General features: G+C 33.7%; 5 protein-coding genes, 2 long non-coding RNA genes and 1 other non-coding gene across 11 annotated transcripts; 2 read left to right on the top strand and 6 right to left on the bottom strand.

Moving 5' to 3' along the window:
* Positions 1-4,542: 4,542 nt before the first annotated feature.
* On the bottom strand, positions 4,543-4,615 carry TRNAF-GAA (transfer RNA phenylalanine (anticodon GAA)). Its single transcript has one exon. It is a non-coding gene; the product is annotated as a tRNA-Phe (tRNA).
* A 1,559-nt stretch (positions 4,616-6,174) lies between these two features.
* LOC101255684 (uncharacterized) lies at positions 6,175-38,022 on the bottom strand. 4 transcript variants are annotated; one of them, XM_004237488.5, is made up of 15 exons: positions 37,813-38,022; positions 37,644-37,721; positions 36,943-36,992; positions 36,769-36,822; positions 36,532-36,584; positions 32,681-32,753; positions 32,159-32,220; positions 29,145-29,213; positions 27,841-27,946; positions 15,788-15,852; positions 14,478-14,578; positions 12,097-12,192; positions 8,959-9,026; positions 6,789-6,834; positions 6,175-6,538 (listed from the first exon to the last, which is right to left on the bottom strand). In XM_004237488.5, exons 1-15 carry the CDS (start codon positions 37,954-37,956, stop codon positions 6,458-6,460), a joined length of 1,146 nt encoding a protein of 381 aa, XP_004237536.2. In that variant the 5' UTR covers positions 37,957-38,022; the 3' UTR covers positions 6,175-6,457. The 4 variants fall into 4 exon arrangements, with proteins under 4 accessions (XP_004237536.2, XP_010319855.1, XP_010319856.1 ...); XM_010321553.4 differs by having other exon boundaries at positions 15,788-15,849; positions 37,813-37,997; XM_010321554.4 differs by lacking the exons at positions 15,788-15,852; positions 27,841-27,946 and having other exon boundaries at positions 37,813-37,998.
* A 10,347-nt stretch (positions 38,023-48,369) lies between these two features.
* On the top strand, positions 48,370-49,347 carry LOC138348286 (uncharacterized). Its single transcript, XR_011220682.1, has 2 exons — positions 48,370-48,686; positions 48,881-49,347. It is a non-coding gene; the product is annotated as an uncharacterized lncRNA (long non-coding RNA).
* Positions 49,348-61,107: 11,760 nt separating this feature from the next.
* LOC138348285 (uncharacterized) lies at positions 61,108-62,139 on the bottom strand. The gene is made up of 2 exons (XM_069297131.1): positions 61,567-62,139; positions 61,108-61,491 (listed from the first exon to the last, which is right to left on the bottom strand). The coding sequence occupies exons 1-2, from the start codon at positions 61,746-61,748 to the stop codon at positions 61,263-61,265; spliced, it is 411 nt and encodes a 136-aa protein (XP_069153232.1). The 5' UTR covers positions 61,749-62,139; the 3' UTR covers positions 61,108-61,262.
* On the bottom strand, positions 61,854-64,869 carry LOC138348112 (uncharacterized). Its single transcript, XM_069296723.1, has 7 exons — positions 64,480-64,869; positions 64,221-64,369; positions 63,858-64,125; positions 63,492-63,794; positions 63,199-63,288; positions 62,660-63,081; positions 61,854-62,028 (listed from the first exon to the last, which is right to left on the bottom strand). The coding sequence occupies exons 1-7, from the start codon at positions 64,867-64,869 to the stop codon at positions 61,854-61,856; spliced, it is 1,797 nt and encodes a 598-aa protein (XP_069152824.1).
* A 1,907-nt stretch (positions 64,870-66,776) lies between these two features.
* On the top strand, positions 66,777-80,543 carry LOC101255984 (CDP-diacylglycerol--glycerol-3-phosphate 3-phosphatidyltransferase 2). Its single transcript, XM_004237489.5, has 7 exons — positions 66,777-67,273; positions 72,980-73,077; positions 73,180-73,230; positions 73,393-73,506; positions 79,675-79,731; positions 79,813-79,898; positions 79,995-80,543. The coding sequence occupies exons 1-7, from the start codon at positions 66,877-66,879 to the stop codon at positions 80,113-80,115; spliced, it is 924 nt and encodes a 307-aa protein (XP_004237537.1). The 5' UTR covers positions 66,777-66,876; the 3' UTR covers positions 80,116-80,543.
* Positions 80,544-102,649: 22,106 nt separating this feature from the next.
* On the bottom strand, positions 102,650-104,053 carry LOC109120099 (uncharacterized). The gene is made up of 3 exons (XR_011220681.1): positions 103,843-104,053; positions 103,565-103,748; positions 102,650-103,118 (listed from the first exon to the last, which is right to left on the bottom strand). It is a non-coding gene; the product is annotated as an uncharacterized lncRNA (long non-coding RNA).
* Positions 104,054-114,201: 10,148 nt separating this feature from the next.
* LOC138348111 (uncharacterized) lies at positions 114,202-114,612 on the bottom strand. Its single transcript, XM_069296722.1, has one exon. The coding sequence runs from the start codon at positions 114,610-114,612 to the stop codon at positions 114,202-114,204; it is 411 nt and encodes a 136-aa protein (XP_069152823.1).
* Between the last annotated feature and the right edge of the window lie 29,567 nt (positions 114,613-144,179).

The following is a 144,179-nucleotide window of genomic DNA, read 5'->3' as shown; positions in this document are numbered from 1 at the left end:
ATTAAGCAAAGGGAAATGATCAAAGGATCAATTGTTCAAGGTCATATTGGTAGAAAAACTGGTGATTTTCATTCTTATATTTTTGAGAATAATGTTTCATGTAGGATAAAAATACTCAATCGCAAAGACGAAGGTGATATTGATCCTTTATTTTCACCTCCATTAATTTTTAATCAAAATAATCGAGGATCTAAAAAAATTGAAAAGTGGAGATTCACTAGTATGAAAATGCAATAAGTTGTGACACATATTTTACATAATTGTCCAGAGATTCAACCACATCTTAAGTAAGTGTTAAGAATATATTACCAAATTACATGAATACTAATAATTGTTCATTAACTAAAGAAATATCTGAATGTGCAATGATCAGCTTGTTCATAAACACATGGGGTAATGAAGTCATCTATACGGATTTTTCCGAATGGCTGACAAAATATGTAAGTGTGAAAGCTTACATTGAATCAATAAGTATTTAATAATGTATTCATGTTTAATACTAAATATTATTATTTTAACAACAATATATTGGTTTACGATGAATACTCTAATGTCGAACATTTGCAATTAGTGAAAGAAGTTGCACTTGGACCTGAATCTCAAATTCAGACAATGAATAAGTATTGTGGCAATGATTAAGTTTCAAACTGAAAAAGTTTCTAGGAATAAGAAAAAAAAATAATTGTGGTGTCTTCATACATAGTGATGTTATTGGTACTGGACAAACTATTAAATATCATGATGTTGTTTATGAGATTATTGAAGTAAGGTATTCATATTGGTCTAAAAAGAAGATCGTATTATTTCAGAGTAAGTGGTTTGACCTATCACACAAAGGCACAAAAGTGAACCAACAACAAAATATAATTGAACTTAAACACACCAAAAAATGCAGAAGTTATTATCCATATTGAGGAAGACATAAATGAGGATGATCAAAATGATTCATTTGATGATGAATAATATGACAATGAAAATGAAACAACTGAGCAGGAAGAATGGGAGACTGATGGAAATGTAACAAGTGAGAAGGAATGATCAGTCGAATGATAGACTATATAACTAGTATGTAACTTATTTATTTTGCTAATACTAACTTTATTTATAATTTTTAGGTATAATACATGTAAATTTTCATATAGATGTCATCATAGGGTGAGGGTAATAGATCTCGCGAGCATCTTGGAGTTAGCCAGCCTAATAATACTAAAAAGAAGAAGTCTAGGACACCCGTAGATCTTGAGGATACTCCAGGATTTCTTTGTTCTGTCCCGAGTGATTTACTCATGATACCCATTTATTGGCTATTCCTTTTGGCATGGTGGATCCTTAGCATATTATCCTAATTACCATCGACCAGTCGGTGCTTCCTTTACTTCACAATCATTGCTTTCATGACGCTACGAGAACCTACCTTTAAAAGCTATTCATCGAGAACGAACCTTATCGACAGGTAGTTCATTGATTGGTACTCCATATCCTATAGGTACATCTCCTCTCTATCTACCATGAGGATTAGAGATTCTAGTTATGAGTTGTTGTGGCCTATATACCTCCATTGACTCATCATTATGTGCATACTGGTGTATCACCTACATCTAATGCTATACAAGATGAGACATCTGTTCTAGCACCAAGACAGATGTAATGATTAAGTCGGATAAGTAATTGTAAGTTTGTTTTATCATCTATTTCTTACTTTATTGTACTTATTGGAGCATCTTTAACATTTTTTAAGGGATAATGCACAAGTACCACCTCAATCTATGCCCGAAATCTCAGAGACACACTTATACTATATTAAGGTCCTATTACCCTCCTGAACTTATTTTATTAATCATTTTATACCCCTTTTTGGCCTATGTGACACTATCTTGTGGGTCCAACACTGATTGAAATTTTTTAAGCTAGTGTAACGTAGGCCAAAAAAGGATAGAAATTTACTTATAAAATAAGTTCAGGGAGGTAATAGGACCTTAGTATAGTATAAGTATGTCTCTGGGATTTCAGACATAGGTTGAGGGGGTACTTGTGCATTTTTCCTATTATCAATGAACTATTATGTTAATTATTTGTTTTGCACGTGGCATCCTGCAAAGAATGATGCCCGAGCTTTAAAGGACTCTGTGAGAAGAATTTTTGCATAGGCTTATCACTTTTGGAGTGAGATCCCAAGCAATATACGACATATGATGCTAATGAGTTTAAGGTAAAATATTTTTTTAGTTAAGGTTAATAATTTTAGTTTATTGAATTTTGTAATTATCTAACAATATTCATTTTTTAGACTTGTATACTTGGGAATCGAGGTTTATTACGGTCACTGCAATCACATTTGAGAGGAGGGCATCCACCAGACTGTCTAGCTGGCTAAACAAACTCCAGGATACTGATTAATGTACGAGTTTGATGTTGCTTCATGTTTTTGATGAATTGTGACAACATTGAAACATAGATAAGTTCAAGATGATGTTCCTACAAGCCAAAAGGTTAGAGGCACTCTTAAGGGTGCCTCATTGCACAGTAGAGGTTCAAAGAGCATTGGAACAATTAGAACAGAGATGTTAAGTTTAAATCAAACTTTTAAATAAATAATTAGTTGATTAATATCGTTATAGTATAAATTTCAGGAAAAATAAATGGGGCAAACTCCCTTTGCATCGGAGGTTTTCAAGAAGACTCATGTGAAGAAGATAAAAAAGAGTTAGATCCTAATGTCTTGGTGGAGGAAAGGGCTGAACGAATCGTCAAATGAGAATCTAGATAATTTGGTCCAAATGACACATGAACTGTCAAATTAAATTTGGACAGAAAAAGTGTTAGAGGGGACACATACGAGTAGAGTTTATGGTCGAGGCTCTTGAAATAATTTACGATGACTCTTTTGAAGCTTAGAAGGTATTAGATTGTCACGTCTAGCCGAGACAATTGACATCGTTCAGATCACTACTATGTCGATACAAATAGAAAAACTGACAGCAACACTAAAAGATTCTGAGCAAAAAAAGAGTAGCTGAATAAGAACGTAAGAGTGCGATAGTTCAGAATATCAAAGAACAGGTACTGAACCTTGCTCGTCGACCTACATCTACATCGTCCCCTGCCGAGGGCACTGACGACGACAGTGAGGAGGAGAAGGATTATATAGACTGCACTCCTTCATTATCTTCTATTGCTTTAGTCTATGAACTTTTTAAAAAAAAAATTGAAACAAATTTTGAATGACTTTATAAGTTTTTGTATTGTGATTTACATATTTTTGAAGATTGATTTAAATTTGTTACTTTAAATCATGCGTGGAATGATTATATTATATTTTGTTTGATTGGATCGGTTAAATATGAATTGTTTTGAATTGATCTATATTTGCAGGTGGGCAGCAAAAACTGAAAATTTCTGCTATAAACAAAAATGCAGAAAACGGCAACAGACATGGTGATTTTGTCCGTCGCTTTTTTTGCATTATTTTTTTAAAATAAACCCAACAAAGCACAGATAGGGTCCTTTAGTTCATCATTTTCCTGAGATTTTCAAAATTTAAATTTTCAAAAAAGCAACGGAATGCGTCACTTTTTGGAAATTTAAAAATGAAAATATATATATATATATATATATATATATATATATATATATATATATATAAAGCAACGTTATCCACCGCTTACCAAAAAATATTCTAGAAAAAAATGCAGAAAGTGATAAGAGTCCCTTTCTTTATGAAAAACGTCAACCCAAAAGATGACCAACATGACTACGTCGTTTTTTCGTCGAATTTGATCAAAAAAGCAACACAATCTGTCACTTTTGGCCGTTGTTTTTCGATATTTTTTTAGTAGTGATATTTGTAGAACTTCGTCAATTTATTGAAAGTCTTATTTGGATCTTCACAAAATAAATAATGAAATAAAACTATAATATCCTTATAGTTTTTTCCTCCATTCAAAATGTGAAGAAAAATTGTTCTGCTCCATTCTTGAACAACTAATTACAACTCTGACAATTTTTTGATTCCTTTCTACTTCTTTTTGTGGGTTTTTCCCTTTTGGTCATTTTCAAATTTATTTTAGTGATAAATTTAGTGAAGTGGTTTTATTCGTTCAATGACTTTGCTACATAAATACTTAAAGCTGAGTGATTTTTTTAGATATTAACTCTGCATAAATAGGGGTCAATAGTTTAAAATCGCTCATTTTCAAGGTCATTTGATATAAATTTTCAACGATGGTCTTGAACTTTTGATTTAGCTCACTTATTGAAAGAAATTAAGTTTAACAATTTTGATGTTTGACGACACAATGAATCAACAACATATCAATGTAATCTCATAAATGAAGTTTGAAGAGAGTTGAGTATAAACATATATATCGAATAATGAATGAAAAAGGAATACAGTTAAGAAAATGTCATGTTAAATGAATTAAATCACAAACTATAAAATAAAACTGAATCAATGATAAACATAAAATTAAAATAAAATAAAACTGATTCAAAGGAAAACATAAAATAAAAATAAAATTGAATCAAAGGTTGAAATAAAAAAAATGCGGTGAACGTGGATCGAACACGTGACCTTCAGATCTTCAGTCTGACGCTCTCCCAACTGAGCTATCCCCGCTTGTTATCCATACTTTGTCAACTAATATTATACACTTTATTAATCTCATAAACAACTCTTTTTTCTCCTCAGTATCCATAAGTCATAACAATTCTTTATGTTTGCATCTCTTGTTTCACTTAACGTCAGATTATAGCAAATATATACTAATACTATATGAATTGACCTTATGTCTTGGACGTAAAAAAATAAAATAACACAACATGCAATTAGCTTAGCATACACGAAAAATATTTAGTTCAATGTAACAAACATCCAAACGTAAGAAAAATACTACTTGAGAGCTGTCACATATTACTTCTTTAATCTTTCACATTATTGATTTAGAAAAATTTACATGTAATAACTTCTTTTCTATTCTTTGTTTACGTCTAATACAAGAAGAAGTTAGAGAGTCAACTATCATAACAACGGCTACTTGTAATTATTCTTGATTCTCCTAATTATTTGTATTCGTTTTTATTTCCTTTATTTTTGTCCAGCTATTGCCCTCCAAAATAACAAACTTGTCACTTGGTTTCTTCATAATAATGTACTTTAAATTACTTTCAGCTCTTTAAAAAACTTAATGAAATCATTTTATGATTTACTAGCTCTAGATCAAGAAACACACATTTGAGAATACAAGGGGCTAATATATTTCTCATGATAAATTTATTAAGACATATTTAGGAATGTTTATGGACAATGACATGGAAGAGCAAGGAAAACTAGATGTTACTAACTAGACCATCAAATTGAATATTCTATACTCTGCATGTACATGAACAAAACAACAGAGAAAGTGATAATCACTAATCTTGAATATCCTATACTCAGCATGTACATGAACAAAACAACAGAGAAAGTGATAATTGACTAATCTTTGAAAAACTGTTTAATATTGAGAAGACAGTTATATCAAAGAACAAATATTTAATTAAAAATATGTAGAAGTTAAAATTCATTACGTAGTAAGAATTTACAATCTTACAAGCTCTTGACATATGTGACAATAAAAAATTTCTAATATTCGAATATTAAAAAATATCATTCATAATCTTAATGAAGTCATGGATTACCGTGCTAATATATTAGTGAAAGCCATTTCGGTTGAGTTTTAAACATTTGATTCTTTATTTCTTGAACAATCTTCTGTTTATCAGTGAAATTGTGTTTCTAGATAACGTTCACATGTACAAAAGATAAAGCTATTCACAAATGAATCAATAGAGAAATTCTATATAGTATCAGCTTGAAATTCAGTACTTCTAAGTCTTAGTTGTGCGGACTCTTTCACTTTTGATGCCGTGCCCATGTCAGATTCTCCAAAAATACACTATTTTTGGGAAATCCAACACACACGTTGACATTTTTGAAGAGTTCGAGCTACATAGCTTAAAAGTTGTAGTCACAAATTTCAGTTATCTTAGCTAGGTTGCTAAGCAGGTTGGAGAGAGGACCACTGGTAAACAATAATAAGATCATAACAATGGGAGATGAAACTCCTTAATTATTTTTATACCTTCACTTTCTTAACTTGCTCTAGCAATGGGATTTACAAAAATAACAAAGGACAATTCACATATGGCAATGAAATAAATCAAAATTGGCTTCTTCCGAGTACATGAAGATCTAAGGCATTATCATAATTATTCAACACTGAAAGAATTATTTACCAAAACCTAATCAACTAGCTTTTGTAAGGACAGGAGCTTTTCTTTATTAGAATGACAAAAGTCCCATTTCATAATATCACTATTGCAATTATAAGTAACTGTTTTTGTACTGCTATCAGGTGAATCCTCAAACAGAGGAATGAAGGAGCTTTTCAAATCTATTGTGGTAACAACTATATCAGCTTTACATCTTGAGGTGGTAATACTTGTCAAGGAGCTTCTCGGTGTATTCTCCAAAAGTAAGCGACTCATTGGATTGAATCAACTGATAAATAGAACAGACATCACAGTTAACTAAGGCAAAAAATCAAGAGGGGGGTGGGGGTGGGGATTGAGGACTTTCCAAGGTCATAAGGCTGGTGGACATCATCACAACTATTCATGTGAAGAGATGGAAATTCAACAAAAGTTCTCACAATTAATGGCTTCTCTTTTGAATTACTTGAATTAGAATGTGGCTTCCACTTATCCAAGATATCTGTTATATATACGAAATATACGAGTCAGATGCATACCTCCCGATGAATATGCACCTCTCCTGGAAAAGAAAGCTTTTGGTCCCTATAAAAATCATAAAACAAGCCAAGTATCAGTTATATTTACATGCATAATTGGATTAAGCATGCAAAAGAAATACTTGTAGTAACATAGGTGTTTAGAGTCGAGAAAATCATTACAAATATTAAATAAAAATTGTAAATAATTGTGTTGGCACATAAATTGTTAAAGATTACGCAATTAAGAAGTCCAAGAATCAAGAGGAACTTTCCTCATTTTATGTAGTTTGGAATTATTTACAATGAGTCGTCTATTATTACTTTTTTTATTAACAATGAGCCCTTTATACTCATAAAAAATAATTGAATAAACAAATAACTGAGGTCCTCTTTTATGTTATTACTAATAAGTAATAATAATGAAGATTATTCTTTTTCCTTTCTTCTTTTCGTCTTGTTCCATCTAAAGATTTTATTAGAAGAAAGATTTGTGTATATACATTCCATGAGAAGAGGAACCTATACAAGTTAAACCTAAGTAATTAAGGAGACACCATCAATTAAGATAAAAGGAGATATTGTATTCCTATAATTATGATTCGGTAAGGAAAAATAAAGTTCCCCAAAATCATGCTAATTAATTTAACACAATCAACACAGACATGTCTAACTTGCAAATCGAAGAACTTTTGCTAAGGCCTTTTGTAAGCATCCGCTGGTTGTTTATTGATTGTACAAAAAGCAAAACTCAGGGTGTCACTAGTGATTCTCTTTGATGAAGGTGCCTATCAATTTCTGTATGTTTTGTTCGGTCATGTTAAATAGGATTATGAGCTATACTGATTGGAATTATGTTGTCGTAGCAGAAGGGAAGTCTACATTTTCAGACAATTTTGATTCTTCTGGTACTTTTGTTTCCAAAGAAGTTCATAAATTTCCCAGTTGTCCTAGCATTTGTGGATAGAGCTACCTGGTACCTATTGTTGGTGGCAGGTGGCAGGTATCCCGTGGAATTAGTCGAGGTACACCAAAATTGGCCCGGACACCACGGTCATCAAAGATAAACAATAAAGAAAAGAAGCTCATAAACACCCTGTTCATAGCTCTATAGTCTGCTTACACACTTGATAGTGCGACTACATTGTGCTTCTAACTTCTCCAAAGTAATTAGGTTCCCTCATATGATTGTATAAATCGGATATAGATCTTCTATCATCTAAGGATCCATTCTAATGCGCATCTGTAAAACCTTCAGTCTGGAGGTGACCGACCATGTTTACAGAAAAGTAAAGTTTTACCTAGTGAATTCAACTAACGCAAAAACTGAATGGCAATTTGCACATGAGGATCTCAGGGATCATGCATGACCAACTCACTAAATTCACTGAAAGGCTATGTCTGGTCTAGTGCTAGAGAGACAAATGAGTCTTCCAAACAACCTTGATATCTCTTATTATGAATATGAACTGACCCTTCAACCCCCATCCGTAACTTTTGATTGCTTTCAACAGGTGATTCTGCTAGCTTGCAACCTGTCATACCACTTTCTTTCAAGAAATCTTGAATATACTTCCTTTGAGAAATAATGATTCATCTTTTGATCTAGCAACCCCAATCCCCCAAAATAACGCAACCTTCCGAGATCTTTGACCTCAAATTTTTGTGCTAACAAATTCTTCAATCGGGTCATCTCCTCTTTATTATTTCCTATATATTGCTATGTCATTGACATAAATGATGAGAAAAGTGAGTTGAACGAAAAAATTATCCCCCATAATTTTAATAGGACCCCAAATTAGAAAATAGGATTCACTAGAACTCAAACAAAATTATTTTTGAAACATGCCCCAAAGAAGAACAGTTGAGAGACTTTCAGAAAGCAGATTTTTCGAAAGTGCTTTTTAAATCTTCTTTTCTATTTAAACTACTTCTCTTTCTCCAATGGGACTTCTCAGAATTGAAATTTAGGTGGACAGATGTCTCTTCTCCATTTTGACTTCATTCTACGGTCTAATGCTAGGGAGGACTAGTATAAAAATATTCTACCCCAGGGGAAAGAAATAAACTAGGAATGACTTTGAACTTGATTAGTTTTATGTACAAGTAGCAGGAGATAGAGGGAACCATGGAACACTATGAGCATGAACCAAGACATAAGGTCAGCCATTTTTAATTGAAATTTCCATACCAATCAGGTTGCATGAATAATGCAAATGTTGTGCGATCAACACCAGATGCTGCATCACCCCTTGGTGCCTGTTAAAAAGTATGAACAGATATAAGTTACAACACCAAACATTTCAAGAACTTTTCTTCTTTCGGAAATAAAACCTATAATTTTTCAAGAACTGGAAAACACGAATTACTCTGTCCACCCAAATATAAATACATACAGAACACACAAGCACTTGACTGGCATAATTTGAGTGATAGGCTTCCATGTCTAAGACAAATGAATATTATAGAAAGAAAGCAGCAAGATAGAAGCTTTTTGGTAGAAAAAAAATTGGCTTACAAGTTTTGAGCCTTATACCATGTCTTGAGCAATTGGCCAGATTCACATTATCTGCAATTTTACTGGTCAATTGCTCTCATTCTGGATCTCATAATCTGTTAACTACTTGGGTCGTCTTCTCATGTTTTTGATGTCCACCGAGGCCCCATGTCAGAATTATGGGCTCCAAAGTCATCTTTCCTAGTCAATATTTGTTGATTCCAAAAGAACGGCACTTGTAATATCTGTTTTCTTTTGTTGTAAATATTTCACTGATAAAAAAACCAACTCCTTTGCCTATTATTCAATGGTTAAACTCAAAGAGAAACTAACAAGCATTCTACAGGTGTAAACCACATAATGCATAGCTTCCCAACAAAATTACTTGGTTACATGAGGTAGGCAGAAAGGTTATAGATTGGGGAGTTAAAGATGCTCTTCAATTCCAAGACAGAATTGTAATAGACCGATGAATTTCTGCTGGAAATTAACATTTATCATTGCCAGGACCCTGATCTTCCATGGGAAATTTTACTTATCATCTTTATCCTTATGGTAATAGCCATTCAATGAAGGAGGTCGTACCACATGCTTCAAGTGAAATAATAACTGTAGTATTTTAATGAACTAATTCCTGAGAACGTGCATTGCACGTTTGTCCCATACAATTATTGTATAGAAAATGTTGAAATTAAAAAATTTTAGTTTCACCAATTTGTATTTTATTCGTTAAATAAAATTCATAGTAATCGAATAGTGACCATCAAGCAAAAAATATGGAAAACTAATTAAGATACTATAGCCTCCTAATATGAATACATCTATATGACTTATCCTTAACAATCTCTCATTACGCTCCATATCAGTAAGTACACAAAAATGTAGCTACTTAAAGAAACCATATCAGTAAGAAAAGGATAAAAGAAAGAAAATATTATAAAAGTACATTTATAAACGGATATAGAAGTTATAAATTAGTAATTTCAGCACTAATAAAAATGGTCTTATAACATCGTAATTTCCTCGAAGATTAAATTGAAGTAAAAATTGGTAAAGAATACAAACAGATTAAACATATAAGAACAAATACAATATTCAACCCTTCTTAAGACTTTAATTATCACAATACATATACTAAAAAGAAATACATAAGGAGTAGAGTTCTTGATTATACCTTCTCGTGTAACCAATCAAGATTCAAAAGTCTTAATAATGATCCAAGTGCTTAACTCCTTATGAATGATACATAGCATATAAAATTTAAAATAATTGAAAATCCAAAAAGAGCAAGAAAAAGTTAAATGATTTTCTTGACCACATAGATATGCCCATCACTTGGTCTTCCTAAATACTATTAGTTAAAGTTCATATTTATTACCGAAATTTTTTACAAATATAAAAAACTAAAAAGAAATTCTAAAGGTTGAATAATTGTGGAACACGAAAGCAAATCCACCACATTGAATTGAATGAACTAATGAGTGAGAATGTGTATGCTTTCTGTTGTTTCATTTTAATGAAATAGTATTAATACATAGGTAAATTTACTTTTTAATACCAATAATTAAAGGAGTAGTGTTTAATAAAATACTCAAATGACTATTCAACCTATAAAGGATAATTTGTAATTCAACTTTTAACTTTTTTTTGTTCACAATTTTAGTATATATGTGGTTAATGACAATTACCTGAAAAGAAATTTAGCTTATCAATTAAAAATAAAATAACATAGGAAAAGAGAAGTAAACACAAGAATGAGGAAAATATGACATAATAAGAGTATTATAATTGTTCCACAAAAAATTCAGGTATTTATAAACACTTTAAATAAAAAAGACATCTAAAATGGTAAAGATAAAACTATGATACAAAATATCATTCTAATTAGGATTAGAACAAATATTAATATTTCAAAACAAAAAAAATACCTGAAAATTGCCTAAGGTGAAGAGTTGTTTAAGTTAATTTTCAGATATTCGTGATCTTAGACATGGGTAAGAGGAAAGGTTAATTGTTTTTATTAATAATTCAATACATTTAATTACACTAATTATAGAGAAAGGATAACAAATTTAATCCATTTAACCTCACTAATTATAGAGAAATAGTAAAGAATAAAGGATAAACACTTTAATTATCTAAATTTTTTTTATAAAAACGCTTTACCAAATTTAATCTATTTAATCATAAGTGTTCTTAAGAGAATTAGATAAAGCGTTTCTATATATAAAAATAAAAAAAAAATTCCTAACAACTTTCTATGAAATTACTTCTAATGATTTTCTATGAAATTCTCTTTCAAAGTTTGACTTTACACCTTATTTTTAGTATTTAGTATAATATAATATAATTATTACTTGGTATTTAAATAATAAGTTATTTAATGATATTTTAATTTAGTGTGAAGGTAATATGGTAATTCAACTTTGCATATTGGATACATACATACATACATACATACATACATACATATATATATATATATATATATATATAGAGAGAGAGAGAGAGAGAAACGATGGGATAGAAAATTTAATATCCCAAAGAATTTGAACCATTGTGTCTAGATGCATGAATTTAGATAAAATTTATTATTTAATATTAAATTAATTATATATTAATATTTAATTTAGTTCAAGGATAAAATAAGGGCAGAATGGTAATTCAACATTTAAGTTAGGAGAATGTAGTTGGAAAGTGAGCAAAAAACATGAAGTCTCTATTTCAGTAGCATCTCTCAAACCCAGAAATGAATTTTTCATAAAAGCATATATGTGGCAAGAATAACAAACAGCTCAATACAAAAAATAATTATATTTTCTTAGGACTTACCCGAACACAGTGTGGTGTCGCACAAAGTCGACCACTTGAGAGGATCTCAGTTGTTTCACCTATTTGGTATGCTATTTCATCCACCCCATACTCCACCTAAAATAGGAAATAGTACATGAAGATAGACTATAAACCTTCAATATAAGAAAAATCATGGCAAACTGCCCATACACCTTCAATATATGAATAATCACGGCAAAATCAAAATGAGATGAAAGCTCTGAAGTCAAGAATGTACATGACAGACAAGAAGTTTAGCATGCTTGCAATATAACTTCACATGCCAATTAATAAATAATTAAAATGAAAGAGTTGACATAATGTAACATGAAACAGATCTTTACATTTTTAATGATATAAGATGGTCATTCAATTTTTCTTTCTTAAGTACATCAGCGTATTGACAAATATACTCATTCTCGCAATTCAACTTGAAGTGTTTATCAAGAGGAGATGGGTATTAGCTCCCATTTCTTTACTCGGAAATTCAAAACAGGTAGCTGTACTGTGCACGGTATAATCACGAGAATCGCACCCAAAATGTGACTTAGGGTCAATGAAGTAGATGAAGCAATGAACAAACAAAGTTTAGATTTAAAGAAGCTAGATGATTTATTTCCATTTCCTAAAATTTGGTGGGGAAGTTACCCATACATGTACTGGTGGAATTATTTATGTGCACACAAGCTAACCCAAACACCACCAGTACGAAAAAGTTATTCCTTCGATTTCAATTTGTTTGATTGGTTTTGACTTGACACGGAGCTTAAAAAAGTAAAGAAGACTTCAGAATTTTGTTAAAGCAATGTAGAATGTACCAAAACATCCTTTAATATCATGGTATTAAGCATGCCATGTGTATAGTTGAAATTAATTAAAGTGTTTCCAAAAAAGTAAAGAGACATTTGTTTTTAAACGGATTAAAAAGGAAAGTAGGACAGACAAATTGAAACGGAGGAAGTAATATTCATGAGAATCATATTATGCCATTGTCTCTTCAATGAAAAAAGAGGAACACTTAGATAGCATCTTAAGCATCCATTTATTTCTTCGATGGATGTTCAACTAATACTTCCAGATGTGTTTCCCCTTACATTTCTTGCTTTTTTGTGCTTCAGGTTAGTGAAACTGCCTTCTCCATCATTTGATGATCATAAGAAAAAAATATATAAAAGAAGTAACTATACCCTCAACTTCCTCATGAGTATTTACTCCACATCCTAATTACCATTAAGTTTTATTCTAACTTTATGCCTACTTCACAAACTCATAAATAAAAAAAACTCAAACACATGTGGAGAGAAGAAAAGATGGACCAGGGAAACACAGTTAATGGAAAACATTCAAATGCCATCATATGTCAAATATAAACCCAAAACAAACAAGGCACACAACAATACCCTCTAAGGACAACTTTATTCAAGGACAAGAATGAAGCTTCGCTCTTAGAAAGCCAACTTAAAAGAAGTCAAATAAAGAAACTTCAAAACAAGCTAATTGGGCTTCAACTGGAAAAAAAGAGAGTCTGATTTTGGAGGAAGAGCTCAAGCCAAGGAGGATCTTTTGCCTAAGTGCTATAACTATTTTAAGGTCTAAAATTTTAAGTCCAACATGAGGTAGATTGGGGAGAGGAGGGGGTTGTAAAGAATAATAGGCTACATTAGGACTACTAAGTCAGAAATCTAAAATGTGCCAAACTTGCACCCCAAGAAACTCCCGCTTGGGTCACGTTCTTAGAATCATTCTTGAAGTTCTTGAATTAATTCTAAAAGTTGTTATTTATCTTTATTTCTAGTTCTTTAAACTTTGTTTTTAGATTTTTTTTCATATTCTTTTTTGTTTATTCAATACTTATCAAGTTGTATCAATGCGGGTCAATCAACATTTTTTGTTCTTGAATATCTTGAGTTTTTCTTAAAAAAATTGTAGCTTATAAAGTTAAGCTAACTGTCAAAGAAAATTCATTAGCTTATCAAGGTGTTTTCTTTTTTTGACGACTATGGTGTCAAGGCCAGCTTTTGCGCACCTCGACTAATTTTAAGGAATACATGTAACAACATCACATTTTTATTACTATTTATGTTGTTGTTGATTTACATAGAGCAATTTCTTCAATTCTTGAATCCTAACTCGATTCCTATCACCTCTTCTACAAACTAGATCATTTTAAATATGGCTAGATGAGAATGACTTCTTGATCATCATCAAAAGATTTTATATAGTACTGGAACAGCTAAAATGTGCAACACATGCAATAATCTTTAATGACAAGGCGTAATGAAAAGAGTAGTTGAATAAGAAATCAGGAACAACTTATCAAGGACCTATATAGTCCTAACCTATCCTTTTGCTTTAGAATGTAATGAGCAGAAAGAATATACCTTGACTATTTGACCAGTTCGTGTTTTTATGTATAGGCCAGCATCACTATCAGGGCTATGTATCTCTACAGAGTCTCTAGTAAACATGCCACAAGTAAGACCTACAAGTTGAAATCAACCAGTAATCAGCTAAAGCAGGAGATAGGGCAATGAACAAGTAAATATCCCAGAAAAGAAAATAAGACTAACTTTAAAATATCCACCCAAGTTACAATATCATTAAAGATCTTTATATTCATGCAAAATGGTTAGACAATGTAAATGGCAATACAAAAACTCGATTGAAGGGTGAAGTTGCATCTGTGCAGGCAAAGAAACCATATATTTTTCAATTAACATTTTCAATTAGGAAAAAGATATGGAGCTAGATCTACAAATAGCAGACCCCTGTTACCTTGGACTTATCTTCCATTCTCCACATAAATCCCTCCATTGACCCCACCAACATACTAAATGACAACATATATACTGGGAATATGGAGTTTTATAATCACTACAAACCTGTCTTTTACAGTTACAAGATCACCAACTGATTGGTAATTACTAGAGGTGTCAAAAATGAACCCAAACATACGTAACCCGCCCAAAATTTTAAGGGTCGGGCTCAAAATTATTTGAATTGGATTCAATCTCAACTCATTCAAGCCTAACCCATTTTAGGATTTATCTATTCATTTGTTACTTTTTTAAAAGAATTTCATTATAAAAAGTTAAATATTAATATTTAAATTATTGAGATTAATCGGGTCAAATTGGCGGGTCAAGACCCGGCCCATCTTTTAGCCCATTTGAGCCCAAGGTAAATTTGGGCGGGTCAAGACCCAGTCCGACTTCTATTTCTACCCATTTTAATATCTCCAATTTCAACTCAACCCGCTCATTTGACCCGTATACCTAAAAACACAGAGTCAAACAGACAAATACTCATCAAAATCAGACAATATGGCATGATCAACGATACCAATCACTACCCATGGTTCTCTAGACTAATGTTTCAGAGATGAAGCAGCTTGACACTAACTTATTAAAATCGTTATAGACTTTACTTTCACGATTAATGACCAGCTAATTGTCTTAATGTCAAACTAGTACTAATAACAGGCAGATAAAATTTGCAGTTGGAGTTCCTTGAGGAATACCATCTGATCAGATGGTATTTGAAGTGGTGACTGTAAATCATTTACCGAGTTTTAAACATAAATTAAGCTTTTTACATTATTAAGCTTCCTGATTGAGTTGTAATACCATCTTGCTACATGTACCTACAATTCAAGAAATTTACTAAAAGCGGATTTCAAAAAATTAAGTACCCGTAAGAGAACCGTGATCTGTATGCCATCCACACCATGATGACACAGAAGCATAGGCGGGGCTGCTGCAAGAAAGTTGTACACTTTGTTAGCTGAAGACTATAAATACTCTGAATCAATGTATCATCGCTTGATTATAGCATTTAAATTATTGGAGTATACTTATTCTAAACCTTTGCAAGAATCAATATAGTCAAAAAAACTGTGTGCCAACAGAAGGCCATAAAATATTATTGTATGAATAAACTAACTCCAGTAGACTACTCAAGCAGCATTAAAGACATAAAGCAAAAATATAATGTGAATGACAGCCTTGAGATTTTGCTCGCCTGGGAACTGTCAGTTTGTAACTAGATGTGCCTACAGATAGTCACTGCTGCAATGATCAAATGAAACACACTTCCTCTTGTCAAGATCAAGTTGCAATGCCATTGTCTCATTGATATTGGCTTCTAATACCCGCCACTATAGATTTTTGAATCCCTGGGCTTGGCCAAGCGAAGTTCCCATGGTGTTCTACCTTTGCGTAGTCTCGGTCCACATTGGAAAGCTCCGCACCTGAGCCCCATCACACGGCTCTCAAACTAAGGCTGGCAAACGGACCGGTTTTTGGCCGGTCCGGTCCGGTTCCAATCCGGTTCCCGTACCGGTCCGTCCGGTACCGGTTGAACCGGTAAGGAACCGGTCTTTTAGTATACAGGACCGGGTACCGGACCGGTTCCTGGTCTTTTATCCGGTTCGGTAAGAACTGGTTCCGGTCCGGTCCAATCCGGTAAGGACCGGTTTAGCCGGGTTTTTTTTTTTTAATGTTACCGTTTTATATGACCGTTGGGCCCTTCTAGCCGTTGGGCTGGGGCCCAAAACGGTCAAATATGACCCCCCACCCCCTTCTAACCCATTTACACTATAAATATACCATTTTTTTCCATTTTAAATCACAAATTCAATACTTATACAATCTCTCAAAGTCTCAAACTCTCAATTATAAATCTCTCATAAATTATTAATTATTATATTGTGATATTGAGTTGAAGTTTGAATTTCGGAAGCTACAATCGGCATCTATCAAATCCGGCTTTCGTTATACGTCTACATTTACGTAGACGTTTGGTACATTTGTTCCAACTATTAACTTTAATTGTTATTTGTTTATTAATTTAGTTATTTTATCTCTTTTATTATATTATTTTGCTTGTTTTTCTCTTAATATTTAATTGTTTTAAATTTTAACATGAATTCGGAAAGAAATAGTGGTAAAAGACCAATGTCGGAATTAAAAAATAAAAAGGGAGGAGTAAGTAGTTCTTGTTCTAAAAATTTGCACCTAGATATTTAGTTAATACTAATGATTATACTTGTGTTAATGAAACTTTTTTTACGTCACCAAGACCTATTGAATTTAATTCTGAAAATGAAGTAGATCATGAGTCTTTAAATAGACATTATACTAATTTTGAAGAAGAATTAGAAGAAGAAGTAGAAATAAATGAGGAAGACGAAGAGACCCCTACCCCGACTAGTCCGGTTACCGAAGTCCCCTCTTTACCTACTTTTTCAAATGTCGCCGTCGTACGTCTTAAAAGATCGTTAGTATGGAAAATTTTTATACAAAATGAGGAGAAAACTACTGTTACGTGCACTAAATGTAAATTGGTAATGAAACATGTAACTACGGGTACGCAAGGGGGAACGGAACGACTAAGAACACATTTACGAAAGTGTAATAAAGAATTTGCTCGCCTAGATGATATAGAAAGAGCTAATAGAAATGGAACACCCATACCCGAAAGTTCTATGGGTGTTGGAGGTTCTAATATGGTTCAAGGTGTATTAAATATGTCTAACCCGGCTAGTCGAAGCACACACCGCACGTATAGTAAAGAAAAAGATCGTAGAGAATTAGCTAAAATGGTTGTTGTTTGTGGTTTACCTTTTTCATTTCCTTCTCATCCTGGTTTTGTTCATTATATTCGAGAATTATATAACCCAAATTATGAAGGTATTCCAAGAAATACAATTAAAAGTGATCTTTTTAAATATCAAAAAGAATATTCTCATTTTCTTTGTTGTTTATTTGCTTATTATGATGGTAGGTTATCTATTACTTCTGATATGGGACGTAGTCCTAATGGTAACGATTATTTTACACTTACTGTCCATTGGATTGACCATGAATGGAACATGCAAAAACGAATATTAGCGTATAAATATGTTGAAGAAAATAAAACCGGTTCTTATATAACATCAAAAGTAGGCTCTATTTTACAATATTATGGAATATGTGATAAAATAATGAGTGTCACTTTAGATAATGCTTCTAATAATTTAAGTGCCGTTGATTATTTAAAAATTAGACTTTGTCCAATTGATAATGGTTGTTTTCATATTAAGTGTGCCGCACATGTTTATAATTTAATAGTAAAAGATGGTATTTCTCAATTTGGAGTTTCTTGTGAAAAAATTAGACTTGCTTGTAATTGGATTTTTAAAGCTAAAGTAAAAGCTAGAATTACTGAATTTAAAAATCGTTGTAATGAATGTGGACTTGCATATAGAAAAATTCCAAAAGAAATATGCACTAGATAGAATTCTTTATTTGAAATGCTTCAAGTTGCTTATGTTTATCAAGAACCGCTACAATTAGTTTTTAATGCTCATAATGCGGATCCGAATTTAAGAATTGGCTTTGAAGATTGGCAAAATGTTGAAGAACTGATTGATTTTTTAAAAGTTTTTTATAAAGCAACAAATGAATGTTCTGGTCAATACTATCCTACTATTTCTTCTATTTTAGTAAATATTTGTGCTATTTCAATTGAATTTGCTAAATATAAAGGAAAAGAACATTTTAAAGATTCAGTTGCTTTTATGATTGAAAAATTCAAAAAATATTTTTTCCCTATTCCTCAAATCTATTTGACTGCTACTACTTTCAACCCAAATTATAAATTAAGAGGTGTAGAAAGAATGGTTGAAAAGATTTATAAAAATTTAGAAATTAAAGATGATGAAACTCCTAGTGTTGAACAATGTAAAAGTAGCATTTATACAAAAGTTAAAGATTTATATAATGCATATAAAGTTATGGAAAAAAATATTCCAATAGTTGAACCTTCATCTTCTAAGCCTAAAAGTGATGATACGGATGATATGATGGATGAATATCTTGAGCTTGAAAGTGATGAAAGTAATAATGATTTTGATTTATATTTCAACCGGGCACGGGAAAAGATTAGGCGTGACGAAGGAGAACTTCAACCTCGAATATTAAATTGGTGAAAGAATCGTGAAAAACAATTTCCGACACTTTCTAGGATTGTTCGAGATGTGCTAGCGATTCAAGCATCATCGGTCGCTTTGGAGCAAGCCTTTAGTGCAGCGAGATTTATGATTGGAGATCATCGATATTCATTAGCAAAGGACAGTTTGGAAATATCGGTGTTGTTTCGAGATTGGGTCAATGCCGAAAGAAGAAACACCGGACTACCACTATTAAGTAGCCATATAGAAGACCAAATAGATGAAATATTTGGTGAGAATAGTGATGATGGCATGGAAGCAATGGACGAAGAACGACAAATGCCAATTCCAAAAAATCTTTCTTTTCAAATGATACAAAATTTACAAAAAGAATTTTAAAAAAAATTGGAATTGTTAGTATAATAATTACTAATTTACTATTCAATTCCTCCTAAATTATGTACTCTTATTCTCTTTCTAATATTTGTATTGTATAATTTATTTATTTGAATAAATATACGGCTATTCGCCTTGATTTTTTCTTTTATAATAGTCTCTTCTATTTAATTCATGTCTTTTTATAAATTTAATTTTTAATTATTTTAATAAAAGTTTATATTAAAACTTTAAATTCAATATAAACTTTAAAGTTTAAATGTAATTTCAAACTTTAAAGTTTAAATTCAATATAAACTTTAAAGTTTAAATGTAATTTCAAACTTTAAAGTTTAAATTCAATATAAAGTTTAAAAAACTTTAAATTCAATATTATACTTTAAATTCAATTTGAAACTTTAAATTCAATATAAACTTTAAAGTATAAATTTAATTTCAAACTTATATAAACTTTAAAGTTTTCAATTGAAGTTTTAATATAAATATATAATATTATATAATAATTAAAATAATTAAAAAAAAATGAAAAATCCGGTAAGACCCGGCTCCAAACCGGTTACTAATGGACCGGGCGGAACAGGGAGACTTTTCCGGTAAAACCGGTCCGGTAAAATTCGGTACCGGTAAGAAAAAACCGGTACCGGTCCGGTTACAGATAAACCCGGTCATGTTGACCCGGTCCTGTCCATTTGCCAGTCTTATCGCAAACCCAACCTGTGGTGGATCCCGGGTGACAAAGTCAAAACGCAACATCCTTTGCCCCATATTTTGAGATGCTCTTCTCCTGCTTTACGAATCCTACAACTCTCTTTACTGCGCGAGACTCCATCCATGTCCCTACTAGTGGTTTTTCGTGACTAGTCTTTCTTATCCGAAAGCAAGCAAGACAACACGGGAGGGTTTAGGCAACTCGCTGGTTTCGAGATGGGTTTCCTTGTGGGTGTGTCCACTTGTTTTCCTATTCAAGTTCTGGTTCCAATTTCAGAACTCCTAGGTCAATTAAGGAAAATATGTTGGAACCTCATGGATAAGGATAAGGTAATGGAATTGATAGAGAAACTCATAGACCTAAATAGGACCCACAGTTGTCCTACAGGAAGTTAATGCTCTAAGAGAGATTGGAGCCTCGAACAAGGAAAGAAGGGGCTTTTGCCCTTCCCCATAAGGCCTCACCGTTGGGGCATAAGCGCCCTCTTGCCCCAAATCATTTCAATTAAGGTGTATATAACACTCAATGGCCAACGGTCTGTTGCTGATTTTAAATCAAAAGAGTAACAAGACTTCGGTCTTTGAAGTCTTAGATACTACAACGGACGTTCTTGGTTGAATGCCATCAGTCTTTTTTTATCAGGAGCGGGGTGGGCAATTTATGTCGCTGCTGGCGCCTGCGGCAACGCCTCTGGAGCCGCCGCCCCCCCCCCCCGGTTCTGGAGCCAGCGGGTTCTGAATGACCTCCCTCTACCTGTAGGTCAAGCTTCCTTTTCAGTCCTCTCACTTCGTTCGCCATCTCGCTCTTTCCTTTCTTCGGTGCTACCTTTTTTTTCCCAAAAGATAGGGTTGGAGGATATTCAAAAAAAGAAAACGGGAATGCCAATTGTCTATTTTTCTAGTTAGAATGGATTGGGCACCAGTCAGACCTACAAGCACCGAGTAGTGATCTTCAACTTGACTTTATATATCAACAATAAGTTCTAATTATTTAGATAAATAAAAGAAAATGAAAAGAGCTATTTTTGGAATAGAATAAGCTTTGTGTCCTAACCAGATGTCGGGCACGAGCAGGAACATCCAAAATAATGGAAAGGCGGTAACCCCTGTAGTAAGACTATTCGGCCTCGTAGTCAATCTACTGATGAGCGGGCAAGCAACCAAACCCGGCACATCCAATTCCATTCCGATCAACAACTTGGAGGTATGGCTGAGTGGCTTAAGGCATCGGTTCAGACTCTTATTATTGAATTTCCATTGTTTGCACGTAATAGCTCATTCTCTATATCTTTTTTTATGCTCAATCTTTCCGCTTTCCTTTTTCAATCCTGCATCTCCTACCTAATGCACTTGACCAACACGCCATTTCTTTCCTTCAATAATGCCTTCGCTTCACTTCAAGGTGCTATTTACCAAGGATTCCTGAAATTTACACAATTATTTGTAGAATGAGTCCATTTCTCGTGCCATTTACAATAACGTTTTCCTTTTCTTTCTTCTTTTTTAGGTATCTTATGTCCAGGCAGACAGGTCAAAAGTTGTTCATAACCCGGCGGCTGCTTCAGAGCTTCAGATGCCAACTAGTCGGCCGCGATCTTACCTTCTCTCTTCTCTATAAGTATGCTTACAAAAGCACTGCCAATCCCTTTGAACAAGATTCCTGCAAGCTTGGATCAGTTGTGCTTGAGGGTGATTAGAGGAAATCAAACCCCGCTCTGCCCCGTCTAAAGAGCATGTTGGTAGTATTGAAACATATTTCAGTGAAGATAGGAAAAGGAAACAACGGAGGGATCCGAATCGGACCTAAATGGGAATGACATGGAAGTCTTTTTCAAAACCTAGGTTCGAAAGTAGGGCTATTCAAAGCACAGTGAGGCAAAGCGAGTGACAGGTATGCAATCCCCCCTTCTGGTGAGCAATCGAGACAACCAAGAACCTGGTACAGGAAGCCTACCCTCTCGGGTAGATAGGGTCCATCACAGGCCTCGAATCTATCGTTGGGATAAAGCCTTTCCTCTGCAGGGGCCTTGTGCAGTAAACCCCCTACGGGCGGGCAGGCGTCGTCCTAAAGTAGTCCCCGGTTGCGGGAACGATACGCTTTGGTTACCGGCGAAGGCCTCACTGACGTAAGCGATTTCAATCACCTAGCAGGCCAAAATAGAGAGGAGAAAAAGGCAACTATCTAATCGGGTTCACAGTTCTGACCATTCCTTTGAAGGTCGAAAGGTGAAGAAGTGTTTAGCCACACTCTCTGCGGAACAGTCTTATCAAAGCGCTCTCTTTAACCAATCAACCAAGAAAGATTTCCCAATTTCATTGCAAGGGATGACCGGCGGCATAATCACTCAGCCCTTGAGGATGCAGCTTCTACAGATTGATGATATTCCCCGCTTGAATGGGCCAGGCGGGATGGGGGAGCGGTCGAGCGTGCAAAGGCGAAACCTACTGAAGCCCAAGAAGGGAGAAGCCTCATGGCTAGAGGTCGAAGAAGCTCCAACCCCGGCGAAGGCGGGTAAAACTCACATAAGCAGAGGGGGAGACACATTCATGAAAAGCGAGAAGCCCTGCCGTGGGGGATTAACCAACTATGAATCACTCTACTATAAAACCACTAAGAGGGATTAGATTACCAACCCCTCTTTCAGGCAACACCGGCAAGACCTGGGAAAGCAAGAGAAAGGAAGATGCGCTAATTCGGTTAGAGGACAGACAGATTCGATTCACAGCCTATACCGCGTTTGACCAAAAAAGAGATCAGATTGGGGGTCATGGACTCCATTTTAGTTTAGGATCCGCTTTCTACATTCAATTATTTATTGAGCCGAACATCGTCCCCATGCCCAAGAGGGATGGACGTGTTCGCGTATGCATCTATTTTTCAGACTCAGAGGTAGTAGTAAGATCTCTGTCTCCAGAGAAGGCATGAGGGTTTTCTAAAAGTCTCCTCTCATTACTTATGGATAAAGCTCTTAAGCCCTTCCTGATATCCAAAGGAGAGCGGAACTTCAACACCGGTTGTCTTTTTATTTTATCGGGAGGAACAAGCCGGGCCAACTATCGTTGCCTTGCACAAGACGATGCCCTTTTACTTTGAGTTCCTCCCTTCGTAGTCAAATCTGATGGTTCCGATCACAGACAACTTCTTAAAGAAGAGAAAAGAGAAGAGGGGCAAGGAAACGTTTAAGGGATTCCCTCAAGCTTTTACCCGGTTGGCTCGATGACTTAGCTCTAAATCTCTGCCCCCAATTAGGGCGTAAAGGTTTCATACCGCATAATAATGTGAATGAGTCCAATCTTTTCCATCTGAGGGATGAATTGTTGGACTATATGAAACAGGATATCCTTTTATTAGGGGGTGTTACGCACGGAGCGATAAGAACGAAAGGGTTGGTGTGGCCACAGCTACAACTACTGGCGCTTCGCTACGGGGGAAGAAAAGAATAGACTGGGACAGGGGTATGAATTTACTTACTATTCGACTCGAAGTGGTGGACTACCTAGATTAGAAAGAGGATTCAATATTTCGTGATAGTTATCATGGATCGCTTATGATATTAGGACCAATAGATTCAAAATGGGTTTGTGCCGCAGGTGTTGAACGATCTACTCTACACAGGTGTGGGCTTACAGGGCTAGGGCTCATAAACCATTTCTTTCATTTATCAATAGGGCCCTGCCTCCCGCATGAGTAGAGGCGCGCAGGCAAGCGAATAGAAAAGTAGTCTTTCTCCACACCCACATCATAGAGGAGCTGCTCCAACATCCGCACTACAACCCAAAAAAATGCTCAGCGATATATAATGCTAAACCGAGACCGAGATATAGAGAGGGTTGTCCTTCATCATCTATAACATCTATCCATCCCGCAATTCCAATCAACCGATTCATTGAGTAACTCTTGGGTAAACTATTAAACTAATAAGAGTTGTATCGTCTAACTTCATTCAAAAATGAAACAGTCTAATCAAAAGACTAAAGGCCCCTACTGAAGATAGGTCGCCAAACTACGATCGAGAGTTTCGCCTTTTGAAGCGCCAGTCGGTAGGGAAACTGGGCCAGGCCGAGTCAGAAAGGTTTCCGACCCTCCAAGTCTCCACCTACTTGTGGAATGGGGGGGTTCCTTGATATTAAGGTGTCAAGGCGGTCGAAGAAGGCCATAGGTGGAAGCAGGCCTTGTAGAAGCGAAGATCGATGTCCGTCCCATTCGATGAAGGAATCTTGGACCCTTTTGGCTGCTGTGCTTGGATGCACTAGTCTTCCACACGCCAGCGATGAGATGAAAACTGCCCCCATTCAGCTGCTACCTAGTTCGTGCTCCCGTCTTTCCCGCTGCCATCTTTGGTGGATGCGTCCCTTCACATAAAGGCGGCCAAACCAACCACCGCCTCGGAAATAGCCTCGGGCAAGGGACACCCGATAGTATTTATCGTAAGGCGCCCCGCAAGCTCCCTTAGCCTGACCCCACAAGTAGGCTGCTTTTTTCGAAACACAGTCCGAGATAACCGTAATTGTGTATACATAGAAATATATCTTCGACGGAGTCCACCGCCTGCCTTAGTAGTTTCAAATTAGGGCCATGATGGTATGGAAGATGCATTTCTCTGGCCATTGCAAGGCACTTCTTTGACTAAAGCAACAAAGCTTTAGGAGTTACACCAGTTTGCCTTCTGGCTTGACTGAATGGACTGAGACCAGCCTACATACCCAACCAGAGAAAGCCTTGTACTCCACGAATTCAATTAAGGTATTAGTGTTTGTTCTATTATACAACAAGGATCGCATTTTTTGCACTTCGTTCAAATAATAGTTGTACCCGTATGGAATTCTTCTGTTTCTCAGTATGATATCTATCATCATCTCTATTCCCCTTATCAATTCTCCTATCAAGGCTACGGCTTTTGCGGGCATTCGCTTCTTCGAGACCAATTCCAACAGTATCGAGATTGGAATGAAATTCTAGTTATACCCGGCCGCTTTCTTGGAACTAATTGATAGGCACGCTCAAATACAGGCGGAGTTAGCAAAGGAAGAGGTACAACATAAGCAAGTAAGCGGGTCACAAGGAAGTCGAATTCCAATCACAGTGAGTCACGCCGCTTGAGTAGTGGGTTGATTTGATCAAAAAAGTAGTATACCTCCGACTGAATCAATATCGCGTTCTCCTTTGCTGCTATGAAGGAAAGCAACTTCACCCTGTGCATCCTTTGGTTGTGAGCCCCGCCTAAAGGGAGGCGCTAAGGGAAGGGCGTAGCGTTAAATCTGCCTCGCCTTTCAGAGGTTTGGAACCCTTCTGTTGAGCACCAATTGCGCATAATTGTCACGTGATCGACAGTTGAGAAATACTATCTCCGGGGCCCTCACTTTAGGGCTATCTTTCACCGTTGAAAGACATGGTTCAACGTGCCAGCTACGCTTCCTCTTCTAGAACAGTGACGACTCCCAAGAGCTCTTAGTTGTTTGGCACATCAAAGAAGTTGACGTCCGGGGCTTCCTCTTTCCCTTTAAAATAAAAGCGGCAGTTTGGTCCTACTTTTCTTTTATTTTGTTACTAAAAAAATGAAAAAGAAGATTTCTTCCATATCAATAATTAAAGGATATTTCGCACTAGTCTTCCACACGCCAGCGATGAGATGAAAATTGCCCCCATTCGGCGGTTCCCGTGCCACCACAATGGCAAAGCATCGAAAGAGTGACCGGAAGTAAATGAAAGCAACTACCAGAAACAAGAATGTTAGGGTGTTCACAATCAGACGGGATGGTATGGATGTCTTAACTTGATTATTTCCCCTATATCTTGATATATCTTTGTTTCCTTAGGTTGCTTACCAGTGTTGTAGACATATGTTCAACAAGATATAGACCATTACATAACAGAATCAATACCAGTTCCAGATATTAGAAATAATAAGGTTGTAAATTTTGGTATCGGAGGAGTATGTTTTACTCATCTGAATAGCATGCAAATATACAAGATAACGAATCCACACGTGTTATTCATATCAAATCAAAAAGGAAACTAATCCCTTGTTTTCTAGTAATCCAAGAGTTAAAAGGGTTCTAATCTGATCCCTAAGTAGCTGAAACTTCTTAACTTATCATATTTGAGAAATCCATTTTCATAGGATACAAATAAGCACACTACGAAAATCGACGATTGAGGGCATGAACCATGTTGGATAAATAGAAGAACTTTAACTTTATCAAAACAAAAAAAAGGATCATTGGATAAAGACCTTGATTGGCAAGATAACCTTTTGATAGACGTTCTACATCTGAAAATTTTGTTTTCGTAAGAGGTAATTGTTGTCCTATAAACTTAAGATATAGAGTGTGGTTGATCAATCTTATGTAGGTGCAAAATATCAAGCAACAATTGTAGCAACCTATGAGCTAGTTTGGATTCAACCGTTTTTGGAGAAATCAATAGATGGAAATATGTGTGATAACCAAGAGGTCCTTCATATCGCATCAAATTCGGTATTTCATGAGGACTAAGAGCCTATTTGGCATGGTGGTTAACAGTCCAAAGGCACTTCTTTTGAAAAAATTAAAGTGCTTGACCAATAAGTAGAACGGCTTTAAATAAAATCAGAAGCAATTTTTCTAAGGTTGTGAAGAAGCTAAAAGTTTCTACTTCTTAAAAAAAACAGAATCAAAAAAATTTGTTTTTTTTCCAAAATAAAAGGACCCCTATCATTTATAATTATATACAATATATCCCTTATTAATTATAGTATATCTCATAAGTTTCCATCTAAGAATTTTATTTTCATTTTTACACTATAGATTCGTTATTTAATTTTATGTTATAATTTGTGGAATGATTTTTTAATTTATTTGTCTTGATGTTTTTAATTATATTTAAATCATCATGTTAAATATTATATCAATATTTAATATTTTCTTTGATTTATCTATAAACAATATTGGTTGGAAATTTGTAATATGTACTTTTTTGATTAAATAAAGATAAAATTAATTATTTTTTTACAATAGATAATTAAAATAATTTCTCTCTAGAAAATAATCTTAATAATAGAAGTGCGTTGAAAATTGTCCATATTCATAACTGGACTCTCAAAAGTACTTTTAAAAAAGATAAGTAAAACACAATCAGCTTATAAAAATCTTTTCAAATGAATTAGTCAAACACAAATTGTTTTTTTCAAAGGCACTTTTATGAAAAGTTACTTTAATAAAAATGTTCATAAAAATACACAGTTTTTAGTCGTGTGGCCAGATGGTTTTACGCAAACTGAGATTGACTGCCACTTTGTTAGAGAAAAGATACTTAGCATAAATATTGTTACAATTTTTGTGAAATCAAGTAATCAACTTACAAATATTGTTACAATTTTTGTGAAATCAAGTAATCAACTTACAAATATTTTCACCAAGTCTCTCATATTAATTGCATAAGCAACAAGTTTGATCAGATGGCTTGTATGCACCAGTTTGAGGGGGAGTGTTAGAATAGAAATAGAAATAGCAATAGAATTGGTATATAGTATCAAATGTGGAAAATGATTGTAATGTACTGTGTATAAAACTATAAATAGGGTTCCATTGTCTCACATGACTGATATGCATCAACTTGAGAGTGAGTATTAGAATGACTTGAGGAAATAATCAAGTTGAGCTTTTCACTCAATGCCTCCCTTCTCTTATTTTTCCCAAAAGAATAATCATACAGAGGGAAAGACCATTACCTATGCTGAGCTGGAAAATAGTAAAGCAGACGACCTTTATGACATCTAGAATGAACAAGTGTTTGCTCAAGGCCTTCACCCTCAAGCATCACCATCTCTCTGGATGCTGCATTATTTGCATTGAGCAACTAAACTGATGTGATTATTACTCATCACCTTAAGCTACAATAATGTTCATACAAAAAGAAAGCATAACAAAAATAAGGAAGCAAAAGCAGTTTCTTTTTTAAAATAAAAAGCGGTTTGACAGTAGAAACATATCAAAATCTAGACCATCAGGGTGACTATTGCAATTCTGTTAACAAAGCTCAATTACAACCATAATGATTTTACTGAGGTTCCAAATGAGGAACTCAAGAAAACTGTTCCTCATATCTGTTGCAGGAGGAATCAATGTCAAAATAAAGACTAAGTACACATTTACAGCATGTCAAGGAAACCAAACATCTTTTATCATTACTTTGTTTAAAGAAGCCAGTACAAGAACCAGCACGAAGAAAGACAGAAAGTGAAGAAACTGGTTTTGACATCAATAAAGAAAAAAACAATCAAATTTGTACATTATTAAAAGACGGAAAGTATCCTCCATATTAAGCCAAGTGGCAGCCTCACAATTGGCCACTTAACATTGCTAAAAGAATGGACATAGGACATAGCTAACTACTTTTGTAATAAAATAGATTTCTGAATTTTGAAATTCTAATTTCTTTTTAATTTATCCCACTGTAAATTTTTTAAATTTCAATAATTTCTCTTGTGATAGAGGCCAGTAGAAATGGCAAAGAACCCCGTTTTTAATTTTGGGAGTCAAGAACCTAACTGCTGAAACGCGTAATACATCGTGTCTTCAACCCAGCTTATATTTCTTATCAATACACAATTCTTTTCCATTGGATTATGGTTTTACAATGGAAGGGTCAAATAGTTGTTGGTGTTGGACTATTTGATATAAGTAGTGTCAAGATCCTGTTGCAATTATTTGCAGTCAACTACAGAAAGCAATAGATGAGTTGAGATCTCAAGCCAATTCTTGGAGGCCTCTAGAGTAGTACATCAACTACAGAAAGCAATAGATGAGTTGAGATCTCAAGACAATTCTTGGAGGCCTCTAGAGTAGTACAACCTATATTGAAATTTTAAAGGTATCTTGAACTTGAATTTTCCATTTAAATTTGAAATTGTGTATCATTAATGGGCTTTGGATTTAAGTTGGTTATGTGACTGTGTGTAGGAATGCTATTGAATACCCATATCAGAACCATGGAAATAAAATAGATGGTACAGACATAGCACAAAAGACGCACCATAGCGATCACAGTGATACGCCAAGAGTAATCCCACATCCAGTATCAGCTTTCCAAGAGTTTTAAAGGCTGCAAAAGTAAGACATAAATGTTGAAAAACTCCGCAATGGTAATACCATGAACAAAAGAATATTTTACCATTTCCAACTACCAAACCTTTTTAAAATTGGTATATTTTAATATTACTGATGTATAATAGAAGGAGAATATTGCAGAGGCACAGAATTGTTTCAGCATTCTAAAACAAGGCAGCAGGCAACATGATATGAATTTGTACTGTCCTTTTTAATATTTGATATCTAGCATCAGGTTATATGAGTATAAAAGTTTCTTTTAAAGACAAAACGTTTATGATTCTTCTTCTTCTCATACACTCTTTTGAAATTCCCAATTCTCACACCCCAATAAACATAACATCCCCATGCCCAAAAAGAAAAAATGAAATAGCGATGACCAAAAGTCCACTCTTTTGAAATTCCCAAATTCTCACACCCCAATTAATCATTCAGATTAAGCCTATTAAGACTATTAATCCATCTGTTTCTTTTTTAAGAAAGCCTCTTAATGGATCTGAAAAGATCTGAACTATTCAGATTTTTAGGAGAGACTTAATACATCCAGACTTGTTTAATACGCTCTAGAGAGAAGGTATAGGGGAAGGAAAAGTTGTGGTTCCAGTAACGGAGGGTGGCAGTGACAATCGCGGCGGGAAGAGAGAGGAGAAGGAAGGCGGTGGTGCCAATAGGGTGTCAAGGATGGCGGTGCATGTGGTGGTAAGAGAGAGAAGGGGAAGTGGGAAAAAAAGTGTAACACACGCTTAATGTTACAAGCGTAGTGCCACATCAACGAATTATGTCTAATAGACATATTTTGGCTTGGGTTCAGGTACTAAACAGGTACAAACATTAGTTCAGATGTCTAAATTAAAAATCCAAACAAGTATTAGCGGCTAAGTATGCATTCAACCATAAAAAACTGCATGATGACTTATCTTTTGCGAGAAATATAGGAAAAGAATATTATTGATTTTGTTGTCGTGTCTGCAATATTACATTGAGACCCTATTTATAGACACTAGAATACAATCCTTTACCAAGTAGGATACTATTTACTATTCTTATTTCTATTTGTATTGCTATACCTATTCTAAATAGGATTGTATAAACCTATTCATGTTCTAACACTTCCCCTCAAGCTAGTGCATACAATTCATGTACCTAACTTATTACAAATGTAATTAATACGAGGACCTATGAGGAGCTTGGTGAGATATATGCAAGTTGATCGCTCGACTTCACAAAATTGAGAGTCAATCTCAATTTGCTTAGTCTTTTCATGAAATATTAGATTTGACGCATAATGTCAATCAATCTCATTGTGTTTGGTCTTCTAATGAAATTGAATTTGATAAATAATGCTGATAAAACTCCGCGTGATTTAATTATAGTGTTAAACTTTCCAAACCAAGCTTGTAAAGAGTGTTTCAGACCATAGAGTGACTGACGTAATCAATAAATAAGGCTACTAAACTCCCTCTGAGCAAAGAAGTGCTCAAAATCTAGTATCAAGTATAAGGATCACGTTGGAATCAATAGATGAGTCAATATTAAACAAGAAAGTCATCGAAAAATTGGTCGGAACATGCTCATACGCCAAATTATTAGATTTGATGGCTGAAAGTGGTCACAACTAAGAAATAAAATTATATGGGTAGGGTCGAAATGATGGCACGACCCAACTATAAAATAAATATTATATAGGAGATGTCGGATTGATAGCACAACCCAACTAGAAAATAGAAATTATATAGGAGAGGTCAAATTGATGGCACGACCATATTGAAAAAGAGAAATATTATGGGTAGGGTCGGAATGATGGCATGATAAAAAAACTAAAAAAAAATTTAAAAAAATGATGGCACGATCCTACTAGTAAAGAGAAACTATATGGGTTGGGTCGAAATGATGGCACAACCCTACGCATATCAGATTTGAGGAGTCAATGGAAAGATGAATGGAACTATGCAAATCAAATCTGAGTCACCGATAAGGCACACGGTGATATGCAACTCTGACATGAGAAAGTAGTTCGAAAAAATCCACGGTCCTACGCAAATTAAATATTAAAAGTAATCCGGAGATATGCACGGTACTATGCAAATCAAATATGCAAAAAAAGGTAGTCAACCGAAAGGATGGCACAGTGCTACACAAATTATATATGAAAAAATAATCATTGGAATGATAGCAGTGCTACACAAATTAAATATGAAAAGATAGTCATCAAAAAGATGGCACGGTGCTACAAGAATTAGATATTAGAAAGTAGTCACCATAATGATGGCACGGTGCTACACAAATCAAGTATGAGAAAATAGTCACATGGAAGAAACATGGTGAACCAGCTTTTACTAATATAATCATTGGCCAGACGAGCAGAGCATATATGGGTGTCACCCGCCAGTAGCGGAAGCTCTTTGATTTTCTACCAAGACCGTAGAGGCTCTGATACCATGTGAGAAATATAGGAAGAGAATATTATTGAATTGTTGTCGCGTCTACATTATTACATTGAGACCCTATTTATAGACACTGGAATAAAATCCTTTACCAAGTAGGATACTATTTACTATTCCTGTTTCTATTTGTATTCCTATTCCTATTCTAAATAGGATTGTATAAATCTATTCCAATTCTAATACGATTGTATAAACCTACTTATGTTCATGTTATCCCAAATAATTGCCCTTCCTAAAAGGACAAAATTGCTCACCAAATGTTACATAACAGTTTACATATTATCCACTTCTCCACTTGTACAATAATATTTTCTCTTCCCTCTAAGTAAAATAAAGATAACTTGTAGCATTCACAAGCTTCCCCTGTAATCAGATTTCTTATTGATACCAGGACATTATAGGACAAAACATCTACTTGGTATCTAATCAGAGTTATGAACAAGATTTAACCCACCAACAAAGAAAAAAAAACAAAATTGTGTTAGTTACTATGTACCTGTTTCAAGTTCTGGCAAAGCCTTATGAGGCCATATATTTGACCCACAATATGATGGATACCTTCAAAACAACTAAAATTTAGCTGCATGAAAATCAAGCATGCATATGCAGTTTATCTCAATTCAAAAGTAAAAGCATAAAAAGTAGTCCCGCCAGATCATTGTATTTGGCATTATTTTCTTATTAGTCTATTCCAAAAAGAATGACATAGTCCTATACTTTCTTAATGAGAAGCTTTTATAGCCATACAAATGCTATGACATGTATAAAGACTACGAATTTCAAAAGTACTATAGCCACACGAATGTCATGGCATAGTTAAGCACAAGTTTCAAAAGTCTCTATTTCTTTTATTAAACTCTACGCCAAGTCAAACTATGACAAATATAGTGAAAAGGAGAGAATAGCAACTACAGCTCATCTTTCTTTTCCTAAGTAGTGTGACTTAGACTTCACTTCAGCTATCAATTCTACACTATGTTCACTCAGTTCTTTACCAATGAAGCAGTGAAAAACTTACCGTTCAATGAGGGATTGCTCTGTCGTAGGTACATCTAATATTGGATTTGCATAGAAAGATCCTTTTAGCAAATCTGCACAAGCACAACCATGACACATTTAAAATCCGTTAGAATGATATATTTAAACGACAGCAATTTGCATGTTTGAGGAAAAGTTAAATAAGTGAAACCAAGAGATACTTGCACACATAATATACAATAAAGAGATATCAATGTTATGGTAGACAAATAGCTTATTAGTAACTGTCACTTCTCTAGTTCAATAGTAGGTCCCTTTCAAACCATGATGGGTGCTCATGGGTTTGGACTAGGCATCGTGAGAAACTGAGAATAATGAAGATGAAGAAATGTCTTTGTAATAAAAGTGGGTGGGTAACTTTTTCTAGATGCATCACAGCAAATCTGTTGCACCCTAAATATAACCATTGTGCAGGAATAGTTTTTTCAAAGTATTTTCAACATGCAAAATTGAATTGTTAATACCATGTTCTTATAATCCATGGAAAAAGACCAAAATGCCCTTAAACTATGTGAAAGAAACAAGAATGTCCGTAGTTGATAGTTTGGTCCAAAAGTTCCCTTGCCTTCAATAGTTTGATTCCAAAATGTCCTTATTGTTAGTTTGTTACTTAATGGGTCAAAACTGTCGCTTTTCAAATAAATATATTACTCCCTCCAATTCAAAAAGAATGACCTCCTTTCCTTTCTAGTCTGTTTCAAAAAGAATGACCTCTTTCTTTTTTTTGGTAACAACTTTTCACATGAAATGTTTAAGACTACAAGATTAAAGGGTAATATTGTACATTTGACATAACTTTAATTTAGGACCACATGATCAAAAGTCTTCTTTATTTTCTTAAACTCCGTGTCAAGTCAAACTAGACCATTCGTTGTCAAACGAAGGGAGTATTTCTTTTCTTTTAAAACACATTTTTTTCCCAATGATTACTTTTGTAATAAGAAAATTGTTTAACCTACTTTAATTTGTAAAAAAATATTAAGAAATGAAAAAACAATTGTTACAAACTTTTACCGTTATCTAAATGTAAATTAATGATGGGGCTACTATTAGCCGCATTCCAATCAAAATATTACTTTAAAAAAAATCATATTTTTGTTTCTTGTATTTTAAAATCACTTTAACTAAAATAAATAAGAATGAAATAATCTTTTTTTTCTTCCTAATCCTATCATAACAATTAAAATAGAATAACTTCATGTACCTTTTAACTGATAATATAGGTCATATATATAAAATCATAGTAACCCCTCATTAATTTCATTTATATAACAATTAAATTTTTTGTAACAAAATAGATAAAAAATTATTTCTTAACATTTTTCAAATTGAAGTAGAACAAACATTTTCCATCTAAAAAGATCAATACTAGGAAAAGAATGTGTCTAAAAAGAAATAGTTTATCTATATGAAAAGGGGGCATTTTTGACCCATTAAGTAACAATAAGGGCATTTTTAGACCGAACTATTGAAGGCAAAGGCATTTTGGACCAAACTATCAACTAAGGGCATTTTTGTTCATTGCACATAGTTTAACGGTATTTTTTACCCTTTTTTGTATAATCTAACCCCAAAAGCAACAATTATAATCATATGCAACTTGAATAAGTAAACTTTTGAGTTTCTTTTTTGACAAAGAATTATTTTTTTTTTGACAAAGGTAAACTTTTGAGTTTCTTAACTTTGTGTTCAAACAAATATGCAGAGAATTCTCTATTTTACTTTGTGAAGCAATCTCTTTGTAATCAATGAGGGTGGGTGACTTTTTCTAGATGTATTACAACAAATTTGCAGCACCCTAAATGCAACCATTGTGCAGCAATAGTTTATTCAAACTTCTTTGTCCCAATTGACTTGTTAATCTCATGTTCTTTTAATCTAACCCCAAAATTAACGATTACACTCATATGGCAACTTGAATAAGTAAGACGAATTTATGAGTTCTTTTTTAGGACCGTGGTGTCTGGGCCAACCGAACAACTTTTGCATTTCGTTCCATGAGATATGTGTCACCTCCCACCAGCAACAGAAGACAAATTTATGAGTTTCTTAACTTTGTGTTCAAACAAATATGCAGAGAATGCTCCATTTTACTTTGAACACCAAAGACATCAAAGGTTACAACTTACATAAAGACACAGAGAACTATGAAAATAAAGGGAATGAAGTGCAAAATGGCACTATTCTCACATTTCATGACAACTTTCAATTAAATTGCTCATGGACTGGAAACCTGGTAGAATCATACCAAAATTTCTGGCATGTCCACTGTGTTGGAACAACAGTTTGTGATCATTGGTTAAGCATTGTCATACCAAATTCTCTAATTGCCTTCCTACACCTCCAGTCTCTTTTTAGTTTGATAAGTTACTTGTCACTTGTAAGATGATATTCATTATTATTAGGGGATATTCAGTGACATGGGTACTTCTAGTTTGACCATAAAACAACTTAGCAATCCATTTCAACCGGATTTCGGAAGCTAGAATCTGTCTCCTATAGCCCGTCGTAGGTGAAGGCTTTTCATATGTCCTTTTGGATGATTAGTGAGACCTCCTAGTCGAGGGGAACATAGAACCAGTGGGTTATATAATAACATCATGGAGAAGAGGACATCTACAAGTAGCTTTAGATATCAGTTTTACCAATCATTCCCATTATAAATTTAGTTGATATTATAATTTAAACTGCTGAATTTTGTGGATTTTAAGTTCCAATGTCGTTAAAGGATCACTTGAGGCACACTCCAGAAGCTAGGTGCAGCGCAGGTTGATGCTTCTCCTCACAAAGGTAGTACTCTAGTTCAAACATCAAAGTATGTGCCTCAATTGCCATTAGTTCCATGTTTTAAGGCCAACACCGAAAAATAAATAAAGTTGGTAAAAGCAACATGGACAATTAAGATTAGCATGTTAGTAGGAATATAATATAAGATTTTGTACAAGCTAATCCAAATAGAAACTTAATATTGTACTAATAACAATTTCAAAATGATTTGAATATCATTAACATAGTAAACTCCATATATTTCACTTAATTTCATCCTTTTCTTTCTTGGTCCATATAATTTTATTTATATTTATGCAATTGTGTTTTATTCACGTGATATTATTTATATTTTTCACCAGCCCCTTCTTTACTGAAGCATGCTTGAATTGCATATTCCACTTAAAACACCAATCTATACTTGGCGCTTTTCTAGTTATAGGGGTCATTTGGTTCAGTGTATTAGAAAAAAATGCATGCATTAGCTTTGTATATTATTAGTATCTTGTTTGCTATATACTTTTAGCCTATGTACACTCTATAGTGTATTCAGGTTTGTATTACTAATACCATGAATTTTCATGTATTAGTAATACAAAGGGTTTCAACACATGCATTAAATTGATTAATGACATAACTATGCCTCAAATTCCTCTCGAGACATTTACCATTTTCCAAAGCTAAAGAATGTGGGGGTATTTTGGTAAACAAACATTTTTCATAGAAGTTATACAAGACTTGCTATTTCTAATGCATCAAACCAAACGATGTTATACGAAATAATGTCCGCATAACGAATATCAACATTACTAATAGTCCACCTTATAAACATTATTCTTATACACTCTACCAAATGACCCCTTTTTAAAAAAAAAATTGTAATGGTGTATTCTTCAGCATTAAGGAGATGCTGCTGACCTGCAAATGACCCCTTATAGTCTCTTACTAAATAAATGATGATTTCATCTTAGAAATCACACCTTGTTAGTTTGAGTAATATAGTGTGCTAGACTATTTGCTGAATGAAACAACAACTCAGTCAAATTTTAGTAGGCAAACTCCTACCTAGCTTTCCGGATTCAAGCTTTTCTTTTCCATGACTCCATCCAAAGTTGTACCTAAACATCATTGCCAAAATTTGTCAAAGATGTGGGTCAAAGCGAATACATGGACGTACATAAGCATAACTGCATAACCATATCTAAAAAAAAAAAGAAATGGTTGCAGTTCTAAATAGATTGCAAGAAGCTGGTGATATTCAGGATCAAAGAAACAAAAATAAAGCATTAGATTATGGCTCACCTGCTTTTAGGATCTTCAATCTCCCTTTTCACATCTTCAGGAAGGTTGGCTAACCTTTTGAGGAAAAGACGCTGATTATATGAACAGTTCGCTAATATTTTCCTATACACATACAATTTCATGCATCTACCTATCTTTGAAATACAGAAATATTTCATGTCTGAAATTCTGTACCTGGGACCAAGCTGGAGAAGATTCTGTCGCCACAGTGAATAACCAGGAACCTAGAGAATATAGTCAAAACAAAAGAGAAGAGTAAATTCACAATCATGTCGTCAACATGAAACAGATACAATACGCACTTCTTATAATCAATACGCTTCAGTAACTTCAAGGCTGGGCATTATGAGACTTCAACCAACTTCTCAAGATGTCCAGACCTTACGATATTCAGATTTTGAATCTGTCTAGGCTGGATCCATCTTACTGTGCTAATTATGTTTCTGATATTAACGCTCTTACATTTACGAACTAGTTAGTTTATCCTTTCCCTTTTAATGCAAAATAGCAACAGATGCATCAGGTTTGATACATATGTTAACAAACCTTTGAAGGGTTTGAGTTCCCAATTTAGGGACTAAACAGCTCCCACACTAACTAACAAACTTGATAACCCCTCCCTAGGAGCTCCCATCCTTTTTGCTCCCTTGGTGACTCGAACTCACAATCTTCGGGTTGAAAAGAAGGACAAACACATTACTTAATTTCTGTTAACAGTTGAACAAAAGAACAAACAATTGAAATTCAAACCAATGAAGTATTTTACTATAGTCAAATTCAAATATTTTGCAAGTGAATCAAGGCATCAATAAACTATAAAACAATAGCAGAAAAACGGTAAGGTTGAAGTGAATATTGGAGAGGTGAAAAGTTACCTCGGATATGGATAGAATTCCAAGACCATTTGGGCCAAAACCTTGTTCAATTTTTGCGGATAAATCAGCATTTTTGTCCTATTTGATCCACAATCAATCAAGTGACAAAAATAAGACAAAATTGAATAGCAAAAATGAAGAAAGGGAACTCCATGAAAGAAAAGGTCACCTTTAGTTGGGTATATGGTATGGAAACAGTTTGAACTTTAGCGCAGAAGGAAGTCATCGTGATGGAATGGCCAAGAGAGGGAGAATGAGCTTGTGTCAGTGTGTAAGAGGGATTCATACAAAACATTTGATTCTGCATTTGCATAAAGCCGCCACCTAATTATACTCTTTCACAAAGTCATCACAAGGTCAAATTAATATTCACATTTTTGGCCCGAAATGGCATGAGCAGTTAATTTTAAGTAATGTCGAAATTTGCAGAAATAAAAAGGGTGAATGAGTAAATTCATTTTTTGTTGTATCCAAAGTGCCCTTTATAGTAAAATTACTAAAAGAAAATAGTTTTAAATCAATAGATAGTTTCAAAAAATTACACTGAACAGGAATTTTTTCTTTCTCAAACAAAAACATTGTCCAAGAATCATTGATGATAGTTTATTCTTCCAATTTTTTTAATCTTTCATCATTGTTTATTCTTTCATTCTTCTTCCTTTTTTAGTATCACTTGTTTTTTAATATTTAATATACATATATATACATACTAACACAACTAATATGGGATGAATAAAGTATTAAATTGCGACGTAAAAGAAATTTGGCAGCAAACTTCTTAGATAATCATTCATGTTTGAAAATTTTTTTCGTAATCATTTTTATTTCTTTTAGGACCATGATATCATCGAGTTATTTCTATTTTTCTCAAAAATGTAAACTTCACTCCTAATGAAATATCATGTCATGTATGTTATTATTATTTTTAACAATAGAATAAAAACATTTACCTCGCTCTTGAATTTTATAAAAAATAACAAATTTTAAGATTAACTAATATTTATATTTATCTTTTTTTTATCTTTTACTTTTGATGTTTTTCTTTATTTTGCTCTATTTTTTTAATTAAAGTAGAATAATTGAATCTAATTAAGAAAGGAGGAGCATTGAATTTGGAGTGACTTCTCAATTCTATATTAATAAATATACTTCATCCGTTTCAAAAAGAATGTTTCTATTTTCTTTAATTTTGTTTAAAAAAGAATGGTCTCTTTTCTTTTTTTTGCAACACTTTAATTTTAAATCCACGAAGCATGTTTAAGACCACAAGATTAAAGGACATCTTGGTACATTTGACATAACTTTAATTTAGAACCACAAGATTAAAAAGTCTTCTTTCTTTTCTTAAACTCTGTTCCAAGTCAAACTAGGATATTCTTTTTTAAATGGAGAGAGTAATAATTTATATAATAACTTATACACAATAAATTAGTATGATTGTTAAAATAATTCCAATTACATTAATTTTTTAATTCAAATTTTTGAAATTTTCTTATTTTTTTCTATTTGTATAGTTTATCAGGCAATCTAAAACTATTTCTTGAGATTCATTTAAACAACGAAGGTTGATATACATTTTCATGAAATAGTTTCCATGTGACTATAGACACTAAGCACCATTTTCTCTCTTCTTTATTTTGTTTTTATTCCTCCTTTATTTTCTTTATTAAAAGTTTTACATTCACAACTCATTTATTTCATATTCACTCTTAATAATATTCATAACTTATACTTTTCATATTCATAATTCCTAAATATTTAATTTAAAATTTAAAATTTAAAATACCTTATCATATTTCATTATTTTATCCTTATAAATATGATCATTCTGTTATTCATATCATATTTGAAGTGTATATATGTGTGTATGAGTGCGCGTGCGCGTATGCGTGTGTGTCATGTGGTACTATATTTATGTTTTTAATCTTGAAAAATAAAATTCTTCAATGAAGATCGGTTTGTGAAATGAGTACCGATAACGGTAAGAGTTCAAAGAGTTATGAATTAATGAATCGATTTATTGAATTCATATTTTTTTTATAATGAAAGTCGTAAAAATGATGTTTGTATTGTATTACTTCTTCCTTTATTTATTTATTTTATATTTTTTTGATATCTTTTTAACTTGATTTTTTCATTATTCATGTAATTGTTGTTATTAAGAGCATGCTAAGGTAGTTAAATTTATGCTCAAGTTACTTGACATATTTTTTGTCGAGAATTTCTTGTGCCCTTTTTCTCATTATAAAATGACAAATATAACTTTTAATATTTTAAGTTTTTCTAATTTAATATTTATAAATAATAACTACTCATACCCTTTAGTTTTATTCTTGATAATTTCATAACTTTTAAGTATAGTTTAAACTATTTTTCCTTAATTATATATAATTATTTTTTTATTTGATGTGATGGGAACATAAATATTGACACCAAATTTGGTCTGATAGTTTTAAAATTAACATTTTTTGATTATTTTATTTTAAATAGTTCAAAATACATGTTTTTTCATTTTAATGCAATTTGTAGATAATCATCTTTTTTTCTCAAAGTATTAGGATTTTTATCTGTTGTTATGTTAATATTATTTTTGTCACAGCCAGATGTTCAAATATTTGTTCATTTTTTATAACATCATTATTTCTGTTAAATTGCATTTTTTACATGTAAATGATTACATTCATTACATTTTTCCTATTTATTTTTCTCTGTTACATTTTTAATATTCATATTGATATTCTGTGCAATCTAAAAAAATCATTTAAATTCGAATACAATTTTCATACGCAGATATTTTATCAATCAATAATTTTTTGGCCACAAATTTGAGCCCATAACTTAAGCTCATTTTTAACAATTCCCTATATATAGGAATATGTTTCATTAGATTATGGGGGTGGATAAAATTTAGGGATATTTTTTAGAATTTTAGGGTTTAAGAGATAGGAAAAACTACATAATATAGCAAACATCAATATATATTTAAGGCAGATGACACAGTTAACTTTTTTTATATTTTATGGATATAATTACACGTTGTTAGTGAAAAAACGTACAAGATAATAAAATTGCAAGATTACAATTGAAAATGAAATGAAGAAAGTAATCTCTTCAGGCTGAGGCGCGGATATCTCGCTCTCTTTAAGGAGATTCAAGCCCACTGCAGCAAATGTTTCCACCGGTCCAGCAGTAGTCCTCTTTGACTTGTCCCCTCCAGGATACAACAGCCTTCACAAAGTATAACTCAACAACTCTGGACAAGAGTTGAGTTCAAAGCTCCACAAAAACGAACACCTCCCTTCAACTAATAAGAACTCTCTTTTAGACTAACTCTTTCACTTTTTGTTTTCTCTTATGTTTTTTTTTTTTGTATCCAAAACCAAATGAAGACTACCACTATTTATACTACAAGAAGTCTTCCTAACAATGAATAGGAAGATAATGGAGGTAGTAAATAGTGAAGATAATGGCCTTAGGAGTTACAGTGGGAGTTACATAGGTTACATAGGTTACAATGGGAGTTACATAGGTTACAAAGAGTAATGGAGGAATTAAGAATGAAATACATTGATGAATAATCAATGCTAATGGATGATGTAGAAGTCATCCATTCAAATGTTCATTCTTATAACTCCAAAATAAAGCAATTTAATATGTTAAATATTAATATTAAAATATTAATAACCTAACAATCCCCCACTCATTTTAATATTTAGATAAGAGAGTATATCGGTTGAAGGAAGACTACTATGCATAATGAAGGTGTGCTCTGCATTGAACCTCCACTTAGTGAAACAGTAACTTTTACTCCAGAGTCGTAGTGGTCTCAGACTTGAACTATGATTGCTTAAGGGAAATAAAATATCATTGCTCACACATAATAATCAAGGTGTTGACATGAGCTTTAACAGGCAGCACGTTATGTCCATGTGCTATCCCGGTTTCATGAGTGCATTTGAGAATAAGCCTCATTCTCATAGGAAGCGATCTACTTCCACATATCACATAGGTGAAATCTGTCGAGAGTGCTCTTGTAAGATGAACACTCCACCCATACGGGCTACAGATATTCATTAAGAGTTTTATCAACTCAACCTTCACAAACTATAGGAAATAATGCACTCACATCATAGGGAGGGAAAAAATAGTGCATTTTTCACAACAAGTCATCATATGATTAGTTTTTCCCTTTGAGCCTGGTTATAGGATCTCTAGTCCTCAGGTTGGGTTTCCTCATATATGACTCAAGAATTTGTAGGCTTCTATCCCATCCCTCTCGATTTGCTCCAGACCTTTTCTCTTGTTAAGACCTTTGTAAGAGGATCTGCAAGATTATCACAAGATTTGACATAATCAACATTAATGGTACCATTTGTCAAATACGATCTTACATTACTGTGTTTCCTCCTTATAGGTCTGGATTTATCGTTGTAATAACGGTTTTGAACTCTACCAATTGCAGCGGTGCTATCACAATTAATTAAAATAGGAGGAATTGGTTTTTCAAAATAAGGAATTTGAAACAATAAATCTCTTAACCAATTCACTTCCTCTCTAGCTGAAGCTAAAGCAATTAGTTCAGCCTCCATGGTAGAGTTAGCAATTATAGTTTGCTTTTTTGACCTCCAACAAACAGCACCACCACCTAAAGTAAAGACATAACCAGTTGTAGAACAGGAATCACCTGACAAAGTGTTCCAATCCGCATCACAAAAGCCTTCAAGTACAGCAGGATATTTTTTATAGAATAAACCACAATTTTTCGTTCCAATTAAATAGCTCATAACTCTTGTTATAACGTGTCAATGTTCATTACCTGGCTTGCTTGTAAACCTGCCAAGTACTCCTACTGCATATGTAATATCAGGCCTAGTGCAATCAGTCACATATCTCAAACTTCCGATTATACTAGCATATTCCTTTTGATTTATTACATCATTTTCACTTTCAACAGGAAATAAGTGAACACTTGAATCAAAAGGAGTAACAACATGCTTGCAATCATGAAAGTTATATTTTTTCAAAATTTTCTCAACATAATGTGACTGGTCAAGGAAAATCTTCTCACATGTTCTTGTTATTTTTATTCCAAGAATAAAATTTGCCTCACCAAGATCTTTCATATCAAAATGGCTTCTAAGAACATTTTTAGCTTCATCAATAACATTCATGTTAGAGCCAAAGATCAACAAATCATCAACATATAGGCAAATGATCACATGTGAATTATTTCAAGACTTATGATATATGCACTTATCACACTCATTTGTTTTAAAATCATTTTCAATCATGTAGGAATCAAACTTTTCATGTCATTGCTTTGGTGCCTGTTCCAAGCCATTTAGGGATTTAGTAAGTTTACATACTTTGCTTTCTTGGTCTGCTTCAACAAAACACTCGAGTTGGTCCATATAAATTTCTTCATTTAGGTCTCCATTTAGAAAAGCAGTTTTTACATCCATTTGATGAATTTGCAAATCAAATATTGCAGTCATAGCAACTAAAAGTCTAATGGATGTAATTCTTGTTACCGGAGAAAAAGTATCAAAAAATTCTAGGCCTTCTAGTTGTTTAAAACCTTTTGCAACTAGCCTAGCCTTGTATTTATCAATAGAACCATCCGGTTTCAACTTTTTTTCTTAAGACCCATTTGCAACCAATTGTTTTACAACCCGGTGGTAAATCAACTAACTTCCAAGTTTTATTAGAAATTAGAGATTCCATTTCATCATTTACAGCCTCTTTCCAAAAAGTAGAATCATGTGAAGATAATGCTTCTTTTAGAGTTAGAGGGTCATTTTCAACATTAAACACATAAAAATCAAGACCAAAATCTTTTTCTACTCTAGCTCTTTTACTTCTTCTTAACTCAAAATCAACAACTTCTTTATTTTTTAAAGTTGAAGTAGAAGAACTAGGTAGTGACAAAATATTTTGTTCAATCTTTTGACCCCCACTATTTTTAGTATCAAAAGGAAATTTATTTTCATGAAAAATAGCATCACCAGATTCTATTACAATATTATCTTCATGATTAAAAAATCTATAGGCTATACTATTTGAAGCATAACCAAGAAAAGCACAAGTAGTAACTTTCTTACCCAACTTTGTAATTTTGGGATCCATTAGCCTAACAAAGGCTAGACAACCCCAAACTCTTAGATAACCCAAACTTGGCTTGTAACCTTTCCACAATTCAAAAGGTGTCAATTTAGACTTTTTATGAGGCACACGATTCAACACATAATAAACAATTAAGATAGCTTCACCCCAAAAATTTAAAGGTGCATGTGACTCAATTAGCATGACATTAGTCAATTCAACCAAAGTTCTGTTTTTCCTTTCTGCTACTCCATTAGACGAAGGAGAGTAAGGAGGAGTAGTTTCATGAATTATTCTCAATGATCTAACAAAAGAATTAAACTCATTTGATTCATACTCACGGCCTCTATCATTTCTAATTTTTTTTCTTCCAAACTGATTTTCAACCTCATTGAGATAAGTTTTGAAATTTTCAAAAGCATCACTTTTATTTTTCATCAAGTAAACATATATAAACTTAGAAAAATCATCAATGATAGTGATAAAATATCTATTACCTCCACGAGTTAGAATTCCACCAAGCTCACAAATATCAGTATGAACTAATTCTAACAAATAAATTTTTCTTTCAACTTGAAAATGAGGCCTTTTGGTGATCTTGGCTTTACTACAAGCCTCACATTTTTCAAAATTCTTTTTAACCATTGGGATTAATCCTAAATTGCTCATGATTCCAACATAACGATCATTAATATGACACAAACGAGCATATGTCAAAAATTAGTAGAAGAAAGCATATAAACAGAAGTAGAAGTTTTATTCATTTCAACATTCAACTTAAACATCACATCACATGCATACCCCTTCCCCACAAAAATACCTTTCTTCACTATTACATATTGATCAGATTCAATAATCTGTTTAAAGCCTGCTTTATTAAGAAGAAAACTAGACATCAAATTTTTTCTCATAGAAGGAGTATAAAGTACATCTTTCAATGTTAATATCCTTCCAGAAGTAAAACACAATTCAACATCTCAACCATGTTTATGTCGGTAATCACCGCCACAAAAGGTTCTTCGGTAACGTTTTCCTGAGGGTTAGGACCACGTTTCCGGAATTTGCAAAATCGAGCAATATGCCCACTCTTTCCACAAACAAAGCATGGTCCCTTTTCTTGAACTTGTTGATTTTGTGTTTGGTGATTTTCACCATTATTTTTCTTGGGAGGTCTACCATTATTTTTCTTGAATTTTTTCTTCTTAGGCTTTAAATAAGTATTTTTGTGAGTTTCAGGAGTAGCATTATTCGAAGTGATTAAATTTACCTTCGATGTGATGTTGTTCTCTTCTGTTTGTAAAAGTGCATCTTGGCCCCTTGCTTCTTTTTCCATGCGGATTTTCATTATCAAAGTTTCAAGAGAGGTTTCCTATTGTTAGTGGCGCATAGTTTTTTGAAATTCCTTCCAAGAAGGTGGAAGTTTATCCACTATGCCACAAACAATAAGGTTATCTCCAATTTTAACCTCTTCGGACCTAAGCTCTCCAACAATCATGATGAAGTCTTGAGCTTGATCTACCACTGATTTGTTCTCCACCATTTGGAAACAAAAAAATCTACTAGCTGCAGATTTTTTCGCTCCAGCCTCTTCGGTATCATACTTAGAGCCTGTTTGGCTCACCTTAAAAGCTGGTCAAACTGACTTAAAAGTTGGTTTTTGACTTATTTAACTGTTTGGCAATACTCAAAATAACTTATTTTAAGTTAAAAAAAAACTTATTTTAAGTCAAAAGTTAAAAGCTGGGGTAGGGGTGCTTTTTTTTAGCTTATAAGTTGTTTTAAGTTGACCATATTTTTACCTTTTTGCCTTTAATATTTTTATACAATCTCCAAATTACCCACATAACCCTAACATCTCTTTCTTCCATTTTTGCCTTTTCACGTTTGGCATAGCAATTTCAGCACTTTTATCCAAACGCATAACTGCTTATTTTAAAAATAAGTTTCAGCACTTTCAAAAGTACGTTTTTAAAGCTGCTTTTATTAAGCCCATCCAAACGGGCCCTTACTCTGCAATGCCTTCCTAATTTTCTTTGCACTAGAGTAAGTTCTATCATAATAATCATAAAAATTATCAGATAGACAATTAAGAAGATAATACCGACACTTATAGGAATCACCATCGTACTTTTCCACTTTTTCTAGATGAGAAATAGTTTCATCATCATTCATAGTGGTGGTGTCTTCTTTATTTGGATTCTTCTCAGTTAATACATAAGAAACATTGAGAAGACTTAAGTAGAAAAGTACTTTACCCTTCCATCTTTTGAAATGGTTACCATTGAACCGAAATGGCTTGTTAAGATCTCCCATCTTGACATCCGCGATTTTTTCAATTGTAGCTATCTAGAATCTCCTTAAAATTGTTAGTGAAAAAACTTACAAGATAATAAAATTGCAAGATTACAATTGAAAATAAAATGAAGAAAGTAATCTCTTCAAGCTGAGGCGCAGATATTTCGCTCTCTTTAAGGAGATTCAAGTCCACTGCAGCAAATGTTTTCACCGGTCCAGCAGTAGTCCTCTTTGACTTGTCCCCTCCAGGATACAACAGCCTTCACAAAGTATAAAGTTCAAAACTCCACAAAAAGAACACCTCCCTTCAACTAATAAGAACTCTCTTTAGACTAACTCTTTCACTTTTGTTTTCTCTTGTGTTTTTTTTTTGTATCCAAAACCAAATGAAGACTACCACTATTTATACTACAAGAAGTCTTCCTAGCAATGAATAGGAAGATAATGGAGGTAGTAAATAGTGAAGATAAATGACCTTAAGAGTTACAATTTGAATTACATAGGTTACATAGGTTACAATGGGAGTTACATAGGTTATAAAGAGTAATGGAGGAATTAAGAATGAAATACATTGATGAATAACCAATGCTAATGGATGATGTAGAAGCCATCCAGTCCAATGTTCATTCTTATAACTCCAAAATAAAGCAATTTAATATGTTAAATATTAATATTAAAATGCTAATAACCTAACACATGTTAAATAACAAAGTTAATATTACACCCTTTATATGGATAAAAATAAATATTAAATAGCAAAAATAATTTAACATCCATAATTAATACTAAATGTTTTCTCCCATATTTACCCTCTTTATTGTTTTCTCTTTCAATATCACAAATCACCAATTTTTTCTCCAATTTTCTTCCGACTTAACATTCTTTGCTGGATTTTATGAATAATTTTTGTAATTCATCTTCACCATGAAGCTTTTATTAGTATTTTTTTCTTGTTTGTATGAAGTTTATATTTGTATTCATCTTATTGAAAGATTGATAAATTCATGAGTCATATTCATATGTATATTACAGAGGTTGAAAGGTTCTTTAATTGTATTCATATGCATATTACAGGATGAATGAGTAAAGAGAGTTTGAGATTTGTTAATTTCCAATTTTTTACATAGTAAATACTTATATATTTGGATACTTGTATTTTATTATATTCAATTGTCATTTTTTCGGATTATCCCGGTGTATTGAAATATTAACACAAGTTGAAAGGTTGACTAGGTGATACAAATATATTTTGATACATAATTACATTATTTCTCCATTAACAAATACTTGAATTATCAGTTGTATTCATATTTATATAGTTGTAAAAAAAATTAAACATTAGCAAAAAGAGATTAAGTTTTGTTGGCGTTTCAATTTTTTATACAGTAAAATACTTATACACGTTTTTCTTTTTTGAATTGTCCCGATGTATTAAAATATTAACACAAGTTGAAAGGTTGACTAGGTAATACAAATATATTTTGATACATAATTACATTTTATCTCTATTAACAAATACTTGAGTTATCAGTTATATTTATATGTATATAGTTATATAAAAAAAGTAGTAAACATGAGCAAATAGAGATTAAGTTTTGTTGGCGTTTCAATTTTTTATACAGTCAAATACTTATACACTTTTTTCTTTTTTAAATTGTCCCGCTGCATTAAAATATTAACACAAGTTGAAAGGCTGACTGGGTAATACAAATATATTTTGATACTAATTACATTATTTCTCTATAAACAAATACTTGAGTTATGAGTTTTATTCATATGTATATAGTTATAAACAAAATAGTAAACATGTGCAAAAAGAGATTAAGTTTTGTTGGTGTTTCAATTTTTTATACAGTCAAATACTTATACACTTAGATACATACATTGTGTTATTTTTATTTTATTTTTATTTTTGGGTTGTTCACTGTATCTAAATTTTTGTTTACTAAGGGGTACTCATATGTATATTATAATAGGTGTATTCATAAGGTAAAATTAATTGTTAATTTAGTTCTTATTAGTTATTAATTTAATATTAGTTGTTAATTACTAGGTGGAATCCAGATAGGGACGTAATTAATAGTGGTTAACTTAATAATAGGAAGTTGAGAGTTGTAGGGACATAATTAGGGGGCATTCGATTACTATAACAAGAAAATATCTTATTTAGTGAACTATAATTATAATTTTATCATTGTATAAATAAAAAGAATGAAAAAAAAATACAAATATATAGCTAGATTAAACATAAAATGTAGTCATTTTTTTTAAATAACATAATTGCAACTATTAAACTTTAATAACCCTACAACTATAATCATTTTTGTAAATTGCTCGTTCTTTTATAGTTCACTTTTTTCGGTTACTAACTCATCGGAGTTCCGTCGGAATCCGGCGAATCAACCCCAAAACCCCGAAATCTCCGTTCATTTTGCTTCTTTTTCTAGCAAATCAGTGACTCATGCAAACACCTGGCCACCCAAACCCCTTTCACCCACTTTTTTAATCAAATAACTCAGTCACACCACCGGCCACACCAACAGAACCTCGCCAGAAATAATCAAAATCAGTTCCTATTCTTCCCATTTTCAAATTTAAATCACCCGATCCTCCATTTCTCTGACCAACAACAACGATCTCCAAACAGTGAGAAATCTACCTCCAAAACCCTTATTTTTTTCATCATTGTTTTCAACAACAAATGAAATTGTGCCGCCAATCCGTTTTCCCTCTTCCCCTTCACAATTTTTTTTGTTTCAGGCGTTTTTGCTCAAAATCGATGAGCTTCAGTAGTTCAAAGCTCACAACGTTCTGCTTTTATCTTTTCCGGTGAAATCCAGTGAACTCCATGCCGAAATTCCAACCAGATTCAACTCTTAAATCAGCAAGCTTTGAAGCTCAACAACAGAACAACCACCAACAACCAAATCTAGCCGCAAAATACATTATTCAGGTAAATTTATTTTTTTCTATTTTCATTTTATTCTTCATTCGTTTCCCTGATGTGATTAAAGTTATCATGTTTGTTTAGTTGTTAATGTCATAGTTATTTGTTACCACTTTCTTCCTTATGTTTAGACATTTTTTCACCTGAAATGTATTGTGACTACTTTAATATTGTGCTTTTAGATTTATTATTTTTTATTATTTTGATTGAAATGCAAACTTAATGTTATTCTATTATTGTTGTTGTTTTAGTTTTATTATTATTTAGTATTGTTCCATTTGTTATTGTCTTGTTATGGCAAAACGTTTTTTTAATTTATTTTGATGAGTTTAATGATAAATAATTTTTGTTGCCTTCTAATCCTAATGATGTTGCTGCATTTGTTTATGTTTTTTCGTTATTATTTGTTACTACTTGTTAATTGTCAGCTAATATTTTATGTTACATACTTTCAGTTAGTAGTATAATTTTGTTGTTGAACATTATTTGTTAAAATCGGCGAACCAGAAAATATCTCCGTCGGTTTTGGAGGCCTCCCTATTTTAAAAGACGAAAATTTAATTTAAATTCATATATTTTAATTTGTTAAATTGGTTAATGAAGAAATTGCTATCGATTTTCAAGGTATCTCATGTTAATAACACAAATTTTTATTTTTAAGTTGTTATTTGAGTTATTCAATTTTATTCATATATATTTATTACTAACACTTTTACTAAGTGTCTATACAGGTACCAAAAGGTGCTTCCCATTGAAGCTATTCAGATTAAGTTCGAATTATATGTTTATTCATTATTTTGTATATATCAATGTTAGGCAAACCTTATGCGTTTCTTATATTATTTGTTTAATTTTATTCTTTGTGTATATCGCATGTGTTATTATATTTGTATATTATTTTCATCTCATCCTCAACTAGAAAAAATGAATTCAGTTAGGACCACACTTGTGAATTCCGAAGGATGCCTAACCCTTCCTTTCAGAATAATTTGAACCCCTTACCTTGAATCAATTGATTTCGTAGACTATCTTTTAAATTAATTTATTAATTGATTTCTTAGCTTAGGTGGCTGTCACGACCCAAAACCGGGCCGCGACTGGCACCCACACTTACCCTCCTATGTGAGCGAACCAACCAATCTAAACTTTAACATTTCAATATAATATCAACAGAAAGTAATGCGGAAGACTTAAACTCATTAATCAATATAAATCAAATAACTTCTAAAACTCAAACATCTACTATTATCCCCAAAATCTGGAAGTCATCATCACAAGAACATCTATAATCAAGTTACTAAGCTAAGAGTATTCTAAGAAGCTAAAACAAATGAAAGCTAGTCCATGCCGGAACTTCAAGGCATCAAGACATGAGGAAGAAGATCCAGTCCAAGCTAGAAGCATTAGCTCACCCTGAAGATCCGGTGTGACGAAGAATGGCTAGAATTACTGTTGAGTTGAAGACGACGACACGTTTGCTGCACTCCCCAAATAAACAAGAAGAAAACATAAAAGTAGGGGTCAGTACAAAGCACGGGTACTGAGTAGATATCATCGGCTAACTCAAAATAGAAAACAGTATATACCAAGTAATATCATAAAATCAACTATGATACTCAACATGTAGCAACAACAAGTACTATATCATTAACAATTACCGTCAAGTTCACACATGAGGACTCAAGCCTCAATACTATACTCATTTGGGAATTATGTTCATTAGATTGAGTATATTAACATCTTTCAAGATTCATTATCTTTATTTCTCTTGTATCGGTACGTGACACTCCGCTTTCTCATATTCATTAATCCTCTTGTGTCGGTACGTGACACTCCGATCCCCTAAATCTACGTGTCGGTTCGTGACACCCGATCCTCTAAATCTACGTGTCGGTTCGTGACACCCGATCCCCTAAATCTACGTGTCGGTTTGTGACACCCGATTCCCTAAATCTATTTGTCAGTTCGTGACACCCGATCCCCTAAATCTACATGTCGGTTCGTGACACCCGATCCCCTAAATCTACGTGTCGGTTCGTGACACCCGATCCCCTAATCTCCTTCTATCAATTCATCAAGCCGTCTTTCTTACCAAGGCATCATCAATCTCATTACTTTAGTTCATCAAGCCTTCTCCCTTACCAAGGCATCATCATTAAAAAGAGATTAGGTTTTTATCAAGATTTGGGATTCAATAGCTTCATCATGCTTAATATAATCACAATTATATAATCACGTTCATGCATGCATACATTTAAGCACATAGCAGGGTTTACAATACTATCAATACATATCATTCTCTATTAAGAGTTTACTATGAAAGCATGAAAACCATAACCTACCTCCACTGAAGATTCGTGATCAAGCAAGCAATTTCCCAAGCTTTGTTTCTCTCTTTCTCGTTCGATTCTCCCTCTCTCTCTTGTTCTTTCTATTTTCTTATTCAAACCCTCTTTCTTTTACCCTAATTAGTATATAATTGAGAATAAAAGATGGCAATAATAACCCACTAATTAACTTAAGGTTACCTCTTTTAACCCCTAAGTAATTAGACTTATTAACATTAACCCACTAACTTTATAATTAAAGCATGAATAGTCAAAAACGTCCCTTAAAACGTATAAAGAAATTCGATCCAGACTGGGATTACGCCGTCTGTGACGGCCCGTCGCGCCTGCGACGGTCCGTCCTGCTGCTCCGTCACAGACTTCAGAGACTTAATTTCTCTGAAGGGTCTGTGACGGTCCGTCCTGCCATTCCGTTACGAAGTTCAGAGAGTCGATTTTCAGTACCCAATTTTCAGATTTTCTAAGTGTTTTGAAACGAGACCTTGCGACGGTCCGTCGTGCCCATGACGGTCCGTCGTGGGGTCCGTCGCCTCAGCCTGTTTTTCCAGAAATAAAATCTGCTGCTCAAAACGACTAAACAGGTCGTTACAGTGGTGACTCCCTTTATCACCATTTCCAACCCCTTTACCTTTCTTTTTATCCTTTTTGAATTCTGTTAAAATTAATAATTATTTTTTAACTGAGTAACACGATGTTCCTCCATTCAAAGGATATCAAAATAATGGCGATTCCGCTGGAGATATAGTGGTAGCTGTTATGAGTTCATTTTTTTCAAATTGAGGAGATTATTCTTTTAGTGTTATTCATTATATCTTGTATATTTTGTTGATTATTTACATATTTTACTCATTATTTATTCATCATTTGTTGCATATTTTCATTGCATTTTATGACATAATTTCGCCAAATGTCAAATAGAATGCATTAGGACAAAGGAGGTTATGTGGCTTTCCACGGTTGTCATTCAGAAAAATGTCTTTAAATTCTTTTGAAGTGACAAAAGAATAGTTGGATTGTGGTCATCTAACGTCGTTTATTATACTTCATCTCGTAGTTTGTCCATCTCGGATATCCAGGTCTATTTTCAAAGCCAACTCTTAGTCAGCTAGTGTAGAGCAAAGTCAAAACCTCTATTAAGCATGACACAACACTCAAGATACATTTGTATAAGACATGCATTCATTGTTGGTATGTTATGTGATATACATGTTATAAGTGAATATGTTGTACGACAGTCCATTATTTCAAAGTCACTATTGCTAATCTAGTTTAGAATATTTATAATCTAACTCCAATTTTTATTCAAGTTGGAATCTGTTGGAACTACGTTTGACCTGATTTCTGCTTCAACAGGATACGTAGGCGCCACAACGACTTGGTCATGTTCATCGTAAGCTTTTCAAATTTTTAAAAGGGATATTGGAGCAAAATTTTTTGAAGAGGTCTCCAAAAAATTTACAAAGGAGATGGTTGTTACAAGATTAGATATTGGAGGTTGTTGAAGCTGAAACATGGGCAAATTTTTAAGGAATACATTCAAAAATTTCACCAAGTTTGTATTTAGACACCAGAACTTATGAGACTTCGTTCCCGAGTTGATTTACATATTTTAAATTATTTTTTTGTACATGATGTCATATTTATTGTATATCTTTGATTTTATTTATTTTATATTCCATTAAAAATATTCTTTTATTTGACATTTTGTTAAATTTGGGTGGTCCGCCCTTCAATGTGACTCATTGATTTTTTCATTCTTGTTAAGTTTTCTTTAATTAATTAAAAATATTTTTTTGTTAGGGTTTCCTTGCATTCAATGTGATTCATTCATTTTTTATTTAAATGTCTCCCTTTTAAAAATTAAAATTAAATTGTTTGACATTTTTTTAGTTGGATTGTCCGCCCTTCAATGTGACTGGTTCATTTTTTATTTTTACTATTTTTTTTAATTAATAAAAAAATATTTTTTTGCTAAGTTTGGGTAGTCTTCCCTTCAATGTGACTCATAAATTTCTTATTTTATTTTTATTACTTTTTGTTAAATTTAGGTGGTCCGCCTTTCAATATGACTGACTGATTTCTTTATCCTTGTTAAGTTTTCTTTAAATTTTTAAAAAAATATTTTTGTTAAATTTGGGTTGCCCGCCTCTCAATGTGGCTCACTGATTTTTATTCTCATTATTTTTCCTTTTGAAAATTCATTTGTTGTATATAGATTCTATGTCTTATGTGATGAATTACACAAACCTAATTTTCATCAATGAGATACGTAGGCAGCTCTTCTCGAGTTCGGTATTCTTTATTCAAAAGATTTTTTTTATTCTTTTAATTTTTATATTTTTGAAATCATTTTATGACTTTGTTGATGCCAACTCAATTCAAGTGTGCATGTGAAAAATAATTTGTACAATAGAAAAGATTGACTTTTTGTTGAACCATTGATTCTCTGGTACCTCTCTTTCATATTTTTGTTACACTTGTAAATATTTTCTTGCATACAATCAAGATTAGAACAAAACCAGGTTCATTGTTTCATGTGCATTGTGGTAAGTTTTGAATTAAATTCAATTGTTTTGCATTGTTGATCTAGAACTTGGCCTAAATGTTATTGAGGCAAAATTCTGAGTAATATTTGATTTGAAAAATGATTATAGGTCTTCTTTGACCCGTTTGAGCCTTTCAAAGCTATCAAATGACATTAATCCTTTGTGTGTCTCACTTTGAGTCTTAAGCATTTTCTCTGGACAATCACATTTTAGCCTATACCTTTTGAGTGCTTATATGCACTATCCTCTTTTAGCCTGACTTTCTTGAGCGCATTGAAGATTTGCAAGTTATAAAAGAAGATCTAAAATTCAAATTTGTCAAAGATAAAGTTATCAAGATCCCTGAAAGTAAAGAATATAAAAATGACTTCAAAGAAAAAAAGAAAAAGTTCAATTCCCCCTCAAGTACAAGTAAGCAAAATTTCAACAAAAGAAGAAGAATGCTCCAAACAAAAAGGAGAAAGTTCAAAAGATGATGAGAAGGGGAAAATTCAAACAAGCAAATCTTCAATAGAAGTCAAAAAGTACAAAAGAAAGGGACAACAAAGAGAATCGAATGCTAAAAGCGTAACAAATGTTGAAAGCATCAATTTAGTGTAATGCTCATCAAAGGATTTAGTCACTTTCATCCTAAATGACTATCTTACCTATCCCTAAGCCTATATTACAAGTCATTAACAAGCCCTACGTGATTTCAGTTCAAATGTTCTCACATTAGTGGAGATTTACATGAAGGTTAAGCCTATCGTATCACAATTGCATGCGTTGATTATTTTTTGTGAGTGCGAATGTGTTTTTCCAGATGTTCCCCGATTAAAAATACTTTGAATGTATGAAAATTAGGACTTTGTAGTGAGTGCACTTGACACATGATTTTAGGTCTAGTTCAAAGCCTTTGTTTGTAGCAAGATGGAGAAATCTTGTCGTTATTTGAGTACATTTGAGGTACTACTTGAATCCATAGGAATTACCTCGAAGTCAATCCCAGTTGTAAGCGAAAGAATTGTGAAATTTTTTTACGCAATACTATTGTTGGTGCTAACCAAGATAAAATATGTTTCATTGCTCATAAAATAAAATCGGATTGAAACCCACTTTTCATACTTGTCCATACCAACTTTGTGGACCGTTTCATTATTCAATATTTGTCCAAATAACTTTGTGGACCATTTCAAAGTTCAAAATGCATTTTTCGGTAGTCGTACCCTTCAAAACGGCATCTTTTTTTTCAGTAGTCATACCCTTCAAAATGACATCTTTTAAATTTGGATCATCATACCTTTCAAACTGACATCATTTTAAATTCTTGTCATCATATTCGTCCAAATAACTTTGTGGACCGTTTCAAAGTTTAAATTGCATTTTCGGTAGTCATAACCTTTAAAATTACATCTTTTTATTTTTCGATAATCATATCTTTCAAAATAACATCTTTTTAGTTTGGATAATCATACCCTTTAAAATGATATCTTTTTATTTTTGGGTCGTCATATCCTTCAAAATGATTTGCATATGTACAAGACTATTTTTAAAATATTTTTTTTATATATGTTATATTGATACACAAGTAGAAAAGAAATCTTAAAAATATATGTAAATATCTAACACAAAATGAGAAAAATAAATAAATTAGGAGCGGAGAGTTAAGTAGGATGGGGTAGAACTTTATTTTTTTTAAGTAAAATATTATTAATGTTTTGGGGAAATTTATTTTTTAAAAAGGACAGGGATTGTCTGGGGGAGGGGATAAACGGGTTGGAGATGGTAGACTGGGGTGAGAAAAATAATTTAAATTTTATTTTCTTAAAAAAATATTTTTTAGGTATGGTGATACATTAATTTTTAATTTTCAATTATAAATAGTTTATTGTTTAACTTTTTTGAAATATTTTATCCGAGTAAAATGTCATGTGTCAAGGTTTTGTCAAATTAAAGAGAGAGTGCATTACACACACTATTGATGTGTATTTCTCAAACTGATAAGTGATAGTTTATGTATGAAACTCACACCCTCAATAGTTTAGGTATGAAACTTAAAAAAATAAATAGTTTAGGTTTATTTTTAAAACTTATCTCGTTAATATATACTCCACTTGTTTTGGTTCTCATATACAACAATAACAAAAATAGTGATATTTTTTTATACCTTCCAAGAGATCTCTTTTTTGCTCCATTGGTGACTCGAACTCACAACCTTCAAGTTGACTCACACCCTTTTCTGTTGTGGTGACTTGAACTCACAGTTTTAGAATTGAAAGTGAGGGGTGAAGCAACTCCCTCTTGTCACTCTCTTTTTTTTGTTTTTTTTTTCTTTTCATTTTTATGAAAAGGCATGTGGAGGCTTAATTTTCAGGCATGTTTGATAAAAACATTATTATAATTAGATATAACATAATTTGATGTAATTACACTATCTGACTATTTAATTGCTCATATAATTACTTAGTCAACATGTAATTGGATGTAATTGAAAGGGCAATAGATTGTGAATTGCTTCAAATTTACCTGATGTAATTACAAGCTGATTACTTTTTAAATTTCTTTTTTTGTTTTAATTTACTTGTAGTTCTATTATTTTAATTCTTTTTTATTTTTATTATTCTAAAAATATATTTTTTATTTTATTTTATTTATATCTCATTTCCTTCTCATTCTAAACCTTTATTTATGGTGATTTTATTAAATTTTTTCGTATTATCTATTTCATTTATGTATTTCATTTTATATTTTTCATTAGCATTATTTTTTAGTGTTCTAATTTTTAAATTGAAGAAAACCATTAGTAAATAAGGTTATAGATTTATGTTTTCATTTTCTTTTTTATCATATTTATGTACATTATATTGAATTTGACATAAGAGTATTACATTATATTTCTTTATGAATTTAGAACTTATGTTATGTTTTCATTTTCATTTGTTTTAGTAGTATTGACTTGATATTTCACATTCAAGTCATTTATTTTTTAATAGACTTGTTAAATTATTTTTTTGATAATATTTTCACAATTTATATATGACATTATATTTATAATATTAATCTTTTTATAAACATGTATTTTATGATGTTCCTATATATCTTTACCTTTTATTTTATTTTTAATTTAATTTAATTAACATATGGTAATTGAGAAACATCATATTTTTTTATAATATTTGTTGAGAACATATCTTTCTTGATTAAAATATTTCCAATATATATATATATATATATATATATATATATAGTCTTAATATAAATTTTTAATTTAGATGATTAATTTTAGTAAAAATTTAAGGAATTTCATAGTGTAATTCAATAATTATATTCTGTCCTGACAAATTTAGTATTTACTAAAAATTCCATAAATTTGTTGAGCCGTGATACTTTAGAATCCAGTGATACATGGTAAATGATACATGGTAATTTTAAACTGTTAAGAAAAAAAGGGGAAAAAACGGTACAGTTAATGTTGTTAATAAAAAAGCTTAATTTACGGTAACAGATCATTAATCAGCATAAAATCAGCACTTAATTGGATATTAATTTCAAATTTTGAAAATCAAAGATTATATAATCTATTTTGAAAACAATTTTGTTGAACAATCTGTTAAATTTGGAACTACAGTAATTTTATTGTTGTTACAGTTGATTTTACAAGATGAATACTTTGATTTTGATGAGGCATTCTAGAATTTGGGTGAACGAATTGCAGTTTGAAAGTTACAAAATCGACGGAATCGTTGTTGGAGATTCAATTTCGTTTTCTAATCTCAAAGCAGCAATTGCAGCCGAGTTGGATATTGATGTGTCAAGGAAAGAAATTGAAATTCGATACATTGTAGAAGGTAACTCTTGTCCGATGAAACTTAAGAATGATATGAGTGTTAAACTATATTTTGAACTGAAAAAAAATGAGCCTGGATTTTCAGTGTATCCATTATGTATTGACACAATTGAAAAGAATAGTGGTACTGTACATAACTTTGATGGAACAAGTGGAGAAATAACGTGTGTAGAAGGCACAACACATGATACACAGACTTTGGCAATGGTTGAAACTAGCTTATTTGATTCACATGAAAATGCAGAAGTTGGAGTTGCAAATGTTATAATCAATTCAGATATTGTTGATGTGAAGACAGGTCAGATATATAAGGATAAAGCAACACTTGTAGATGTGATGACGAAATATAAGATAAAGAACAACTTCAATTGCAAAGTAAAGAGGTCTGATCAACAAAGGTATGACAGTATTTTGATATTTTAATGTATCAGGTGTTCTTTTATATTTTAATTAGTACATGAAACATTATTGTTTCATATGTTCTTTTATAGTTTAATGTATCACCATTTCAGTAATTTGTTTTGATACATTGAAATAACTATGTTTGATACTTGAATATACTACTACTGATATAGTAAGGACTGTATCAATTTAAACAGTCATATCACAACTAGTGGATACTTTTCATTAAATTTTGATACTTTTCTTAAAAATTGGTTGATACTTTTTGTGTAATTCATTGTTTGATTACTTTAAACATTATTGTTGAATATATTATATGATGCAATTGATATATGTATTAATATGCTTAAAAAATGTACGCAGCTATGTGTTGGTATGCTTTTCAGACAAATGTGGTTGGACTATGAAGGCGTCCTGCAGGAAAAAATCTGATATATTCACTGTTAGAAATTTCAATAGTGAACATACGTGTCCGATGAGGGAGAGGGTATTAACCAAAATCCAAGCAATAGTCGGATTTGTAAGTGGAGTGACAGCTCCAAAATTGGTCAATTATAAACGAATTTATACTCCAAGAGATATAATTGATGATATTAGAGAATATTATGGGGTTGAAATATCTTACCAGCAAGCATGGCGTGCTAAAGAACATGCACTCTCCATGATTAGGGGAAAACCATCTGCAGGATATAGACGGACGCCGCGATACATACACATTTAAAAACTGTGTATCCAGATTCTTATATAAGAATGCATAAGACTGAAGAGGATGAATTTATGTATCTGTTCATCGCCTTAAGACCATTCATTAGGGGATTTAAATACTGCAGACTAGTAGTTGTTGTGGATGGTGCACATCTGAGTGGAGCTTACAAAGGGACATTTGTATCAGCAAGCACACTTGATGGCGCATGTATTTTTTATTTATAGTAATGATGTCTTTTTATATATTACGTATCAAATAATATAATGTGTGTGTAATCAGGTTGCATATTTCCATTGGCATATGGTGTTGTTGACACCGAAAATGATTGTTCGTGGACATGGTTTTTTGAACAGTTCAAACATGCATTTGGCGATAGAAAAGATATGTGTGTTGTTTCAGATAGAAATGAGAGTATCATGAAGAGTGTGAGGATTGTGTTCCCCGATGTACCTCATTATGGATGCATCTGGCATCTTTGGAGGAATGTATGTGGAAACTTCAAAAGGAGCAGAAAGGCCATAAGTTATCTATTCTACTCTATGGCCAAGGCATATAGAAAGGAAGGTTTTGATAAGTTGATGGCTAAGGTTGATAGAATTGATCACAAGGTTAAGGAGCACCTTGAATATGCAGGTAACGAAAAGTGATCAAGAGTTCAAGCAACAGTAAACAGAGGTAGAATGATGACTTCAAACATTGCAGAATGTATCAATGGTTGTCTTGTTGAAGCACGCCAATTAACTATATTAGAATTCTTGGAAGAGGTTAGAATTCTTTTTGGATCTTGGCATTGCAAAAACAGAGAAGTAGCCTCATACACAAAGGACACATTAGGTAGAAAATTTGAGGAATTGTTAATTATAAACGCGGCTAAAAGTTCAAAAATGGAGGTATGTATCATTATATAATACTTTATATTATATATATCTAATTCAGTGTATCATTCTGCATTTTTTAACATGATTTGTTTTTTAAAAATTATATATTTAAATTTTTTAATGTACACAAATTGTTCCATCATCTGAATTTATTTTCTCAGTTTATGAAAATGGAAAAAGATATATTGTTTGTCTTGAGCGGAAAGTATGTTCTTGTGGTAGATTTTAACTAGATGAGATACCTTGTTCACATGCAATTTTTGTATTGAAAAAAAAGAATGTCACCGATATGAATCCGTATTGCTCTGATTATTACAAGCCTGATGCGTTGGCAAAAACATATGAAATTCCAATGGTACCAATGCCAGATAAGGAAGACTGGTCAGATCCTAAACACGTGGTAGCTGAAACTGTGTATCCACCTAGATACAGAAGATCATCTGGACGACCAAGAAAAAGAAGAAGAAAGAATGCAAATGAAAAGATTTCGGTGAACACAAACTGTTGTGGACAATGTGGACAAGAAGGGCACAACAGAAGAACTTGTACTTTCTACCCAAAAGAGAAGTGAATTAGTCTTAATGTTTCTATGATATCAAGAATAATTTATAACGTAAACATTTTAATGAATTTCAGTTTTCATTACAACTGCAAATTAAACACTTTGTGTTTACATAAATAAACTTACAAACATGTGGTAATTAAATTTGAAGTCGTGCTTTTGATTATAAATACTTTGTTATTATTGGTGTTGATAAATATACTTGTGTCAATATTTGTTTTTAATATAAAATTTTATAAATCTTATGATACAGTAAGATATATAAATTTAAGAATTATTAGGTAACATATTGTACATGATACATATTGTTTATCTAGTGTATCATGTACTTTTATTGTGTGTTTTTGGTACACATTGTTTATCTAGTGTATCATGTACTTTTAGTGTGTATCATTGATTTGCATAATGATACATCTCCATTAGATAAAAAATACAAAATATTATTGAGGTTATTGTGTACTTTACAATGACTATAAATCATGTATTATGTGATTTTATATAATTTAACTTGTGTAATGCTTTTTTTGATATGTTTTTCTTGAAATATACAATAAATAACTTTACTTTTAAAAAATAATACCAATTCATATAACTATGCTATTCAATTTACCTAAATATCATGTAAAATTTAAAGATTATAGAGTAACATAGTGTACATGATACATACAGTTTAGCCAATGTATCAGTTATTTTTAGTGTGTGTTTGGTATATATGTATCATTTGATTTTGCCCAGTGTATCATCTCCATTAAATAAAAAATTTAAAAATCTTTATGTCTATGTTTAATTATAAATACTTTGACTATACTTTATTAAATGAGTTAAACCTGTGTGGGGCTATAATATGTCTGATATTTATATTTTCAATATAAAAATATTTGTTACGTAATGTTAAAAAAATATTCATGGAAATTGACAAAATCAAAAAAATAACATTAAAAAGGATCAAAATAGTTGTTCAATAACATATAAAAACAATAAATATAACATTGTTTTATCATGAAATGCTACACTATGTGAACTAAATCTTCTTCTGGTGATGGTGTGACTACGCCCCTGGATTTTGATGGATCATCATTGTCGCTAACATATCCGCACTTAGCCTTCTCACTTCCATAACTCCACAGCAATGCTCCATATCTTTGACGTAGGTAATCAGGACTAAAATCAGCATATGATATATTGATTTGGTCACTCATATACTCGGCAAATGCAGTAACATATAACCCATAGTCTCTACAAAAAATACAGAATAAATTAAAAACTTAATGATACATTAAAAAGGGCAAATGAAAAATTCTTGATACTTACAGGCTATCGCATTCCTGTGTAGGGATGTCTTGTGCAAATTCAATCATGAAAGGAACTTGAGGCTCCAGAAGTGAACCAGTAATGTTGTCTTTATATGCATGACAATCAACAAATTTCGTGCGTTCATTTTCTTCAAAAAATCCACTATCAAGTAGGTATGAAGGAAGCATTTTAGACAACATTTTGATCTCACGAGGAATTGTTTTTTTCCTTGTGCTAATTGATGAGTCAAAAACCCTTATCACCCTGTTTTTCAACTCAACAACAGCCAACACCCAATGGAATTCTTAATCACAGTTAATTGGGATGTAGACCTCATCTACAAGATGCCATGGTAAAGCAGCTGGTATTCCAAACCCTTTGATGATGTTAATTATTGACCTCTCATGTACAGATACAACTGAAGCGCGATCAATATGTTCTTGTGTAGTAAGACTATCATCATCATCGTCCATGTAATATCTATCATAACAGTTTTTTACATGTGACATGAACAAACAGTGGGTTGTTGTGTATCTGTATTGATCCATGCTGCAAAGTTTTAATTTTTTACGAAGGTAGTAAAAAATCACATCGATGTGCTATAAACAAAATGAAAACTTAGTAAGAAATGATATACATCTAAACAATATAAAAAAGGAAATATAATTATTAGAATATAGTATGATACTTTTGCAAATTAAATAGTATGGTACTTCTACAGAATGTATCATTGCTAATTAAATAGTATGATACTTCTACAGAATGTATCATGTTGTTATAATATAGTTATGACTGATACATATTTGCTAAATAGTTTAATATTTTTACCTCATCAGACCACCATTTGTTTGGCTGTGACATGACATAAAACCAATTCTTGTTCATTGGAAAAACAACAACAAAGTCCATCATCGTAAATCCAAAAGAAGAAGATTTTGATCTGTATTTATCATCCGATGGGTTCCTGCATATATCATACATAAGTTTTGAATATATGTACATGATACATAACACTCACTTAATTACAATTTTTATATAACAAAGTATCATGAATTAGTTGTATAAAAAATGATTACGCCTAACACTTGCAAAAAAAATGTATAAAACTTACTTATTGTTTTTTTTTAGAAGCCCCCTTGACAACCAATTCATGTAATCCTCAGTAAGTTTCGGCAAAACTTTATCAGTAATGCCACATCCTTCGAATGGGAAATGGAGTCGAGCCATATCTTTCAATTTCTCTTTTCCCTTCTCGCTTGACCCAAAAGAAGTACAATATGGAGATTGAATCCTTCTCAAAGGCACTCTATTTCTATGCGCAGGAGTGACTGCATCAGTATTAACAACAATCTCCGTTATTGGAATATCAGTGGGTAATTGACTGTCGGTCAACAAGTACTGGCTGCTAGTTATATTCTGCGGATCGTAAGAATATAATGGTCTAGCATTAGTAGGATCTTTAGCCAAATCTTTGATAAGCGCATCTATTGCTGCTTGAGTTGATGGTGATATTGTTGTTGAAGTGGAACATTCCTGTATAATATGATGTAATGATTTTTAAAATAAATTTGTGTGTAATGAAATTGTGTGTCATAAATCAAAACTGAAAAAATGTACCTATGCATCCGTTGTTGTTTTTTCAGGCAAAACATGAGGGATGTTGTGCTGAACATTGTCATCAACGTCTTGGTCCATGATATGTTCATTTAAATCTTGGTGTGACTGATGTGCGTCACCATCCTGAATATACAGTTTTGAAATAAAAATTGTTAATATAATTTGTGATGATACGTAACATTGATTATAATCACATGATACATAGTATTGAGTAAATATGCATGATACATGACAGAATATAAAATGAAAAAAGAAAGTGACCATGATACATAACATTGACTATATGTGCATGATACACAACATACCCAATGTATCATAAACATTACCTTTGGATTATCACTGACTAGTTGTTCACCCTCATTTACGGAAACACCAACACCATCCACATCGACATCCTCTGCATCGTCAACGATATGATGTTCACCATTTTTACTAGAAAAACCACCACCATCCTCATTTACACCGCCCATATCATCGAGATCAATTGGTATTTGCTGAGATGTTTGTTTGTCAGACTGAAATGTGCTTGTATTAGCCTGAAAATTGATGTTTTCCTTGCCTATAGATTGCATCAGCTGGGAGTGATTTGCTTTTATCAAAATAATCAGTTCCTCAAATTTCTTGTCAACCTAAAAATCGTAGATACATTTAGGATAAAAAAATGTTTAAAAATAACAAAATAATTTACTTACGTAATTTTTCAAATGTCCTTTCAACTCTTCAATATGAGGAATTATATTGTTGACATTCTGTGAATCTGCATACCCATGAACATCAGCAGCCGGGTTCAGAGAAACGTCTAGAACAGAAGTATGTACATCAGCAGCCGATTTCGGTGACGCTTGTGGAACAGAACCATGTACATCATCAACATTCGAATTTTGAGGCAGACTTGACATGGAAACATGTACATCATCATCCGGTGTTGGAGACACATTTGATTGATCGGCTGGTTCTGTTCTGACACCTTCTTTTTTTGAATAATCCCTTTTTTTCTTTTTTTTGGCGGTGGTGGAGGAGATGTATCAGACACTCTAGAATATGTCCTCAATAACTGTTCGGACGGTTTTGTGGAGAAATTATCTAAATCAACTTCCTCATTTGGTTGTACTAATGGTAGTGATGAAGAATGAGCATGTTCAACTTGAGCAAGGTCAAAAACTTCAATTTCCTCTGCTGTTGGGACAATGTTTGAACATGCATTCTGAATGTATCACAACACATAAGATAATTTAACAATTAGATACAGTAATATTTCATAATGTATCACAAGACATAAATAACGATATTCCATATACAAAAATAAAATTTTACCTCTTGGAAAATGGTAGACACAAGCATTTCAAACTTTGCCTTTTCAAACACAACTCTCCAATTGCACATTCTTGGGATGACATTGCGTTCTCTCACAGCTATTTCAGAATTTAAATTGGATGCACATTCGTATATCCAAACATTTAGTGCATATGGCATCCCATATAATCGGTACAACTTTTTACTAACATCAAAATCCTGTCTAAGTGAACCAATTAGTTTGGAAAATGATAGCTGACCCCAAGGAAAATGTTGATATCTACCATCTTCAACCATTAGAAAGTCGACAATAGATATAGTTGTATTATCAAGAGTAGCTAATACAAATGTATGAATAAAGAACAGTATAGACATTTGGAGTGCATCCTGATTGTTCTCCCAATTACCCATCTTAAACTGTTGAACTAGTTGATGCTTTGTAACACTAGTGACTGCACCAGGAAAATACTTTTGAAAAAGCATACAATTAGTTTGTTCTGGGTATTTGAAATCATTGGTATTTCCTCTGACCTTAAGTCCTGTTAATAATGCAAATTCATCTATACCAAATTTCAGGACACACCCGTTGGAATGTCTAATTTGCAACACATTAGGGTTGCTTTGTTCCAATTCTAAAAGCAATAAGCACTTAGTTATTTGGCCCTGAAAATTACATTTAGAAATGTCTAAAAAGGGTCCAAAAAGTGTATCCTTAAACATTTGGATAACATTCTCCCCTATGTATTTTTCAAAGTCCTTTAGAAAATTGTTGTTAAAATTGACAGCAAACCTTATGGGATGTGTTGGTATCTTTTTAATCTTGTATTTCAGTGGTTGCAATTTGAAAATAAAACAACAAATTATAACGATATTGAAATATAAATACTAAATAAAACAACTAATAACTTACTGATACATGGTTTCAGTTTTCAGAAATTCATACTACATGAAAAACATGTGATACATGTCTACAACATGTATCAGTGAATTAAATAAAACATTATAACATGTGATACATATCTAATACATGTATCAGAAACATCGACTAAACATTATACACACTGATTCTATATGTATCATCAAGTAAAACTGATGACGCATTTATTAAACTTAGTGAATGATACATTATAACAATTTTCAAAACATGTATCAGTACATCAACTAAACAACTAATACCTTACTGATACATGATATCAGTTTTCAGAAATTCATACTACATGCAAAACATGTGATACATATCTACTACATGTATCAGTGCATTGACTAAACACGGTACACACTGATTCTATATGTATCATCAAGCACATTTGATGACGCATTTACTAAATTTATTGAATGATACATTAAATAATTTTCAAAACTTCATGATACATATAAAATATTATGATACATAACAAATTCATGTATCAATTCACCATCTAAAACACTATACACACTTATTCAAATGTATCAGCAAGCACACTTGATTCCTTAAAATTTTTACTAATTTAAACAACAGTTTTAAGTACCAAAATACTAACCCGAGACAATGTAGGCCTAACAACAATATTTGCTGTTTCTTTTTTCTTTTTTTGTTGTATTTTGACAACCTTTGATTTTGATGTTTCGCTAGAGTCTTTGTTTGAATCCTTCTGAAGATTCATAGGATCATGCAAAGACTTTTTCCTATTTTCTTTCCAATTTTCATCGTCGGAATCATATATCCTTCTATTAATTAACGGATCCATTACTATGATGTAATAAAACAATTAACAAAAACAATAAAGAGAAGAAAAGACGAAGTGATGATGGACTGGGTTAAGACGATTACAGATTAAGAAGAAAAAGACGATGATGGATTAAGAATAAAAAGAAGAAAAGAATAAAATATGCTGGGTTAAGAAGAAGGAAGATGATTATGGAAAAAAAAACTGAAACTTGATGGAGTAAGAACAAAACGGGAGAAGTTAAGAGAAGTTGTCCTGATTCCTTAAATTTTTACTTTTTTAAATTTCAATTTTTTTGAATTTTGAAATTCAAAATTTCAAAATTGGGTCTTTTATTTAAAATTAATTAAATTAATAATTCAAAATCAAAAACTGATTTAAAAGGTTGAGTGTTTAAATGGATAAAATTTAAATTCAAAAACGTGTTTTAATGGAGAAAAAATAGGCATTAAAATAGGTAATTGTGTATTATAGGAGAGAGAATGTAATGTATCTATAAACTTACACTAAAATAAAAAAAAATTATGTAATATTTAAAAAAAAAGAAAATTAGAGAATATAAAAATTATAATTATATATTTAAGTTATTTTTCCAAGTATTTGACAGCCCAACTCTCGACTTTACTTGCTGCAATAAAAAGCCATATTCTCCCCTCACCTACTAACCAACCTAAAAAAGCAGCTGAGTGTTGCGTAAGTAATTATACAAACAATGCCCGGAACTCTCAAACTCAACAACGCTCTTGCCTCTATTTATTACTACAATTCTCACAAGCCCTATAATTGGTTGCGCTCTTTTACCTCCCTTACCGGCACCGGCATTTCTAACTCCTCCATCACCGTCGCTGCCGCTCACAAGCGCTACTCTTTGTATATTCCGCCCGACGGTGATTCCCCTTCCCGTCGGAAATTCCTAGGGCGTTTAGGTCACGGATATGCTCTAAGAAGTATTTCTACTACTCAGATGGGACCCACCCCTGATCACAAGGAGGAGGATCTCCGCCGTGAAAAATCATCTCTCCCTATACCCTCCAAGTCTGAAAAGTTGCTTACATTGCCCACGATTTTAACAATTGGCCGTGTGGCTGCTGTTCCGCTTTTGGTAACCAGTAAGTTTCTCAGCTATATTGTTGATCTGATAACTGTTGGACTACATCGGAACATTGAGGTTGATGCTTTTGTTAGTCATGCTTTACCTAAGCTAACTGACTAATGTATGCACCTCTACATTTCATTTTGTGAAATTGATTTTCTGCATTGTCCTAATCCCTTGAAAATCACGAATTGTATTCTTGTCAGGGAAATAGTAATTTGGAATGAGTATTCAAAGTTGACACTGGCAAGCTTACCCCTGTTCGAATTTTGGTTTAAGTTCAGTAGTAAATAGCAAACTGTCAGCTTTCCACAAATTGATGATATCTATGCACTAGGTAATTCGGGTATCCCCTTCGGAGGACTTAATAACTGTCTGATTGGTTACTTAAGCTAATATAGTGAAATATCAATTGTTTAGTGCTGCCTCTCAGAAGAGGCTAATTGACAAGGAAAAGTATGCCTGAGAACCTTAATGACGTCATTGAAGTGCACACTAAGCAATGCAAAACACTCTACAAATTTTGAAGCCTTGCTTCAGGGCCTAAGCACACCTTTGACAATATAGTGTGCTCCCAACTCTTGCAACATTCAACTTTCACTCCTCCTCACTAGTGCATAGTTGCACCTTCTCTTATCATGCTTGAACCATCTTAGCTGGCATCCCTCATCTTGTCCGCGGTCCGCCACAGGCCACTCCCATCTTTCCAGTATAACTTTGTTCCTAATACTATCCCTCTTAGTATGCCCACACATTCATGTGAACATCCTCATCTCTACCTCCATATTTTGAAAATGGGCATTCTTTACTAGCCAAAACTCAGCCCAATACTACAATAATCATACTTATAAAGATATAAGTTAAATAAAAACAAGAAAACATATTCATACCTTGATTGCTTATAGTCTGACCTTGATTTTCCTCTCTTCTTCCTCTTCCTCCCCCTTCCTGTCTCTTTCTGGTTCCACATTAGAGAGCTTCCTCTTATGCTTTATGTTCTAGAAAGCTTTAGCCTGAATAACTCTGATCCCCTTCAAAATGGTTTCTTATTTGGTGGTGTCCGGCCCACAGTATCATTATCTTCTTTTATTTTGGGCTAGTGATTATTGTGATTCCTCTTATTTTGGGTTGTTACAGCTTGTTTCACAGAATTGTTCAAGAGTCGGTGATATTCCAGTTAAAAACACTGCTAACTTGATTATCACTAACTCTTTCCAAAAGCTCCTTAGTCCTTATATTACGCATGAGGCCTGATTGACTTGGCATAACATGCACAAGAAGATGGTTTTTTTCTCTTCAACAGATTCCTCCAGTGTGAAAGGGAGGCTGAGGATGCTGGTCACCTATTTCTACACTGCAAGTATGTTTCACCACTTTTGTTTTTGCTGAAATGACCCATGCAAAAGGACTCAACTGAATTACTACAATGCTGGAGCTGAAAAGAATTGGACAAAGGATCCCTAACCAATATGGAATTCCAACCTTGTATGGATCTGGTGGGTAGCACGTAGGGAAAGGAAACTAAGACTTGTAGATGACATAATTAATAATATCAACAGCCTAATACACAGGGGTGCTCTTTGTTAGCCTTTTGGTGTAAAATGATTGATGTAAATGAGGTTGATATCCCTATAGGCCAACTTAATTCGTCAAATCATTAACTAACAAATTGAGTTTTGTACTGCAAAACTAGCATTGCAGCACCTCTTTTGTGCTTCTGTGAATCAATATAATCTTGCTTTTCAAGATAGTTAATGTTAAGAAAAGTTAAACAAGGTCTACACAATGTTAAGGTCAAGTTACAATGCCACGAGACCCTTTTTCACGTCTCTTCTATAAACAACTTCAGTCTCGTACACTGAAATGTAATGGCTATTGAAGTATTATGGCCGTACTTTGTTCCCTATTTATAGCTTCGCTTCTTAGTTGTTACACAACTTTTCTAGTGAGCAATAGAGTTTAGCATTAATAAAATTAAATGTCTATTGACTTTGAAGCATATAAGTAACCTAGTTAGAAGATTTCTTGTGTAACCTGATCTTTATTGGCCATATATGGGTTTGTGGGAACTTCTATGCCTTTATTTTTTTTTCTACTTTCATAGTTCTTTTTAATTCGAGTGTTACTATCCTCAAAAAATAATTCTTTTTTAATTTTGTATAGCTTTATAAGTTCTTTTTGGGAAAATTTTACTACTTATGGTCTAGGTAGGTCACAAGTCAATTAATCATTCAAGCTCGATACCAAACTAGTTAGGCTAGCCATAAAAAGTCTTTGATCTAGAAATTTCCCAAACTGTCCGGCCATTTCAATGGAAGAGAAAGTAAGTTTACGGTGTAACTTTGAAGAAGATGAAGTGTTGAGATGTCTCAAGCTACGTGCAATAGATAAAGCCCAAGGACCTGATGGTTTCACCATGGACTTTTACATTAAGTGTTGGGAGGTTGTTAAGCAGTAAATAATGAAGGCATTCCAATAATTCCACGAGCAAAAAGTGTTGGAAAGAAGATTCAATGCTACTTTTATTGCTCTCATTCCCAAGAAGAAGGTGCCATGGAGTTGAGGGATTATAGACCCACAAGTCTGATAGGCAGCATCTATAAAATCTTCTCCAAAGTCTTAACAATGACGGAAGGGGTGATGGAAAATCTAGTAGATTCTCAACAAATGACATTTATTAAAGGTAGACAGATCATGGATGCAGTCCTAGTGGCAAATGAAGCCGTAGGCTCAAGAACGAAGCATAAGAAGGAAGCAATATTGTACAAGCTTGACATTGAAAAAGCTTATGACCATGTTAATTGGGGATACTTGATGGATGTCCTTGAGAAGATGGGATTGGGGCTTAAGTGGACCAACTGGATAAAATTTTGTATATCTTCAGTAAAATTCTCTGTTTTGATTAATGGTGCTCCAACAGGATTCTTCGGAGTTCAAAGGGGCCTCAGGCAGGGGATCCTCCGTCCCTTTCCTGTTTTTGCTAGTTATGGAGGGAATCAACAACATGCTCAAAATAGCTAACACAAAATGGCTGGTTGAGAGGTTTTGATGTGGCTAGAGATGAAAGGGAAAGTTTAGAAGTGACTCATTTGCAATATGCAGATGACACACTCATCTTTTGTGGGGCAGAAGAAGAACAACTCAGATATCTTAGAGTAATATTGGTCATGTTTGAAGGAATCTCTGGGTTACATATTAATTTGAGCAAGAGTTTCCTTTATTCCATTAATGAAGTAAATAACATGGAGACACTGAACACTATCCTAGGTAGACAAGTTGGGGCTCTCCCAACTACATACTTTGGGATGCCTTTGGGTGCTAAATCAATGTCAAAAGAGATCTGGAACAATGTAATAGAGAAATGTGAGAAGAAACTGGCTAGATGGAAGGGGCAATACTTGTCTCTTGGAGGAAGAGTAACTTTTATCAACTCAGTTTTAGATGCTATGCCCACGTACATGATGTCTTTATTTCCCATTCCAGCAGGGTTACTGACAGATTGACAGGATCAGAAGGAAGTTCTTATGGAAGGGAAACAAGGATTGGAAAGGTTACAATCTGGTAAAGTGGACAGATCTGATAATACCAAAAAAGTATGGGGGTCTGGGATTAAAAAATTTGCAGAATCATAGTCAGGCTCTTAGAATGAAGTGGTTATGGAAGTATGCTAATGACAAACAACTGTTATGGGGAAAGGGACATTAAAAAGCCAAGTATGACAGAGAAAATAGATGGATGACAAAGGAAATAATCTCCCCATATGGAGTGAATCTGTGGAGATCTATAAGGGCCTTGTGGGATGACTTCAAGATCAATACCAAGGTTAAAGTCAAGAATGAGGAATAGACAGCTTTTGGGAAGATGACTGGCATGAAATAGGAGTTCTAAGGAATATCTATCCAGACATACACAATTTAATGCTAAACCAGCAAAGAACAATTGCTGAATTGTGGAAGCCTGATGGGTGGGAATCAATTTCAGAAGGCAATAAATGACTAGAAATCACAAGAGTTGCAGAATTCTTAAACACTATTGGACAATTTAAAGGAACACAAGTTGGTGGAAGGGCAGGGACAAAGGAATATTCAAGGTTGGCAATGCATAGAGATGGTTGAATAACCACAATCTACAGAATGTCAACTGGCCTTGGAAAACTATATGGAAGGTGAACATACCCTACAAGGTAGCATGTTTTACTTGGCTCCTATCTAAGGAAGTTGTCCTTATACAAGATAATCTGGTGAAAAAGGGATAACTTTATGTCCTAGATGTGTTTTTTGTGGAGAACAAGCAGAGATTGTTAGACATTTGTTCCTCCACTGCAAGTTCACAATCCAGCTTTGGAGGCTATTCTTGAACCTTAAAGGTTTCTCTTGGTCTATTCCGGGAAAGGTTATAGAGGCCTTGCAAAGCTGGGAAGAAGCTGGGTTCAAGCAAGAAGCAGAAGTAGGTGGAGAATCATACTAGCCGACATATGGTGGACAATTTGGAAGGAGAAGAATGCTAGGTGTTTTGAGAGCATAGAGAATAGTATAGAGCAAATCAAATTGAATTGTATCTTTATTCTATGTTTTTGGTGTAATGAGATCTGCTCTAATGATCCTGTATCTATTATTGATGTGTTAGACTCATTATAGACACAGGATCATAGGTTCTGGAATTGCTTGTATATGTACTGATCAGTTCGTATCAATATACACAAAGTTACCAATTTCGTTATGCTTAGTCACTTCAGTATTTAAAGATCTGTCATAGTTAAGACTTTTTATATGCTGGCCATAAATCTATCACAAGCCTCCACTTTATCTGTGTTTGGGACTGGTTATGCATGAAGCTAATATATGTGTGAGTTCCATAGGTTACAAGTGACAGTGTCAATATAGTGTCTGGTGGCTTTATGCATCAGTGGCTCATTGGAATGTTTTCTGATGTACAATCCCTTGTACATGTTCTTTTTGTTTCCTTTGTCTTGCAAGTGTTGATGAAATAGAATATCTTTTTTCCTTTTTCTGATGAAGGTCAATACAATATAAGATCTGTTTTAATTTGTGTTTAGCATTCTTTGATTTATGGCAGAACCTTGGCCTGATAAATGAGTGTATACGTTGTTTGGTGTAATGAGATTTGGTCTAATGATCCTGTGTCTATTATTGATGTGTTAGACTCATTGTAGACATAGGATCAGAGGTTCTGGAATTACTTTTATATGTACTGATCAGTTTGTATCAATATACACAAAGTTACCAATTTAAAAAAAAAGTCTTTGATCAATTTCATTATGCTTAGTCACTTCAGTATTTAAAGATCTGTCATAGTTAATACTTTTTATATGCTGACCATAAATCTGTCACAAACCTCCACTTTATCTGTGTTTGGGACTGGTTATGCGTGAGGCTAATATAGGTGTGAGTTCCACAGGTTACAAGTGACAGCGCAATATAGTGTCTGGTGGCTTTATGCATCAGTGGCTCATTGGAATGTTTTCTGATGTACAATCCCTTGTACATGTTTTTTTGTTTCCATTGCCTTGCAAGTGTTGGTGAAATAGAATATCTGTTTTCCTTTTTCTGATGAAGGTCAATAAAAATATAAGATCTGTTTTAATTTGTGTTTAGCATTCTTTGATTTATGGCAGAACCTTGGCCTAATAAATGAGTGTATATGTTGTTTGGCAATGGTAATCTGCATAAATAAAGCTGACCTTGTACTCTGTTTAATCTAGCATTCTATGTTGATAGCTGGTGGGGGCCAAATGCTACAACGGCTATATTTATTGCAGCAGCTGTAACTGACTGGCTTGATGGATACCTTGCTCGCAAGGTTCTCATTTCTGCTGTTTTGAGTTCCATATTATCATCTCTTCTGGAATTCTTATTTTCCGTATTTGAAATATCACAATTTTAGATGGTTTGACATGCCCAGATGAACTTAGGAACTGCCTTTGGTGCGTTTTTAGATCCAGTGGCTGACAAGGTATTCTCTATCGTTCTGTTTTCATTGGATCGTGCTTATTGCCTGCAATTTTGGATGGTGTAATTATCAAAATTTCCAGTAATAAGCATGAGATTTGGGGGGAAATATCCTTGTAAATATGATGTTTTATAATTGATATACCTGTCTTCTCAACTGCAACAGTTAATGGTTGCTGCTACCTTGGTCTTGTTGTGCACCAAACCTTTGGAGTCCGGTGTGTTCGGACAGTTGCCATGGCTATTAACTGTCCCTTCGATTGCGATAATAGGCAGGGAGGTGAGTGAGTGATAATCTGTATAAATTCATGTAACTGTATTTCGTTTAGCCTACTTTAGTTGTATTTGGTTATTTCTTGATACTTTATAGTCTCTAGATTAGAAATGGATGACCTCAAATTGACATAAGTTTCTTTCCACTACGGACTTGCATCTTTCATTTGTAGTGTTTTAATAACAATTTGGGAAAAAAAGTTCTTCAAGATTCATTGTTTTTTTTTTCAAAAAATGTTTTAAGTAAAAGTCACTCTGTTTCTTTCTGTTGAAGTTAAAATATACAGGCCTTTTTGATACTATTAGCTAGGGGTGGGCATAATAACAGGAAAATCGGATCGAACCGAATTAATTGGGTTCGGTTTTGGTACTAAATTTTTGAAACTTTGTATTGGGTTTGGTTCTCGGTATTAGTGCTCCTGTATTCTGGTTGACCAAAAAACCAAAATTTGCAAATGCTGTTTGGCTGTTTGCTTCATCTGCACGTTATAGCTAGCTGTTTGCTTTTCCCTTCTGCTGTAACAAAATTACAGTTATATGTAATCAGTGCTAAGTACTAACTTTTTTGAAGCTGCAGTGCTAAGTACTAACTGCCAAACTGCTTTAAGTGTTCATTGTATGAGACCCCTAAAGTGAACTCGGAAGTACTGGGAGACGAATAAAGTGAGGAGTATACATTCACCAGTTACAAAGTGAGAGAAGTGTGCACAAGCAGTTCATCGTTTGAAACTAGGATTACCTTAGATATGCACCAGTACTTTGAGTTGTTCGATAACATTCAATTATCAACTATAGGTATTCATGCCCTAAGTACTAAGGGGAAGTTTGGTGTGATGGATAAGGAAAAATGATCCTGGGATAAGTTTTTAGTTCCACTCAATTCTTTGTTTGGTTACGAAGTGTGGCATAACTTATCCAAGGATTAATAATTGTGAATTGAGATCTAAGTTGCTTGGACTCCGTGTAAGTGTTCGATACAGGTGCGGATCTAAAGGTCGGGTCATGATCTAATTTTTAAGATTCGGAGATATGAATCCATGTATGGATTTGGGTGTGGGGATTCACCTAAAAATAATTAGCATATCTAAAAATAGAGCTATAATACCTAAATTATGAGATATTATGAGGATAACTTGAGGAGAATTCTGGAAGGAGATCAAAGGAAAATGAGTGACATAGAAATTTTTATATTAAAGGTATTCCATTTCTTTCAATTTCACCTTACCTTTTGTATTGATTACATAAATCATTAAAATTGATCAGACTTTCCCATCGATTTTGGTCAAAGTACCCAAAATTGGTTGACCAATTGGACATATATCCCACACCCACACCCATGTCGTGTTGACACAGGTGCGGCACCAAAAGTGAAGAGTCCAAGCGACTTAGACTTAGATTAGTTATCCATATTTGTGGGTGGAATAGTAATACCGTGTTAACTTATCCCATATATAAAAGTAAAATAACAAAAGTTTCCCCTTAGACCCTCTTTTATACATCACTTTTACATTCATATATATTCAAAAAAAGTTTAATATCATTTATAATAAGATTCACAACCTTCACTATTTGTTACTTTTATGATAATATGTTTTTTCATTAGAGAATTACACTATATAAATATAATTTTTATTTATGAATATATTATGTATCGAATTTATTTGATTGATTCTTATGTTTATTTATATTTTGATTTCTCTTCAAATGTTCACTCCACTCTTGAATTACATATTTTTAATTAAAGTCTTTTAATCACTGGAAAATTTGTACTTATTTATCAATTAAAATGAAGATAACTTAAATATTTACAATATGAGTGTGATATGTGCTTAAATAAAGTGACATCAATAATAAAATCTCTTTTACGTTAACAAACTTAAGATGAAAATTTTATTTTTAAGCTAAATAAGATGGAAGATCTATATTTTAAAACAAACGGCGCAATCATGAGAATGCACATGCAAATATATTTGAGTTAACTAAGATGAAATTATTTTAAGAATGAATTACTAAAGCTTGCGAAGGAAGTAACAAAAACTAAATAAGGTGGAGAGTGTTTTTGTAAACAAACAACTTATTCTTAGAAATTATGCAACACATATTATTTTGAATATGTTAAACCAAACAATCAATAAAAAATAATCCAACATAACTTATCTCATCGTAACTAATCCCAACATAATTTGTTTTCAAACCAAACGGCCCCTAATTAATTTGAACAAAAATTTAAGTTCAGAAGAACCTAACCAAAGATCGGAACACCCACCCTTAATTAGCACCCTACATGATCTCTCTGTGAAAACTTAGGTAGAAACTTTCTAGTCACTAATGGGGGTTTTGGTGTAAAGTAGAATATTTTTGTGCCCTTTCCCAAATATGAATTTCTTTGTGGCAATAAGGTGGAATATTTTATGATGTATTTGGGGAAAAATAAAATAAAATGGTAGTATCGTTTTTGATACATCTAGGTTATAGCTTGCACATTGGATTGACTGTTTTCCAACTTTCCTATGTCAACTTTGACTAGGCTAGTTAACCCTCTATGCTGTTTCATATCATGTTTTTTTGACTGAAAACAACGTTTTAAGATGATAATTTGTCTTATATATCATATAAGTGATAGTGGAGTTTTTTTTAATAAAAATGAATAGTTGAGAAGTTAGGTTGATAGGAAAATATTAAGTTTAAAACTTAATATATTTATGAATTTGAATTTTGGAGAGTTGTGAATGTTTTATAAACGTCCCAAGATGTCAAGATGGGAAGTATTAGAAACTGAAACAAAAGGAGTCTAGTTTTAGCACAAGTAATTTTGTAGCTTTACATTGAATTGAAGTTTAGAACTGTTTTAAAAATTAAAAAAATTAAAAATAAATAATAAAATTTAGAAATGTTCATGTTTTGGCAAGTTATCAGTGAGGTATGGTTATTCAAAGTCATGCAGAAAAGTAACCTCATTGTGTGGTGGGACAAGAGATTATAATCCCAGGATAAATTGTGGGATTATCTTATCCCATAGTTAGTACTCTCTCTGTGACAATTTATGTTAGCTCTGTCACGACCCAAATCCGGGCCGCGACTGGCACCCACACTTACCCTCCTATGTGAGCGAACCAACCAATCTAAACCTTAACATTTCAATGTAATAACAACAGAAAATAATGCGGAAGACTTAACTCATTAATAAAAACCAATTCAATAACTATCAATATTCAACATCTACTATTCTCAAAACCTGGAAGTCATCATCACAAGAACATCTACGATCAAATTACTAGACTAAGAGTATTCTAAAAGCTAAAACAAGTAAAAGCTAGTCCATGCCGGAACTTCAAGGCATCAAGACATGAGGAAGAAGATCCAGTCCAAGCTAGAAGCATTAGCTCCCCCTGAAGATCCGATGTGACGAAGACTGACTAGAGTTGCGGTTGAGTTGAAGACGATGGCACGTTTGCTGCACTCCACAATTAACAAAGAAGAAAACATAAAAGTAGGGGGTCAGTACAAACACGGGTACTGAGTAGATATCATCGGCCAACTCAAAATAGAAAACAGTATATATTAAGCAATATCATAAAATCAACTAATATCCTTAGCATGCAGCATTTATAGTTACCATAACCCTTGGTTACAACACCAAGTACATCAATGAGGACTCACACCTCCTCATCATACTCATTTGGGAATTTAGTTCATTAGATTGGATATATTATCATATTTCAAGATTCATTATCTTTATTCCCCTCGTGTCGGTACGTGACACTCCGCTCCTCAATATACTATTCTGGTGTCGGAACGTGACACTCCGATCCTCATTCTATCCTGGTACCGGAACGTGGCACCCGATCCATATTCTATCCTGGTGTCGGAACGTGACACCCGATCCATATTCTATCCTGGTACCGGAACGTGGCACCCGATCCATATTCTATCCTGGTGTTGGAACGCGACACCCGATCCATATATTCTATCCTGGTACCGGAACGTGGCACCCGATCCATATTCTATCCTGGTGTCGGAACGTGACACCCGATCCATATTCTATCCTGGTACCGGAACGTGGCACCCGATCCATATTCTATCCTGGTGTCGGAACGTGACACCCGATCCATATATTCTATCCTGGTACCGGAACGTGGCACCCGATCCATATTCTATCCTGGTGTCGGAACGTGACACCCGATCCATATTCTATCCTGGTACCGGAACGTGGCACCCGATCCCCTAATCTCACCACTTTCGTTCATCAAGCCTTCTTTTATACCAAGGCATCATTATTAACAAAGTAGATTAGGGTTTCTTTTCAAGATTTGGGATTCAATAGCTTCATCATGCTTATTTATTCACAATTACATAATCACATCATTCATGCAAGCATACAATTAAGCATATAGAAGGTTTACAATACTACTAACACATATCATTCGCTATTAAGAGTTTACTATGAATAGCCTGAAATAACCATAACCTACCTCCACCGAAGAATTGAAATCAAGTAAGTTAATCCTCAAAGCTTGGTGTTTTCCTCTTCTTCTCGATCGTTCCTCTCTCAATTCGTTTCTCTTTCCTTCTCTTTGTTCTTTCTAATTTTCTTTATTCAACCCTCTTTCTTTTACCCTAATTAATATATAATTAAGAATAAAAGATGGCAATAATACCCCACTAATTAACTTAGGGTTACCTCTTTTAACCCCCAAGAATTTGAGTTATTAATGTAAACCCACGAAATCTATAATTAAGGAAAGAATAGTCCAAAAACGTCCCTTAAAACGTGTAAGGAAATCCGATTCTGCCTGGGATTTGCGCAACCTGTGACGGGCTGTCGTGCCTGCGATGGTCCGTCCTGCAGGTCGTCGCAAGGGTCAGAGAGTCAATTTCCACTGAACAATCTATGACGGTCCGTCACGCCTGTGACGGTCCGTCCTGCCATTCCGTCACGAAGTTCAGAGAGTCGTTCCCTGTACCAAATTCTCAAGAGTTGAAGTGTTTTGAAACGGTGGATCACGACGGTCCGTCGTGCCTATGACGGTCCGTCCTGCGTGTCCGTCACAGAGTTCAGAGAGTCGATTTCAGCACCCAAATTTCAGAATTTCTAAGTGTTTTGGGACGAGACACCCTCGACGGTCCGTCGTGCCCATGACGTTCCGTCATGGGGTCCGTCGCTTCTGCCAGTTTTTCCAGAATTGAAGTCTGTTGCTCAAAACGACTAAACGGGCCGTTACAAGCTCTTGTAACTTTTCAAGATTCAAACTATGCAAAAGTTGACCAACATTTTAAAATGTATTTTCTTTTAATTATATTGACATGTGATGAATTCCAGCTTATAGAGTTTTCTTTCTGTATAATTCTTTAATATCTTAATTTTAATCTTAAAATATTGAGTTGATCTATATTTAAATTTAGATATTCAATTTGACAAAAAGTGCCACATAAATTGCGATAGGAAGGGAATGCACTCTTTGATTCCGGGATAGGCAATCCCGAGATTGGTTATACCACCACTGTGGTATTATTTTTACTCCACGCTTCATATGGGATAACAATGCCGGGATTTTTTATACCACAATTATGGTATTATTTTACACCAGGCTTCTTTTGGGATAACAACCCTGGAATAGAACATGTCAAAATTTACTTACCCGAAGTTTTTCTCCCATAGAAATAGAGCTTTATCTCCATTTCTCTTATTTTAAGTCAAACATCTACCGGTAGAAGTTATAATATACTATAACTGCATTATAATCCTGGATAACTTGTTCCATAACCAAAAAAGTTAATTAGCAAACACACTTGACGATATGGGTGCAAGTCTATTGTACATTTTCACAAACTTCATTAACACTACAGTTGAAATGTTCACCTATACCTTGCCATTTGAAGTTTAGGGCAACAATTTTTTTCCTTAGCACTCACTTCTGATACTTTGGTGATATGCCTTTTTCAAATTTAACATGGAAGTTTCTGTAACTCAAGGGATGATATACTAAACAAATGTTCTAATTGGGGATACCTTTTTGTTTTTACTTATTTTTCCTTTGATATATGTATCTTGTGTCTCAATGATCTCTTTGCATCTTACTGATAAAAAACATCTCTTTGCATCTTTGGTTTGTCGGATTTGGTTGATAAGTGGTCAATAATGATTTTTGGTTTTTGTTGCAAATTCGTTTTGTAGATAACCATGTCTGCAGTTCGAGAATGGGCGGCTTCTCAGGGTGGTAAACTTTCAGAGGTTCATGACCACCTTCCATTTTATTTATAGAATAATTCCTTGTGCTTTATTTATTTCATTAGTGACTGTTAAAATTTTCAGGCTGTAGCTGTGAATAACCTCGGGAAATGGAAAACTGCCACCCAGATGATTGCATTGACCATCCTCCTGCTAACCAGAGATAGCAGGTAACTCTTGTTTTCAGTCTCCTGTATGAATTTGTTGAAACAAAAATTTTTGATAGAAATCTGATAATACTTTGACCATGTAATTATTCTCTTTAGTTTATCTGGAGCTGCCTCTCTTGTGGGTTCCGGTGTGATGTTGCTATATATATCAGCGTGGCTTGCTGTGTGGTCTCTGTTCGTTTATATGAGAAAGATATGGAAAGTGTTATTGATGTAGTAGTCTTTCATCAGATACATATCGGCTCATGCTTCTTGGTGTTGAGTGGTGGATTGATCACCCACAAGCAATACATACTGATGACTAGAGCAAGGGAACACCTTTTTCCTGATGCATGCTGTGTTCAATGTATGGTTTTCCTCTACATTCTTAGTTTGATTCTTTAGCTGAGAGATAATGAAGTCTCTCAACAGGAATTAGGATCATTGGACATGGTACCTGCAACATGTAATCTGGATTCTAACTGGAAAATTTATAGAATTATGCAGCAAAGTACTTATTATCGTGTTTGCCTGGGGTGCAAAAACTTGAATGTTTTTAGCCTGGGTGTTATTCATCCTTGAAAATCTGGTAAGCCACAGTAAAATTTGTTCAATTATCTGCTGCAAGGTATTCTTTAACCAAAATTAATAGTTTGGGTGTTGAAATATTTTTGTCAAGGTCTCAAAATGCTATAGATACTACTCTTTTACCTGTTTATTTGTGCCTCTTTGTTTTCTTTCTCAAATATGGAAATAGAGAGACTAGCGTTGTGCTCATCGACACAAACAATTTGCTAATGTTGTTTACTAATGTTTTCATGTTGAAGTAAGTCTTACTTGTGCAAGAATACTTAGACCAAAAAGAAGGGAAAAAACAATTATAGAGGACTTGAAGTAATCTTCTATGATGACTTGATTACGAAACATGAGGACCTAAACCAACTGCCATTAAATGCAAATTGACATAGAGATGAGGTTCTGGAAAAAAGAAGACAGACATCAATGGCATCAGACGATCTTCTAACTTATCAACAAGGTGACTTCCTAAGCGACGTTCACAACAATCTGCATGCCATGTCAAAGAATAAGGTCGCTAACAAAAAGGTGAAACACCACCACAACTCAATAGGCATCGTAATACTCTTTACCCGAATGTAAAACTATAAATAACTCTAATTCTTTAATTCTAAGATGCGCCAAAGACAAGCTATATAGCTGATAGTTATTACAATCACATCATTTCTGTGACCAACTAAATATCAAAATGAAATGCGAAGAAACTAATTACAAATCCTAACACATAACAAGCTGTCATGGCCAATTAAACAAAGATAATTTATAGACATGTGGGCTGTGGCAATATCTAAACAAGACTAATCCCCTTATATGCAAAAATGCATACATATATATGATTCCAGCAGCCAATTTCATAGATAACTATTATGGCTATAGCAATAAAGAATAAGTCATATCAACTATACAAAAAAGGTTTAGCCTTAACATATATTTTCCAACAATTTCAAGGGGTCTATCAAATTCTGACTGTACCCCTGTCATACTATAGTATGGCAGGAACTCAATCAACACCAAAGAATACAAGGTACTATGAAAATTTGACAAAAGATACAAACTTTTACCCTAAAATAATACCGAGGTCTAAAGTAGCTATAAAATGATAGGAAAATGTTCTTTCCTTTGATATATATCCCCGTAATAGAACCAAGAACACCACATAGGACCAATACCTTGCTGACGCAACACCAACAAAGCTACACCATGTAATTCACGGACAAAATTATACCAAAATGAGAGCTCGGGACGTAGAGCAACTTATGTTAAGCTTTCCAGCTAGCAACACCAGTATACAAGGAGAATCCCTATATATTAGATCTGATTTTTCTGGGTTTCTAGGTGAAATATCTGGATATAAAATGAAGGAGACAAGTTTTTATAAAACTCCACCAATCTAGAGGCCTATTTCATGAGTCTGTTCGTCCAGTCTCACGGAAACAGAAGTATCTTTGTATTTTGAAGTCTTATTGACAACCTGCTATATTCTAGGTATTTTGATGATCTTCGTTCCCTGGCTGAGTCCTCTCGTCCAGATCTATAATGGGGTACAACTGTAAACAATTGTAAAGCTGTCATATCAAAGGTTGGTAAAGCGTTAGTGTACTACACCAATAAAAATAGACGAAGTTGTTTGCTCAACGGTCAATAATCCTTTTATAGTTGTCTTACTCAACATGACAAACAACAAATTAATTCATATATTCAAATAAGGTAGTCAATCAGTAAGCCTTTCAAGAACTCATAAAGAACATTGCAAGGGACCCGGTCCCCTGCAAGAGTGCTTACATGAAAAGGTGACAAGAGAACTATCAGAAAAGTTGTCACCTCTGATGTGGTTAGTGCACAACTTTTCACAACAGCAGGCCTTCGACCAATAGGGTTGTTTGAACGAGTGTGTGTTGATTTTATAAACTCATCTTCTCCAAAAACACAAACTCAAGATTTGGCAAACGAAAACTTTGATTTCCTTTGAAAATTCTTAAGATTACAAAGAGAAAGTCATCTTCAAGGAAGAACACTGCTCAACTCAACAAAAAGACCTGATAGAGAGAAAAAGAGTCTTATTGTATTTTGAGCTTTGTGTCTTATATGCTTACATTGTAAATCTACTCCTAAATTATAAAGTATAGTAGATCATTTGCTTGTTTGAATATTTAGTTTGATTCGTATTAACTAGAGTTAGTTAGTTGAATCTTCTATGTTTTGGTCAAGCCCTATTACATCGTTGTTTTGGTGTTCTTTTGGGTAGAGTTACTTAGGAGTGTCAACTAGAGGTAGTTAATAGGTGGTGCAGCAGAGTTGCTGCTTTTTGTGCTCTTGTCTTGGATATCGGAGTTGGTGGCTAGAATTAGACTTGGGGGTTCTTAATGTCTAGATCAACTAGAGTTAGTTGGTTTAGTGGGCAGTGTTGTATGTGCTTAGGCTCGTTTTAAGTAATATGAAGAATTACTTAGTTTAGAGATTAGGTGGTTAATCTCTATGTGTGGTTGTATACTCGTTTTTACTTTTACTTTGAGAAGATTAGTAAAAATAGTTTGAAAAGTATTGTATGAAATGTCGCGGTTTTACTCCCTTGAGCAAGGAGTTTTCCACATAAAACTCTTATGCAGATCTTACTTCTTTGTTTACTTTCTGCATATATTTTAGTTACTGTTCTTGTTGAGTCGAGAGACCTAGTCTCGAAATCACTGTTGGGCCCATACATTCCAACAAATGGTATTGGAGCTTAACTTTTCTATCCGGGTAACACCAAGAAAAGAAAAGATCCTAAGGAATGACTGCTCCACTAAGCTTTCAAGAAGGTTGGTCCCCAACGAAGCCACCTCTGTTTGATGGTCAGTAGCATGAGTGGTGGAAAAAGTGCATGTTTCACTTTATAATGGCTGAAGATTGTGAGTTGTGGGATGTTGGTTGTGAGGTTCCCTATGGTCCAACTACAAAAGTAAAATATGGGGATTTCACAAGGATAGTTCTCTAAACCCGACCGGCAATACAATAACTTTGACAAAAGGGAAGTAGAGAAAAATCACAAGGCTAGGAAGTTCTTAGTATGTGGAATCGGAGAAAATTAACATGATTTGATTTCTTCATGCGAATCAACCAAAGAAATTTAGGATCTGCTGAGAACTACCTATGATGACACTGAGGAAATAAGGAAATCTAAACTAGATCTCTTTACTGCTCAGTTCGATAGCTTAACCATGAAAGAAGGTGAACCGGCTCATGAAATGTGCACAAGATTTTCCAACATTACAGATAATCTCATGCTCTTGAAGAACCAATCCTTGTGTTTAGACAAGTCTCCAAGATTTGGAAATTTCTCCCAATTCTTGGATAAATGGTTTCACAACTAGCAATAAGACAAGGGGACCTGAAGAGATGAATGTATGTGCACTACTTTAGCATCTTCAAGCTCATGCGAAGATGCATACAAAAGAGAAGGGTTTCATTTTCAAAGGTGAAGAAGACACGAGGGCAAATCTGATTGGTGATGGTGATCAGATTGGAGATGCAAAAAGGGATGAATCACTAGTTTCCATGGTGTCACAAAGTGAAATCTTTGAAATAGACGAGACAAGAGGCTATATCACTCAAAGATTTCAAAAACTTGTGAGTGAACATGGAGGCTCTAGAAAGAAAGAAACTCATGACAATACTATAAGCTCTGGTAACGTGTGTTACAGGACTGATCAACCAGTTCACTCCATGAGAGACTGTCTTATACATGGAGATGATTTCAAGGAAGTAGAAACAAATAGGGGGACTAGGTCCATCCTAAGATAAGCGGGAGAGAAGCCTTTTTCAAGGCGGTGAAAAGGGAAATGACTACATGAGAGGATTTCTCGAGTGATTCAGATGACTCTGAGTACTCTAATGAGGCCTTTATGGAAAAATCCAATGATGAAGAAACTTAAAAAGAGGTAATCCTTTCTGATCTTAAGCAAGACTTGGATGTTTACTCTGTTAAGAAAATGAGAATTCTAGCCGATATTTTGATTGACTCTATCATTGAGTTAACAACTAAAAAGGACATGATGAACAATAGCCTAGATACTCTTCATGAAGAAAAGATCAACTTTGGTTGACCAAAGGTCTATTGTGGAGGAATAATTGATAGTTCTAGAAATTGGAAAATCTAGAACTTAGGGAGAAATTAAAGATGTTGAATGAGAAATGTGGCAAAGGGAAGAACGAGGCAAGTAGCTTACAGCTGGAGCTCGAAAATAAGCTGCATACTACTGAAATGAAGATGAAATTGGCTTTAGATATAAATCGTGTGTTGGAGAGGGACCTAGTTTGTGTAAAAGAGGAACTTCAAAAATCGCTCAAATTGACCAATCCCTCTAATATCCCTTCAAATTTGCTCGGTCAAGGAAACAACAGTAAAAGAGAGTTGGGCTACGAAAAGATAGATCCCCCATACAATCCTCACATTAAATCTATTTCCGATGTTGATGATCTGTGTGTACATTGTGGTTGAGATGGACGTCTCAAGAGAGATTTTCGTGTACTGAAAAAGTATGGAGGAAGTTCGTCAAACTATTCCAAACAGTGGAATATATTGAAGAAGGTACCTGGTCCTTCTCATGGTCCCAAGTTGAATAAAGTCAATCTGCCTCATTGGACAAAAGATTTTCTTATCACTCTGTTAACTGATTACTAGGAACTCCATGTGAAATGGGTTCCTAAGACTACAAAGTGATTTTCTATGCAAGTGAAAGGAAGGAGCACCAGTTAGTAATGAATTTTGAATAGTGGATGTTCAAAATACATGATTGAGAAAGCTGCAAAACTTTCTCTCTCTCAAGGAACTTCAAGGTGGAGGTGTCTCTTCTGGCAATGGTAAGAAATGGTACATTCTTGATGAAGGTAGGACTTGAAAATGTGTGGAACACTCTTTTGAAGTTTTGTACTATGTCAATATTTGAAGTACAAATTTTAAGTGTTCCACTGATCTCTGCTGAGTGAAATAAAGTTGTAATCCTATCAGAAAATTTGTTGTGACAAACTTTCTCTTTTTAGTGATAATCTTGACTAAAAAGAAATGCAAGAACATGTGTATTGATAATCTGAATACTACTCGTAGTGACAATGTCACTTTCCTTAATGCTCAAGGTGAGAATTTTGATGTATGACACAAGAGACGTGCTCATGTGAGCTACTTTGCTGCACAAACCTGTGTCAAGAACCTGGTCCAAGTTTGCACAAAATGAAATTTGCAGATGACAGAGGTTGAGACAATGGTGTGAAAGAAAAGCAGATTAGACCATCCTTAAGGTTAAATATGCATACTTTTAATCTTTCAAGGAATTTTCGATCTGAAGTAATGAATCTACATGTTTTGTGACCAAAATGATGATATTAAGAAGTGTAATCTCAATGATGTTGAAAGAGTATTTGTGGGATACTCTTCCTCTAGCAAGGCTTATCCGATGTATAAAATGTGCATTGAAATAGATGTTCATGTGATTTTTGATGAATCTCGAAGAATTGAGAAGAATTTACAAAATAAAGAAGATTCTAAGATAGACGAGATGTTTCAGATTCAGGGACATGATCCAAACAATGAGCTTGCTGAAGAACATCCTCGTCATGATTCCAACAATCTAAAGGAAACCGATGCAGATGATGAACCTAATGGGGGATCCAGTTTTGTAGAAAGTGTTGAACAAAGATGATGTAGTTCAAACTAATAATGTGAATTTTGAAGGTAAGAATGAAGAAGTTGATCAACCTCAGTTTGCAAGAAGCAAAGTATGACACTAGGTTTCCCAACAAGCTGATAGATAGCGCAAATTTCTCTTCAACAATGCTTTAAAAGGGTAAAATTGACAAAATCCTCTTTTTGAAATCGCAAGGAAAAGAATTACTAATTATTCAAGTACATATTGATGGTATCATCTTTGAGACAACATTTAGGATGGTGTGTAACATTTTATTGCACTCATGAATAGTGAGTTTTGAAATGAGCATAATGGATCTCTTCTTAGAGCTTTACAACAAGCAAACCTCAAAAGTTACCTTTGGGTGTCAAAAAAAGTACATCTATGAGCTGCTCAAATGACTTAACATACTTGAAGTCAAGACAATGTTATGGAGGGGTAATGTCATCGTGAAGATTTTGCAATGTGGAAGATCGAGTGGCTGACATCTTCACTAAAGCCCTGAGTAAGGACCAGTTGTATACTCTCATAGGAACTTAGCTACAGGTAAGAAGATATCACAACGTTTAGGACAATTGATGTCTGATCAAAGACAGTGACCTAGTTTTGTTTAGAGAAGCTGTTGATAATGTCTCATGTTTTGAATGCCTAGACAATTTTTACTCCCATGGGGCACTAACTTGAAGCTGGATGCGGATCACCCTGGTTCAGAGATTCCATTCTTGTACAAAAGAATCACATTTGAAGGCTGCTGAGAAAATCTTGAGACATTTAAAGAAGACAAGTGACTAGGTCCTATTCTTTCTATCAGGATACTTTTTGTTTTGGGGTACTGCTGATGTTTATTATGCTGGGTATCAAGTTGATTGAAAGAGTGCCTCAGGGGCTTATGTTATAGGCTAATCTCTCACTCATGGGGAACTAAAAGACAAGATTTAGTTGCTCTTTCAGCACTGAGGTAGAAAATATAGCAAGTGCAACTTGATGTGCTCATCTCTTGTAGATCAAGAAACAACTTAAAGCTCTTACAAATCTGGCTGAAAGAATCAAACTGAAGATGGAAACGTTAAAACCTTCTTGGATGTATTCTTCTTGAAACAATCAACTCTCTTATGACTATGAAAAGGGAGCAGATATCCTTGCTTTTCAAGTGTGTATGCTTTAGCAAATTCAGTCTTATACCTTTTGTAGGTATACACACATGGAAAAAGGACTGAAGAAAAAGGGAGGTCAGGAGTGATGTAGGCAATCACATTCAAACTAAGGGACCTGAATCCGTTCCCAAAGGTTAGCTCTTAACATTGGAGTTTGAATTATGCATGAGAACTGTTGCAATTGTCATATGTCTGTCATTTGGGTATCTGACCGTTGTCGCATCTTTGAATACCAAAATGACACATTCTCCCACATAATACTCTCTTTCACTTACTTTATACCTCATATTTTTTTTCAAATCCCTTTCAAAATCAGAAATTTTCAAAACCTTCTTTTCAACTTTCTCAAAAACACTTCAAATGTGTAAACCCTTTAATCCTACTAGAGAATTTTCTGATGAAGATGATTTTAAGTTTGAAGAGGGACCATGTCCTAACAGGCAAAAAGAAGACAGTGAGAAAGATGATGTTCAAAAAGGAAAAGGTTGATATTTTGAGAACTCAAAGTATTCTAATAAAGGAGGGTGCCCAAAAATAATGAAAATATAATAATTGGTTCCTTAATTATTGATTTATTCATATCGGAGGCCTTGAGTAAGTTTGACTTTACCAATCTTTATGACAAACTCAGGCCAGTGTTAGAAGCTATGATAGTTGTTCTTGCTAACAGGGATATTGAAATGGTTTGCCTTAAGGCTCAACTTCTGAAACAACACTATCCGAAGGACCAGGTTTAAAAAAATAATTGTTAGCCTTAAAGGTTCAACATGAACCTGGGTAGCAAAGCATGCTGAACTTTAAGAGAGGCTTATGAAAGTACCCTCTAAGTCATCCGTTCTCTTCCTAACTTTCTAAATCAGTCATTCCTCATTTTCTATCGAAACTGCGTGGGCATTGTTTTGGTTCTCATTCATAATAATATGTGCAATGATTTGATTGTTGATCTTTGGTTTATGAAATAAAAATGTCTTGTTTCTACTGACTTTTCTCATTACTTTATGGATTTTTACTCATGTTCAGTGTCTTCCAAGTGGCCATGAATTTTCTTGAACTGCATCTCTGTCAACTTGGTTTAGTGCTTTAATCCTTTTTAAGATATCAAAAGGAGGAAATTTGTCAGGGTATGAGATCAATGATGTTAACTACTTTAAGAGACATGGTCATGCTGATAGGGGGAATAAACATGGTAATGCCGATAGGGGGAATAAATGATGTTAGCGACTTGAAGAAACATGATCATACCGATAGGAGGAATAAATGCTAACTACTTGAAGAGGACATGCTCATACTAATAGGGGAAGAAGTTGAGCATGTTTGTCATCAAAAACGAGAAAATACTATTTTGATGTTTTACTGGTTTGAAAAACATTGGGGATGATGAAACTCCAATTACCTGAAGAGTCTTGTTGATAAGGGGAACCGAGTCTATTAGCATAAAAAAAGGGGAAAATTTTAGTTTGGAGCTGATTTATAAAGTTTTGATGATTTAATAAACTTAAAGATCTAACAAGGAATTAGGTCCTTGTTATTGGGATTGCTGATAGTGAAATTAAAGATAAACTTAGTGTGAGATATATTTGTGTGTCATCATCAAAAAGAGGGAAAATGTTATCTTCTAGATGTTTTGATAATCCTCACAAATGCAGGGACCTAGTTCTTGGATGAGTCCCCTCATTTAGATCTATGCTGGGGTACAACGGTAAACAACTATAAAGCTATCGTGTTAGAGATTGGTGAGGTGTCAACAGTCAATAACCCTTTATAGTTGAATTAGTTAACATGACAAACAAAAATTAATGCATTCATTCAAAGAAGGAAGTCATCAGCAAGCTTCAAGAACTCACAAAGAACATTGCAAGGGACCTGGTCCCTACAAGAGTGCTTACATGAAAAGGTGACAAGATAACTGCTATAAAAGCTGCCACCTCTGATATGGTAGGTGCACAACTTTTCACAACAGTAGACCTTCAGCCAATAGGGTTGCTTAAATGAGTTTGTATTGATTTTATATACTCTTGTTCTCCCAAAACACATACTCAAGATTTGACAAAACTTTGAATTTCTCTTAAAATTCTTAAGCTTACAAATTGAAAGTCATGTTCGAGGAAGAACACTACTCAACTCAACAAAAAGACCTGATAGAGTAAAGAAGAGTTTGTGTCTTATGTGCTTACGTTGTAATATACTCTTAAGTTATAAAGGATAGTAGATCTTTTGCTTATCTAAATATTTTATTTGATTTATATTAACTAGAGTTAGTCGAATTAACTAAGTTTTGGTCAAGACCTTTTACACCTTTGTTTTGGTGTTCTCTTGGGTAGAGTTACCTAGGAGTGTCAACTGGATGTAGTTGATGGGTGGTGCAACAGAGTTTCTGCTTTTTGTGCTCTTGTGTTGGAAATAGGAGTTGGTGGCTAGAATTAGACTTGGGGATTCTTAAAGTCTAGATAAAGTAGAGTTAGTTGGTTTAGAGGGCATCGTCGTATCTTCTTAGGCTCATTTTTAAGTAATGCGAAGTATTACTTAGATTAGAGATTAGGATGCTAATTTCTATGTGTGGTTGTAAACTGGTTTTTACTTTTTCATTAAGAAAACAATTTGAAAAGTTGTGTGATAGGTTGTGGTTTTAATCCCTTGAGCAAGTAGGTTTTCACATAAAACTCTAGTGGAGATTTTACTTCAAAGTTTACTTTCTGCATATATTTTAGTTACCATTTTTGTCGAGTCGAGGGACCTGGTCCCAAGAACATTCATGCGCGCATACATTCCAACACAACCGATATGATGAATTAGAAAGTAGGCTCGTAGATCTTTGATAGGTTGTGGGTTCTTATAGCTCCATTTATATATGTATGTGTGTGTATTGGTAGAAAAGCTCGGAGACATTTGAACCCAAGTTTTTGAAAGTTCATCAAATAACTTGCGATAACTTTACACATTTCACTTATAAATATAATCTTTTCAATATTGAGGTTGGTAATGCTTTAGTGAGCAGATTTGCTAAATTATCAGCTGGGCCCTCCTTTCAGTTGAGCTATACATGCAACATTGTCATCAAACAATGTAATCGTAAAATCTTTTTAAAACACACACACATTTCTTACTATTGTTGAGTCATTGCATGATCTGAAAACGTAGCAGCTAATGTTTATTTCATTGAGTGTTAAGGTATAGTTGTGCCTCCACATACAAATAAATAGTATGCCTAAGATCGAGCTTTATGTTGATCAGAATAATATCTAGCATCTAAATAACCAATTATTTCTAAATTAGATTCATTAGAATAATATAATCCCATGTCATAGGTCTATCTAAGATATATGAGTATATGTTTGACACCATTTCAATGTCGGCAAAGTTATTGAAAAATAAATTTTTGATTGAGTATTATTGTCAAAATACATCAGTGTTCCAATAACACTAAGATATGGAATTTTAGCACCAAAAAGTTCTTTATCGTTATATTAAGGTCGAAATGGATCCTTATGTATGTCAAAAGATCTCACAACCATCGGGGTAATCAATGAACGTGATTATACATGTGAAATAGCTTTAAAATCTTTCTACTTTTTGTTGATTGATGGAAAAATAATTCATATGTCAAATTCTCAATTTGTAGGGCAACAATTTTTTTTGTCTTACCAGGATTTTTCATTTGAAATTATTTTGTTGAACACTCAACAACTTTTGAAAGCTCTTTAGGAGTGTCAATGATGTTCAAATCATCAACATACACTAATTTGGATTCATATTTCTTTTTATAAATGCAAGAATAAATAGGGTCATTTATATACTTTTTCTTTAGAAAAAATACTAAGACAGTTATACCACATCCGCCCTGATTGTTTCAATCTATATAAGGATTACTGAAGCTTATTGAATATGTTTCTTGCAAATTTTTATATGCTTCAGTCACTTTAAATGATTGAGGTATTTCTATAAAAAAAATATTGTTGTCCAATGAGACATATAAATAAGCTATAATAACATATATTAGGCCATTTTACGTTATTCATGAACTGCCGGATTTATTAGATAGATGAAGAAAATTGCATTTTCTTGTGCCACAAGTTGTGCTTTTAATCTTACAACGTCACTATTTTCATTTTGTTTTTGTTCAAAAGTCTATTGTACTCCGCTGGCGTGACACCTTCATATGTTCAAACTATTGGTTTGAAAACTTCATATTTTTCAAGAGAAACTAATTTAGTTTGAATTGCGTCCTTCCATTTGGAAAAACATTTCTTTGTTATAATGATAGACAAATTTTGGTTCAAAATCCTCATCTTGATACATTATTTCAAAATAACATTATAGGCAAAAATCGTGTCAAATACAAAATTACTTCAGTTCCACCATTTTCTAGTCAAGAAATAACTTATTGAGCTTTTTCATTCTCATTATTTTCAGTTATTTGGACCTCCTCAGTGGTCTTATAATGTGTTATGTCTCGAAGCTCTTCTTGAGCAATTAATTTCATAATATAATTTTGATGATTTGTTCCTTTTTCTAATAAGGTTTTTTTATCCTTAAAAATCATTTGGCCTACCATGTTTAAATGTGGTCTATATTCATTTCCATAAATAATTTTTCCTATCAGAATATCAACTAGATGTGGAGTATTTGCAGTTGGAATATAAGATTTAGAAAACCTTGAAAGGTTAGTTAATGTATCTGACAGTTAATTTGCAATATTTTAGAAATAATCATTTTTTTACGTATTTATCACATGGATTTGTCTGCGGATCTAATCCAGATTCAAATCTATTGCAAGCAACCTCCAAAATTCCTTTAAGTCGTCACAAGGAGTGATGAAACACACATATCTCACTTCTCCTCGAAGAAATTTCTTGTTTTTTTTTTAGTTTTTAAAGGAATATTGTTATGTTGCTTTTAAGTGTTCACTAATACCTTGAATCTGCTACTAACGGGTATCACCCCCACCCTTAACAACGTTCTTTTTAAGGCCTTTCAACCAGTCAATATGCCTTAGGAGAGCCGCTTTTGCTAAAGCCCGAGAAGTTTCTTGAATAACTTGCTTAAGATATGAAACCTTGACTATTTATTGAGATTTGGCCTGTTATTCCCAATATGATGAATCAATACACATTGCTTCTTCCAAAGCTCGATCCATTCTTTATGCTTGCAAAAGTTCAATAAGTTCTTTGGGTGAAAAGATTATATTCAACATGTCATCTTCTGAAATAAACACTTTTGATGTTATTTGACGTACACTAATTTCTAAAGATAGGGATAATGAATTTCAATCTATCTTATTTTTCAACTACTAATATTCTCACCATAATGTTTTGTTTATTGATTTATTAAAATGACAATAAACAAATCTTTTTGTAAATAAATCTTTTGTTGTAGGTTTCAAATATTTTATAATAAAAAGAGATTCATACCCAACATACACCCCCAACCCTTCTTTAGAGGCCCATTTATGTGTGTTGTGGTGGAACAATTGAAACATATGCCGCACACCAAAAATTCTAAGATGAAATTTATTTGCCTGATGAATAGATACCAATCATAATAGGGGAAATTTATAATAAATACTTGGTCTTATGTGCATTAGTTTTTATGCAAAATACGATGCCCCCATATTGAAACATGCAACTTTGTCCTTGTTAGCAATAATTTATCTATCTATCACTAGAAAAATAATAGTCATTGAAGGCATGAATATAAACTTACTAACATTATCAAGATGAATTATCTTTATTGCATAACCTAAAAATTGTGTTCTTAACCTTATTATTTGAGTCAATAGCCACACAAAAGTCATATTGCGAGCTGATAATAAACACACATCTGACCATCTTGTACATGCATATATCAAGATCATAAATTTTTTGAATGGTCCATATTCCAATTTTCCTTAGGAACAAGCAACATAAAAGAATTTCTTTGATTGAATAATGATGCCCATTCTTAATAATTTTGCATATCATACTAAAATGGAATGACCCAATCAGTCATGTAAAATGATAAAATCATTTAGACTAATAAAACATTGTTTCCTATGGCATGTGATTCAATCATACCAATATTAGTATGGTGCAACCCAATGGAAACTGCGGATTATTTTTCCTACACAAACTTTTTCCCTATCTTTACTGTTATAATGTAGCGACCTGTTTAGTCGTTTCGAGCAGTGAAATCATTTGTGATAAAAACTGACTAGGTCGACGGATCACGCGATGGACCGTCATGGTCACGACGGACCGTGATGGACCCGTCGTCCCATACTTGTGTAATTTCTTCTGCTGCTCTCCTCATTGCCTCGACGACAAGTAGGACGAACCGTCATAGGCACAACGGTCCGTCGAGGATCTCCGTTCCAAAAAGCTTAAACTCTGAAATCTGAGTACGGGGATCAACTCTCTGAACTTTGCGACGGAATTGCAGCACGGACCGTCGCATATACGACGGACCGTCACAAATCTCTTTACTTAATTTGACTCTCTAAAATTTGTGACAGACCTGCAGGACGGACCGTCGCAGGTACGACGGGCCGTCACGAGCTGCGTAACCCCGACTGGGTCGGATTTCTTCTAAAAGTTTTTTAAGGGATGTTTTGGACTATTCATGATTATAATTATGAAATTAGTGGGGTAAGTTTAATAATGTATTTACTTGGGGGGTTAAAGGAGATAACTTTAAAATAAATAATGGGTTACTTTTATCATAATGAATTATATGATAATTAGGGTAAAAGAAAAAGAATCTGGAGAAGGAAAAATAAAAAGAACAGAGAGAGGGAGAACGAGCGAGAAAAGAGAAAAGCGAAGAGGAAAGCAAAGGCATTGAGAAGTAGCTGACTTGATCACGATTCTTCGGTGGAGGTAGGTTATGGTTTATGCTAGTTCACAGTAAACTCTTAATAGTGATCGATATGTATTGAGTGGTACTGTAAAACCTTCTATATGCTTGATTGTGTGGTTCTATGTTGTGATTATGTAATTGTGAAGGATTAGAATGATGAGGCTGTTGGATCTTAAACCTTAAATCCTCTCTGTTAAAATGATGCCTTGACATAAAAGAGGCTTGATGAACTAAAACAATGAGATAAATGTATCGGGTGTCACGTTCCGACACGTAGTATTAGGGGATCGGGTGTCACGTTCCGACACGTAATATTAGGGGATCGGGTAACACGTTCCGACACGTAGTAGTAGGGGATCAGAGTGTCACATTCTGACACAATAATAATAAAGAGAAGAAATCTTGAATTATGTTAATATACTCAAATTCAAAGAACCTATTTCCCAAATGAGTATAATGTGGAGGCTTGAGTCCTTATTGGTGTGCTTGGTGTTGTTGACAATGGTTCTTGTACTTTTTGTTGTCACCTGTTGAGTATTGTAGTTGATTTTATTTTATTATTTAGTATATATTGCTTTCTATTTTGAGTTGGCCGATGATACTTACTCTGTACGTGTTCCTTGTACTGACCCCTACTTGTATTTTTCTTTTTGTTATTTGTGGAGTGCAGCAAACGTGCAATCGACTTCGACTCGTCCGCAACTCTAGCCAGTCTTCAGCATATCAGATTTCAGGGTGAGCTATTATTCCTAGCTCAGACTGGATTCTCTCCTTCACGTCTTGATGTCTTGAAGTTCGGACATGGACCATCTCTTTTACTTATTTAGGCTTCTTAAATACTCTTAGATTTTGAAATTTGAGGATAGATGTTCTTGGTGTGATGACTTCTAGATTTTGGGGATAATAATTAATAAATTTTAGAAGTTTATTTATTGGTTATATTAATGAGTTTTGGGTCTTCCGCATTATATTTTGTTCATTATGGTTGAAATATTGGTAAATGTTGGGGTTTATATTTGTTGGTTCGCTCACATAGTAGGATAAGTGTGAGTGACACTCGTGGCTCGTTTTGGGTCGTGAAAAACTTGGTATCAAAGCCTTAGGTTCGTTGGTCTCATCACACAAGAATGAGTCTAGTAGAGTCTTGAGGAACGGTAGGTGTACGCCCTAACTTTTCTCTGAGAGGCTATAAGACTTTAGGAAAATTCCATTCTTTCTTTTTTTCGTGCTATTACTTGGATCCAATTGGTATCTAGGTGATAAAAATTGGTATCTGACATCCTCACTCTATTTCGCAGATGGTTAGAACTAGAGCAACGACTGTGCCAACACCAACACCGGCAAGACAGGATGCGTCTGAGCCAGCCACTAGGGCTGTAGCTCGAAGAGGAGCAGTGACAAGAGGCCGTGGTAGAGGTCGCGGGAGGACGTCCTCTAGAGGTAGAGGACAAACACCTGTTCCAGCTAGTAATAGGATGGTGACTCCTCAACCGACTGATGAGGTAGTAAGAGAGGGTGAGGAAGGGGAAAATGAGCAAGTGCAAGATGAGGAATTACCACCCCAACCTACCCCAAAGATGATTAACCAGGTTCTTACCTATCTTAGCGGGTTATCTGATCAGGGCCAGACACCTCCAGTGTTTTCTGCACCAGCACCTCAGGTTCCGGGAGTACAACATGCAGCTGCTGTGGCTCCCCGCATGGATGCCTCATTGGAAGTAGGCACGTTTCCTCGATTGGCTACAGGACTTATAATGACAAGTGATCAGCATGAAGTTTTCACTAAATTCTTGAAGTTGAAACCTCCAGTCTTCAAGGGTGCTGAATCTGAGGATGCCTATGATTTTCTGGTTGATTGTCATGAGCTGCTACATAAGATGGACATAGTAGAACGATTCGGTGTTGAGTTTGTGACCTATCAGTTTCAGGGGAATGCCAAAATGTGGTGGCGGTCGTATGTTGAGTGTCAACCAGCACAGGCACCACTTATGACTTGGGCATCATTCTCTAGTTTATTTATGGAGAAGTATATACCCCGAACTTTGAGGGATAGGAGGAGAGAGGAGTTCCTGAGCCTAGAGCAAGGAAGGATGTCTGTTACTGCTTATGAGGCCAAATTTCGTGCACTATCTAGGTATGCTACCCAGCTTTGCTTCATTCCACAAGAGCGGATTTGCCGTTTTCTGAAAGGATTGAGGTCAGATTTGCAGATCCCAGCCTTACAGGTGGATGCTGCAGCAAAATCCTTTCAGGATGTGGTAGATTTTGTGATAGAGGTGGAGGGGATGAAGCCAGACGACTTCACCATGGCATCGACATCTAAGAAGTTTCGTAAGGGAGGTGAGTTTAGTGGTTCTTACTCCAGAGGGCAGAGTTCAGGAGGTTACCCAGCCTGACCTATTCAGTCTTCACTGCAGAACAGCCAACATTTCTCTGAGTTTGAAGGTTATCCCCAGACTTCGTCATTCTCACAGAGACCTATGCTTGATTCCAGAGATTGTTATGGATGTGGGGAGACTAGACATATTAGGAGACATTGTCCAAAACAGAGTTACAGACCCCCAATAGTCAGAGGTAGATGTGGTTATGGGAGAGGCCGTCATTCTGGATGACGTGATGGCCAAGGTAATGGTGGTCACCAAATCAGCCGGGGTGGTGGGCAAGCTGGAGCTACTGCAGCGCAACATAGTAGGGGCAATGGGCAGACAGGTGATAGGGCCCATTGTTATGCTTTCCCCGGGAGGTCTGAAGTAGAGACATCTGATGCTGTTATTACAGGTAATCTTTTGGTTTGTGATTGCATGGCTTCTGTATTATTTGATCTTGGATCCACATTTTCATATGTATCTCCCTCATTTGCTACTGGTCTTGATTTACATTGTGAATTGCTTGACATGCCTATTCGTGTCTGTACTCCTGTGGGTGAGTCTGTGATAGTTGAGAAGGTGTATAGGTCTTGTCTTGTGACTTTTGTGGGGAGCAATACTCATGTAGACTTGATTATTCTAGAAATGGTTGATTTCGATTTAATTCTGGGTATGACTTGGCTTTCTAAAAATTTTGCAATCTTAGACTGTAATGCTAAAACTGTAACATTGGCCAAACCTGGGACTGATCCGCTAGTGTGGGAGGGTGACTACACTTCCACTCCAGTTCATATCATCTCCTTTCTTCCTGCGAAGAGAATGGTTAGTAAGGGTTGTTTAGCTTTCTCGGCACATCTATGGGATGATACTTCCCAAGTACTTTCGATTGAGTCTGTCTCGATAGTTCGTGAGTTTCTGGATGTGTTTCCTGCAGACCTTCCTGGTATGCCACTGGATAGGGATATTGATTTTTGTATTGATCTGGAGCCGGGTACCCGCCCCATTTCCATACCCCCTTATAGAATGGCTCCACCTGAGTTAAGGGAGTTAAAGGCCCAACTTCAAGAGTTGTTAGGTAAAAGGCTTTATTAGACCAAGTGCATCCCCTTAGGGTGCTCCTGTTTTATTTGTAAAGAAGAAGGATGGAAGTTTTCAGATGTGCATAGACTACATGCAACTGAATAAGGTAACTATTAAGAACAAGTATCCTCTTCCTCGCATTGACGATTTGTTCGATCAGTTACAAGGTGCTTGTACCTTCTCAAAAATCGATTTGAGATCTGGTTATCATCAATTGAAAATATGGGCAACGGATGTGCCAAAGACTTCCTTTCGGACCAGGTATGGGCATTATGAATTCTTAGTAATGTCTTTTGGGCTTACGAATGCCCCTGCTGCTTTCATGAGCTTGATGAACGGGATTTTTAAGCCATATCTGGATCTCTTTGTTATTGTGTTCATTGATGATATACTCAAAGAGTAGGAAATGAACATGAGGAGCATTTGAGAATGGTATTGGAGTTGTTAAGAGAGAAAAGGCTTTATGCCAAATTCTCCATGTGTGAGTTTTGGCTAGATTCAGTGTCCTTCTTGGGGCACGTGATTTCTAAGGATGGAGTGATGGTGGATCCTTCTAAGATTGAAGCAGTGAAGAGTTAGGTAAAACCTACTAATGTTACAGAGGTAAGGAGCTTTGTTGGTTTAGCTAGCTACTACCGTCGATTTGTCAAGGGATTTTCTTCTGTTACTTCCCAATTGACAAATTTGACTAAGCAGAATGTTCCATTTGTATGGTTGGACGAATGTGAAGAAAGCTTTCAGAAACTCAAGACCTTGTTGACTACTGCACCAATTCTTACCCTGCCAGTGGAAGGTAAGAATTTCATTGTTTATTGTGATGCATCCTATTCTGTTTGGATGCAGTGCTAATGCAGGAGAGGAATGTAATTGCTTATGCTTCGAGGCAACTAAAGGTGCATGTACGTAACTATCCGACCTATGATTTGGAGTTGGCTGCAGTAGTGTTTGCATTAAAGCAATGGAGACATTATCTTTATGGGGTTAAGTGTGAAGTCTATACAGATCATCGTAGTTTACAATATGTCTTTACTCAGAAAGATTTGAATTTGAGACAGAGGAGGTGGATGGAACTACTGAAGGACTACGATATTATTATCTTGTATCACCCAGGAAAAGCTAATGTTGTGGCAGATGCCTTAAGTAAAAAAACACGGAGCATGGGAAGTTTAGCCCACCTACAGATTTGTAGACGCCCATTGGCTAGAGAGTTTCAGACTTTGGCTAATGACCTCATGAGGCTAGAAGTACTAGAGAAAGGAGGATTTTTGGCCTGTGTGGAGGCAAGATCTTCTTTTCTTGACAAGATTAAGGGAAAACAGTTTACTGATGATAAACTGATCCAAATTCGAGATATGGTAATTCGAGGAGAGGCTAAAGAGACAATAATTAATGAGGAAGTCGTTTTGAGAATTAAGGGGAGGGTATGCATGCCCCTTGTCGTGACCTAAAGCAACAGTTTTGGTGGAGTAGGATGAAGCGTGACATTGCTGATTTTGTTGCCGAATGCCCGAATTGTCAGCAGGTAAAGTATGAACACCAGAGGCCCGGAGGAACACTTCAGAATTGCCCATTCCTGAATGGAAATGGGAAAGAATTGCAATGGATTTTGTGGTTGGTCTTCCAAAGACATTAGGTAAGTTTTATTCTATTTGGGTAATTGTTGACAGATTAACTAAGTCTGCTCACTTCATTCCGGTTAAGGTGACTTACAATGCAGAGAAGTTAGCCAAACTCTATATCTCAGAAATTGTTCGATTGCATGGAGTTCCACTTTCCATCATATCAGATAGAGGTACGCAATTTACTTCTATGTTTTGGAAAACATTGCATGCTGAATTAGGTACTAGGTTGGATCTTAGTACTGCATTTCACCCTCAGACTGATGGTCAGTCTGAGTGAACGATTCAGGTGTTGAAAGATATGCTTCGTGCATGTGTGATAGAATTTGGTGGTCATTGGGATAACTTCTTACCCTTAGCAGAGTTCTCATACAATAACAGCTATCACTCAAGTATTGATATGGCCCCATTCAAGGCATTGTATGGGAGGAAATGTAGGTCTCCCATTGGTTGGTTTGATGCATTCGAGGTGAGGCCCTGGGGTACTGATCTTCTGAGGGAATCATTAGAGAAAGTGAAAGTTATTCAAGAAAAGCTTTTAGCGGCTCAAAGTAGGCAGAAGGAATATGCAGATCGAAAGGTTAGAGACTTGGATTTCATGGAGGGTGAACAAGTCTTGCTGAAGGTTTCACCCATGAAGGGTGTGATGCGGTTTGGTAAGCGAGGTAAGCTTAGTACGAGGTATATTGGTCCATTTGAAATTTTGAAGCGCGTGGGGGAGGTATCTTATGAATTAGCCTTGCCTCCAGGACTGTCAGGAGTGCACCCGGTATTTCATGTGTCTATGCTGAAAAGATACCATGGGGATGGAAACTACATTATTCGTTGGGATTCAGTTCTTCTTGATGAGAATTTGTCTTATGAGGAGGAGCCTGTTGCTATTTTATCCGCAAGTTGAGATCAAGGGAGATTGCATCCATCAAGGTTCAATGGAAGAATCGGCCAGTTGAAGAGTCCACTTGGGAGAAGGAGGCTGATATGCAAGAAAGATACCCACACCTTTTTACAGATTCAGGTACTCTTTCTCGCCCTTGTTTTTCTTCTTGTGATTGTTCGAGGATGAACGATCGGTAAATTGGTATCTATTGTAACGACCTGCTTAGTCGTTTCGAGCAGTAAAATCATTTGTGATAAAAATTGACTGGGTCGACGGATCACGCAAAGGACCGTCATGGTCGCGACGGATCGTGATGGACCCGTCATCCCATACTTGTGTAATTTCTTCTGCTGCTCTCCTCATTGCCTCGACGACAAGTAGGACAAACCGTCATAGGCACAACGGTCCGTCGAGGATCTCCGTTCCAAAACACTTAAACTCTGAAATCTGAGTACGGGGATCAACTCTCTAAACTTCGCGACGGAATTGCAGCACGGACCGTCATAGATACGACGGACCGTCACAAACCTCTTTACTGAATTTGACTCTCTGAACTTTGTGATGGACCTGCAGGACGGACCGTCGCAGGTACGACGGGCCGTTACGAGCTGCGTAACCTCGACTGGGTCGGATTTCTGCTAAAAGTTTTTTAAGGGATGTTTTGGACTATTCATGATTATAATTATGAAATTAGTGGGGTAAGTTTAATAATGTATTTACTTGGGGGTTAAAGGAGATAACTTTAAAATAAATAATGGGTTACTTTTATCATAATGAATTATATGATAATTAGGGTAAAAGAAAAAGAATCTAGAGAAGGAAAAATAAAAAGAACAGAGAGAGGGAGAATGAGCGAGAAAAGAGAGAAGCGAAGAGGAAAGCAAAGACATTGAGAAGTAGCTGACTTGATCACGATTCTTCGGTGGAGGTAGGTTATGGTTTATGCTAGTTCATAGAAAACTCTTAATAGTGATCGATATGTATTGAGTGGTACTGTAAAGCCTTCTATATGCTTGATTGTGTGGTTCTATGTTGTGATTATGTAATTGTGAAGGATTAGAATGATGAGGCTGTTGGATCTTAAGCCTTAAATCCTCTCTGTTAAAATGATGCCTTGACATAAAAGAGGCTTGATGAACTAAAACAATGATATAAATGTATCGGGTGTCACGTTCCGACACTTAGTATTAGGGGATCGGGTGTCACGTTCCAACACGTAGTATTAGGGGATCGGGTGTCACATTCCGACACGTAGTATTAGGGGATCGGGTGTCACGTTTCGACATGTAGTAGTAGGGGATCGGAGTGTCACGTTCCGACACAATAATAATAAAGAGAAGAAATCTTGAATTATGTTAATATACTCAAATTCAAAGAACCTATTTCCCAAATGAGTATAGTGTGGAGGCTTGAGTCCTTATTGGTGTGCTTGGTGTTGTTGCCAATGGTTCTTGTACTTGTTGTTGTCACCTGTTGAGTATTGTAGTTGATTTTATTTTATTATTCAGTATATATTGCTTTCTATTTTGAGTTGGCTGATGATACTTACTCAGTACGTGTTCCTTGTACTGACCCCTACTTGTATTTTTCTTTTTGTTATTTGTGGAGTGCAGCAAACGTGCCATCAACTTCGACTCGTCCGCAACTCTAGCCAGTCTCCAGCATATCAGATTTCAGGGTGAGCTATTATTCCTAGCTCGGACTGGATTCTCTCCTTCACGTCTTGATGTCTTGAAGTTCGGACATGGACCATCTCTTTTACTTATTTAAGCTTCTTAAATACTCTTAGATTTAGAAATTTGAGGATAGATGTTCTTGGTGTGATGACTTCCAGATTTTGGGGATAATAATTGATAAATTTTAGAAGTTTATTTATTAGTTATATTAATGAGTTTTGGGTCTTCCGCATTATATTTTGTTCATTATGGTTGAAATATTGGTAAATGTTGGGGTTTATATTTGTTGGTTCGCTCACATAGTAGGATAAGTGTGGGTGCCACTCGCGGCTCGTTTTGGGTCGTGAAATATAATATAAAGGTGTTCAACTTTTTCTTCATTGATAGTCTCTACATGATTTCCATTTAGTCGAATAACCTTTAAACTTATCAAGTTTCTTAGATACTTACTACACAATGCTTTATTTGTAGTCAATATCATTTCCTAAAATAGTAATAAGGCTGCTTTTCTAGAGTTCTCAATTAATTTTACATTATCAGATATTGTATTATCTATAAGAACACTAAACTTCTTTTTCACCAACAATGAGAAAAAAAGTTCCTATCAATAAAAACTAGCTTGAAGTCTTTAATTTTTCCTCCATCTTCTGTTAACACCGACACTACACTCTTAACTCCAACAATAAGCTCAATTTATTGATATTCCAATCATTTGTATATCTGATTTCTTTCAATCTGGTTTCTCTTTCCAATCTAAACTTTGTTTCTCCAATTTTATCTTCTGAGATTTCATTAGATTGACATATAGATTTTTATTTCCAATTATAATGAGATAACCTCTCTGTTTAGTGTCAATGATATCTCCACCTTATAATGTGAAAGAAACAACTTTAATTTGAGATATTTTGTTTTAATAGCCATTCATTTGGTAAGTCTAAAGAAAATTTATTTATAAATAATACGACTACCAAATTGGTAGAATGTTTACAAGATGTGCAATTTCTTCATCACAACTACAAGCATAACAATATAACTCCTCATCCTCATCATCCTCGTCATTATCAAAAGAAGGCCATTGACGCCACTTATTCTTGTAAGAACGCTTATGATGAAGGGAACATCTATTTGAGTTTTTTCGTCCAAAAAATACGATAGGATTAAGTATCCAAATATTAGTCAATATATCAACCAAGTTTTTTCGAAACTTTGCTAATTCTCTCCGCTTTGTCTTGGTTGCTTTCATTTTGCCAATTGCAACTACACCATTGCTCTTCAATTCTTCTTCCCCCATCAAGATTTGTATTAGGCTTATAACATATTCTGCTCCTATGTGTCCTGCCTCTGCAGCTTTCACAAGATATTTCATTGCATATGCTGACCTTTCTTTCCTAAAGAAATCAACCTCCACTCACAAAAAAAGTTTCTAAGTATATACCTCCAAATGATAAATATGTCTAGATCATTAATAATGTATATTGACAAATATATGAAATGAATTGTATGATAAAAAAAGTCTCTTGTTTTAGTAACTTTGCATACATTAGAACCTCTATCTACGATAAACTTGAATAATTTTTACTTCCATCTCGATGTATATATCGATGTTTTTCATGAACAGAAATTTAAGAAAGAAAAAAATCAATCTAAAAAAGAGATAGTTCTTCTAAAACTTATGGTTGAAATCAAATTATAGACATTTATACAATTATAAATTATATCACTCAAGATAAAAATAAAGAATAAAAAGTTAAATTATATTTATTACAAGGTAAGACATTCTTTGTTAAATAAAATAAAACAAAAAAATGATACATAAAGAAGAGAGATAATACGAGAGAGAATACTTACCACACCTTTTCGGTACAAGGCTTCCGGATTCCCATACTCCATGCATGTCCTCATGAACAAAGAAAGTTTATTTTCGTTCTCTTCATTTTCACTCTTCCATGAACATCCTTTTATTGGAAATTTCTCTAATGATATATGACGATAAACATATGGATCGTTCGAAACTCCATTGAAGATTTTACAGCTGATATAAATTAAACAAATATATTAAAACAAATATTAATTAATAAAATTAATCTATAATATAACATTTATGTACGAATTATTATAACATGAACCTGATGGTTACATTGATATAATCCAAAAAAGAAGAAGAAGCAACCCTCGCAACAATTTCAGAAAGGAGCTCATTTGGAAGAGAGTTGATGGAGGAATTCACAAAATTATTTTTAAATTTTCTATTATATTTTCTTCTTTTTCTTTTCATTATTATTGTTCTTGATGATTGACTTATCTTCATTTTTATGTGTTTAGCATATTTCTTTAAAAATAAATAAAAAGAAAAGAATGATAGTGTTAAATTCCTTCAATTTTTAGCACCATTTATCCATGCATTTTCCTACGCACACTTGGATGAGTATGTTTCTTTCATTTTGCTATCAACAATATTTTTATTTCTAAAGAATGATCATCAATAATTTAGAATGTTTTAAAATTATAAATTGTACCAGCCGTACTTAATAATAGCTGGGTTGGACAGAAATATTTAAAATTGAAAAGTTCGTTTGACTTCTGGACATGTCATCTACTAAAAAGGACCCTCCCGACAATCTTTTATGAATTTGTAACATCCCGTATATTTTAAGAAAACTAACTCTGCTAAATTAAAAATGGGCACACCAAAAAAAATTGTTTTCTGCTTTACGTTGTTTTGTGATGTGATGTCGAGAGAATGAAATTTCAAATAGATGATCATATCATGAAATTTCATATATTAAAGTGTTCAAAGAATTAAACTAAAGTTTTATAAAAAAGGGATCTTGGTAACAAAATCCTATTTCATAGTGTTTTTCTTTGGCTAAATAATGAAAGAATTTTATTTAGATAATAATATGGCCAGCCATCCAAAAGTGGAACTAGTCTATATGATATAATTTCATTCACTTTTTTTTCTAATGAATCTATTACTAGAGAAGGAGATGCTTCAAATTTTGTTTTTGATTGTTGATTATATGTGGGTCTTTCATTTCTCTTCCGTCTTTTGCTAGTAAGTCTGCTATTGCATTAGACTTCCTCAAAATTATTCCAGGGATGATCCTTCCAGTTGGAGGAGTAGTGACCTGCAATTAGCGAAAAATGTGAATGTATGAGGTTGTTACTAGTAGAGTGGTAAGTAATACCTCCGAATCTGTTTCCACCAACAGATGTTTTAATTTTTTTCTTATCGCTAGGTACATGTCGTGTAGCAGTGCTAGCACTTCTTCATGAAGAGAATTTCTTGGTTTGATTTTTCGTGTGAATCCCACAATCCACATTCCTGGATGATCTCTAACTACTTCTCCAATTCCACTATTAATAGAGTTTGGTTCATAGGAACTGTCAATATTTAATTTGTATTTTCCCTTAGGCGGTTTGTGCCAAGCAACTAGAACTATATGTCTAGGGACTCTTTTGGGGTGGTTTTGATTAGGTGAAAGTAGCCATGGTTTGGAATGAAATATTATTAAGAGTACTAATAGCCCTGCTGATATTTATATTTTTGTAAAGTTTGCTATTTCTATTTTGCCAAGTATCCAAAGATAATTGGAGTTAAAATAGTGGTTGGCACACGATGGTGATTTTCATGATTATGTAGCCTTTAGGGATACAAAGTTGATGATTATTAATGTGAAGGTCTTGGGAGGCAAAACTAATACTATTGTTTTCCCAAATATGCTCAGCATCCGGGTAGTTTATAAATATATGGTTAGTGTGTTCCTCCATGTTGTGGCATGTTGCACAATTTTTTTTGAATCTGGAAGTATTTCTACTGTAGAGGGCTAGTGAAGTTGGAAGTTTTTGGATTATGAGCAGTCACTTAAAAAATATTTTGTTAATAGCATTTATCTTCCATATCAAAGTATAGTTGCACTTAGTGTTTACAAAAGTTTCATAGTTTGCTTTGAGAAATGATAAATAGTCACTTTGGGTGTTAAAATAACCATCGTTGCTCCTGTTCCAAAGGAAAGGGTCAGGCTTAGAGTTTGATTCTTGGAGATAAGTATTTTCTATGGTCATTTTTATGTTACTAGGGATATCAAAAGATGAGCATGAGAAGTCCCAATTGTTATTTCTAAGGCAGTCCTTTAAGGTCATCTTTGTTTCGTTTTCTGTGATCGGCCCTTAAATCACCTATAGTGTGTTGCATCTATCCTGTTGTCTTTCCATATGAGAATTTTTCCCCGCTACCCACATTCCAAGAGATTTTTTTTTGGAATAGTAGGTAAGCTCTTACAAGACTTTTCCATATGTAACAGTCTTGGGGGTAGTATTTCAATTCAGTCATGTGTCTTCTATTCAAGTATTTTTCTTCTTAGAACCTTAGACAAAGGTGGTTATCATTTTTTAGGAATATCCATGTAATACTTTCTATCAACGCAAAGTTTTTCCCTTTAATTTTCTGAATTCCTAGACCCCATATTCAATAAGTGATTTTACTAGGTCCCAGTTTGCTAAGTGCATTTTATTTTTTCCTTATGTTGATCCCCAGAGAAAGTTTTCTTTAAATGAAATCGATGTGACTACGGTTTTCTTGGGGGATTAAGTTACATTGCATTGCTTATATAGGAATAAAGGCTACGACAGATTTTACTAGAGCTGTTCTACCTGCCAAGGTTAGGAAGCGTGTCTTCCTGCCTCTCAGATTGTTGTTCATGTAGTCAATGATGTATTAGTAGTCACTGCTCTTAGGATGATAATTTGTTATGGTGAGTCCAAGGTACTTTCCTATTTTTTCCTTTTGGATATTGTTCATAGTTGTAGAGAGACGGTTCTTCTCTTCACCGCTAATGTTGGCCCAGAAGACGATAGAAGATTTGTTAAAGCTAATCACTTGGCCTAACTTCTTTGCGAACTTATTGAAGATCTGAATAATGGTGATGGCGTTGGTAATGTCAGCCTTTTCTAGGACAATGATGTCTTCGGCAAATAGTAGATGAGATAAAGGAGTACCTATTCTACCAATTTTTATAGGTTGCCGGAGTTGTTCTTGGATCAAATAATTATGAGTCTGGTTAAAGATTCCATACAAATTATGAATACGTAGGTTGAAAGGGGGTCACCTTGCCTAATTCTTGTGGTGGAACTGAAAAACTTTGTAAGTGTTCCATTAACAAGGATTGATATAGATGATATAGATACATGAGACATGATAAGGTCGATTATTTTTTTTGGGAAGTTAAGGATCATCAAGGATTGTTTGATAAAGGACCATTCTAATCTATCAAAAGCTTTTTTAAGTCAATTTTCAGGAGAATTTTGCCAAATTTTCCTTTTGATTTATGGAAGGAGTGAATAGCTTCTTGAACGATGGTAACGTTTTCTACCACTCTTCTGCCAGGAATGAAACTTCATTGTTGAGGGTTAATTATAGTATCTAGGTAAGTTTTAATCCTATTGACTATAATTCTGGTGATAGTTTTTATCAATCGTACTACAAAGGCTTATGGGCATATAGTGATTAGTTTGTTCAGGGTTCTTTATTTTGGAAATAAGACAAATAAAAGTTTTATTAATTTCCAGAGGAATAGAGCTGGAGCTAAACGTCTTCATGCAAGTGTTGATTATGGCTTCTTTAGTTTCATTACAATATTTTTGAAAGAACATCGGGTGTAAGCCATCGGTAGGAGATATGAGAGGCTTAAAGGCAAAAATAGTATTTTTAGTTTCTTCTTTATCAAGGGGTCTACCAATAACTTCACTAGTTTCCACTGGGAGGACATTTTCACAAATATTTGGATTTAGGGAGTCACTTTTAACCAATTCAGTTGACTAGATGTCTTAGAAGTGTTGGCTGATAATGTTATTTATGGAAGAATGATCAGAATTTCCGATTCTCTACCGAGTCATTTAACCCAATAATTCTATTTCTACGTCTTCTGTTTGTAGCAGTGGTATGGAAGAACTTACTATTTCCATCTCCTTTGCTAAGCCATTGGACTCAAATTTTAGTTTCCAAAAGTCCTCTTCTCTTTTGAGAATTTCGTTAAACTCAATACTAAAATTTTTCTCAAGATTATGGTGGAAATATTCTTATGTTTATTGGTTCCATTTGTTGAAGCCCGTTTAATCTGTTCAGGATGTCTTTTTTTATTTTAAAATATTTCAAAGGTTTCTTTGTTCCAGACTTTTATGTTTTGTAGGAAGTCTCTAGAGTATTATTATAGTTTTTGTTATCCTTCCCAGCCCCACTTACTATGTTAGGGATATGCGGGCGTCTAATCCACATGGTTTCAAACCTAAATAACTTTCCTGAGTTTGGGGAACTTTAAGACAATTTAGGAGTATAGGGCAATGGTCGGAATGGGTACGAGGAAGATGGTAAACTTTTGAGTCTAAAAATAAGTTAACCAAGAGTGGTTGCTGAGGAAACGATGAAGACGTTGCATAATGAGAGTTTTATTGTTCTTGTGTTTGTTTTTCTAAGTATGCTTTTGTCCCGTAAAGCCTAGGTCGGTCATGTACATATCATCAAGACAACTAATGAAGTTAGATCTCTTAGAATTCTTTATAGGTATTCCCTCTAGCTTATCTGAGGGACTAGTGATTTCGTTAAAATCTTCACAAAATAGTCATGGTGTTTTGATTTGGGTAGTTGTGTTTCTCAAATTATCCCATAATATTTTCCTATGTATAGTAGTATTTTTAGAATAGATTATAGATATATACCCTTTAGGGAAGCTTGTACTAACCAAAATAGTGTCGTGGATTCCCTGTTCAGTCAACACAAATGGTTGGATGGTTATTTTTGAGTTCCTCCAAAATAGAGCAATTCTTCCAGAATATCCCGCAACTACGTTGATAAAATCTGGAGCATGTAAAATTTTATTATGATCCTCCATTCTTGTCTTAGTGAGTGCAAGAATCGTTATGTTGTGACATTCCATGAGTATGCACATGTTTTTCGTGAAATTTGCATTATTTGCACCCCTACAATTCCAAATTAAGAGCTTCATTGATGGTTTTTTTTACATGATGTGATTCCCTCCTGGCATTAGAGTATTTTCCAGATTCATTGATGTTGATGAGCTACTTGCATTCCCTGCTTCAGAGATTTTTTGTCCTTTATCGTTGGTATAAGTAGGGCTACATATTTCAGTGGTTCCTGAGAGTTGTAGCAGCATATGTTCAAGCGTACCTTTTTCACCTCTCGGGGTAGTTTGATTAGAAATCTCTATTTTATACTTAACAACATATCCAGTGTCAGTGGGATCTTCAAGTGCAGAGATTGAGTCCGTGCATTTGGAATGTTTGATGCTTCTTTTCTCGCTAGTTATGCCAGGGGATTCTGTGTAGGAGGTGATTGTACCCTTATTTGTAGCTCTGGGACTACTTGGTCCTCCATGTTTTCATCTTCCTCATTGCCCATGTTGTCTTTGCTCTGTTGACCTGTGTTTTGCATATCTATTATCTGTTGTAGCAACGAGTTCATGAAGAAACTCAATTGGTCTAACTTAGGACAAGCATATTTCATGATGTATAACGAGTTAGAATTCCTACTACCTATAACATTAAATGTCTTTGAGTCTAGTGTTAATACATCAAACCATTCGTAAATCTTAGTTCTCTATTAAAAATCATGATAGTTTGAATGAGACATCGTTGGCAGAAAATACCCACTTGGGTTAGATCAGGTGTTATGATCCGAAATCGGTCCATAATGGTGCCTTCCATTAACCCCAGTTGGTAAGCCAAAACCCAAACATATAGAAGATTAGCTAAAACAAGCATATAACTATGCAGAAGCAATAATAAAAAAGAAGAAGAGCCCATAGCATAGATTTGCATAAAACAATACAAAATATACAAAAGGGCTAGAAAGTAACAAAATAAACTATATACATATTAAAGTTTCATATCAATGGTTAAATCTCAACTGAACTGCAGTAAGGAGGCCATAACTGACTGAGAACATTTCGTGAAGAGCTGTAGTTTGAGAGAAAGAGAAATCACATTTTCATTGAGTAATGACTGAGTATTTATACATGTAAACAAGCATGTAAACTACTTTCTAACTAATGGAATATTCTAGAAGATTAAAATAGCTAGCTAACCAACTTTGACAGCTAACTACCTAACTAACTTTGACAGCTAACTAATTATAATGCCTAACTATTAATTACAATTCTAATTACATATGCATTATCAGAACTTCATCTTAATCTCAATACCCCTCCTCAAGTTGGTAGTGATAATATTGCAGCCAACTTGTCCTAAATAGCTGAATGCTTCACACCTGTTAGAACTTTAGTAAGTATATCAGACAATTGATTAGTAGTGGGAACGTGGTGCAAGGAAATAAGCCCCTCCTGAAGTTTGTTTATCACAAAGTGACAACGTACCTCAACATGTTTAGTTCTCTCATGGAATACACGGTTACGAGTTATGTGTATGGCAGACTGGCTGTCATAATATAAAGCAATTCATTGAGTAATCTGTTCAAGCAAGTCAATTCTCCAACTACTTTCCTTAGTGATCTATACTCTGCTTCAGCTGATGACAAGGAAATAGTCTCCTACTTCTTGGATTTCCAGCTGATAGGGTTGTTTCCAAGTAAAATTAGATATCCACTAACTGATCTTCTTGATTATGGACAGGAGGCCCAGTCTGAATCACAGAAAGCTTGGACAGTGCAACCAGGATCGTATGATAGATAAACTCCTAGAGTAGGATCTTGTTTCAAATACCTGAGAAGATGAAATGCTGCCTTGAGATGAGTGTCTCTAGGATCTTGCATACATTGGCTCAACTATTGGACACTGAAGTCTATGTCAAGTTTACTATTGGTAAGAAAGTTTAGTTTTCCAACTAGCTTTATATAGTAAGAGGGATCATGAAGTGGGGTTTCTTCCTTTGCTCTTAGCTTGATAGTGGGATCAAGATATGAAGTCGTGGGGGCATAACTGAAACAGTCATATTCTTTTAATAATTCTAGGACAAATTTTCTCTGATAAATGAGTACCCCTCGAACAGTATCAAGTATTTCCAGGCCTAGAAAATAATGAAGTTTCCCAAGGTCTTTAATCTTGAATTTGTTGTCCAAATAAGTCTTGAGTTGTGTAATTTCATCAGTGTGTGTCCTAGTCAAAATAACATCATCCACATAAACTAATACAAATACCACCAAAGAACCTGATTTCTTGGAAAACAATGAGTAATCATAGTGTGAATGTGTATATCCCCTAAGGACCAAGGCTTCAGTGAACTTAGCATATCACTCCGTTCTAGCTTGTTTGAGTCCATAAAGAGACTTGTTAAGCTTGCATACCAAACCTTGTATTATGTACCTCCAAACTTGGTGGAGCTTTCATATATACTTCCTCATAAAGATCACCATGGAGAAATGCATTATTCACATCAAGTTGGAATATATACCAGCCCTTCTTCACAGCACAAGCTATTAAAGTTCTGACAGTAGTCATCTTGACTTCAGGTGAGTAAGTCTCTGTATAATCTATTCCAACTTATTGTGTGTACCCTTTCACAAGAAACCTATCTTTATATATTTCAATGCTCCCATCTTCTCTATGTTTGACTTTATACACCCACTTACATCCAATTACTTGCTTGCCCACTGGTAGTTCAACAAGATCCCAAGTATTGTTAGCATAGAGTGCCTCAAACTCCTGCGGCATGGCCTTTTGCTAAGCAGGATTGAAGGATGCCTCCTCATATGATGATGGTTCACTATCATGAAAAACATTTTCAACAAACATTTGACTATGAGGTGCAATGGCATCTGGATATATGTGATGGAATAGGGCAGTGAGGGAAGGGTTTGTGACATGATTTGGATTCTTTAGATTAGGCATAGAAACAATGTAATCTTTTAAATTATGAGGGATTTTGTTCTCTCTGTTGTATCTTCTTTGACCTTCTATAGGAACGATAGCTTGAGAAGGTGATAAATAGTCATGTAATGGTGGTGGTGAAGGATCAATGGGGTGTTCCCTGATGGGTGAAAGGCCACTGTGTACATCAAGTTCACACCCTATATCATCTACGTTATGTCATAAGACCCATGATTAGTATGACCACTAGGATTAGGACTAAATGACACAGACTTAACAAATTTCAAAATGGATGGAGAAGTGCATTTTTCAGCAGCCAAAGTAAAACGAAAGATATCCCGATGAAAGACAACATCCCTGGAAACATGTATTTTTCTTGTGGCAAGACGCATCACCTTGTATCCTTTTGTGACAAAAAGATATCCTATAAATATATGAGGAGTGGTTCTGGGCTCAAGTTTATATCTTAATATATAGGCACAGTAGGGTAACACAAACAACCAAAATATCTGAGTTTAGTGTAATTTGGGTTCTTATTATATAGCAGCTCATAAGGACATTTGTTCTTGAATTTTGTTGAGGGTAATCTATTTATAACGTGAGTGACTGTCAAGACACATTCCCCCAAATATTTCAAAGGTAGTTTAGATTGGAAAAGAAGGGGTCTTGCTGTTTCTAATATGTATTTATGTTTTCTTTCTACCACACTATTTTGTTGTGGGGTGTATGGACAACTTTTAAGATGAATTATACCCTTGTTCATGAAAAGTGGGTTGCTTCATTACTAGTAAACTCCAGTCTATTATCAGACCTAAAATTTTTATGGTGGTTTTGAATTGATTTCTACCATGTTTGTAAAGGCTTTCAACACATGTAAAGCATTACTTTTAGTACTTAGAAGATGGGTCCAAGTGGATTTACTATAATCATCCACCAGGGTTAAGAAAGTATTTGTGATTGTCATATGTGAGAACATGATAAGGACCCCATAGATCAATGTGAAGCAATTCAAATATGGACTTGGTTTGACTATTGCTTTGGCTGAAAGTTAAGCTTTGTTGTCTACTCATAGGGAATATGCTGCACATGAAGGGTTGTTTTTGTGAAAGAATGGTTGGTAGGGTGGAAATATTCCTCATTTTAGCAACAGGTACATGGCCGAGTCTGTTATGCCACAACAAATCTACACTGTTTTTTTGTGATCTTACAAGAATGATTATGAAATTGTACATTATCATTATTGTTGAAAATAGAAGTCAAACAAGAGTATTATGAACAACATCAGTAATGAATTTCTTACACTCATTTTTATGACAGAAATCAGTAACAGCATAAGGACATTTCCTACTACTGACAGAAAAATCATTATTAGTACTACTAGAATGACACACTGAACCTTTATTGACTGTATTGGCATTTCTCAGGCATCTAGAACACAGAAAATACAACCCCTCTTTGTTTCTACCAATTGCCTAAGGCCTCTTCACTGAGGGGGCCTGCAACACACACAAAGTATCAGTGAACAAAACTGTGAACTTCATAGCTGTAGTTAAGGAATGAATGGTACACTTAACACATCATGGAGAATGATATCAAGTGTGCTGATACATCACAAAATTCCATCACTTTAACTTTGTATCCATTAAGGAGTGAAATCAGTATAGGTAAGGTAATGTTTTAATGTTGGTCAAGGAGTTTTTATTGAAGGTTATGTGGTTTGATGCTCCTGAGTCTATTATCCACATATAATTGCTTGATTTAAAAAATTTTCATGAAGTTTTATTAAAATCAACAGAGGAAGAGCAAACCGTAATACCTGCAATGTTCATAAAGCCATTATTGACACCTACAACACTTTGATCCTATCCCATATTCTCATTTTGAAAATGTTGTATCAGGTCCATAATCTAACCATATTGTTCCTTTGTTGTATTCGCATTTTGATGCCCATTACTCTGAGGTGATTTTTCATCTCCATGTGTAGACATCACATCAGGAGTATCACTGGGCACATTTGCCACTATTCTTTTCACTTTGTAGCTTTGATTGTCTTGCCTGTAGTTTTGTCCATTATTGTGTCCATTAGGCTTAAGGTTTTGATTGTTGTTCTAGGGATAACCATGCAACTTGTAACACTTTTCCTTAATGTGTACTGTTCTCTTGCAAAAGTCATAAAACAAAGCATTTTTCCACTGCTATTTCCATTGTAAAACTTGTTTCTTCCTGAATTGTAATTATTTCCTGCATAGTTGTTATTCTGATAGTTTGTTATAAAAGTTCTTCCTTTTTGAACCGTATTATTGAAGGAACCTACATTCAAGGATGTTGCATCCATATGCATTCTACTAGATGGCTTAAACTCCCTTTGTTTCTCCTCTTGGATCAGTAGAGAGATGGCTTGTGCCATTGAAGAGAGTGGGTTCATCATGAGAATGTTACGCTTATCACTGTGTATACCTCATTCAATCCCATGAGAAATTGTATCAAACGTCTATCTTTTTCAGCTTTATGCATGCTATCTTTTGCACCACAATTGTAGATACAACCGCATTGATTTCTCAGATTCAAAGTACTCAAATCCTCCCAAAGCTTCTTCATCCTTGTGTAATAGATATTGATGTCCAATATTCTTTAAGTTAGATCATTGATTTATTTCTGTATTTGATACAAATTTTCTCCATTTGTTTGATCGTATCTATCCTCCAATTCTTTCCACAATTCTACAGAATCAGTCACATACTCAACACTATCTGAAATCTCCTTAGTTAGTGAATTAAAAATCCATGATGTTACCATGTCATCGCACATCTGCCATTGGCGAATCTGAGATGAGTTTGTGCTTAGTTTCACACAAATCCCATCAATAAAACCCAACTTATTCTTTACAGATAGGGCTCGCATCACCCCTCTCCTCCATGATAGATATCTTGCTCCATTAAACTGAGTAGGAAACAACATCATTCCTGGACTATCTGAGGGATGCACATGAAAGGCACTAATTGTATTGTTGCCAACATTGCTAGTTCCCTCAATAGTAGATGTGTTTTCGTCAATAGCCATGAGTATATTACTCAAAACAATTGTGAATTAAGTAGAAAAAGTGAATTTCAAATCCAGAAAAAGGAAAGAAAGGAAAAACTCAAAGAAGTACAAAACCTCTGAGATTCGATATGAACCACCGACACATAGAAATCGTAAGAAAAACGAGAACCAAAGATTTGAAGTAAATGAACCAAGCTCTGCTACCATATTAAAACTTCATATCAATGGTGAAATCCCAACTGAACTGCAATAAGGAAGCCATAACTAACTGATAGCATTTTGTGAAGAGAAGTAGTTTGAGAGAAAGATAAATAACATTTTCATTGAGTAATGACTGGCATTTATACATGCAAACAAGTATGTAAACTACTTTCTATCTAATGGAATATTCTGGAAGATTAAACTAGGTAGCTAACTAACTTTGAAAGCTAACTACCTAACTAACTTTGACAACTAACTAATATAATGCCTAACTATTAATTACAGTTCTAATTACATATACATTATCAGAACTTGATGTTAATCTCAATATCTAAGTACAGATATGGGCTATATACAACAGTTATGTCCAATAAAAATATATAAACCATACAAAGTGGGAAAGTAGCAAGTCTGAATGCCAAGAGATCAGCACAATACAACAATGATGGCCTTGAGAGATCTGGAATCGATAAGGGTGGCTCGTACTAGGCGTTACACTAGAAAAAGATGCAGAAGTGTAATATGAGAAACAAAACACGGGGTACTCAATAGGTGTCATTGACCCACCTAGATCAAATGAGGACTATATAACTAAAAGAGGCACGAGAGTGCTAATACTACCAATTAACGCCTAACCAAAAACATACCAAATCATACGTGATAGAGAAAGTACAACAACATAGATCTACAAGTTAACCACACACAATCATACAATATGAAATGATGCAATGCATATATGGAAAATGTATGTATAAAGTATAAAGTAGCTCACCAATCAAGACAAAGGTTAATCCTAATCTGAGATTGTACTACTAAAGTACTAGTTTAATGTCCCAAAAATGGCCAAGAATATGTCTAAGGATCATACAACATATAATCTCTTCGTAAAAACTTCCTAACTATTAATGCAACTCAATTTATGTAGAATCTAACTAAGTGAAGTCTAAAAGGAGAACACCATAACCAACCTTAGAGAAATAACCACACTCAAACCTGTACTCGGGAGTTTTTTCTTTCTGGATAGCTTTAAAACATTTCCATGTTATAAAGATAGAATATACACATCAATACATGACTAAAAAAACCTAAATCAATCTTACCAAATTTAGAAAAATTAGGTGAAAATTGACCCTTAGAGTTTGACAATGAAATGTAAAACTAACTATGTTTTCATGTTCCCCTCGGCAAGAAGATCACATGACCCAAAGTTGGGAAAATATGAGAATTAATTTGGACCTCAAGTTTTCCAAAAACTAAACTTCAAGGGATTTGAGCTTAACAATGGAATCGAATCACGAAAATGAAATTAGAATGAATAATGAAAAGTAGAGAGGAAAAATCTACCTTCGAATAAAATAAATGGTGGGACTTAAGAAAATTCACCCCAAACCGAGTTGTCTTCAAGAAAATTCACCCCAAAACGAGATGTCTTCAACAATGATAATAAAAAAAAAGAAATGAAGAATATAGAGAAATAACATTAGGGATGAACTTAAAAGCAGCTAGGCCATAGTTGGTCAACTATGACAAAGATGGTATGTAGGTTGCTAATGTGGCTACCACAGAAGTTTTCGGAGGCTGCAAAAGTGGTCCCACTAGCAGCCTTCGTCTCAATCAAAAGCTAAGATGGTATTCTTCTCTGAATGGGTTCTCGGTATTCATTTAGAACCCCGTAAATGCAAATAAAATATGCTAGTGCACTTAAGTAAACATTTAAACTCAATAAAATTGACAAAACGACCCAATTGAGGTTGTCTGGAAATTTTTTACCCAAGTCAACTCTTGCACAAAAACAACCAAAACAAGCATTTAGCAAAACACCTTAAAATAATATCGATCAGCTTGGGGTCCAAATTAAAAGTTTTTCTAGACCAAACTCGACGTTCTGAAGCTAACGACACTAACTAAAATCTCACTCGAGCATATTTATCAAGATTGTTAAGAAAGGTCAACCCATTCAACCTAAAAGCCTTAAAAGAGGGGGGGGGGAACTCACCTCAAACTCTCTCAACCGCCTCGGGAAGTGTTCCATCCATCCCAACACATTAAAATCATAGTATAAAAACTGTCAAAGGACAACACATTCAAAACACATAAAAAGAAAGAAAATTACTAAGAATGTCATTAAAACATCAAATGCTAAAAAGCTTTTTTAATTAAAAGTCAAAGAAATGAAGCCACCTAAGTGCTCGAAAATGTAAAGATCGTCCTCCCAAGTAGCCTCATCGACTGGATGATGCCTCTACTAAACCTTTACCGATTGAATTTCCATAGAGCTCAACTTCCTGTAACCTACCTGTCTAGTGAGACAAACCGATTTTTTTTCAACTTAAGACCAAAAGCACGACCAAATCCCTTTTTCTTCTTGTTTCTCTGTTTGGAGTAGTTTGAAGAACTTTCTTCATGTTTTTTAGAGATAATGAATTATCAGCAACGGGAAATTTATTTGTGAGGAGTGTATGGGGAATCTATCTTCTCACAACCTAGCCCTCTTATGCTATTATTACATGACTAATTAAATGTGTAAGAATTTTAGAGGAGGTGGTCCATTTTAGGAATTTTTCGAGTTCCTCTTTTACACGAACAAGGTCCCTCTCCAATAGAAGATTTCTTTCAAAAATCAATTCCATCCTCATTTTAGCAGTGTGCAAATTATTTTCAAGTTCAAGGTGCAAGTCGTTGGTCTAGTTCTTTCCTTTATAAACCGTAGTAGTCACCCTTTTTTTATATTTTCCTTCAATTTTAGGTTTTTAGCTTCAAGAACAGTCATTTATTATACAATATCATATATTTGGGTAACTAGAGCAATTTTTCCATCTTGAAAGATGTCTAAGTTGTTCACGAGATCATTCTTAGTCGTTATCTCTCTAATCAAATCAATGAATACAACAACTAGCTTTCTCAATTTACTAATGGAAAAGGTATTTAAGTTTTGCTTGAAGTATGACAGAGTTACCTCTACATTAACATATTCATCATCTTACTTAGCCATGAAAGCATCATCGGAGTGTTCAAAATCATCTGAATCGCTTGAGGTATTTTCCCAAGTATTCATATTTTTCTTTACCGCGTGATTAGTAGTTTCTCTTCTGCTTGGCTTGTCATAGACCTGGTCCCTTATTTTGTTCTTGTATCCTTCAGACATGACATAGTTTTTGTGCTCACCCTTGTGCATACGACAGTTTATGATGAAGGGGTCTGTAAACCACACTTGCAACACAAGTCATTTGAGTTTGTAGCCCTGTCAAGATTTCCTTTCTTCATGAGACCTCCATAGTTTCTTTCCAATTTTTTGAAATCTTTGAGTAAAATAAGCCATGTTCTCATTTCTTTTAGGTATTTCAGTTTGTGACACCTTGAGAGCAAGTGATTTGTCTCCTTTTGCATCTTTCTTCTTATCAGCTTCATTAATCAGATGTGACCTTTTATCTTTTTCTTTGAAATTGAGACCATCATTTTTTGTGCATCTCATGCACTTAAAGATGTTCAAATAATACATCCAACGTCACTACATCATGGTCCTTTGACTCATTGCCAATCTCCAATACATTTGTCCATTATCTGGGAAGAATTTCCAATATCTAAGAGACTTGCTTGCACGCAGGGACAAGTTCTTCTAGGAACATAAGCGCATTTGTAATGGTGGAGAATCTAGTACATATTTCATGAATAGGTTGACATTCTTTTATGGTAAAGCATTCACTTTGAGTAGTGAAGATATCTAGATTAGATTTCTTTGTTTTATTAGTGCCTTCGAACACTGACTTTGTGATTTTTCTCTACTTTTCTTCTGTAGGATTCATTATATTATTGTCGAGTTTTGGGAACGACTTTTGTGACATCTTCATCTTTGGTTTTCATAGTTAGCACATAAAGACCTTTGCAAATAATATTCCATACCTTAATGTCCTCAGTCATGAGGTAATTACTCGTTTCAATATTCCAACAACTATAGAACTGACCATCAAAAAGAGGTGGCCTTGTAGGAGACTGACCTTTTTGCAAGTTTAGTGGAGCCGTCATTTTTCGCAGGAGTCTCTCTCTTGGTGTTGATCAGATAAAGTGCCCAAGCTCTGATACCTATTGTCAAAATGAAAACATGCACCAAATATCACAGGAACAAGTTGCCAGACAAAATAATATACAAAAAATAAATAACTCAAAGTAAATTAGGCACAATGATTTTACAGGAAACCCCCTTTCTCAAGGGCGGTGAAAACCTAGACCTGTAGTCACAAGATTTCAATACAACTTCCATTTCACTCGAATGTAACAACGTCTCAGATTACAAACTCTTGCAATATAGGAATTAAAACTCTTTAATCCCTTCCCCTTACTGTAGCAACTCTACTACAAAGAAAAACTAAGAAGTGACTCTATTTCCCACTAAACCAACTTACTCTAGTTGATCTAGATTTCAAGAACCCAATCAAGGCTAAATCTATTCACCAGATTTGATTCCAAGATAAGAGCATAAATGATCGACAACTTTCCCACACCACACTTCAAATAACTCTAGTTGACACTCCTAAACAACTCTACCCAAGAGAACATCAAAACAATAATGTAAAGTACTTGACTTAACCGTAGTTGATCAGACTAACTTAATCTTGTTAATACGACTCAAAATAAAGACTTAGAGAAGCAACCTATCTACTATCCTTTATAGCTTAGGAGAAGATTGACAATGTAAGCACATAAGACACAAAGCTAAATATACAACAAAAATGCTTCAACACTCCATCAGGTCCTTTTTTTAGTATGATTAGTGTTCTTTCTTGAATATGACTTGTTTTTTTTTAGCTTATGAATTTTTAGAAACTCAAATCTTTGTTTGACAAATCTTGAGTTTGTGTCTAGTGAGAAGAGATTATATCAAATGGACACAAACCCCTTGGGACGACACCATTAGATGAGAGTTTGCTTCTCTAAAAAGGCGTGTACCAACCACACCAGAGTTGACAGCTTTTTGACAGTTGTCTTTTTGTCTTTTACACGTACACAATCTTTCAAGGACCAGGTCCCTTGTAGTGTACTTTGATGCTTGAGTTCTTGAAATGACTTGCTAGCTCATTTCTTTTTTTAACCACTGAAACAAATAACCTTATCCGCCCTTTCTATTGTTACGCTGCACTTTTCACAAACCAACTAGACAAGACATTTTTACAGTTGTACACCATTTTGAACGTGGACGAGAGCACTTTATCAAGGACTGGTTCCCTACATTTTTAAGGATCATTAAAACACCTAGAATACAACAATTCTTCCTTTTTGATAATAACACACAAACATTCCTCACGCTGAGTTTATTCATTCATTTCCCCTGTCATCAGTCCTAATACCAAAAGGCCAAATCTATCTTGAATCTGGTCCCTTATTATATCCAAAGTTTGATCATCAAAGCTTAACATCAACTCTAAAATAACACCGGTAAATAATAATTCCTGAACTTACCATGATGTCTTGATGATTTGACTGTACAGAATTCCCATGTTGTAATTCACGACATTTAGGGTCAAGTCTCAACTCAAAAGCAACAACTATTTATGGATCAAACATCCCCTTCATTTCAAGAAACTCATAAACATAAACTACCTCAAGATCTTTGGGCTTTAATGCAAATTCAACTGTGGACTGCATCCTCTCCACTAAAAGTTTTTTTCCCAAATGATTGACACAAACAAGTGGATCATCAAGCTTAGAGAATCCTTCCTTTGTCAATTTAGATACTTTTAAGTAACATGGTCGCAACAGAACATCATATATTTTGGTAACCTCATCGCTAATAGGAACAAAGAGATCTTCAATTGACCTTGAAAAATCAACAATTGGGCCAAAATTGTGTGCATAGACATTGGGGGTGAATGATTTCATTGCATTGACCAAGTACTTGAGACCAAAAGGACCCCATATATTGACTATCGAAATAAAATTGCAATTGATATTATTATGTAAAGACTATTTAATTCAACTAATTATCTAATTGATGTATTACAAATAAACCAAGTTAATGTGACACTCACATACATTTATTCTTCTCCAATGCCAGCCAAAGTTAATAAAAGACCTGCAAGTAAAAGGATTTAATTTCAAATAAATTAAAGTATCTGAAGCCAATTCACTGCTGATGACCTCCCCAGTAGCTCATGAGCTGAACTAAGATCTACTTGAGTACAAAATTCTGTAATTAAAATGTAATGAGTTGTTTGGTCAATATTGCACCCAAAATTGTTAACTAAAAGTGCAAGAACCTTGAAGAAGTGAGTTATAACTAAATGGGATAGGCTTGATATTATTATCTTGCATACCTTGAATAGGACATCGACCTCCATCAATAACCCCTAAATTGCAGAACCCGTTGACAAGAATGCTTTAGTTACATATAAATGGTGTTATTCCAGAATTACTCATCTCTTCAAAAACACTAATAACTTTACTTACTTTGCCTTCAACAAAGAATTTTCCATTGGCATTTGACATTCCTGACTGATTCTCTAGATAGCGTCATTAGCACTTGTTGTATCGCGTGAAGCTAGAGGTCTGTATATGACCTAGACAATTCCCTTAAAACTGCACTAGCATAGAGCATGGATCATCACCTGTCTAAACAAGGATAATTTGCTCAAGGTGTTGTTAAAGAGGGATTGTGAACACCTAAGTTTTACGTGTTTAATTAATCCTACAATATATATAATAACATATTTTTCTTATTAATGCATTTTTATTTATTTTATATTATATTTATTTAGTAATTTATTACTTCACAATTTTTGAATTTTGTGTCACTGAGCTAATTTTTCTTTTGGGTTTGAATGATTAAAATATGATGAATTCTACTCAATGGGCCTATTTTCTTCATAAAAAATTCAAATGATCTATTGTCTTTTATTAAATTAATGAATTAAAGAAAGTGGGGGCTCCCCTAAAAGGGCAATGAAGTCCTTTTCAGTAGTCTTCTCTTAGAAAAGAAAAAGAAGAGTTTTCATTGGATCTTTTGTGTTGCACATTGGGGAGAATAAAAATGCTTATTGAAATGAAAAGAAGTTTTATTGGGAAAAAAGGGCTCAAACATGCATTGGGCGTTTAGTTTTCAAGAAAAGAACATTATTTCATTTTTCGTAATCTATTTAAATTGTTGTCTTCTTTCATATTGGCGAGGAGGGATTTTGAAACAAAAAAAATATAGATTTAGAGGAAGAAGATTTTGAGAGATTATGGGGGAAAAAGAATAAGAACAAAAAATTGGAAGAGGAAAATCATAAGAAAAGAAAATCTTCATTTTTTTTAATCTTTGGTAGTTTTTGAAATTCAATTGAAATTTCTTCCATCATTTGTTTGTCATCAACTTTACGTATTTATTTTTACATTTCACAATGTAATCTTGAATTGATGTCGTTCTTTTTATATTTTGATTAAGTTGTTTGCATTAAGCTTGTTTTGATTTAGTTAAGTCCATTAAGATTTTTATGTGATTATCTTCATTATTATGTACAGAAATATTTATTAAAAATTAATTTAGTGTTTAGTTTAAATTTACCTCATTGTTGAATTAATATGTAAACTCTTGTTTGTCAGAAAATAATAACAACCGCAAAATTCTTTTATTTTTTAGTTTTTGGTCACTTTAATAAAAAAGTGGTTGTTTTTGCAAAAAAATATATATATAAATTTGGTCATTTTTGCAAAAATATAAATCTGGTTATTTTTGCAAACAAATGTAAATTTGGTCTTTTCATAATTTTTGTTTTTTCTCTTAAATAAATATATGAAATAACTATTGAAATAAAAACACAAAATCGGCTAATTTGGCTTAGTAGTCTAACTATTAGACAAAATTGACTATTTTAGTAATCTTCTTTAAAAAAAAAGAAAAATGTAACCATTTTTTATAAAACAGAAATTTTACTAAATTGTCGTTTTTGAAATTTTATTAATATATTAAAAAAATATGAAATTAAAACTAGTATATCAGTACTTGTTTTAAAAGAAGGTTTAATTATTATTCTGAAAAAGATGTATTTTTTTCTTTTGTTGTTATTGTCAAGTAGTAAAAGGTCTATTTGTTTATTTTCATAAAATATTATTAATAAGCAATTTGCAAAAAAAAAAAATCATTTTCTTGTTGCAAGATATGTAGTTATTCATTTTTATCATTATTTTAAAAAAAATGAGTAATTAATTATCATTTTTTTTAAAAAAGAAAATTTTAAGTACCATCATGTGTTCGGTTATGATCCTTGGTGTGTAATCTTAACTAAAAAAGAGTCTTGTGTGCGGTTACGCTCCAAGGCGAATCAATATTTTTTAAAAAAAAGTTAACTAATACAAATTTATTTTTTATCCAAAAGTTATTTTTAGCCAAATATAAGTTAATGAAGCGATCGTACTAGAACCGCGGGACTCGGGGGTGCTTCATACCTCCCTTCTCGTCAATACAATTCCTTACCCAATCTCTTTTTTCGTAGATCAAAAATAAAAGATTTCTTTTTTCTTAATTTGAAATTAGGAGTTGTTATGTGACTTTGAACACCTAAAAAACTCAATTCCAAGTGGCGACTCTAAAAACTTTTTAAGAAAAACCCGTCATTTCCTTAACAATTGTAAAAAAATGGAACAGGTGTGACAGATTTGGCGACTCTGCTAGGGACTTTTTTTAGAATTCAAGTTTTGTACATTGACTGTATTTGGCTATTTTGATTATTTGGATAAAATTTATGTTTATTGGCTAATTGTGTTATTTCAATTAGTCATTGTTTTGATAGTATGTATTGTATATAAACTGTCTCTCTCGCACACTCTTTGAGTTTCTAAAATTTTTGTTACATATTGTGTGTGCGAATACGCTCCACAGGATTTCTATCTAGGATGAGTCAATGTGCAGTACGCTCCTGATTCTAGGTTGTCACACATGTTAGGCGGGGTTGGACCACCAGTTAAACCAAAATAGCTCTGCTACCGGTACGCTGAATCTCCCTGGCTCGAGTATAGCCAGTGTAGACACCTTTCATATTAATGCTGAACCTAGAAAACTGTCACTAGTATGCTATGTTTATTTGCATCATGTGCATTTGACCTAGAAAAATCTAAGATAGCTACCCACTCAAGACCCAAATATTTATTTTATGTGCTATGTGAAAATAATTGGTTTAGAAGGTCTTTACATTGTTACCAGCTTCAGAATAACTTTGTGGGCTTTATTTTTCCAACAAAAAAAAAAAGAAGAGGTCGAAATAATGGGTAGTCTTTCAAAGGCAAGTCTTTATTTTCTTACGAACTAGGCACTCGTGATTCTCACCAAAATGACATATGTATGCAATCCTCTTTGGGTTCGATGATCCTTATTGAAAAATACAAAAGAAATTTACTTTAAATTTTACAAAAATGAGGTTTGAAAAAAAAGATTGTTAGTCATTGCATGTCCAATTCTGAACTACGGAACATGATACGTGGGCGACCTCTAAGAGGTTCGATCAAAACTTTTTTTTATAATAAGGGAGAATGACAATGGGTAAAGCAAAGTAGGGATGAGATAAACGTCCCTCTGAACTCATAATGTTAGGTGTTTTACATAAAATACGATTAATATCTGTAAAGTGTCTAACGCCTAACGTGTTTGCCATTTTTGTCTATATAGTTAGCTTTAGGTTGTTGGTTTGTTGTAAATTGGCAGAATCTATGTAATTACTTAGGTCAAAGAAAAGGGCATTAATGATAACCAATATAAATATGGGGTCCTTTAAAAGGATAATAGTTCATCGATTCAAAGAAGAGATCAGATCATGCAATTATATCTCCCTTTTACATTTGCAACAAAAGCGATGCTAGTAGGTCTGAGAGTATATTCACAAGGAATGGTGGACCCTGTCAGTATTTTAGAAAATCAAGATACTTTTGGACATAGATATAAACAAACCAACCAAGTGGGATGAAGATAAGGATAAAGATCACAAAATGAGAAATTGGACGTTACCACAATCGATTCCTAATTATCTCATTCTTTCCTCAAGCCTCGGGGTCAAAAAATTCAAGCTTTCACTACTCAGGAGGACTTTGAAGAAGGTTTTTTTTAAACGAGTCAATTATTTGATGAAGTGGACATGGTCCAAGTTGGTGAAACTACACGTCATACCGATGTTCATCTAGTGGCCTCAGGTGTTGACCTAAGCAATTGGGAAGCCACTCCTTTCCCATAAGGAAAGAGTCTTGGTAGTTTGTTTTTCTACTCTTTTGTATTTTGTTGTTGTCAGGGTTGTGATCTAAGTGTTTCACAGTATTTTGTATTAGTGTCAATGCTTCTATCCCTTTTTCAATTTCAATTTCAATGAAATCCAGTTCCATGATAAATCTTGTCTTTTCCCCTCTCCTAGTTTTTATTCTCTATTTTTCAGTTCTAAAATGCCTACTTTGAAAACATGACATGCATGCGGTGTTCACTTCCATATTTCAAAAAGTTGTTTATTCTTGAATCACCAAGCCAAGAGGTTGAATATGATGAAGAAGAGGGTTTTAAAGAAATTAATAGGGGACTGGAATAATTTGAGCACAAACATAAGCCTAATCTTAGTGAAACTGAGACAATTAATTTGGAAAGTACTAAGGAGTTTAAGGAAATAAAAATAAGTCTTCATATAAATCAGGAAATTGGAGAGACCATAATACAACTTTTGTTTGAATACAAAGGTGTGTTTGCTTCGTCTTATGATGACATGTCAGGTTTTAGTGTTGATTTAGTGGTTAATAAGTTGCCAACTCATCCTGATTTTTCACTCGTCCAATAGAAAAGAAGGAAATTCAAATGGGGTGTGAGTGAAAAAATCAAGGAAGAAATCATGAAACAATTGAATGCAAATGTGATTCAAGTCATTCGTTACACTACTTGGTTCCTGTGCTGAAAAAGGATGGAAAGACGAGAGTTTGTGTTGACTATGGAGATTTGAACAAGGCTAGTCCAAACGACAACTTCCTTGCCAAATATTCACATTCTGGTTGATAATTATGCAAAATACAAGATTCAATCTTTTGTGAATTGTTATGCTGGGTATCATCGAATCTTGATGGATGAAGAAGACGCTGAGAAAACTTCTTTCACCACTCCATGGGGGACTTATTGCTACAGGGTCATACCATTTTGTCTAAAAAATGTTGTGGCGACTTACATGAAGGGTTATGACCACCATGTTTCATGATATGATGCATAAAGAAATTGAAGTATATGTGATGACATAATCATTAAGTCTAAAGCACAAGCTGATCATGTGCGAGATCTGAGAAAATTCTTGGAAAGAGTGCAAAGATATGATCTCAAGCTTAATCTAGCAAAATGCGCATTTGGAGTTCCATCTGGAAAACTCTTGGGTTTTATTGTTAGTAGAAGGGGAATCAAACTGGATCCTTCCAAAATAAAAGCTATTAGGCATTTTCCACCACCCCACCCCACCCCGAAAAATAAGACTAAAGTCATGAGCTTACTTGGGAGGTTGAACTACATCAGCAGGTTTAATGCTCAACTCACAACTACTTGTGAGACCATTTTCAATATTTTGAAGAAGGATGTTGTTGTTAGATTGACAGAATACTGTCAACATGCTTTTGAAAAAATCAAAGAGTATTTGTCCAACCCTCCGGTATTTAGCCCACCTGAACTTGATAGGCCTCTCTTTCTATAGTTTTCAGTGACTAATTATTCCTTTGGGTGCATTCTCGGTCAGCACCATTCCACATGTAGAAAGGAGCAAGCTATTTACTACTTGAGCAAAAAATTCGCTAGTTATGAGGTCAAGTACACCCTCTTGGAAAAGACATGTTGTTCCTTAACTTGGATAGCTCAAAAGTTAAGACATTACATCTTGTACCACACAACTTACCTCATATCTAGGATGGATCCTTTGAAGAACATCTTTTAGAAGCCAATGCCAACTGGCAGACTCGTGAAATGAAAAATTTTGCTCACTGACTTTGACATTATATATGTCACTCGAACTGCAATGAAAGCTCAAGCTTTGGAAGACCACTTGGCACAGAATCCAATCAATGGTGACTTCAAACCATTGGATACATTTTTCCTGATGAAGAGATTAACTCAATTGAAGAATTGGGTTCAGATGTACTTTGATGGAGCAATCAACATAAAAGGCATAGGGATTGGGGCAATTCTAATATCGCCCACAAGGAAGTATTACCCTTCAACAACTCAAATTTGTTTCTTCTGTATAAATAACACGATTGAGTATAAAGCTTGAATCATAGGTCTAAATATGGAAATAGATTTGGGTGTGCAAGAATTAGTAATGTTGGGAGATTCTGATTTGCTTATTCGACAAGATCAAGGTGAATGGAAAATTCGAGACGTTAAGCTTCATCCATATAGACAATCTGTGAAAATTTTAGGAAAAGGTTCAGGTCCATCGAGTTTAGATACATCTCCATTTTTCATAATGAATTGGTAGATGCCTTGGCTACTTTGGCCTCAATGCTTCTATATCTCGGAAACACTTACATCACTCCATTGGAGGTTCATGTTCGCAACGAACATGACTATTGTATTATAGTGGAAGCAGAACCAGATGGTGAGCCATGGTACTTAGACATCAAGAAATTTTTGAAGATAGAGCCAAAAAAGAACTATTAGACATTTGGCTAATGGTTTCCTTTTGAGCGGGGAAGTTTTATATAAACAAACTCCAGATCTGAACTTGTTGAGATGTATGGATGCAGAATAAGCCGAAAAGATCATGAATGAAGTACATGTTGGGGCATGTGGACCACACATGAACGGATTTGTCCTTGCAAAAAAATACTTTGGGCGAGGTATTATTGGCTTACCATGGAAGTGTATTGCTTTTGCTTTGTGAAAAAATGTCATCAATTTCAAATTCATGGTGATCTCATTCATTTACTTCTGTTAGAGTTGCACCTCATGGACGCTCCTTGGCCCTTTGTTGCATGAGGAATGTATGTCATCATACCAATTAAGCCAAGAGCTTCTAATGGACATCGATTCTTTTTAGTTTCAATTGATTACTTTACCAAATGGGTAAAGGCGATCACTTTCAAAGAAGTCACTAAGAAGGCGATCATGGATTTTGTCCATCCGAACATCGTTTGTCGATTTGGTATCCCAAGAGATGTCATCACACATAATGTTGCAAGCCTTAAAAGCAATCTAATGTAAAAGGTATGTGAGCAATTCAAATTATGTACCATAATTCTACTCCATATCAATCAAAAGCCAACGAAGTTGTGGAGGCGGCCAACAAGAATATCAAAAAGATTCTTAAAAGGATGGTTCAAGGCACCAGAAAATTGCATGAGAAGCTGCCTTTTGCACTTTTAGGATATCTCACAACAGTGCTCACCTCGATTTGTGCAACTTCTTATTTGCTAGTTTATGGGACTGAGGCTGTGATTCCAGCAGAAGTCAAAATTTCATCTCTTCAAATTATTATCGAGGCTAAAATTGAAGATACTAAACGGGTCAAAATATGACTAAAACAACTCGCATTAATAGCTGAGAAATGATTGACGACCGTCTGTTTTGGTCAGCTTTATCAATAACGGATGACTCATGCATACAACAAAATGGTGTACCCAAGACACTTTTGAAGTAGGTCAACTGGTCTTAAAGCACATTCTCCCGCACAAAGAAGAAGTCAAGGGAAAGTTTCCCCCAAATTGGCAAGGGTCATATCTTATCAAGGAAGTTTTTTCCAAATAAGCATTGCACCTCACTAATGTGATGGAAAGAATCACAGGTATAATTGTTAATGCAGACGCAGTCAAAACATACAACATCTAATGTGTTCTAAGATACTATGACAAGTTGGGAGAACAAATACATCTCTTTACAAAATATCCTCTCTATGAAAGTTTGAACTACATTTGACCTAATTTCGAAAGGATACGTAGGCAACCCTTTGGGGTTTGGTCATACCAAAAAAAAATCAGTCTTCCAATATTTATAGAAAACTGGGGCATTTTTTTAATTTTATTTTTGATAGATAGTTTCAGAATATAATTATGTTTATGATTTTAATCTAGCAACTGACATTTTGATCAATTCTAAGAATGATAGATTCAATGTGTCTTGCGCACACTATTGATCATCAAAGGCAACATTGTTGAAAAAAAACTTATGACCGAAAACCCTTGGGGGCACCATAAGTATTAAAAAATAAAAACAAGAAAAATTAGAGAGTTTTTCGATGAAAACCTTCATAGGATAAGATGACAAAAGAGAAGATCTTATTGGTGAAAACCCTTGTGGGCACCTTAAGATGAAATGAGAGAACATCATGAAATAACCAATTGGATGAAATATGCAAAGATGACCATGTCTCGACACCTTTGCATGAAGGATACATAGATCAGTTTTAAATTGATAATGATTCAGATTTGAGAATTAAAAAACTCAAACATATCAGGGGTTAAGTCCAAAGTGCATGTCATGGTTCAATCAAAGACGACATATGCCTCCAGATAAGTTTCCCTTCTCATTTTTGTTTAAAAATAAATGTTTTTCCTTAAGTTTATAGTGTTCTGATCCAATCTTTCGTACTCTTAAATTTTGATATTTTTCTAGTATTTTCAATGGAATCTCTTGACAAAATAAGGCAAAATATTGCAAAGCTTACTACGGGTCCCCAAAAGTAAAGCTGAGTATCTGAGTTGACATGTCATCTAGAAAGGACTAAAAACACCTCAGATCTTCACTGAAAATTCATGAAGGAACGCGATATAGACTCTTAAGTCATCATTCTTCGGGACATCAGTTGCACCATGATATTTGGTAGTACCAAAAAGATTAAGGCCCCTGAATTGACAAAGAGGAAGATTCAAAAGTTGTTTAACCAAGGATTTGGAGTAGAGTTGGAGTATGGTCAAGTCGTTGGAGCATCAAGGCCACAAACCAACAACTCCTTTAAAAATTTTCTCTTTCATTTGCTCAACACAGGAATAAAAGAAAATGCAGGATTACAATTCAAAAAGGAAATATCACAAAAAGGAAGTTCTCCAAAGTCTTCACATGTGTGGTGTTTCATCTCATGCTATTAGCATTCTTGCCTCTCAATGCGAAAACTACGGGAAATACGCTCCAATCTCAATTCCTTGAAATATGCACACGTCCTTTATTCATTGGAAATACACACCATCCTTTGTTCATGTGCACGCACAATACGCACCGGTTTGAATTTCGCGCAATACGCGTCAATTTGAATTCGTGCAATAGGCACACCTCCTTTCTAGATTGTACGTCCTACTTCAAAATTCTCGTATTTTTTTTCTTGTTCCCTAAAGGAAATACATTCTTTTTGGGTTCTTCATTTTGTGATATTGAGTTTTGAGTTTCAACAACCAACTCAAGTTAAAGCATGCACTTGAAAATGATCGGCAAGCCACCAAGAGAGTATGAAGATGAATCTCATAGATAATGCACAGAGAAAGTTAAAGTCAAGACAAGATCCTAAGAAGACACATCAATTAGGGATAATGTAACATCTTTAATGTAGAGAAACATAGTTCTCTATACACTTTCTTTTATGTAACTATTGACAATGGGATGAAGACAAGCAATAAAAAGCAATCTTTTGACCATAATGTCCGATAGTTTCGGCTATCAAATTTTTTCAAACTACACTAACCTGATTTCCTTTTAATCAAGGATATGTAGGCAACCTCTGAAGCAAGGTTCGATCATATTTTCCAAAATGACTTGAACAGAGTTTGACTGAAAAATTAGTCACTATGTTCACTTTCTTTGCTTGAGAACTCTTCATGTTTTCAAGCAAAGAGGGGCATGCGGTGAACACCTAATTTTTGACATGTTTAATTAATCCTACAACACACACACACACACACACACACGCACGCACGCACGCGCGCGCGCACACACACACACTATAAGATTATTTTTTATTTTTCTTATTTAAACATTTTTATTTATTCTATGTTATTTTTATTTAGTAATTTTTTACTTCAAAATTTTTGAATTTGTGTCAATGAGTTAATTTTAATTTTGGATTTGAATGATTTAGGTCTGATGAATTCTACTTAATGGACCTATTTTATTTTAAAAATTCAAATGATCTATTGTCTTTTATTAAATTAATAAATCAAAGAAAGTGGGGCCTCCATAAAAGGGCAATAAAGTCATTTTCAAAAGTCTTATCTTAGAAAAGGAAAAGAAAAAAAAAGATTTTTCATTGTCTCTTTTGAGTGGCTCATTGGAAGAACAAGAGTGCTTATTGAAAAGAAAAAAAGTTTTACTGGGAAGAAAAAGGCTGAAACATGCATTGAGTGTTTAGTTTTCAAGAAAAGAACATTATTTCATTTTTCTTAATCTATTTGAACTCTTCTTTTCTTTCATTTTGTGGAGGAGTGATTTTGAAACAAACGAAAAAGTAGATTTGGAGGAAGAAGATTTTGAGAGAGATTTAGGGGGAAAAAAAGAACAGGAACAAAAAGTTTGAAGAGGAAAATCATTATAAAAAAAAGTCCTCTACTAAAAAAATCATCTTTGGTGGTCTTTGGAAGTCAATTAAACTTGCTTCCATTATTTGCTTGTCATCAACTTTAGATACTTCTTTTTACATTCCACAATGTAATCTTGAATTAATGTTTATGTTATTTTTATATTTTGATTAACTTGTTTGCATTAAGTTTGTTTTGATTTAGTTAAGTCCATCGTGATTCATATGTGATATATGTTTATCATTATGTACATATATATTTATTACTAATTAATGTAGTATTTAGTTTGATTTTACCTCATCGTAGAATTAATATGTAAACTCGTGTTTGCCAAAAAAAATCTCAATGTTTTTTTTTATCTTTTAGTTTTTGGTCAATTTAAGAAAAAAAAAAGAGGTTGTTTTTGCAAAAAATGTAAATGTGGTCATTTTTACAAAAAAAATATGACCATCTTTGCAAACAAATGTAAATCTGGTCATTTTTGCAAAAATATAAATCTGGTCATTTTAGCAAACAAATGTAAATTTGCTATTTTCATAAATTTTGTTTTTTTCTCCTAAATAAATAGATGAAATAACTATTGAAATAAAAAAAAATACAAAATCGTCTAATTTGGCTTATTTTTCTAACTAATAGATAAGATTCTCTATTTTTGCAATCTTCTTTCAAAAAGAACAATGTAACCATTTTGTACATAACAAAAAATTTACTAAAATGTCATTTTTGAAATTTTATCAATATATTAAAAAATATAAAAATTAAAACTAGTATATCACTACTTATTTTAAAAGAAGGTTTAACTATTTCTGAATATATATATATATATATATATATATATATATATATATATATATATATATATATATATATATATATATATATATATATATATATATATATATATATATATATATATTATTGTCATGTAGTAATTCTTAAATGTCTATTTGTTTCTTTCAATAAAAAAAATATTAATAAGCAATTTGCAAAAACAAAATCATTTTCTTGTTGCAACACATTCATTTATTCATTTTTATCATTATTTAAAAAATTGATTAGTTAATTATCAGTTTTTTTTTTAAAAAAAATTAAATACCATCATGTGTTAAGTTACGATTCTTGGTGTATATTTTTTTCTAAAAAATGGTCTTGTGTGCGGTTACGCTCATAGGCCGATCAATTTTTTTTCTTTAAAAAAACAATAACTAATACAAATTTAGTTTTTATCCAAAAAATATTTTTAGGCAAATATAAGTCAATAAAGCGACTTTGCTAGAACTAGGGGACTCGGGAGTGCCCCATACCTTCCTTTCAATCAATCGGTCAATAGAATTCCTTATCCGAACTTTGTTTTCGTAGATTAAAAATAACGATTTTTTTTAAAAATTAAATTAGGAATTGTCAGGTGGCGACTCTAAAACAACCATCATTTTCTTAACAATTGTAAAAAGAAAATAAATGAAAGAGGTCTGATAGGGACTTCACCAAGACGACTATCCTTTGCTTTTAAATCCTCTTCTTTTACAATTTACTTGAGCGATTCAAACAATGTACAATACAATTCAAACAGATGGTGTACCAAACAATTTGTAACTTGAAAATCAAACAATTGGATATTAATTAAAAAAATCAAAATTACAACTAGTAAATTTGGGCTTCTACTGAAGTATCATCGAAACCTGTGATGAATTGCTTCCGCTTCTTTGGGAAAAGATTCATATTTTCTTTAGATTTGGGTAGAGGAAATTCATGAAACCAGTCATGGTTCAATGCAGCATCGGCAATTATTCTCTTTTATTGATCATAAGTTAGAAATTTATTCAACAAATCAAATCCAACCTCCGATAGAATCGGAACCTGTAACACTCCGAAGGATTAGGGGTGGTGAATGTTTTTCTCAACAAACTATTTTGGTTGTATTGTTTTGAGAAACTCACCTTGTTCGCCTTTGGAAATAGAGAAAAATTCACGCCAAATTGTGTCATTGGGGATACCACCAAGCATACTGAAAACCTGATATATTTGAGACACTTTTGTATTCCTGTCGAAAAGCAGTTCCCTTGTTAATATCTCGATCATGACACAACCAACTGACCACATATCGACCACGGTAGAAAATATTGTGGATCCCAAAAGAATTTCGGGAGCCACCATAGCAGTGTGCGGTAAGGCTGGCAAACGGACAGGACCGGGTCAACAGGACCGGTTTTATCGGTTACCGGACCGGTATTGAATTTTTATTAGAGGATTTTCTTACCGGTACCGGATTTTACCGGACCGGTTTTACCAGAAAAATCGCCCTGTTCCGCCGGTCCGTTAGTAACCGGTTTGGAACCGGGTTGGACCGGTTTGGAACCGGGTCTTACCGGTTCATCCGGTATTTTTTTTAAATTTTTTTAATTTTTTTAAATATTATATAATATTATATATTTATATTAAAACTTCAATTGAAAACCTTAAAGTTTATATAAGTTTGAAATTAAATTTATACTTTAAAGTTTATATTGAATTTAAAGTTTCAAATTGAATTTAAAGTTTTATATTGAACTTAAGTTTAAAATTGAATTTAAAGTTTGAAATTAAATTTAAACTTTAAAGTTTATATTGAATTTAAAGTTTTAATATAAACTTTTATTAAAATAATTAAAAATTAAATTTATAAAATGACATGAATTAAATAGAAGAGACTATTATAAAAGAAAAAATCAAGGCGAATAGCTGTATATTTATTCAAATAAATAAATTATACAATACAAATATTAGAAAGAGAATAAGAGTACATAATTCAGGAGGAATTGAATAGTAATTATTATACTAACAATTCCATTTTTTTTAAAATTCTTTTTGTAAATTTTGTATCATTTGAAAAGAAAGATTTTTTTGAATTGGCATTTGTTGTTCTTCTTCAATTGCTTCCATGCCATCATCACTATTCTCACCAAATATTTCATCTATTTGGTCGTCTATATGGCTACTTAATAGTGGTAGTCCGGTGTTTCTTCGTTCGGCATTGACCCAATCTCGAAACAACACCGATATTTCCAAACTGTCATTTGCTAATGAATATCGATGATCTCCAATCATAAATCTCGCTGCACTAAAGGCTTGCTCCGAAGCGACCGATGATGCTTGAATCGCTAGCACATCTCGAACAATCCTAGAAAGGGTCGGAAATTGTTTTTCACGATTCTTCCACCAATTTAATATTCGAGGTTGAAGTTCTCCTTCTTCACGCCTAATCTTTTCCCGTGCCTGGTTGAAATATAAATCAAAATCATTATTAGTTTCATCACTTTCAAGCTCAAGATATTCATCCATCATATCATCCGTATAATCACTTTTAGGCTTAGAAGATGAAGGTTCAACTATTGGAATATTTTTTTCCATAACTTTATATGCATTATATAAATCTTTAACTTTTGTATAAATGCTACTTTTACATTGTTCAACACTAGGAGTTTCATCATCTTTAATTTCTAAATTTTTATAAATCTTTTCAACCATTCTTTCAACACCTCTTAATTTATAATTTGGGTTGAAAGTAGTAGCAGTCAAATAGATTTGAGGAATAGGGAAAAAATATTTTTTGAATTTTTCAATCATAAAAGCAATTGAATATTTAAAATGTTCTTTTCCTTTATATTTAGCAAATTCAATTGAAATAGCACAAATATTTACCAAAACATAAGAAATAGTAGGATAGTATTGACCAGAACATTCATTTGTTGCTTTATAAAAACTTTTAAATCAATTAGTTCTTTTGTATTTTTCCAATCTTCAAAGTCAATTCTTAAACTCGGATCCGCATTATGAGCATTAAAAACTAATTGTAGCGGTTCTTGATAAACATAAGCAACTTGAAGCATTTCAAATGAAGAATTCCATCTAGTGCATATTTCTTTTGAAATTTTTCTATATGCAAGTCCACATTCATTACAACGATTTTTAAATTCAGTAATTCTAGCTTGTACTTTAGCTTTAAAAATCCAATTACAAGCAAGTCTAATTTTTTCACAAGAAACTCCAAATTGAGAAATACCATCTTTTACTATTAAATTATAAACATGCGCGGCACACTTAATATGAAAACAACCATTATCAATTGGACAAAGTCTAATTTTTAAATAATCAACGGCTCTTAAATTATTAGAAGCATTATCTAAAGTGACACTCATTATTTTATCACATATTCCATAATATTATAAAATAGGGCCTACTTTTGATGCTATATAAGAACCGATTTTAGTTTCTTCAACATATTTATACGCTAATATTCGTTTTCGTATGTTCCATTCATGGTCAATCCAATGGACAGTAGGTGTAAAATAATCGTTACCATTAGGACTACGTCCCATATTAGAAGTAATAGATAATCTACCATCATAATAAGTAAATAAACAACAAAGAAAATGAGAATATTCTTTTTGATATTTAAAAAGATCACTTTTAATTGTATTTCTTGGAATACTTTCATAATCTGGGTTATATAATTCTCGAATATAATGAACAAAACCAGGATGAGAAGGAAATGAAAAAGGTAAACCACAAACAGCAACCATTTTAGCTTATTCTCTACGATCTTTTTCTTTACTATACGTGCGGTGTGTGCTTCGACCAGCCGGGTTAGACATATTTAATACACCTTGAACCATATTAGAACCTCCAACACCCATAGAACTTTCGGGTATGGGTGTTCCATTTCTATTAGCTCTTTCTATATCATCTAGGCGAGCAAATTCTTTATTACACTTAAGTAAATGTGTTCTTAGTCGTCCCGTTCCCCCTTGTGTACCCGTAGTTACATGTTTCATTACCAATTTACATTTAGTGCACGCAACAGTAGTTTTTTCCTCATTTTGTATCAAAAATTTCCATATTAACTATCTTTTAACACGTACGACGGTGACATTTGAAAAAGTAGGTAAAGAGGAGACTTCGGTAACCGGACTAGTCGGGGTAGGGGTCTCTTCATCTTCCCCATTTATTTCTACTTCTTCTTCTTCTAATTCTTCTTCAAAATTAGTATAGTGTCTATTTAAAGACTCATGATCTACTTCATTTTCAGAATTAAATTCAACAGGTCTTGGTGACGTAAAAAAAAGTTTCATTAACACAAGTATAATCATTAGTATTAACTAAATATCTAGGTGGCAAATTTTTAGAACAAGAACTACTTACTCCTTTCTTTTTATTTTTTAATTCCGACATTGGTCTTTTACCACTATTTCTTTCCGAATTCATGTTAAAATTTAAAATAATTAAATATTATGAGAAAAACAAGCAAAATAATATAATAAAAGAGATAAAACAACTAAATTAATAAACAAATAACAATTAAAGTTAATAGTTTGAATGAATGTACCAAACGTCTACGTAAAAGTAGACGTATAACCAAAGCTGAATTTGATAGATGCCTATTGTAGCTTCCGAAATTCAAACTCCAACTCAATATCATAATATAATAATTAATAATTTATGAGAGATTTATAATTGAGAGTTCGAGACTTTGAGAGATTGTATAAGATTGTATAAATATTGAATTTGTGATTTAAAATGGAAAAAAATGGTATATTTATAGTGTAAATGGATTAGAAGGAGGTGGGGGGGGGGGGGGTCATATTCGACCGCTTTGGGCCCCATCCCAACGGCTAGAAGGGCCCAACGGTCATATAAAATGGTAACCTTAAAAAAAATTATAAAACCGGCTAAACCAGTTCTTACCGGATCGGACCGGACCGGAACCGGTTCTTACCAAACCGGTTCAACCGGATAAAAAACCAGGAACCTGTCCGGGAATCGGTCCTGTATACTAAAAGACCGGTTCCTTACCGGTTCAACCGGTACCGGATTGACCGGTACAGGAACCGGATTGACCGGTACGGAAACCGGATTGGAACCGGACCGGACCGACCAAAAACCGGTCCGCTTGCCACCCTTAGTGTGCGGTTTACTCTCCGAGGGAGAACATATTTTCAATTCGCCTTGATTGTTTAGGAGCAAATTTGATGTATTGAGACGTCGGTGAATGATGCAATTATTATGAAGAAACTTGAGGCAGTCCAGTTGTAGCAATAAGACATTTAACTTCACTTTGGCTGTAGGGTAGTTTCCTTGTTTTCATGAATGTCTTCAAATCATGACCAATGTACTCCATCACATACAAATATTTTGAATAGAATCTCAATTATTTACCGACCTGTATTTATAAGATAATGAAACCTTCACCTAGTTTGATTTAAATTAGAAAATAAAGGGATTGCCTTTTGCTGATTTCCAAAAAAATATTTCCTATGGTTGAATCTCAATTATGTATAACAGAATGAAACCTTCTTTAAAGGGAAACCTAAATTGACTTGAATTAGATAAAGGGGTTGCCTTGGCTTATTTACAATAAAAATATTTCGTATTTTTCAAAAATTGCTCACCAATATTAATCTAGCCTCTGAAAGTTAGGATAAATAATTTATATTTTATGGAAATTATTTGTGAGCTACTGTTTTACCGGTAAATTTTATAAAAAATATACCATAAATTAGTTTGTTTATCATAAGCGTAGATTTTTTTTTGAAAATACATAATTAAACCATTAAAGTACGACCTATTTTTAAAAAGACACTTCAACTTTGCAGGAGTCCTAGTACCCCTTAAACAATTTTTTAAGTGTTGTAAATATGTAATATTTTAGTCACCCTCAAATGCAAGAAAAGAGGTGCAATCACGCACCACTTATTATCTGTCACGTGTAAAATTTTATATTTTTTATCTTTATTTTCATTTTCATTTTTTTCTTATTTTATTAACTTCTTTTTCTTTTTCTCTTTCTCTTTCTTTATTCGTTACCCTCATTTGCTCTTCAGCGGCTCTTCTAGCTGTCCAGAAATCCTCAGCATACTCATTATCTTCGTCAATTCTCTGGAATAGTTTTTATCACGTCACTATTGTAATGCCATAAGATCATCAATTTTTTGATTAGTTAAAAAAAATTACTAACAAGTTATAAAATTGAAAATCAATAATCACCTCCAATCTACCATCTCCTTTTCAAAATTACAATAATTATGCAGCAAAATTCCATTGCGATAAAGGTAAGAAAATTTTATAATACTCTCAAATTGATGAAATTTCTTTATTACATGCTAAAGAACTACATAACAATTTATTTATTTATGTTTAAAAAAGAATAATGTTATCAATGAGGTTTACAACTATTATTATTTTGAAAAAAAAAGGACAACGAAGAAAAAGTAACAAAGAGAAGCAAGAAGACAAGGAAAAATAATGAGAAAGTACAAAATAAATAAAAGAAAAGAAAAAATAGTATATTTCTAATTAAATAAATATTATTTACTTTTTTGATTCAACTCACTCTCTATCAGAAGAGAACTACACTCTACATGTCATATAGATACGTAATGGGACAAGTAATTCATTCTTAATACAAATAATGGAGCGGATCCCTACAATGTTCAAGTGTATTTTTTAAAAATAGGTCTTACTTTGATGGGTTAATTATGTATTTTTTCTTTTTTATTTATATATTCTCATTAAGAATATCCCAAAATTAGATATATTAAAATGTCCATAAAATTGAAATACGTTAATGAAAAAATGGAAAAATAAATAAATGTGATCTCTCTCTCTCTCTCTCTCTCTCTCAACGCACAAACAATGCACAAAATTTTCTCTCTCAAATTTTGCTGGAAAAAACTCAATTTCGCTGGTAAGTGATTGTTAATTTGATTTCATCGTAAATTTAATCAATTTCTCATGCTCTTCGGCCGCACTTTTTGTGCTTCTAAAATAAGTATATATTAATTATTATAATCTTATAAAAGGAGTCGTAATTATAGTGAAACGTTTTTTTCCATGATTTTACTATTTTTTCATAATCCTCTTATATATCCTTTTTTCTTTAATATATATAATTCCTATCAGAAAATTATTTTCTCCATCTAATTGAACACCTAGAAAAATCCTTTTGGCCAAAAAGATATTTTACTTATGTTAGTTTACCTTTTTAAATATTTTATCTTTTGACTTAATACCTTTTAATTAAAAATAAAAAATAGAAAAATGATCAGTTATTATTTAAAATAAAAATATATTATAAACATCTTTAATTTCTTGACAATTTTTTGGCTATTTAGCATTACACTTAAACACCTAATGGCTAATGATCATTACATTAAGGGAAAATGACCTATTACACATTTATACTATTTAAAAGTGAATTTCTAAACCCTAAAATTGACGTGACAAAAATATAAAACAAGAATAAAAAAAGGCGCGTTAGTTTGAACTTGAATTAAAAAAAATTGAATCCTCTTTTCCACCCCCACCTCCACACCTCTTCTTCTTCAAACCCCACCCATTGTCTTCTTCTTCTTTATTTTTTATTTTCATTACACTTCATTGTTTTTTTTATCACAATCTTAAAGTACAATTTTTTTCGCAATTAGGTTAATTTCCATTGATTTATTAGTGAATAATTGTATTTTATCTAGAAATATTGAGATTGATTGTTTCTATTTTTTCATTTATTTTACTTTGTTAAAGAACATTTGGTTGTTGATCAATTTTTGAATTTGTTGGCAATTAGGTGGCAACGGAACTGGAATGTGCCGGTTCCGGTACCATTCCATCTCGGTACATTATCGGTCCGATCTGGTTCCAGCTAATCCAATAAGGACCGGTAAGTAAAGGATCCAGGACACGTAACGGAATGAAAATTAGAAATTATCGGTTAGTCCTGGTACGGTAAATATCAGTTCAGGTCCAGGTATGTTTCGAGTTTTTTTATTTTTTTTTAAAAAATCCTGAATATAGCTATTGAGAGCCGTCTAATAAAGAGTTGTGGGCCCCAACCAACGAACCTTTCACCCAGTATGCTCCACCTCACACCCCTAGCCCCCTTACTTTTTTTAATACCCCAAACTTTTAAAAACTACATTTTCATCATTTTTCTAACCTATAAATACTCCAAAACTTTCATTCTTTTCACTCACAAAAAAATCATTTTAACTGTCTACCATCTAATTTTTTTTGTTCTTGTTGAAATTACGAATTTGGTCTTTGGAAATTGGATTTGGAGTTTCAACATTCAACTTTTGACTTTTCATTTTAGGTTTTCGGTCATACACGTCTACTTTTTTTAGTAGACATTCGGTATATTCGTTCCAACTTTCATATCATTTTTTATTTAGTTATTTATTTATTTGCAGTAATTATTTATTTATTATGTGAATAATTATTTATTTGCATTACATTTTCGTATTGTACATAATTTACTCACTTTTAATATTTGAATATGAATTTTGGTTAAAAGGTTATTGAAAAAGGTAGAAAAGGCATAGTTGAGACGATTAATAATATGATAAACTTTAGATACACCACTAATAAAAAAATGATAGTTCTTCTAAATCTAAAATTAAAAGATCTAGTGTAGTAAGAATGAATACAGATGATTAGACGCATGTTAATGATACTGTTTTTTTATATTGATAGTACTTATAAATTAGATCCTTATCATGAACATTTACAAAGAAGGTTTGATAATTTTGATGAGGAATTAATTGAAGATGATGAACATGATAATCTTAATGCTTATATTTATATGCCTAATTTTGATGATGATGATGTTGTTGTTGATGAAACTGAGTCACCTACGGCTACTAGTACTCCCAGTCCATCTCCTAGTCCAACTTTCTGTCATTGTCGTACTCCTGTTCCTCTTTACATCCTAGGCCTATGGTAGAATGTGCTAAAAATAAATTGTGTGGCAATTTATGATAGAAAATGAAGATAAAACACAAGCTACTTGTAATAAATATAAACATAGATGAATAATAAAACTATAGCAAAAAAAAAGGTGGGACGGGACATTCGAGTAATCATTTAATGTCATGTTGTAAAACTGAATTTTTACGTGCTAAAGCGGTAGCCAAAGCTAAAAAGAATGATACCCTCTTTTTGAAACTGTAAGAGTAGGCGACTCTAATATGGTCCAAACACAATTAAATCATTCCAATGTTTCTGACTCTAGTTTATCACGGTCTATAGTAGAGAAAAAGATCTTGAAGAATTAGCTAAAATGATTGTTTCTATGGATTTGTCATTTAGTTTTGCTGAAAATCCCGAATTTATTCATTATATTCAAATTGTGTATTATCCACATTTTAAAGGTTTTGCTTGAAATACAAAAAAGAATGTATTTGATTATTAAGCTCAACATTTTCAATATCTTTGTTGTTATTTTATTATAATAATTGTACAGTATCTATTACTTCTGATATAGGCCATAGTATAAACGGTAATGATTATTTGACTGTTACTGCACATTGGATTGATGAAAATTGGAGTCTGCAAAAAAGAATTTTAGGTTATAACTGTTGTCAAATGTAAAAAATCAATTGTTATATAGCTCAAACAATTTTAGATATTTTACAAACCTAGGAATTTGTGATAAAATAAGTAGTATCACCTTCTATAATTCTTCAAAATGTTGAAATGCTAAGATCTTCTCATTGCCCTGTTTATGGTGATGACATCCGTATTAGGTGTACTGCACACATATATAGTTTGATTGTTAGAGATACTATATAATTGTATGATAATGGTTGTACGAAAGTTGAAAATGCATGTCATTTTATATTTAGATGTTAAGCTAAGTCTAGACGTAGAGAATTTCAAACTCGTTGTTTTGAATATAATCTTCTACCTAGAAAAATTCCAAAATTAGTGTCTACTAGATGGAATTCTATATATGAAATGTTTGTAGTCGCTTATGAATATAGAAAACCTTTACAAATGGTTTGGAGTGCTCATAATTCAAATATGAGATATAGACTTGATGATAGTGATTTGAATGACATACAAGAACTCATAGATTTCTTAAAAGTTTTTTATTTAACTATAAAAGAAACTATCTACACTTTATTATCCAACCATTTGCTTTGTTTTACTTGGTATTTGTTTGATTTCTACTAAAATTTATAAATTTAATAATAAATCAAGATTTGTACAATCTATTAACAAAATGATTGAAAAATTAAGAAAATATTTTATTCATATTCCTCAAATTTCTTTAACCGCTTGTTTGTTAAACCCTCATTATAAAGATGTAGGTGCATCTAGGGAGGTTGAAAAAATATATTTTAACTTGGATATTGATGGTGAAAAAGATAGAATGCCTAGTTGTCAAGATGTTAAAGATAGTATAAAATTGAAGCTAGAAAATTGTATGACTTATAAAATTCTAATATAAACGTCTGAAGTAATAAAGAACCTCAAAGTTCTAGGAATAGACTTAATGAAGTTGATATTGATAGTTATTTAGATTATTATCTTGAACTTTCTCACAATAATAGAAATTATTTTGATGCATATGTTAATCAAAATACAGAACCTACTGATGATGTTCTAGAATGGTGGAGAAATTGCAGCAAAGAATTTCTAAAACTTCAACCGATGGCTCGAGTTGTATTAGCTATTCAAGCATCTTCAGTAGTTGTGGGGCGTTTTTAGTGCAACAAGGTTTCAAATTAAGAGCACAGGCATTCACTAGTAGCAGATAGCTTAGAGATATCAGTATTATTTAGAGATTGGATTAATGTCGAGAGAAGAATTTTAGGTCGTAAACCACTACCGACCAAATTTGAAAATGACAGTGATGAAATAATGGAAGATTATAGTAACGATGACATTGAAGCAATGGAGGATTTATCTATTTAATTAATTCCCGATATTGTTAATAGAGAAATGTTAAATTATTTAAGAAAAGATTTCTACAGTAACACGAGCTATTAAATTTAAATGTGTAGTCGTCTATTAGTATGAGTATGATAATTCGAGGTCTAATTCAAATAAAACCTTTCACGCCCCAAGCCTACACCCTGGACTCGCTCGACACATAATGACTATTGCTGGTCTTGAGCGAACGCTTGTCCTGGCTCAGTTAACTCAAAAAATGCAATAGCAAACTCAACTTTACTTGTATATGAAAGTAATATAGTTCTGTGCGAGTTTCTCTAATCGACAGTCACCAATATGAGTCTAAGTGGTGATACAACGTTTCGCCCACGCTGCCAGAACTGTCTATACTTTGCCATCGCATAGAACATACTCATCCTAGTGGATCCACTAACTTAAGTTACGTGACCATCTAAAAACTATGACCCGTTAATACCCATGATGACTACATGATTTACATGGAGGCTTAAGTTAATATGAACTCTCATCCCCACATTGGTGCTCAATACTACTCCCAAAATATACACTAGATCATGCTTTTAAATTAAATTCCTTCCTCTGAGTTGAAATAATTTGCTCAATCCTTTTTCTCATTAAAAAGTCCTCTCGGAATCAATGTTCCCTTTTCTTGTTTAAAACTCCGTCGGGAAATCTTAGTTTCCCTTTTACTCAAATGTAAAAACATTTATAAACTTCCTAGGGAATACTTAGTTCTAGCTTTTGAGAAATGAACTCAAATCTTTACTTGACTTGAAACTTTTGAGCTTAATCAACTCATCAGGGAATACTTAGTTCCCTTATACCTCTTTGAAGGGAAAACTTCAACTTTTACTCTTTCTTTAACTCAAATCTTGAGCCTTAAAACGAAGTTAAAACGTTTAAATAAGACTCTCAAAAACTTTAAGACACTTTACTTTAACTTACTTCATCACTTTATACTTGACTTGTTAACTTCCTTGACTTTGATCCTAACTTTCCTTGACTTGAATTATGGATTCAAGGTTCATTATTCATATTTATGGATGATTTCATGATGTTTAGATTTAACTTAGAGTATTGGAATCGAATAGAAATTGTAGGTACATCACTTAAGAATTAGTACGAAAAGATAGGGAAGAACGAGGTCTCCAGGCGTCCTTGGCGCTCTAAAAGACGTGCAGCGCCAAAGC

Source organism: Solanum lycopersicum, chromosome 4 (assembly GCF_036512215.1).
Source record: "Solanum lycopersicum chromosome 4, SLM_r2.1".
NCBI classification, from domain to species: domain Eukaryota; kingdom Viridiplantae; phylum Streptophyta; class Magnoliopsida; order Solanales; family Solanaceae; genus Solanum; species Solanum lycopersicum.
The sequence above is the reverse complement of the archived record's forward strand: the minus strand, read 5'-3'. Positions and strand labels throughout refer to the sequence as shown.

Bases quoted from the DNA above. Each gene is read 5' to 3' on its own strand.
- LOC101255984 (XM_004237489.5), top strand. From the start codon at position 66,877: ATGCCCGGAACTCTCAAACTCAACAACGCTCTTGCCTCTATTTATTAC. The intron at 73,507-79,674 runs GTGAGTGAGTGA...TTCGTTTTGTAG, and splicing joins TTGCGATAATAGGCAGGGAG to ATAACCATGTCTGCAGTTCG. The intron at 79,899-79,994 runs GTAACTCTTGTT...TATTCTCTTTAG, and splicing joins CTGCTAACCAGAGATAGCAG to TTTATCTGGAGCTGCCTCTC.
- LOC138348285 (XM_069297131.1), bottom strand. From the start codon at position 61,748: ATGTTGTCTAAAATGCTTCCTTCATACCTACTTGATAGTGGATTTTTT. The intron at 61,492-61,566 runs GTAAGTATCAAG...TATTTTTTGTAG, and splicing joins ACACAGGAATGCGATAGCCT to AGACTATGGGTTATATGTTA.
- LOC101255684 (XM_004237488.5), bottom strand. From the start codon at position 37,956: ATGCAAATGCAGAATCAAATGTTTTGTATGAATCCCTCTTACACACTG. The intron at 29,214-32,158 runs GTACATAGTAAC...TTACTTTTGCAG, and splicing joins TTTGCCAGAACTTGAAACAG to CCTTTAAAACTCTTGGAAAG. The intron at 6,835-8,958 runs GTATGGAAATTT...TGATTTTTATAG, and splicing joins TTATTCATGCAACCTGATTG to GGACCAAAAGCTTTCTTTTC.
- LOC138348111 (XM_069296722.1), bottom strand. From the start codon at position 114,612: ATGGCTATTGACGAAAACACATCTACTATTGAGGGAACTAGCAATGTT.
- LOC138348112 (XM_069296723.1), bottom strand. From the start codon at position 64,869: ATGGGTAATTGGGAGAACAATCAGGATGCACTCCAAATGTCTATACTG. The intron at 64,370-64,479 runs GTAAAATTTTAT...TGATACATTCAG, and splicing joins TGTCTACCATTTTCCAAGAG to AATGCATGTTCAAACATTGT. The intron at 63,082-63,198 runs GTTTTGCCTGAA...CATATTATACAG, and splicing joins TTCAGCACAACATCCCTCAT to GAATGTTCCACTTCAACAAC.